The sequence below is a fragment of the Filicampus tigris genome, chromosome 1 (genome assembly GCF_054856515.1).
Source record: "Filicampus tigris isolate MCC_2025a chromosome 1, RoL_Ftig_1.0, whole genome shotgun sequence".
Lineage (NCBI taxonomy): Eukaryota > Metazoa > Chordata > Actinopteri > Syngnathiformes > Syngnathidae > Filicampus > Filicampus tigris.
Genome location: NC_141217.1, coordinates 16,816,060 through 16,947,500, shown reverse-complemented (window position 1 = coordinate 16,947,500; position 131,441 = coordinate 16,816,060). Strand labels below are relative to the sequence as shown.

The 131,441-nt window shown below is 41.8% G+C and overlaps 5 protein-coding genes and 1 long non-coding RNA gene across 18 annotated transcripts in view; 3 read left to right on the top strand and 3 right to left on the bottom strand.

The window, feature by feature from the left end:
• LOC147153032 (uncharacterized) overlaps nucleotides 1–16,020 on the bottom strand; it is a 41,604-nt gene extending 25,584 nt beyond the window's left edge. Inside the window, exons 1-6 of one of the 4 annotated variants that reach the window (XM_086018784.1) lie at nucleotides 15,895–16,020; nucleotides 3,514–3,571; nucleotides 2,342–3,419; nucleotides 2,013–2,244; nucleotides 1,511–1,789; nucleotides 1,242–1,422 (exon numbers count right to left, since the gene is read on the bottom strand). In XM_086018784.1, coding sequence (XP_085874910.1) covers nucleotides 1,242–1,422; nucleotides 1,511–1,789; nucleotides 2,013–2,244; nucleotides 2,342–3,419; nucleotides 3,514–3,556 — 1,813 coding nt within the window. In that variant the 5' untranslated portion in view covers nucleotides 3,557–3,571; nucleotides 15,895–16,020. Of the gene's footprint in view, nucleotides 1–616; nucleotides 1,423–1,510; nucleotides 1,790–2,012; nucleotides 2,245–2,341; nucleotides 3,420–3,513; nucleotides 3,572–15,838 lie in introns of those variants that run through there. The other 3 variants (XM_086018697.1, XM_086018862.1, XM_086018944.1) reach the window with 3 other exon arrangements.
• A 124-nt stretch (nucleotides 16,021–16,144) lies between these two features.
• On the bottom strand, nucleotides 16,145–36,709 carry LOC147153031 (MYND-type zinc finger-containing chromatin reader ZMYND8-like). Of its 2 annotated transcripts, none has more exons than XM_086019061.1 (23): nucleotides 36,472–36,709; nucleotides 36,245–36,304; nucleotides 31,709–31,923; nucleotides 31,380–31,615; nucleotides 27,151–27,221; nucleotides 25,554–25,714; nucleotides 24,391–24,612; nucleotides 22,733–22,846; nucleotides 22,529–22,621; nucleotides 22,357–22,444; nucleotides 22,216–22,271; nucleotides 22,042–22,119; nucleotides 21,851–21,966; nucleotides 21,261–21,736; nucleotides 21,029–21,157; nucleotides 20,790–20,942; nucleotides 19,387–19,890; nucleotides 18,904–19,314; nucleotides 18,681–18,808; nucleotides 18,467–18,547; nucleotides 18,315–18,393; nucleotides 17,391–17,630; nucleotides 16,145–17,236 (listed from the first exon to the last, which is right to left on the bottom strand). In XM_086019061.1, exons 4-23 carry the CDS (start codon nucleotides 31,391–31,393, stop codon nucleotides 17,028–17,030), a joined length of 3,423 nt encoding a protein of 1,140 aa, XP_085875187.1. In that variant the 5' UTR covers nucleotides 31,394–31,615; nucleotides 31,709–31,923; nucleotides 36,245–36,304; nucleotides 36,472–36,709; the 3' UTR covers nucleotides 16,145–17,027. The 2 variants fall into 2 exon arrangements, with proteins under 2 accessions (XP_085875187.1, XP_085875252.1); XM_086019126.1 differs by having other exon boundaries at nucleotides 24,391–24,534.
• Nucleotides 36,710–37,151: 442 nt separating this feature from the next.
• On the top strand, nucleotides 37,152–48,782 carry LOC147153030 (translocating chain-associated membrane protein 1-like 1). 2 transcript variants are annotated; one of them, XM_086018561.1, is made up of 11 exons: nucleotides 37,152–37,529; nucleotides 38,602–38,662; nucleotides 38,748–38,866; nucleotides 39,623–39,739; nucleotides 39,813–39,871; nucleotides 39,987–40,071; nucleotides 40,562–40,632; nucleotides 41,302–41,406; nucleotides 41,522–41,665; nucleotides 42,753–42,913; nucleotides 43,877–48,782. In XM_086018561.1, exons 1-11 carry the CDS (start codon nucleotides 37,410–37,412, stop codon nucleotides 43,945–43,947), a joined length of 1,113 nt encoding a protein of 370 aa, XP_085874687.1. In that variant the 5' UTR covers nucleotides 37,152–37,409; the 3' UTR covers nucleotides 43,948–48,782. The 2 variants fall into 2 exon arrangements, with proteins under 2 accessions (XP_085874687.1, XP_085874606.1); XM_086018480.1 differs by having other exon boundaries at nucleotides 43,874–48,782.
• Nucleotides 48,783–57,687: 8,905 nt separating this feature from the next.
• LOC147153028 (nuclear receptor coactivator 3-like) lies at nucleotides 57,688–116,608 on the top strand. 7 transcript variants are annotated; one of them, XM_086017910.1, is made up of 24 exons: nucleotides 57,696–57,817; nucleotides 71,797–71,850; nucleotides 92,363–92,441; nucleotides 97,786–97,893; nucleotides 99,093–99,253; nucleotides 100,553–100,650; nucleotides 100,733–100,907; nucleotides 103,446–103,628; nucleotides 104,831–104,917; nucleotides 105,039–105,179; nucleotides 105,317–105,464; nucleotides 106,130–106,635; nucleotides 106,724–107,820; nucleotides 107,927–108,056; nucleotides 108,177–108,335; nucleotides 108,501–108,731; nucleotides 108,813–108,912; nucleotides 108,991–109,162; nucleotides 109,461–109,787; nucleotides 110,057–110,155; nucleotides 110,831–111,056; nucleotides 111,607–111,787; nucleotides 111,868–112,069; nucleotides 112,152–116,608. In XM_086017910.1, the coding sequence occupies exons 4-24, from the start codon at nucleotides 97,802–97,804 to the stop codon at nucleotides 112,161–112,163; spliced, it is 4,527 nt and encodes a 1,508-aa protein (XP_085874036.1). In that variant the 5' UTR covers nucleotides 57,696–57,817; nucleotides 71,797–71,850; nucleotides 92,363–92,441; nucleotides 97,786–97,801; the 3' UTR covers nucleotides 112,164–116,608. The 7 variants fall into 7 exon arrangements, with proteins under 7 accessions (XP_085874054.1, XP_085874036.1, XP_085874308.1 ...); XM_086018182.1 differs by lacking the exon at nucleotides 92,363–92,441; XM_086018011.1 differs by lacking the exon at nucleotides 71,797–71,850 and having other exon boundaries at nucleotides 57,735–57,817.
• Nucleotides 65,926–70,414, bottom strand: LOC147153029 (uncharacterized). Its single transcript, XR_015083792.1, has 4 exons — nucleotides 70,332–70,414; nucleotides 66,737–66,860; nucleotides 66,266–66,310; nucleotides 65,926–66,171 (listed from the first exon to the last, which is right to left on the bottom strand). It is a non-coding gene; the product is annotated as an uncharacterized LOC147153029 (long non-coding RNA).
• A 1,192-nt stretch (nucleotides 116,609–117,800) lies between the features above and the next one.
• Nucleotides 117,801–131,146, top strand: LOC147153027 (RNA-binding protein 38-like). Of its 2 annotated transcripts, XM_086017888.1 has the most exons (5): nucleotides 117,801–117,913; nucleotides 118,065–118,267; nucleotides 121,313–121,436; nucleotides 123,988–124,048; nucleotides 130,405–131,146. In XM_086017888.1, the coding sequence occupies exons 1-5, from the start codon at nucleotides 117,805–117,807 to the stop codon at nucleotides 130,697–130,699; spliced, it is 792 nt and encodes a 263-aa protein (XP_085874014.1). In that variant the 5' UTR covers nucleotides 117,801–117,804; the 3' UTR covers nucleotides 130,700–131,146. The 2 variants fall into 2 exon arrangements, with proteins under 2 accessions (XP_085874014.1, XP_085874022.1); XM_086017896.1 differs by having other exon boundaries at nucleotides 117,836–118,267.
• Nucleotides 131,147–131,441: the final 295 nt, after the last annotated feature.

Genomic DNA, 131,441 nt, shown 5'->3' with positions numbered 1-131,441 from the left:
GCATTTTAAACGTCGTTTGTGTTCCAAACAACACTGAGCCTTTGTCAGTGCACTCATTGCTGGTAAACCCTTTACACTGATGGACACATCAGAGCCTTGTTAAAAGCATGATTTTGTGCAAATTGTGCAATAAGGTGCTTGCATCCCACCGAAGCGCTTCAACCATCCGGTTCCATCGATAGAACAGGTAGATAGGGCAATGCCTTACGCTTTAAGCTGCATGCGTGACTCTCAGTAGTGGCAAAGTGCCAGCACAATTAATGCGTGTGGATATCAAGAAAACCAAAAACAACAAGGATGCCTGCTCATCGTGCGGAATGCTCTTGTACACAACACCGTACAGCCACAATGAGAATAACCTCACATAGGCATGATTTTTTTTCTTTTTTCCCCAAATGTTCTGTAATATTAGCCAATACTGTAACGTTACCAAAAAAAAAGTAAACCGTGAAATTTGGTTTTGAATTGAGCGAGTGATGACTTATTTTCAATGTCCATGCATTGCTTTTGAATGGAAACGTTGCCCACACCAACTATTTTAACGTTTTCATGTTTTGTCGTGTTGTTAGATAAATTCTGATTGTGAACCGCTATATTTCAGTGTAGAAGTTTGGCGTTGTTTGAAGGTGATGTATTGGAAGAGAAAGGTTTAATACGTTTCTTGCATGATTAATAATGGTATTCATGTTCAAATATTCAAAATGCCTCGCTCTCTCTGTAATTCCACATAGTTAGAACACGCTTCTGTATAGTATTTTGTTACATGATAGTGGTCGTATTAAGAGGTAGATTAGGTCACTTTTAAATTTCCACTGAAGCTCGACATTGCACCACTGGTGTAATCAGTGTTGAGACATGTACCGGTATATTCAAATCCATTCAAATCCCCTATCCACTGGATAATACCCCAAAAGGCACTGCTGTATTAGTAGTTTGTGTTTTCATTTTCCAGTTACACAAAACTGCTTTAAATTAATGTGTCCAGAAATGGAAAGGCAACCCGAAAAATCAAGATTGTGTTTGAGTACATCATGGGCTAGATTTGACATAAGAGCTGTAATATACTTACCAACTCCTGACCCCAGTCATGTATTAGTGACCCCAAAGAATTAATAAGTTTATGTATCGCTGTGCATGATTGTGTTACTTGTGCAAGGAGGATCGAAGGCTAGTGCCAAAGATGGGGGGAACTTAACGTTGTTGTATGATTTGGAAGAGGATGAGTAGTGAATGGTACATACACGCTGTGTAAAACTTAGGTGATGGTTGCGGAGTGGCCTGAACTCCTGTGAGAGTGGGGTCACAGGCTATGGAAGACGTAGCCTCTGTCTGTGGTCCGTCAGTTTCCATCAGCTCCTCTTCTTTGGCACACTCTTCAGCTTTTGCTGCTAACCTCGCAGACACCCTACTAGAGCTTTGACCCTGAGGGGAAGATATTTTCACTCATCAAACATTTATATTGACTCCATTTTTCTAGATCACTGTGTTTAAAATGACTTAAATGAATTACCTTTGCAGTAGGTACTACAGGCGTGGGTTTTTTCTGCACTTGGCTTCTAGGATTGGACACCTTTGTGTCAGAGAGAGACTGCATAGTGGCAGCGGCATGCTGCACAATGCAATCAGTGCCACAATAAACAGATTCCTGCAATGCTGGTTTGGAGCATCCTGGGCCAATGCATAGGGGACTAGAACAATCTTTCTCCTTCTCCCTTTTGGGTTTGGTTCCAGGCTCAGGCTTTATTGCAGGAACTTCCTCTATGTGATTCACCTCCAACTGTACAGTCTTCTGAAACCAAATTGACATCTTATGACCAGACCTCAATCGGACAATTTCAAACAATCCAGCATTCATGTCACGAGGATAAGTTAAAAATTCAGTGTCATTCAAGAAGACATGGTGTGTACAGTAACCGGAAACGCAATACTTGTGATTAGGGGGAGTGGACTGTCTGGAAACATGATATTTTCGAACACTGCTGTAAGAGCCAGAATCCAAATGAAATCCGAACCTTCAAGGACTGCAACTCCTCTTTCCCCTCTGGTTCTTCGCCAGGAGGACTGAGTGACAAGCTCTCAGGAGATTTTTCTGGATCTGCCTGGGAGTGACACTCGGACTGGAGTTGGCTCAGATGCTTTGTAGTGCAAGGTGGACATATGTATTCTTTACAGCCCTCTGACTCACTGACACCAACACAGTCGCCATGGAAATACTCCTGGCAACTGTCACAGGAGATCATGAACCTAGAGAGGGAACCAAATGAAGGGATCAGGAAGTTAAACTAATCATTTGGATCGGGGGCAACCACTCTGCCCAGGAGATATATTACCCTCAAGTTACCTGTTGTTGTGTTTTTGCCGACAGATGCAGTAAAGAGCATTGGGGTCATAACCCTTGGAGTTGGATAAGCTTGAATGTTCCATAACATTTTTATTGACACTGTCTCCTTGCTTCCCCTCCTCCTCAAATGGTGCATCATTATACTGGTCTGAAGTTGTGTCAGTATCCTGATCGACATCTGTGCCTACGATAATAAAGTCTGAGGTTGTTTGTTGAACAGGACTCGGAGTTAGAGCAGAGTGTGTATCTGAGGGATTAATAAGTATCACATCATCGTATTCCTCATCTGCCGCGAGTGCCTCAACCTCCAATGCCTTAGCCCGTCCTCTGCCCTTTCCTCTGCCTTTACCCTTTCCTCGCCCTCTACCCCTTCCTCTGGCCTTTCCTCTCCCGCCTGCCCTGGTTCTGCCTCCCCGCCTGGCTTTATAGTCCAACTGCTCCTTGATTCGTATCAAAGGCATGTCATCGCTATCTTCTTCTTGACTTGAGATTAGAATTACTTTCTCAACCTCGCCTTGTGCTACGTCATCTGAAACAACAGGATGCAAAGTTCCGACATCGTCTGCAGATTCCCTGAGTTCAGACACCTCTCTATCATCTGAAGTCTGTGCAAGAGGGACCTCTGTGGCATTGCCAACTCCCAAAATATCAGGGACTGGCAAAGCTTGAGACATTTCCATTGACAAATCCTCATCCCCACCAAGAAGTGTGAAAGCTGTGTGGAAAGCAGACCCAACATTATGCCACATGCTTGGGTCAAGACACCCTCCCCCAGAGGATAAAGCCGGTTTTGTCTCCTCGGATAGAGGTGAGGATGAGGCGGACCACTCGAGATCTTCGACGACTGTCCGTGATTCTTGAGGAGATTGGGCAGCATTGTTGTCTTTAGAGGCCAGCGTTGTCCGTGTAGGACGACGGCTTCTGACTTTCCGTAGAGGTGGGGGGCTGTGGGTTAAGTCTCCAATTTCCTCCATGAACTCACGTCGAGCTATAGTTGATCGCCTGAAACCCCAAGACTTTCTAAGTTGGGACAATCCCGGTTTATCATCGGAAGCTCCTGACTGGCTCTGCTGTTCTTCTACAAAAATAAACCATAATACCCACAAATAGATTAATTATCTCATAATTATTTGGATTGGCCAGTCTACAGAATACAGATTGAGATGTTTTACCTGAGCCTGTATTATTCTCCATTGGTTTCCCACTGACATCCATTGGAATGAATCAAGGCTGTCCAAAATAAAGTATATTATTTATTAGCACACAATTGAAATGAAGTGGTGCAGGAAACTGGATCTCAACTGTATAAATTGTCTGTGTGTGTATGTGTCAAAGAGACACAATGTACAATAATGTAACAATATTCCAACTCGTATGTACTCTAAACATTGAAACTCCAGCCCTGCCTGAAGTGTACATCCATGCAACAGTAAATTACATTGCCAATGTTTTTTTTTTTTTCAATAGTTACAGATTTATAAGACATCACATTAGTGTTAACAAAAAAAAAAAAAATCCAATGTCTGCCTTATTCGATAATAGGGTTTTCACCAATATAGTCTGGTAGCCAGGTCATAGAGCCCCTTTTGTGAACCTAAAAATGTTGAGCACACCAAAGTTATATTGAGTAAAGATCCCCAAAATACAGAAACTACCATATGATCATTTTCAGATTATAATTTTCACATGTTGATCAATTTGTATAATAAGCACAATTAGTATTATTAGCAAAATAGTCTCAATTCACACAATTTTGACACTATCATGCCATGTCAAAATGAGGCCGTACTTCATTCTTCAAATTTCTATTTTAATTAAAGAGAAGTCAACTCAAACATTTGTTTTTCAAGAATATGATCTATGCAGGCCCACTAGTTGAAACAGAGCATTCTGATTAATATTGCATTTGTGGAATATGAGTTAAGCAGCAAAATGCACCCGTTTTTAGCCATCTCAGGGAGCGGCCATTTTGTCACTTCTGTCGACTGAAAATGACATCTGGCAACTGTGATTCCACAAATGTAATATTAATCAGAGTGCTCTGTTTCAACTAGTGGGCCTGCATTTTAAGAAGGGACCTTCATAGAACATATTCTTGAAAAAAAAATGTTTGGGTTGACTTCCGCTTAAAGGATGCACCGATAATATTCGTATCAGTATCTAAATCAAGCTTATTATGGTTAATGAAAGCTAATGAAATAACTAGACCAAATTTGAAAAATATTTTTCATTAACGAAATAAAACAAAATCTATAATGTCCTTTGTTTATGTCTTTGTGCAAAAATTTCAAACAAATGCTTTCAGGGTTTACTTTAAATTATTATTTTGGTATTACTGTACAGCTGTACAGAAGAGAGAAGGTCGAACAGTCTTTTGGGAATTGTATGTTACTTCATGACACAATACTTGGTTATTTTTAAAATCTTGCAATCCACAAATACTCCACATATTAAATTCAAACTAATACTAAAACTAATCCAAACTAAAGTAAAACTAAGCCTGTTCGAAAAAATGAGAGAGAAAAAAGAGAAAACTCTTCATTCTACCAGGGACCAGCTAACAGTAACATATCTTACTACGGGCCTGGCCAACCCGTGGCTACCAAGCTACATGCGGCTATTTGGTTCATATGGCTCTTAAAGCCCATTTCACACTGAATTTAGCTGGTTGCAGCGCGTTGACGCCAACCCCATTTATTGTATATGTGATGAGAGGGGACCACGGAATGTAGCATTGCTGGACATCGCTAAGTGGCAGTGGAAGACGTCTGCTGCGACGCTATGTCTCCTTGAGTAAAGAATATTTTTTGCTAGAGTGGTGTTGCCGTAACGTCAGAGAGTGTCTCCAAAATAAGAGAGGCTGGCAGAGCAATTTACCGCTATTTTGGCGCACTGATTTACGGGTAACGGCAGGAGGACAATGGAGGAAGCCTTGAAAAAATGGTGCATTTTTCGACAATGCCTACGTTTAGAAGCAGTCAATAACTTCAAAACCTGAATATTACTCATAGTCCGGTTGCGCAAGGCCATGTAGACACCCGAAAAAAAACAACAATATGCTCATATTCCATTTTTTTAAAAAACAGAACAAGACCCCTGCGTGACTCCTTTCCTAATTCAAATATTTGGTCCTATTTTGGAATATCCCATTTGAAATGAATCCAGCATTTGTTTGTGTTCTGTGCATGCTCAATCCACAAAGAAAACTTGATCTTTTGAGTACAGGGACTACTTCTGTGCAGCGTTTGTCACCCAAGCCACTGGACCTACACAAGCAGAGGGAAACAAACATGGCGAAACTGACGCAGCACAGCACCACATTTCCGGACCGAGGAGGAAACCAACAGTGAAAGACATCTTTCAATGTCTTTTATTAATGGTCGAAAGTAGGACGCAGAAAAGATGTCTATTTGTGCCATGACATTTTCCGTACATTGCGGTTTAGATAGGGATATCCCAATTGATCACAGTAAACAGGTATACAGGAGTAACTCGGCCTGCTCACACATTTCCGGTAGCGTAATGGTCACCTTAACCCAAATATTGACGGCATATAAGCATAGTCAATGAAAGATACGTCTTGTCTTCACCTCCTCCCCCTTCTTAAAATAAGCAGACAGGGCCTTCTTTTGGCAACGATGAAAGATACATTTTGTCGAGGTGCAGTCTACTTCACTTTTTACTTCATTTTAGTCAGCACTTTCAAATACAGGCACAGTGTTGTGCCGACTTTCACGTTTAGCAAATGCGGTGTGATAAGGGCTCGTTAGAACACGGCATTCATCAAGCACGGTACCAGGTACTTGCATCTCACTCGCAAGTGCTTCAACGCAAATGAAGGGAAAAAGCTCTGAGAAGTGTCCGCCTTCCACATTTGTTCTCAAAATGGGAGGGAAAAAAAATTCACAGTAAAACAAAACTATTACTATGAAACCGTTTTTGTTGAACGTAATGGCAAACCATTCTGCCTAATATATTTGGCATCATTGGAGGAGCATTTCGAGGCTTCAATCTTCAGCGGCATTGTAGTTCATTCCATGCGAGCGTCAACCAGGAATATCCAAGGGGGAATTAACTTTACAAGCACCAGTTGCTCACTTTGAAGGTCAGACAGAAAAGTGGACAAAGTTCCCAAAATGTATGAAGCACTTACGGATATCAACTTGCTTGGAACAATGCACGGGCTAAAAACCCATACAAGGGGAGTTTGTCAAAACATGCAAGCGAGAGCTATGGAGCGAGAGGATGGGACGGTGCACAGGGGTCAGTTTATGTGTGCCTATGTGTATGATGTGGCTCTTCATAGTAACAGTGATAATTGTGGCTCTTGGCCTCAGACTGGTTGGTCACCCATGCCTTAGTATTTGTCGCTAACCAATACACATTTCTCGACTGAGGTCTTCTTTTTGCCAACTTTACAGTATGTGGCTGTGCAAATAAGGTGTTTAAGTATGAAGGATGATTCAGAGTGCTTAGCCAGGTTTTCTCCTGTAAGTCTAACGAAACATGGCATTCTTGAACAAAAATGAACTGATGTCCAAAAAACATTCACAGACGCCAGAATGAGCCTGTTTACCAAAAAAAACGTTCATCGGGCAGAAATACACGACGTTCAGTTCACATTAGACCAAAATGTGAACGAGTTGATGAACTTTCATTCATGGAACTCACTGAGATACAACATTGGCAATGGTGTAATAATGTAATGAACTAAAATGCCTCGTGTTACAGGCGGCATTTAAAGTGAAAGTCAACCGAAACATTTTTGTTCCCAAGAATATGTTCCCAGCAGGCCCACTAGTTGAATCACGGCATTCTGATTAATTTTGCGTTTGTGGAATATAAATTAAGCAGAAAAATGCACTTGTTTTTAGCCATCTCTCGGGGCGGCCATTTTGTCTTCTGTCAACTGAAAATGACATCACAACTGCTCACAACGACCAATCACGGCTGGCCTGTTTTCTGAATCTGAGTTGTGATTGGTCGTTGTGAGCAGTGGTGATGTCAGTATCGGCCGATGCTGATACTGTACCGATGCCTCATCGTTTGAAAAAAAAACAAAATAAGCGCAATTTTTTTTGTAATTCTAAAAAATTGCACTCACATGGATGTAAAATTATTCATATTTAAATCATCACTTGCGAAGTATCTGTAGTAACATACACACAAAATACATACCGTATGTTGAATAAACAGCCTATTTTCATAGCTCTTCGTGCTTGTGAGAGTGAGACATGGGATACATTCTGTATTCACATGAAGGCAAGGTGCAGCATTTGTACTTCTAAAATATATTCAGTGATTCTATCCGACCCCCCAATGCGTGACGTCACATTTGTATGCTGCCAGAGGGGCAGGCAATCGAGTGAGTGAGATAACAGAAGTCCGTTATGTGTTTCTAAAGATGGTTAATACCCGTGCTGTTTATGGTTGCTCTAATCGGTCAACTAGAGATTTTATTTTGTGATCCCGGCAGTGATTCAAATTAACCTAAGGCAAAAACGAAATTGTTTGAAATCAGACGCGCACAACGGCTGTCAAATCTTCAACGTGACCACTTAACACCATCACAAACATACAAGGTTATGATCTGATGACTTTATATCAGTTATTGTTTTCTTTTTACTTTTCATTCAAGATTTAATTCACACTGCTGTTCAACATTAATCTGCTAATTATATAGGTATACAAATTTCATATACGTTGATGGAACATTATAGAAAATTTTGCTGAGCGATGTGTTGTAAAAAAACTCGTCTCTTTGTTAGCAGTTAGCAAGCTATGGTGAGCTCGAAAAACTTCGACGGGTCATAAAGACAAGTTTATCTGGACACAAACCATTTCATGAAAGACGTTTTACACCATTAAACTGGTGATCGATGCACTGTGTCAAACAAAAGCAACATACTTTGCTACTAGACAAAGATCCAGCCGGCATGCCCCCAAAGTAATTGCAGGCTCTTGATAGCATCAAAGTCCCCCCAAGCAACTGCCTCCAATGTGGCGATGTATGTCCTTGTAGCAACCTTTTTCACCAAACTAGACACAGGTAGACCAATAACGCTAACAATCGATAAGGCTTCTCGTATTTTCCTTCCACATGCAGCTCTCAAATATGCGCTCTACGTTCAAATAATGATACCAGTATCGATAACCGGCATCGGCATTTTATTTGTTAGTACCGGCCGATCTGATACCAGCGTTTTAATGCGGTATCGGGATACCACCCATAAAACTAGGACCGACCGATAGGTGATTACTATTTGGTCCGGCTGGACAAAATGGTGGATAAACAGACTGCGGAAGGGTACCCCGGCTGTTGGCGGAAGGCGATAAACAGACGGCACATTTTTTTGTAAAATGTCCAGCTCTACTTCTGTGTAGTTAGTTTTTTGCATGTTGTGTTTTGTTGCAGTATAAAATCTAACTGAATATTTACTATTTGGCATTTTCTGGGCTTTAAATCTTATTCAAGCCATTCCTTGTCAAAAGATTTAATCGGATGCGGAAAAAAAAGGTCAGCGTGGTTATAGGATCAGCGATTATTGATCACTTCAGGTGGATAAAACTAAAAATATTGAATATTACATATTAAAAAGCAACAAGGTGGATTTAATCTTTTTTTTTAATGAATTTTGTACCGGCAGCGTCAGTGAACTTTGGTTGGCCCGACACAGTCACATAGTAACCCTTATTAATGTACAGAGCTGGGCATTTCATCTACGTGAGGGACCGGTCCGTCTATCTGCCTATGACGGACGCCCGTTTTGCTGACGGTTGACGAATGACGGGACAAATTTGAACATAGGGACTAAGCATAGTCGGAGGCCCATGTATTTAATCCGTATTTTGTCTGTTGTCCGTCTTTAGTCTATTTATCGCGGCGAACGCAACGAGGAACAATAGTGAGTTGCTACTGAAGTTTGCAGTTGGAATCGCTGACGGAAGCCTGTTTAAAATGAGAGGCGGGACCGGCCTATAGGCGGCTATTATCCCCGCCGAAAAAAGGCGAATGACGGATGATGGAAGGGTACCCACGCTGCAGATGGATGAAGAATAACGGACGTTCAATTTTTAGTAAAACACTAAGTTCTGTTAATGTAGAATCTGCCACTCATCACGGGCTCACGTGGACCTAAATACCTTATTACCTGAGAAAATACGTCATTTGTAAAGGAGTGTTACTGTAACACTAAATGTGCAGTTTGAAGCTTTATTTTTTGTGAGGCTGTGGTGTGTTCTCACAATGACTACTGCAAGTGTGGAACAAATGAGTGATGTCTTTGGGTTTTTTTCCCCAATACCCCCTTTGAACTTAGAGACTTTTGATTTTCAAACATTTTCTTGTACTCAAAATGTGAGCAAGCACAGGTCAGACAGAAATGAATCATCCACTCTACCATCTGCTTTTGAATACTCAAAACAGTGCTTAGTCTTACTTGTGAAGAAAAAGTCTGAAAATACTAACAGATGGACTCTACGGTAGTTAAAAAAATGTTTTTAGATAAACCAGGCATACGATCCTTCATAGGTGTGATTTTGTCTAAATGTAAGGAAGGAACGGCAGGACAATTGAGCAAAGTTACGAAACTCCGGCTGAATGGCATGGACCTACCTGCAGCTGATGCTCAGCATAACTCCAGGTGTTACAAACCCAATTCCAATAAAGTTGGGACATTGAAAACAGAATACAATGATTTGCATAGCATGTTCAATCCATATTTAATTGATTACATGGCAAAGACAAGATATTTAATATTCAAACTGATACATTTTAGTGTCTTTAGCAAATAACCATTAACTTTGAATTTTATGGCTGCAACACGTTCCAAAAAAGCTGGGACAGTGTCATTTTTACCACTGTGTTACATCACCTTTTCTTTAACAACATTCATTTAACGTTTGGGAACTGAGGACACTAGTTATTGAAGCTTTGTAGGTGGATTTTTTTTCCCTATTCTTGCTTGATGTACAACTGTGCATTGTGCAGCTTCAGTTGTTCAACAGTGCGGCATCCCCGTTTCCATATTTTCTCTTTGCTTTTCTGCAGGTCTGGACTGCAGGCAGGCCAGTCTAGGACCCGCACTCTTTTACTACAAAGCCACATTGTTGTAACATATGCAGAATGTGGTTTGGGATTGTCATGCTGAAATTAGCAAAGGCGTCCATGAAAAACAACGTTGCTTTGATGGCAGCCTATGTTGCTACAAAACCTGTATGTGCCTTTCAACATTAATGGTGCCTTCACAGATGGTTAAGTCACCCGTGCCATTGGCATTAACACAGCTCCATACAATCACAGATACGGTATCCATAGCAGTCCAGATGGTTTGTTTTTTTTCCTCTTTGGGCCGGTAGACACCATGTCCACATTTTCCAAAAACAATTTAAAATGTGGACTCATCAGACCACAGAACACTTTTCCACTTTGCATCAGTCGATCATAGATGAGCTCAGGCCCAGAGTAGCCGGCAGCGTTTCTGGGCGTTCTTGATAAATGGCTTTTGCATGGCATAATACAGTCTTAAGTTGCACTTACGAATGTAGTGCCAAACTGTATTTACTGACATTGTTTTTCTGAAGTGTTCCTGAGCCCATGTGGTGATATCCTTTACACATTGAACATGGTTTTTGATGCAGTGATGCCCGAGGGATCGAAAGTCACGGGAATTCAATGTTGGTTTTCGGCCTTGCCGCTTACATGTAGTGATTTCTCCAGATTCTCTTAACATTTTGATGACCATAGATGATGAAATCCCTAATTTCCTTGCAATTGTGCGTTGATGAACATTGTCCTTAAAGAGGAAGTTAACCCCCAAATGTTCTTTACTGTCTATTGTATTTGTGGACTATGAGTTAAGCAGCAAAATCCACCCATTTTTTGCCATCTCAGGGGACAGCCATTTTGCCACTTTTGGTCAACAGAAAATGACATCATAGGTGCTCAGGACTCAGGTAACGACCAATCACAGCTCACCTTTTTTTCTGAAGCTGAATCATGATTGGCTGTTACCTGAGCCCTGAGTAACTCTGATGTCATTTTAAGTCCATAGAAAGTGGCAAATTCCCCTGCCCACCCCACTGGCTAAAATGGGTGGATTTTGCTACTTTACTAATATTCCACAAATGCAATATTCATCAGAATGCCATGTTTCAAGTACTCAAGGCGCATAGAACAAATTATTGTAAAGAACATTTTTGGATTGAATTCCACTTTTAACTATTTGACTATTTTCTCACATAGTTGTTCACAAAGAGGTGAACCTTTGCTTGGGAATGACTTTCAATTCAAGGAAGCTCCTTTTATACCCAATCGTGGCATCCACCTATTCCCAGTTAGCCTGTTCACCTGTGGGATGTTGCAAACAGGTGTTTGATGAGCATTGCTCGACTTTCTCAGTCTTTTTTTCCACCTGTCCCAGTATTTTTGGAACGTGTTGCAGCCATAAAATTCTAAGTTAATGATTATTTGCTAAAAACAACAAATCAGGTTGAACATTAAATATCTTGTCTTTGCAAGTATATTAAATATAGGTTGAACATGATTAGCAAATCATTGTCTTCTGTTTTTAATTTGTTTAACACAAGGTCCTAACTTCATTGGAATTGGGTTTGTACATAATGACGCAAGCACAACTGCTAGTAAACCAATATACCGGTACAGTCGCCCAGCTAGTGCAAAACAAGGCATTTCATGCACCCATCTCAAACAAGGCAGTGACTATAAAGTTCCAGAAAAAGGGAATGTAGGTCAGTGGGAAGAGTTGTTTGTGACCTTCAGTCATTATTTGCTCGACTGCTGGTGTTGGGAGGCGGCCCGGAAAAAATATATTGGGCTCTTTCTTCTCTTCAAATATGAGCTCAGCCAAGTCCCCTTATCTATCAGATGAAAGTGTATGGCCTGAAGGCGGAGGCCAGTGTGTGCTTTGCGTGGTGGAGAGGTTAGGCCTTCTTGGTTAAGACTTGCGTCTGGCGGGCTGAACCGGTTGCCCAGGCTTAAGTTTTCAGCTCTTACAGATCAACCTGGAGATCCCTTATGTCATTTGGATGTAGCCATAGCAACTTGCAGCCTGTTTTGTGCAGCATGTATGTAGGCATGTGTGTATAAACCACGGAATCGTTCTAAAAAAACATTCACTCTCATGATCATGCATTTTGAGTTACGGCGGAAACGCGCTTTTCCGTTTTCCTTGTCTAACTGCATTCATGTTTTTCAATAACAAACCACTAATGATTTAATCACGACCCTTCTCGAAAGGTCAATAAGATGCGGTAAAAGGCTCAGTCAGCATTTCCCAAATTTGTAGTCGACTAGGCCCCATCAAAAACGTTCAGGTAAGTCCATTCTTCAAATGGCCATATTTATTGTATATTTGTCTATATTCCTGTCAATTCTGAAGTAAATTGGTCGACTGACAGACATTTTTGGGGGGTTACGGTTTGCCAGGTCACTTGTGATCTTACTCTGACTTGCAATGATGGCTTATATTGTCTGCCGCTTCCAACACTCTAACTTCATCAGTTTTATCAACTACAGAGACCTCCTAACTGTGATATCTATTCCTTACAATGTATATTAACAACTCATTGTCATTTTTTCCCATATATGGCACAAATGATAAATAAAATATAAATCAATGGTCATTACTTTGCCTTATTTGCTGCATTTTACTACATTTATATTACTTTACATTTGTACATTATATTACTTTAGTAGAAGGAAGCTTTCAGATCATGGTCTATTGAAATATCAATTTAATATTTAGGGTCTCTTTCAATTGATTATGCTGATAATGACATTTTGTTTCCCATAGTGGCTCGATTTACTCAATTAGCTAATTAATTCAAAATAATTAACATTGTTGTTATATTGTTGGAGTTGCGCCAAAACCACATAAGTGACATTTTGGTAAATTTCATATTGTTTCCAAAATGTTACTATTATATACTATTGGTCAGGCCACACGCATGGGTGCTACTTTTACACACGACTGACAAATGTAAAGTGTTAAAAATTGTTTGCTCTCTTTCACGATGCAGTGCTTCTGTGTTTAGCAAGCTTTCCAATGATGACAGTCCTTTGAATATAGGATAAAGTTTACGACAGTTATGTCAGTTTGAAACTTTGATTATATTGAGAAAAAAAAAAGTACCACCTAAAATCTCAACCCCTGGTGACTGCATTAAAGGGAAGTCAACCCCCAAATTTTCTTTGCAATATGATCTATGCGCCTCCATTCCTCTCAACACAACATTCTGGTTATTATTGCATTCGGGGAGTATGACTTAACCCATTAAAGCAGGAGTCTTCAATCCAATTCCTCGAGGGCCGGTGTCCTGTCTGTTTTCCATCTCTCCCTGATACAGATATTCACCAAAGGTCTGCAGAAGCTGGATAACGATCCTGATCATTTGAATCAGGTGTGTGTTGCAGCAGCGACAGATGGAAAACAGGTAGGACACCGGCCCTCAGGGAACAGGATTGAAGGCCCCTGCATTAAAGCCTAAAGCGCATGGCTCAACAGCTCCCCAATACGTAAGGTCGTCTTTGGAATTACCCTTGAAAACCTGAAGTTTTAACAGAAATTCAACACCTACAAAATAATTAATATCTCAGCCCCTGTAGCAGACGGACAGGCCCGAGTTTATTTATCTTTATTGTTTCAATCGAAGATGCAAAAATAAAGTGTCAGTGTAAGAGAAGCACTATTTTTAATTTGAAAAATCGAGTGGTCATTACCATCCTCTATTTTGTTACAAAGACGTCGATATTGTCATTGTCTACAAACATATCTTAACCATATATCACGTTCGACTGGTTCTACTGGTTCAAAGTCCACAAGCGCATCGTCTATATCACTGCCGTTACTCATTTCAAAGCTCCCGCGATCGATGACGCCCGCCATTATGACTCGAAAGAATTCCAGAACATCCTCTGCGGGATCACGACACCGTCACATGTATTATTCTGATGCATTTCATTGGTTAAGGGAACAAAAATTGGATGAAAAAAAAAAATGACATATATGCTCTCCAGGCTTTAAGGGTAGAAAGACGCAACAGCGCTCCAGGCTTTAAGGGTAGAAAGACTGTTATGCACTCCCATACTTAATGGGTTAAAGCAGCAAAATCCACCCAATTTTAGCTATCTCAGGGGGCGGACATTTTCTCACTTCTGTTGACTGAAAATTACATCAGAGTTACTCAGGGCTCAGGTAACGACCATTCACGGCTCACCTGTGTTCTAAAGTAGAGCCATGATTAGTCTTTAGCTGAGCCCTGAGCAGCTGTGATGTCATTTTCGGTTGACAGCAAGTGACAAAATGGCCACTGCCTGAGATGGACAAAAACGGGTGGATTTTACTGCTTAACTCATGTTCCACAAACACAATATCAATCAGAATGCTGTGTTTAGACAAGTGCGGCTGGATAGAATATATTCTTGGAAAGAAAATTTTAGTGTTGACTTCCCGTTTAAGACGATGGCCATAAATTGGTCTATTTTCACTGCTTTTAAACAGTAACAACTTTCTTACTATTTGTCACTGGAAAACAATATTTTACTGGAATGTTCTGAATATGCTGGTTTTATGTAAAACAGTCTTTGAAATTTTACACATATGCCTAAAGTATGTTCATGTACATTTTTACGTAGTTTGTTGATCACAAATGGTAATGGGCTTGTGTGATGTTATCGCATTGAGTGGCTTAAACAGCTCCTCCATTATTATATATCGTACAGTTGCAAGTTGTCAAATACCCGCAAACAATTAAACCTAAAACATATTTATCCAAAATGCAATTTTGAATCTTCAAAAGTGTCGGGAGGCGTTTCAGGTTTACTCCATCCTGAAAACAATGCATTAACATTCACATGAGAACTTGTGATTATGAAATGTAAGCTGTGTTGTTTACCATAAAAATAACATAATCGAGATATTACTTAATAAATCAAAAACTAATAAAACTAGCTCTTTTAAAATCTGAAAATACAACATATGAGCCAGACAAAAGAGTGCAAAACGTGTGGCCAAATCGGGCGACTACGGTTATAATATGCAAGACCCCGCAGATTGCGTATACTGGGGACTCATATTTTTACATTTATACAATAACACATTAGTGTACTCAGCATTTCGGGTTCACCTAATTGGCTACTAGGCTGGTAACTACTTTCACTTTTGGTGACAACACGGGAAATCAGCCTGGCACACATTGCGTAAATCATGGTTCTAGTATAAGCATTATCTGAAGCGTCAAGACATTCGATAAACCAAACGATGAATACAAAGCATTATAGTTACATTTTTCCCAATCAGGTTCCAGGCATTTACATGGAATGGGAACGTTATTGACCACAAATACTTTGAAATCCCAGAAAACAGAGCAGTTGAGCAGACGACTGAAGCAGTCGACATTACAGTATAGCTAGTTTGGCTAACAGCTAGGAGCTCGTCTAACTGCAACGATCTGCTAATGTACCAAGACAAATCTAACCTTTAACGGCAGTGTGTTGTTATGCGTGGACGCCACGAGGAAATCTGAACGCATACCTCCGACAAAAGTGGAATACTATCCAACTAACACTGGAATTATCCTGTTAGCTTGTTAGCACAACCATCCATTTTCTGCCTTGCTCTACTTTCAGGACATCGCGAGACTACGCTGCGAGTTCCCGCTACTTATTTCCTTTTCCGTTTCTTTTGCCGAATGCGTAGAAGTCACGTGTGCAACTGTGGTTTTGGTTCTCAAGATGGGTGTGATAAGTTTGTTTAGCACCAAGCAAACCAATCAGCAGCGAAATATAGAGAACATGTTTATTTTCTTCACGAGTCTTTTTACTGTATTTACAATATGTAAACAGGAACGAGACACCAACTCAAATTAGACATGCTCGTGTAATCATAACCAGCCAAAACTTACTTTCTATTCAAGTATACACAATTTCAAACAGTCTGACCGGAATTTACTTTAACTTTGGAAAAACAGTTTAACAGACTTCACCCAGCACTGACATTCATGAGTAATTTTAGGTCAAATAAATTTTAGACATAAAAATGTGATTGCAACAAAACATATTATAAAACATAATAAATATTGTTCATGTATCCTCTTACAAAAACTTTTTACACTTAAATGTTTAGATCTTTTTCATAAATCACACAGTTGTTTGTATTTAGACCTATACAATGTGGGATGAAAAAAATACCACTGACATGAAAAGCAAATGCCAAGATACAAAACAGAAAACTTCTGATGCCACCATGATAATTGAGAATCAATTATTCAAGGCTGTTTCAACATCTCACATGGTATTATGATTAACAAAAACATTAAAATAAAATAAAATACAGCCTTTAAGCATTTGAGAGCAGCAATGAACCATGTTAGTGTAACAAAGATACTGCAATTAGTTACAATCTTGTTCAGACAAGAAATGAAGTGGTAACATAGTGATGTGAAAACTACAGTATGGAAACAGAGAATCACATTTGTTTTGTTAAAACTGAATGTTTTCACATGATGAATGTGAACATAGAACATAGAAACTAACAAAAATGTTCTCCAAGCATTTGGGAATGGAAACCGAAAGGTGAACTGTCACAAAGCAGGCATTGAAGCTCCAAGTGTAACACATCAAGGTCCACAGCAGCCTTGGAATACATGCCACAATGTGGAGTGACAGTTATGTCACAGTAACCCCAGCACTGTCCTTGCTCTTGTCAAGATATGTGGGAGAGCTGCTTTTGTCTGATATAGATGAGGAGGAGGAGGAGGAGGGCACGGCTGCTCCTGCCGGGGCAGTCAGAGTTTGTGCGACCGGGGAATTGCCTGACGATTTGCCCGAAGTGTCTGGGTTGGGCTCAACCTCTGGTTCTTGTTGTGAAGCTGAAGCTGGAAGACCAAGAAAAACACAAGATATAAATAGAATGACACACACACTGTAAATATGTTTTGGGTTTTCAGTCTGGCCATAAATGACGATGATGAACTTTATTCTGCTGACAATTAATCACCTGGAAAGGAGATGGTGTGATGGGCTTATTACCTGACTGCGTGCAGGACTTCATGTGTTCTGGCCAGTGGGCTTGCTGGCAGGGGTAATCGCAGTAACTGGTGTTCCAACAGCAATAGAAGATGGCCTCCTTCCTGCAGTTGGCGCACCACTGTTTTTTTTTTGTCTCATCCACAGCCTGCTGCTTTTCCACTTCCATCTGCTTTTTCACCTCCGCTACCAGCCTTTCTCTCTCCTGCTCCAGACTCTGCCTCATCTCTGCCATTGTCAGTTCTGTGTGATGGTTGCATGACAACAAGGAAATGATTTTTACTCTCAGAAAATAATTGTATTCTTTCAGAATCGAAAGGTGGTCTACAATGAGGCGGAGTTTCCATTGATGCAATCTTTGTGAGATTTAGTCTACATAACAGATTAAAATTTGCTTTTGACCAGTGTATTTTTTATTTTGCAATAGATGGCTTTATGTGTCCTTGAAAGTATTTTTGACGCTGATTTAAAAAATGTCTTTACTTTTTTTTCCAGAACATCATGTTTTTGAGATATTTCATTTTGTTGTAAGCATTGTTGAAAATGGATTGATGGAAGTTTGACCTATAAAAGCTTACTCAATCCGAATTTTATTATGCGTTGTAATTTAATTTTATATTGTTTCAGAAAAAAATTCCACCTGTTGCTGAACCCAACCCTTAATTCATAATTACAAAATACATTACCATATTACATAATTGTATTATATAATTATTCTTATCATTATTATTATTATGAAAACCTGATGTGCCAGAGAAAAAAACAAGGGCAAATTCGGAATCAGCGCAAAAGAATTTTCTCAAAGTTTACATGCATCTCTGATTTTTTTTTAAATTGTAGAAATTAGCAGGCCGTTGTTATCCGCCATATTTATATGTAACAGCCGAACAGCAAAGTATTGTACATTCCCTGAAGCAAGTTACATACCCAGATTGTGCTTCATCTCGGACAACTCTTGTTGATGCAACCACTGAAGTTTCTCAATCTCTATCCTCAGCCGTCGAATCTATGGAGCAACAAAGTTAAGTTTAGCGCAACTCTGTAAGGTGCCATTCAAGGGCAATCAATAAAACATTCACCTCTGCGATTGTATTTCCGGTACTGTTTTTCGAAAGGTCATTGTAGATTTCAGTCATTGTTCCTTTTATTGAGTCCATAATCTGGAAAGGTTTTGTCAGATCTTGTCAATGATTTTAAACAGTTTCAACAGTGAATGTGTACAAATAAATCGAAAATAACAGACTAATTACAGACATCAAGCCCTTCTGCTGTTACTCTGTGTTTAGGACTTACTTTGTTTGTGTATCTGGCTATATCTGCGGCTGCATCTGCAGAAGCAGTAGGGATTGACAAGTCTCCTGACAAGTAGGAAGATGAGCTACTTGATGCTGAAGCACTCTGAGGAGAGTCTTTCAATTGAACTAGATGGGTTGAAGAGTATCAGAAAGATGTTAAATGTGTTCACAAAAATATACTACATTTGAGATTGAGATCAATGTTATGTGTGTATAAACACCTTTGGCTGCTTGTCTGGTCTGGTAGCGGGTGCTTGAAGAATTCTGCTGAGACTGACTTTGCGTCTGCACCTGCACCTGTCCTTGTGACTGTGCAGTCGACTGCTCAGCCTGTTGCTGCTTCTGAACCTTCTGAGAGGAGGTTTGCAATTTGGTGGGATTCCAAACGACAGCTCGCTGCACAGCCTGGACTGTTTCTTTGGGCAACAGGGGGCGCTGTTTCTTCACTGCTGGCGAGGTTGATGCAACAGAGGGGGAGGGAGCGCTCGAAGTGCTGCTGGTAGTTGAGGCAGCACTGGACTGACCGGATGCGGCAGTGGGAACAGGGTTGAGAGCAGTTGAAGAAGGCTGCAAGCTGTCTTTCAGGGTGGAAGCGGCTGGCACTACTGCTGTAGTGGAATTGGTTACTTTACCTGGCAAAAAAGAAATATCGGGATTGGGTTGAAATTTGATGATCATTTCCTCTCAAATAGCACTCGTCTTACCCTCCAATTTGGCAGCATTGGTCTCTTTGGAGGTTTTGGTACCCGTGTCTTTTCTTGACCTCTTGGAGTCACGGGCTCCGTGTTCATCTCCGAGGTCAATCACCAGCTCTCTTTCTGAATCAGAGTCTTGCTCTGCCGCTGACGTTGCATTAGGTGTTCTCCCCTCATCTGGGGCCTTAGGCTTGTCAGTGAGGGGCTGAGATTGGGTCGTTCTTGGCTTTTCTTGAAGGGCCTCTTCTTGTCCATTGCTCCCTTGCTTCTCTTTGATCTGGGTTGCAGGGGTGGATTTTTCCCCCGTCCCTCCAACTGAGTCTTTATTCTCTGCTTCTGCATTTGCTCTGGGCCTCTTTCGATCCACTTTGACTTTTTCATCCTGTCCAGAGCTTTTTGGCTTGTGATCCTCATCACTGGCATACTCACTATCACTAGAGTCAGATTTATCAGAGTCTTCTGTGTCACTACGATCCACACCTTTATATACATCTTCAGAAATTTCATCTATCCCTGCAAAAGAGGAACAGGTTAAAGTAAAAAAAAAAAAAAAATCTATGCTTGCCCTGTCGATAATTATAGAAGAAATCAAATCACAGTGGAATATTTAGTTTTGACTTGAACAAAATAAGCACTAAGGACCTTTTTTGCTCAAGAGAAACTTTCAAAAATTGAAGATAAAGACAGATAGTGGGGTTCCGTTACCATGGTGGCGACATAATCCGAATTTGTGTGCAACACGCCGACACCATTAACCCACGCTAATGCAGAAATAAAACCTTAATTACAGTCAAAAAAAAATTACAAATATGAAAACATTTCTAGAACTTGAATACAAAAACAATCACATGAAAAACAGTAAGAACGGCAGTAACTGAGTGTGCTTTGATGTGCTGTGTGATGACGCACAAATAGTTGAACGCACGCCATTGCTAACCTCAAAATCATATGTCAGTAACGTCGCAAACCCAAGACTAAAAAACTCAACAACCAAAAAACAAACACAGATGACTAAAGCACTGCACAAGGCTTTGCAACGAAGCTAGTGCTAACACTTCATGGGAGGCTAGTCCACCAATGCATACAGGGTGGTGTAGACCATCTGTCTATTATTGCTGTAGTAACATTCGGAAGTGGCTTGATTCGGATCTGAGGACATCTCATTCCATGTGTTTATCCCTCCTTACGCAGCCCTTACGCACAATCGAGTTGTTGCACAGATATCACTTGAGTGTATGTACTGTAGTGTACTGTAAATACAGTCAGGGACACTCTTCTCCTTATTACAAGCCATTAATAAAGCCTAATTACTTTTGTGCAGATATTGCCATAAATTGACGACACGCTGTTGCTTTGAACAAACGGATCTAAAATGGAAACAATGCAAGTCATAATCACTGGTTTCTAATTACCAAGTTGAGCCTTGCAACTTTCAATCGTCTTGTCGAGACTCCTGATGAGTCTCTTTGGCGTGGGGAGGGCAGCTGACCCCGATTGTTGCTGCTGCTGCTGCTGTTGCACACTCTCGCTCAACTCTCTCAGATCCATCTCAGCCTTCACTCGATCTGAACAGAAAATAGACAAGTCTCCAATTGGGTGGACTGGTGACATTTGTGACATTGTGAACATGAGATCATTTTGCGGCGCTGACCTAGGTTGAGATTGAGGATGCCACCTGTGGACGCAGGCCTCTCCTGCTTGGCCACCAAGCTGGGATTGAGCGGCTTTGGGCTGCCTGTCAAGCTGCCGGCTGGACCAACCTTTCCTGAGACAGGAGATGCTGCGATTACAACAAAATGTACTGTTGGTTATCAACTTCACTTTTTCTGTGTATTTGTTTAAAAAGCATAATGTGCAACCAGAGAAAGGTGAAGCGGATTTACCCGTACAATCCATGGATTCCTCTCCAGTACTGTAGTGAAAGGCAGAATTTCTACTGGCCTTTTCTACATCCTGCTCGCCATCAGACCCCGTGTGAACCGAAGAGTTTGTACTCATAGGGGACCGAGGCATGTCCGTCATGGAGACTCTCCGATTCATAGCGCCGGGTGCGGAACTCTTACTAAGAACCATCTTTGGAGATGCAGTTAAATCGAAATTAAAGCGCAGTTTATCAGGTTTCTCTGTTTTTACTGTACCAGCACTCGGGTTAGAAGGATCCAGCAACATTTGAAGCTGGTTGTTGGGTGTGTAAGGAGTTCGAAATGGCGCATAGTTAAAAACTCCAAATTTCTTACGAATGTTCTCTACATAAACTTCCATTTCTTGCATGGCACTGTTGAAAATGCTCTTTGTCTTCTTTACAGAGAAAGGGATCTCCTTGGACATGAGGTAGCAGTTGTTGATGGGGACCCAAGCTCTGCACAAAAAGTAAGGTAAAATTCATAAGGATGCAAGTAGACACAACTTGATCATATTTTGCTGTGCCATACTAAAATCAAAGCACTCTACTAATCTCAGGAATTTAGCTCACCTGTCATGTTGTCCAAAGAACCGCGCATCTACCTGCCCATCCTTTTCACGAAGAGCTTTTGCTGGCCAGAAGGGAAAGCCTTTGAGCTTAGCCCAGACCAGTGTATGAGGCTGACTCTGTTGATGCCGAAAAATAACATTCAAAATCAAGATTAAACACACACATATTGTAAAATCGTGCCAATAACGTACACATGGCTCACAGAACCAGTTGTCCCTTTTTTGGCAGGAAGACAGGTAGCACTCAGGGCATACTTCAATCTCATTCATCTAAAAAAGCAAAACACGGAGAAAGACAAACATTACATGTATTCATGAATTACAAAGCTACACATAATTATTCAAATTGAAATAAAGCATATTTACTTCGTGCTCACATATCTTGACAATGACCTTTGCTGTTGCTGTTAATTTGTGATTTCCTGAAATGGATTAACAAGCACAGAATGGGATTTTCCATCCTTACTTTGCAAACAAGTTTATTGTATGAACATGTCAGTTGTCTACCTCCATTATAAATGATGCAGTTGTGTAAGATCCACTTCATATCAGCCAGAAAGGCTTCAGTGCAACCATACATTTTCTTCTTGATATTCTGTTTAGAAAGGGGTATGGGGGGGTTGTTTCAATATTCTAGGAACGTTAAACTTCTCTGAAAATTAAAAAGAAAAATTACTACCTTCTCTAAAGTAGACAAGTCCATGGGGTGAAAAATGTACTCAGCATAGTCGGGATGCTGTTCCAAGGACACTGGCTTCTGAAAGGGCTCTGTCTGCTCAGTATGAACAAATAAGGGAAAATGGATGCATCAGAAAGAGTTTGAATGTGTTATTTCAGGGTTACATTTCCTGCATTGGCAACAACATTTCGACTGATGACTTACCCCAGGCTGCTTAATCTTTTGGAGTGCAAATTTGAGTAAGTAAGAGAGTTGGTCTATATTCAACATGGTCATTGCTTTGCTCTGTGTTTCAATGCATTCAGCAACTGTTATTTTCTGCAACAACAAAAAGCACTCATGAATGGCAAATTAACAATCAAGGACTGGCCTCATCAATAGTTGATTGAAAATACACCCCTTACATATTGTACAATTTGATAGCTGTACAAAATGACAAATGCTCGAAATGAGACGGTCATTGAAAAGCTGATCCGTGCATTTCCCCAATCAAAGAGAGCTGCAAGGTTATGTACAACACATAAAAGCAATTTACTAAAGCCTCTTCTACACCACAGCAGAGAGCCTGACACCCAAGGCTAGCACCAATTACATTTCTTCCACTGGCTTTAAAATTAGAGATGCAACAATCCAATACTTATAGAGACATTGGCAATTTTGTCGTTTCGATATGATTGGGGGGTTTTGGAGTTAATGCCAAAAAGCACTGAATTAGAAATGAAATAGTCAAATTGCTGCATCCCTACAGTAAATCCAGCAGTCAGATCCTGTAATTTCTGTGTTGCGCGCACACATTCACACACATAACCATTCACACACGCACATGCACTAGGGCTGGGCAACTCATCAAAATTTAATCGTGATTTCGATTTTAGTTTCTCACAATCACAAAAACATTAGAATCGAAGGAAAACAATTAATGTGCAGAACAGTGCCCTGAAGGCGCGTGTTGCTCATGAAACTAAAGACACCCCAGATGGAATTTACTGTCATACAAAAAAAAATCTAAACTAAAAAGAAATACATACCTATGATGAGGTTCTTCTCAGCATTTTTCCAATCATTTTTTTCCATTTAGTACTTTCAGACTGCTATTTTTTCTTCACTTTCAAAGTTGTCTGCTAATATCTTTAAAGGGTGTCATTCTTTTAGAAATGTTGGTAAGCTACTTTTGTTTTCTCTGCTTTTCATCTGAATATTGTGTGAACCACATTGAATTGCCTCATGTATGAAATGTGCTATATAAATTAATCTGCCTTTGCCCTGCCATTGTATATTTAAATACAAGACATATGCTACTTTGTCTTAAAAACATCGCTAGTGCTAATACTAGCAGTCAATGTAAAATTTCAATGACAGGCTAATACAAAATTAGCATTGAGTTCCATGAGCGGTATTCCTTCAAATAACGAATATTCTCACACAAACGCTGTAGTAAGACATACAGACAGGTCATAGAAGAATACTCAAAGGCATATATTGTTCATAATCTGTGAACAAGTATTATTAATAATACAGTTCAATAGCAACTTTCTTCTTCTACTCTTTTTCATCTTAATGTGTGTGTATTCACAGCACCACACTGCCCCTAAGAGGCCACATTTTTATTGATTATTTTTTTGATCGTTATTATCTTAATACATTAATATTTACCCTGTTACTAATTTGTTATGTGGTTGTTCTTTAAGGTATATTTAAAATGGAATTTCGGTAGTTGAATAAATACGTTTTAAATACAATGAATGACCGTGTATTAATCGTGATTTCAATATCAATGAAAATCATCCCCCCCCCGCCCCCAATAATCGCTCAGCCCGAACACACGCCTGCACGCACACGCACACACGTATCCACTGAGATACCTCACACTCGGGACAGAACCAGTCGCCCTCAGGCTCAGCTGGTAGTTTGAGGCACTTGGCGTGGTACACCCTGGGGCAGAGCTCACAGCAGAGCACCTGGCCCTCGCGGTGGCACAGCCAGCAGTAGAAGTCATTCCTGCCGTCCTGCGGTACAACATCAACAGGGTCTGTGGTGAGTGCTGGCTGCTTCATATAGTAAAAGGGACCATGTCTTAGCTCTGACTGAAATGCAGGCAAGAGAAAAAGGGGGCAAGTTTCAAAAAACACGCAGGAACACAAAAAAGATGCATTGCAACAAAAATAAGGTAACGATACAGCGGGGTAAGCCAGGTAAGCAAGGATAGAAAGTAAACTCTCAAGAAGCTAACCTAAAAAAATCTGATCATGTGACAATTCCAACTGCGGGTCAAAAACAACAGTTTTAACAAGTTTAAGGATTGAGCAGTTTAAAGTTAATGTTGATCTTTTTACAATAGCAGACAACCCAAGTCTTTATTTAATCTACTACTAAGTAGATGCAGGCTAAAACAAGTTGTTTTGAAATAATTATGTTTTTAAAACCAATTGTCAATTTAAGTCTCCGATTTACAGTACCCACTTGTACAGTACCTACTCGGTGTCAATGCTTAGATCATAAAAAGCGCCAGACTGCAGAAAAACATCCACTTCTAAGTCGTGATTGAACCAAAGTTGATGTCACATGTCAAAAAGTCTTAAAAACCACCAAGTGCAAATGATATATACTCTATAAGTAGAAAGGCACGTTGCATTGACCATGCATTCTTCAAATCACACTAATCACAAGATAAAATATTTTTTACAGCAAGTTCTGCAAGCACATCGTGTCCAAGTTTAAACTTGCAATGTAAGTCACATTCAAAACCGCTGGGCACTCATAACATACAGTACATGATGTGCTACCAAAACAAAACATAAAAAGTGATATGGATTGAGTTTACAGGATGCAGTTCCTTATCTTTCAATTGGATTGCAGGAGCACCAAATAGTTTTTCAAAACGAGATGTTGCATCTCAAGGGGTTTATCCCACATTAATAAAGAATTTTCATCATCACACCAAACTGATTTTCAAGGACACTCGTGCTGTCAAATCTGAAGATTTCACCTCCAATACACCGGATTCTGAAACTCTGGGTCCCATTACCTGATCTTTGTTAGAGTTCATGGCCCCGGGCTTCTTCTTTTTCTTGAGTGGACTGGAGGAGGTGTCTGACGGAGAGTGTCCATTGGACGAGTGGGTGGGACTGGACACCCTCCTCTTCTGTGGCGCCAAGGAGCGTTCTGTTGACCCCGGTGGATCAGGGGCTACATACAGACACTCAAATAGGTCATCATACATGCCATAGCTTGTACCACACTGAAGGAATGTGGCACCAATAAACCTTAACTTTACTTCTGTGCAACTTAACAAAACACAGAGAATGATTAAAACTAAAAAAAATAAATAAATAAAAAGAATTAGTGCACAGGTGCATTTTGTGTATAAATTAAAATTTTCATGGAAATTTCTGGGTACACAGTACTGCTACATTAATGTATGTAGTAACACTGGAGTGCTCCAACTTAACCACCTAGGATTTGTGGACTCAGAATATGAAACGTGCTTGGCCTGGATTTACACTACGTTTCAAGTGACACAATTTGATATGGTTGTGGCAGCAAAGAAAAAAACAACGCTTGAAATATACTCCGATCGGAATCAGGTCTCTTCCAAAGGTGGATTCAAATACAATATGAATTGCATATCCGACTGTAGTGTGAATGGACAGATCGGATATACGAGGTGTCAGGAAAAACATATTTCGAACCTAAACACCATGATTTTTTTTTCCCGTTTAATTTAGGCCAGACGATGAGCCAGCATATCTACAAAGAGATCCTGCTGCATTTGCTTTGTTCAGTGCGCGAGAAGAGGTTCGAGTCGTGGCAGCCGCAGGACAACTTCAGGCTGCCATGCACCTGTTCACAACGGCCTGAGCATCCGATTGTTCCTGGTCCCCCCAGTATGAACATCCCTAGGATTGAGCAACTTCAACTTATCCTACCTGGCTCCATGCGATTTTTGTTTTTTAAGACATGGACAACGTCGAGCCGGCTAAGAATATGTACAATAGCTGCCGTGGATTCTGGAAGAATCCTTCTAGGAGTACATGAAGGTGTGGCAGAGAACGCTGGAAACTCGTGTCTGACTCATGGGGGATTATTTCGAAAGTGTAGTTTAGATTTCAAATACATCGTTTGCGACGCCAGTCCTGAAACTTGTCTGACGCACCTCGTACACTGTCAATGCAATCCTGAAAGCATCAGAATACGGCAAAGCCCAACAGCACAAATAAACCAGTAATTCTCAACGACAGCAAAAACCTAGACCATTAAATATGACCGAAGTAGATTTGCGATGACATGTACATTTGAGGTGCATAATGGAGCAATGCTGAGGTTACCTGCATTTTAACCAATGGAGGGAAGATTAAATCCAGACCAATTAATCGCAACATTTAATGCCGATACTTGTTTTTTTTTGTCATTGTTGTTCACTTCTGTGCTTCGCTGTCTGCTGCTGAAGCTTGCACAGTTGTCTCCCTGTACTTTGGACATCTGCGCATGTGGGTGGTTTTATGAGCCCAGTGAATGTGAATACGCTGATTTCATTTCAAATGCGGGTTACTCGAAATATACATGTTTACAGGATACAAGCACTACAGTGAATATAGTAATGAGCGCTTAGACCTGTGACTTACCTTTGGACCGTGCAGACGCCTCCATCCCTTCTACCACATCCGGCTCTGTCTTTATCTCTTCCTCAGCCAGACTAAAGACAACCAAGCAAGCAAAGCCAGAGACAAAAAGAGATACAAACAAAAAGTCAGTAAGGGTGTTCAAAAAACACGGTGGCATTGACAGTAAACAAGTGGAACACCACCTAGGGCACCCGGATCCCAGAGGATCTGTCAACAGGGACTCAGCAGGTTTCCACTGTTATACATTCATTACGTTTCGGCATCTCTGAGAGCATATTGCCCAAGTTCAAATCCTTTCCCAGTCATTGGTAACAAACCAGATACAATTTGTTCTTCGTGTGGAAAGAGAATGGTAACAGTCGCCATGGCAACCCTTCCTGTCTGCTAAGCACTAGTCCACATTCGGAAAGATAAACATGGCTTTGAGATAGCATTGCGTCTGTCCTTCAGAAGGCATTCTAGTTCACGGCATTCAAGCTGATCTAACATTGTTTTGTTTAACGGTGTAGATTTGTGGCACAGTTTATCATCAAATATTTTCGATGGAAGACACACACAGGCCACATTTGACATACAGCACATTCAAAGGCTGACTTCCCATATTCCTTTTTTTTTTTAATTAACTCTTGAGACGAAAAGGACACTAGTAAATACTAAACCGTTTACACCTCCTTTGGCAGAATGAGAGACAGCTTTGCAACATGGATACGGTCAACATTCATGACCCCACAGATGGAAATCAACTAGCAGGTTGCCCACTTGACCAGTGAGACTGTTCACTGCAGCTCTGGTAACTAGTGAGTGTGATGAATTTACAGGCTACAACCCAAATATCAAGCACATTTCCAAAATAACCTTTTTTTTTTTTGCTTCTTCTAGCTGAAAGGAAGAGGAACATTCCCTCTTGTTCTCTTGTTCCACCAGCACTATCTGCTCCCACCTAAAGTTGAACCTAAACTCATTGATCTACTGCATCTCAATCGACAATCTAAATTGTAATAAACATTCAAATAGGATCCCACCACGCATGAAACCCACACGATTCCTTCATCCAGAGGATTAGGAAAGGCAGTTGACAAGCCAACAAAATAACTTACCACTGTCAAAACTGTTCTTAATTCAAGCTTTTATTCAACCAGAAATTCTAACTCAGCTTTGAAACTTGTTTTAACGAAACTTGCATTGGCTACTTTGGGTCTTACATGGGTTGAGCAGAGTTCCTTTAATACTGTGGCATATGGGTATCTGGTTTCATCCCACCAACAGTCACACACTCACATATGCACACACCCCAACGCCTCCAGGGCCTTCCTCTTCCGGACCAAGTGAACAAACAAGGCCCGCGTGAAAATAAGAAAAACGTTAGCAGAGTCCTTCTGCTACCTGCACCGAAGCCCTGAAAAGAGAGAACAGTTGCCTGGCGATTCAGAGCTGCTCAACAAAAGGCCTGTGACCCCTACCACACACACGTACACGTCATAGCCATGAAAAGACATTCCTGAAAGAACAAGGAATTTAGGATGGAAAAATGTGTGGTGATCCAACGAGCATTCTCAGATCAGCAGCTATGATCCATCACACGAGCAGGTAAATAAATCCTCAGCTGATTCTGGCATAGATTCCACACAGACGCACGGTGAAAAACACACTGACAGAATTCCTCTGTGCAAGTCGTACCTGACGGATAAAACGGAAACAACCCTGACTCAGTGCCTTTATATTCCACTCCTGTGAGAGACGAGCAGGGTTCTCTCGTCACAGAAAATGGAGGCCACAGCTTGCTCCCCTCCCCCCTAGCCCCCATCCCCCACTCCTAGGCTCAGACTCAGACACTGGCACATCCATGTAGGACCAGAGAGGTCTGTGGAGATTGCAATCCAATATTTAAAATAAACACAGTTAATCATGAAGATACAAGAAAACACAGACAAAAGAATATTTGGCAGATTGCCTTTCAAACAAATATCCCCCCATCTGGTCTTTTGCTCATTGTCTTTGAATGCAGCAGTCTCGCAATTACTCGATATTAAAAAAAAGCAAACAGGCCTTCGGTCAGAATGCTAAAACTCAAAACACAATTATTATAAATAGAACAAGCAGCTTACTGAAGAAGCAGCGTCTAAAAAGAGCAGATTACTCCGGAATGGTGCACACGGGAAGTAAATGGGATTTTCTAGCTTTAACGTAAAAACATCCCAACCACCCTGCAACACAAGCCCCATGGGAGATGATCAGGTTTGCATTATGGAACCCCCTGAAACAAATATCACTTGCTTTGACAAGACAAACAACGTACAGACGAATGAAGCAAGGTATGTACTTAACAAAAAAAGAAAAGAATCATTATTATAACGGAGACATTTGTAACTATCGGCTTTTACGAATCAAATATACAAGTCGTTTAGCATAGCGACGTCAAAACAAGGCTCATTAGCAAATAAGCTCCAAGTGTTCTGAATAAAAGAACAGAATTGACCTCAATTTTATATAAGGCTGAATCAAAGATGGCTGTGGAATTTTCCAGAAGGGCCTTCTCGCTGCTGCTCTCCCTCTGCTTGTCAATCTTTAACCTCTGCTGCATTTGCAATTGGCTGGAGGGCCAACAGGGTGGAACATTATTGGTTGGCTGAGTTATGCCACACGGATCACAGTGTGCCGGCTCCCCTCTTCAAAAGCATTGTTTTTTTTTTTTTTGCTGCAATGCAGAGATTTTTTTTTTTTTCCCCCTCACGCAAGACAGTTCATTTCCCTTCAAGGTACCTTGTCCTTCTTGATTATGACAGTACTGTATAAACCAGAGAGGACTTTAAAAGGCCCGTTGGGAGACTATATGTGGATCAAATGAAACCCTCGGTGGCTTTGCTATGCAACTGGAAAATAAAGTGCAAATGATTTGTTGCCAACACCATGATGTTACGTACTGCATATATTTAAGTCAGTGCAGCACTCTGACAACGGCTGTTTTAAAGATTGTATGGGAGCTCAAACCTTCTTATAAGTATGCATTGGCATTACAAGGAAACATTCACATTGTTGAAGCTAAGTAGATACAATTAATCCTCCGTACACTTCTCACAGCCGAGGTCGGAAACAGTGAATTGTTTTGTCCTGTCGTTTTCTCTAGTAAAAAAAAAAAAGAAACTCCTGGAATGTATCCATGCTAATGAATTAATCAGTGTCAAAGTTTAAAAAAAAAACACACATTGTACTTTACTACTGACCTTAACAACTCCCAGAGATTTTCTAGGAAACTAAACCTACATTCACCTTAAAGATGTTTGACTGTCTGGGCATCTGTGTGAGGAGTAAAACCTGAGCCGAGAAGAGATCCCTGAGCACAAAATGGCCACTGTGTGAGGATAAGAGAGGGGAAGAAACAGTTTCACAATAGTGCAGTGTAGGTGGCGTTGACTTGGAATGTAAACTCAAGGCCTGCAGCTGTAAATCAAGGAAATATGCGCGTCTTGATCTTATTTTTGAAGTTTGGAGAGGAATAATTGAAAGAGAATACACCTCCAACTTAAAATATACTTTGTAGGGGATCATTTCACAGTAATGGAGAAGCCAATGAGTTTTCCTTTCTTGCCAAAATATGTACTTTACATGTCAACTTACGTGGCACACATAATGTGTTCCATTATGTAATATTCTATCAATTGAAAGAGATCTGTACTTTTTCATCCACTGCAGGCAACTTCTGCTCCCCTGCGTGTCTATTCCCTGGCCTGGCATGACGCAGAGGAAAACAACACAGAGCCAATCTACTTACAAAGGGTATATAACAACCCCTCCCCTCCTCCTCCTCCTCCAAAGCCCATCCCCATTCTTTCTCTGCCAGGTTACAATACAAGGGAAGGAGCTGTGGGAGCCATTTTAAAATCCAACACTTCTTTGCATTGTCCAAAAAAAAAGGAAAAGGATTTGCCATGGTCCACTTTTTCTCCTGTATGGCAGCCTGCATGTCAGGGGCACCCATGTGACCCTGAGACACAGATAGAGAGCAAGGGTGAGAGTCGTTACCCAACCCCCCACCCTCAGCCTCAGCATAGTGAAGCACAGAGGCCTGGCGAGGCCTACAATCCGCCCCAGCTCCTCCTCCTCCTCCTCCTGCACACTAAACTGATTTCAATGTGTGCACATTCGTCATGAAACCAACAGTCACCACAACAACGAGAAGGAAGCCATGCTGTAACGAGAGAGTTGAGCTAGAATATAAAGACAGAGCTTACCTCTGTGGATGCATGGCTGCCTGACACACTGTTATGTCAACACTTAAAAAACATGGAGGACACTCTCAGCCCTCAGTCGGGGAAGGCTCCGCTCTTCAGGCAAGGCGATCAGGCCCCAGTGTTGTTAGCCAGATCCTGACTGGTTGCCCTCCACGCAGGCAAGATGATACGCAGCATCTGATTGGCCGAAACGTTTCCTGAGTAATTATCTTTGTTCAGAGCAGGCAGGGGCAGCACTGTGAGTGTCAGAGACAGAGAAAGAAAAATAAGCAGACTGCGAGGCCCAAAAAAACAATGTAACATGACTAATATGAACATTTTTGACATACAAACCACACGTAAGCAGTTCCCAAGAGTAGATCGTAGAAGAAGTTGCCTTTTCTTTTGCCAGGGGAGGAAGAAATGGGAGCACGTAGAGGTAGAAGCAAGACACCGTGGCTACTATGAACAAGCCTGATTTTTTTTTATATGGAGAGGGCCTTTGTTTAAACTCCTCCCTCCCTTCTGGCCGTTTTCAGTGAGATGACAGGCTGGAGCCCTTCACCTACGACAAAAACAGTCAAAATAATACTTTAACACAATACTGTACACAAAAAATATACAATAAACATAGTTTCATCCGGTTTTTATTTCTAAACAAAGAGCACGAAAGGAATGTTCATGACCTGCTTTTCACTCAACTAATAATGTTGTAGCCCAATGACAAAATTAACATGGTCGGCTCCCGCTATTCGGGATCGCATATATTTGCTGCCAATTGAAATGCACTGAGGGACGAAAAAAACATTATTTACGAAATATGGGAGTAAAAAGGGGGACTCCCTCAAAAAACTAGTTAAAAATATGAAAAAAGATTTTTAAAAATTGGGGAGGAAAAACGCGTGAATGTGCAGGTGCTGAACTGCAAGTATGCTGGGTTGATTGTATATAGGAGAACCTCAATTTAAAAGACTACTTGGGGGAATGGTTCGTATATTACAGCCAATTTTCCATTAAATTGAAGAATTTTTTTCAGGTCCTAAAACACTCAATACAGTACAAATGTATTGTTTTGTATGTTTCTCGTGGCCTAAAGAAATGTCCATTACAGTCCAAAATTATTGTAAATAAACATTTAAAAAAACTTTGGACTGTTTGATATGTTTTTAAATGTATCCAAACTTACCACACTGGTGCTTGGGGTGTGGTGGGGTTGGTTGTACAGTATTGGTGGATGGGGGGAGGGTTCATGGCATGCAGCCATGGACTTATACATGAATGCACTAACAATGCTGCTTCCTCGCCGTCGCCAGAAGTGAAGCCGCTGGCGGCCACCCTATGTTGCCACTAGTGATGAGAAAATGAAGCTTCAAATTTGCTTCATGAACCAGTTGTTGTATTTTTTTTTTACTCTTATAGACAGCGCTCTTGGTTTAAATAAAGGTGTTTAAGAAATGGAAAGTCAGTGTACATTCAGCCCAATGTTGAACAGCAAGTACCATCTAAAGCTGATTTCCGATCACGTGGCAGCAGCCATTGGAAAATAACTCGAGCGAAAGTGATTGTAGTTATAACGCAACAATGGCAATTCTGTATGCCATGTTTGGTTTTGTTTTTTTAATCTTGCGCACGCGCTATAAATACTGTGTAAGACAGGACCGGACTTGGTGACCGCTGGTATAAGAACTTTCGTAAGCTTCAGTAAACCCCGGGGGTTGACAGGTCCATGCATGCAGCTGGTTAATGTGCTTCCCTTTTTTTTTTAAGCTCTATTCTGACTGAATAGCATAGATAAGGGCTTGACGAAAAAAAAAAATTGTTTTAACCTGGAACAAATATAGCATGGTCAAGAGATGTGTACACAGACTTGCTGCAGTGAATCACAGTCATAGAAATTAATAGGTAGCCAGACAATCCTCATGAACTCATGCCCATTTGGTTAATTGAAAATTACAACTAGTTCCCAGAACCCACAAATAGATTTAATTGATTGTTTATTATTTAATTCATTTTCCGAACTGCTAATCCTCACAAATATATTTCTTATTATATTTACTTTTGCAAAATTGAGATACAGTGACATCTTTGCACAATGTTGTATGTCTTAATTTTGTTAAAGAGACACTTGGGTGAGCTTAACATTGGAACTTATATACAGTAATAGGTTTACATTTAAAAATGACATCAGTACTAAAGTGCCCCCCCCCAAAAAGACTCTGTCGTGATTAAAGATCTTGTTTGTGATTAGATTTATGACAAATTGCCCCGCCGTCTTTTGGGGCGTGGTTTATGTTATGTTTTCGGTCTCCAAGCGCCAAGCGTGGTAATATTGCTCGCTTTGTCAGTTCTGTGGTCTAAAACAGAGACCGATCGCCACCAAAATGCAAATGCACATTACTACTCTTGTCCACTTCAACCTGTGAAAGTATTAAAAGTGTTCTGCACAATAGTTTGCATTTATTGACATAAAACGTGATCTCATCATGATCACCTGTGACTGATGTACATTGTCACTGGGGCGGAGCCAGAACGTGGCTAATGGGTGGGCCTGGAAAAATAAGGGTGGGCCTGAATATTTCTCTCACTGAGCACAATCCTCCTGTCTCGACACATCGCATATTCAAATAAAACCACAAACCGAATAATATGAAGTTTGGATATTCCTTAGACAACCGCAATTATGCCATTTATTAATATTCAAAAATGAATCCACTGGGTGGGCAGTCTGTCAATCTGGGTGGGCCCCCATGGCTCCGCCCCTGCATTGTCATTAGTGACGCCACTTTCCGGCATACAAGCCAGAAATAAAACCAATGATGTTACACGAGCTATCTTCTATAAAATACGCCTCATGTCTAAAGAGCAAGTGACTTAGAGCCACTCTAAGTGACAAGACAGTATGTACAGTATGTGGCTCTTGGCTCTTGGCTCTCAAAGGGGTCTTAGAGTGCCCATATAGGTACCAGATGTACTCGGGTGGTCAGATCAGCTCTGGGGCCTGCGCATGATGACGTCACACGACATGATTGGCTGGAAGTTAGCAGAATAACGTAGAAAATTGTAATTGGTCTGTTTTACGACTGGGATTGTAGTTCTTTGGAGAAAACATGGACACATTTTACGAAGAAATCTATTATTGCTAGTGATTTCAGTGATAGCTGGACTACCGCTTCAAAGTGTACTGAGAGACGAAAGGGCATCATTCGTAAGCCATCAAAAAGTTACACAAGTAAAAGTAAGTTACTGTTTGATGCAATGGTAATGTTAACGACTCATTTTCAAATTATATTTACAACACCTGAATGCCATCGTGTTTCGAAATCTGCATTTATTCACAGTGTAACCAGTAACTACATATACGTACACTCAACATGAATGCTGGTTTGTCCTGTTACATTAGATGAGCAGTTGTGTTCCGGCTGTCAGGGGAAAGCGCAAGTTTCATTCGTAAATTTGTGATATATTGAGGAGTTGCCAAGACAACTTAGGCAGTATGTTGTGACAACATGGAAGTCTAAAACGGTGGACCCAGTGACTAATGAATAAATGTTTCATTGTTTAAATATTTAAATCAGACTCCTTGCCCCGCCCGATTCCTTCCTTAGGGCGTGGCAGTGATTGTTAAACATGGGCAAAAATACTTGAGAACACTTATGTTGACACTATGTAAACAGTACACAGGTATGCATAAACCAGTTACATAAATACATCAATTTATGGCTCTGGCTTGGAATCTGAGTATTTCTTATTTCTTTTATATGGCATGTACAGACAGGGAAAGGGGGACTTCTTGAGGCTCATCCAGGAGACTGCAGTCAAATACAATAAGTAAACATTAGGTTAATTAGTAATTATAGTATACACACAAAACTTAAATTAGACTAAATTAGCTCACTAATTTATATATATATATATATATATATATATATATATATATATATATATATATATATATACACACGAGGATGAAGGTCTAAAAAAACGTAATTGAGTTGTTAGATGAGCCTTACGACAAATTTTGAACAGTGCATGGACATGTCAGTCACAGATGTAACAAAGATTTAATATAACACCTGAATAGTGTCACTCCTTTTCCAACATCTGCAAAATCTCATCTCTGACACTGCCTGTCAAAAAGAGCAGACCCTGGGATCCTCTTGACATTTCTACCGGCGCTTTTCCTCCTGTGCGTGTGCGGTGTGTATGAGTGTTATCTGTTAGGTTAATAAAATTTGGACCGAGAAAACAATTTGCACTTTTTTACAATCAGTGATTAATTGATTTATTAATCTTATCAAATAAAATTGTATTGTATTGTATTGTAACAATTTAAAAGGAAAATGTGAAATTTGCAACAACAGCTGGCAAAGTTAACTTGTATAGTGAACTTTTATTTATATATTGTGGGGTATATTGTTTAATGTTTCGACTCTATGGTGGAAGACTGCCTTTGATTACTATTTATCAGCAATAATATATTTTTAAGTCAATATTTGAACTGATATTTGACATACTTAAATTATTAGGCACAAATAATCCGTTTGTTTCATTGCATAAAAAAGACCTTGCCACGTACTGTACATAAATTATAGAATGCAAGTGATTTGAATAGATCACAAATAGGTATGAAAGAATTGAATGCCAGTCGAAATCAGAAACATATAAGTACTAAGTACTGAAGCAAGATAATTGCGGGTCCAACGTGGGGCTCGAACCCACAATCCTGCAATTCTTATTCTTATTTATTCGATATACCGATTTAAGATAACTGGGGACACCACGTCCCGATTAGCACAATATGAAAAAGCACTAAGGACAAGAATTATAAAGAGGATAGAAATACGTTCGCTTGAATTATAAAATCAAATGAATCATAATCGTCTTACAGTGAGGCAGAGCAGACCGTGAGGTGGCGTCGCTTTCCCTGGTCGGTCGCACACTGACACCTAGCAACCAAAACAAGAAGGACAATATTAGGCAAATGGAACTCAAAAGCCATTTCATAGTATAACCTTACAACATTTTAAATGCATGACAATGCACACCAAGCATACCGCACAACCATTTAAAGTTACACATATAGAAGGTTAGGTATTGTCTGAAAAATAGTTACCGGAGTGTAGCCATCCGCCCCTAAGTGGTCTGCCTGATATCCAGCATTAGATAATATAGATTAGATGACAGATAGACGAGATACTGCTTCTTACAATAAAACGGCAGGATTTGTTGGAAAAATATAATGGAGATATTCAGAACCCGGAAAGTAACGAAAATGAAAATATGCACACAGACAAAAACACAATAACAAGTAACTGGATGGCTTTGGCTTTCTTGGTGGTGGTAGACTTCAAGCTTTGACGGAACCACAGCACCCCCTGTTGATGGGATCCCTTCACGCACTGATGGCTCATTTTTCTCATGACTTTAGAAATTGTTCATAAATGTTTCTTTTGGTAGAAAAAGAACAGGACGCTATAATATACTGAATGAGTCAACCGGCCCAATTATTTACGTATTTAATGTAAATGTGAAATAAAGCGACATGTTTTGTTAAAAGATGCTATTGCTCAGTTTGATGGTTTTTGATACAGGTTTTAGGTTGTGTGTCAAGTGACAGAATATATTATATTTGACTTCGCACGTTCAATTTATAGGGCGATACATAAACAATCCTGGCATTTGCACATCGTGATCAACACGATTATTAAATTAAATTAAATAAATTAAATAAAACACTACAAACCTGCAAACATGTTTGTAGTGTTTTTTTTCTACGTCAATAACAGGGCGGTACATGAATGGGCTGTACAGGAAGGGACCCTCATCTTTTTTTTTTCTTAATAGGTGTACAGTAAACCAAGCTTTGGTTAACATATGGTTCACTACGATGTTTCGGAACACATGAGTAGTGGACCACTGCCTGTACCGACTGCGGGGGAGAGATCGACCTTAAAAGGGAGCAAACATCCATCGGCTGCGGTCGCAGGCTAGCAGCGGTGCGGGTCGCGGCATCCCGGAGCAGGAGGAGGCTGAGAGTCCCGCCTGTGAGTCATGGGTTTCCGCAAGAAGAACAAGAGCCCACCGGTGCTCAGCCACGAGTTTGTGATCCAGAACCACGCCGACATTGTGTCATGTCTGGCCATGATCATCCTGCTGGGCCTGATGTTTGAGGTACTGTATGGATGGAAACGTGCTTATTAGCCGCCTAGCTTACGCGAGGTTCCGTTAGCTGGCTTGACAGCACATGGATTCTGTAAGAGGCCTATATAGCGTGGAAGTGATATTAAGAGTTCAAAAAAAAATCTTGTACAATGAATGCATTGACACGTGTGCACTAAACATGTTACATTCCAACTGCATGGCATTTTGCTGCCAGCTTAATGAATGTGATTTGTATTTTAAACTGCAGTTGAATCGGTAAGTAATAACACATAAAGGAAAACGTAAGATAATGAATATATTGAAAAAATAAATAAAACAAACAAGAGAATAAAACATAACAGGTTGCAAGTTGCATAATATGCTCTTTTCTTACTGCTTATGTAAGATAAGGAGTATACATTTATTTAACCCTAACCATTAATTGATAGCAGCACTACCAATCAAACCACACTGCGTCCATGCATCCATTTTCTGTACTGCTTATCCTCATCAGTCACAGGAGCCTTTCCCAGCTGACTCCAGAGGAGAGTCTGGGTACACCTTGGCCTGGTCAACAGTCAGTCACAGGGCACACTCAGTCACTCACATTCACACCTTAGGACAATTTGCGAGTCTTCAAATTTACCTAAAATGCATGATTTTGGAATGTGAGAGTAAGTCAGAGTACCTTCATTCCGCCATTCCATTGACTGGCGAATAGTCCAAGGTGTCATCCGCCTTTTGCCCTCCTTAAACTGGAATAGGCTCCAGCCCCTATAGTGACACTGAACAATATACGGTAAGCAGTACAGAATGGATGGATGAGTGTGTTTCTATACTTGTCCATATGGTGTTTGCACAGACTTTATATTAGATAATTTAAAAAGCATTTACTTCCGTGTAAATTATACTTGCCCCTCGCTTTTGCTTATATTTTTGTCTGACAGATCATTAGATGAGAGAAATTGTTTGCACTTAGTGTACAAACAGGTTGCATGTTGCAAATTGTCCCCTTGTTATTGTTTAACATTTTTTCGCATAAGAACACACTCAACAAAGCAAGATACTGAGGTAGTCCATCAACATTTTTTTGACATTCCAGGTCACAGCAAAGTTTGCCATCATGTTCATCACAGTCCAGTACAACGTCACACAAGTTCTTGGTGAGTAGAAGGCTTGTTGTGTGGTGATTATCTTATCTCAGAGTTCAGGTTCAACAGGCTCATTAATGTGTCTATTTTTTTGCAGATGAAAAGAATGATCCAGTCAACCTTTACCATTATGGTCCTAAAGATTTGGCCACTGTGTTATTTTACCTTCTAATTGTTGTCATCCTTCATGCCCTGATACAAGAGTATATTCTTGATGTGAGTATACAAACTCTGCAATCATACCTTGCCCCATCAATTAATTTCGACACCTCTACTGTTGTACTACAAGGTTTTGTGTGTAGGCAGGTCAGAGCTGTGCATAAATTCCATCCCTCATCCTTTGAATTTCGAATGCATTAAGGCAGGGGTCTTCAATCTTGTTCCTCGAGGACGGCTGTCCTGTCTGTTTCCCATCTCTCCCTGCTACAACACATGTAATTCAAATGATCAAATAAACCGCAAGGTCTGCAGAAGCTGGATAATAATTCTGATCAATTGAATCAGGTGTGTTGCAGCAGGGACAGATGGAAAACAGACAGGACAGCGGCCCTTGAGGAATAGGATTGAAAACCTCTTCATTAGGGAGAAACCAGAAGTATACCAAATATGGACATTTATGTTTCTCTCAATTCAGCCACTTTAGTGGTTTATGACTGGGCTGGACATGTCTTTCCTTGTGAGCACTGGTGTTGGGTGCTACAGTCACCATTGAAAGTTATATGCTGTGTTATAAATCATCAAACTATGTTTTGTTCAGTATCACATTTTATAACACAATCACGTTTATATATTGTTTTGCATGTGCAAGTATATGAATTAATGCATCTGACTGCATCTTTGTCATTTCCTTGTCTTGTCTTCCTTATGAGTCAAATAATCAAGCTTAGTCACATTTTTTTACCAATTTTACTGCAAAAATGCATGCGTCATGTACATGCGTCATCTTAATGTGTTCACCTTGTTTGGTTTCAGAAAATGAACAGAAGGCTGCATCTGTCAAAGACCAAACACAGCAAGTTCAATGAATCAGGGCAATTGGCAACATTTTACCTGTTCTCCTTCATTTGGGGCTGCAGCATTTTGACAGCGGTAAGAACACGTCTTTATTTGGTGGTACTCAACCTTAAGGTAATCTCTTTTTTTCCATCTTTTGTTTTTGAAGGAGGACTTTGCAAAAAATCCCACTTTCCTATGGGAGGGTTACCCTCACACTCACATGGTGTACGTAAATATTTCCTTTCATGCCACACTTAAAAATATCATGCATAGCGAGAAATAATTAACTGTGTACAAATGGTTGGTACCCAGGTTCAACATGCGCAATATCTCTGATCAGTTTTCAGGTCAAGTTTTTCTACATTTGCCAAATTGCCTATTGGCTCCATGCACTTCCTGAACTGTACTTTCAAAAAGTACGCAAGGTAAGGCTCATCTAGAAAAAGTCTGTATGTTAGCATACTGTAGAAGTCCTTGTGATTCAGTTAGGATTTGAAGGCATACACTCTGCATGCACTCTTCAACCATGAACGTAATCGGCTGTTCCTTGTAATGAGCGCAGTTGAATTTACACTCAACAAAAATATAAATGCAACACTTTTGTTTTTCCTCCCATTTTCTCTGAGATGATCTTGGAGGTCTAAAACCTTTTCCACATGCACAATATCACTATCTCTCTCAAATATTGTTCACAAACCAGTCTAAATTTATGATAGTGAGCACTTTTGCTTTGCCGAGATAATCCATCCCACCTCACCGGTGGGCCATATCAAGATGCTGATTAGACACCATGATTAGACGAGCTGAACTAAAACTGTCGAGCAGAACGGTTTGGATGTTGATCAAAAATCGTTCCACCCCAAGTAATTAAGTTACTGACCACTGATTCTTGTCTGATTTGTCGTCTGTTTCCAGGAGGATATCCCCCGCCAACTCTACTACATTTGCCTTTATGTTGTTCACATCACTGGTGCCTACATCTTAAAGTGAGTAGAGGTATATGTACTGTATGTTATCCGGCATCCGCGCTATGATTTTAATTGACTAGACCTAGAACTACTGTGATGGAGGGTTTGCTCACACACGCCTCCATAAACCTTAAAGCGGAAGTCAACCCAAACACATTTTTTTTCAAGAACGTGTTCCCAGCAGGTCCACTAGTTGAAACACGGCATTCTGATTAATATCGCGTTTGTGGAATGTGAGTTAAGCAGCAAAAGCCACCCATTTTTAGCCATCTCAGGGGGCGGCCATTTTGTCAGCTGCAAACAACAGGTGAGCCGTGATTGGTCATTACCTGAGCAGTTGTCATGTCATTTTCAGTCGACAGAAGTGACAAAATGGCCACCCCCAGAGATGGCTAAAAACTGGTGGATTAACTCTTATTGCACCAACGCAATATTTATCAGAATGACCCGTTTCAACTAGTGGGCCTGCATAGAACATATTCTTGAAAAAAAATATGTTTGGGTTGACTTCCCCTTTAAAGGAGGAATATCACCGGGGTTTTTTTTTCAAATGAAAACAATTTCCAGGTGTCATTATACTGTACGTGTCTTTGACATTTTTCAAATTCAAAATTTATACATAGATAGATTGAGCCAGTTATCAGTGAAATGATCTCTGTTGTTCTTTGCTTGCACTCATTTGTTCAGCCTCCACCGACTCGGTGTGGTGTTGCTGGTCCCTCACTACTTGGTGGAGCTCCTGTTTCATGCCTCACGCCTCTTCTACTTCAGTGATGAGAACAAGCAGAAGGGGTATCATTCATTTCATACAACTAATAAGTTGTCATTAAGGTGGTGACACAATCTCCTGTGACCTCAACCACATTGTATAATGTAATGCCATTTTGTTTTTCTTGTCTTGTTACAGTTTCACTCTGTGGGCTTTGCTTTTTGTCATCGCTCGCCTCCTCACTCTCACTTTGTCAGTCCTGACGTTTGGCTTTGGGTTGCCCAGGACAGAAAACCAAGGCTTTTCTATTGCGGAAGGCAACTTTAATGTGCTCACCATAAGGTAAATCCAACTGCCATGAATGTGACTGTTCGTCAGAAAAATCTGCACAGATTATTATTTGTGCAAAACACATTTTCTCAGAAATATTCATGTATTTATGTATTTTTGGCATCCCTACTGTAGAGATTCGAAATGTGCATTTCTGTACAATTCTCTACCTAACTAAAGTTATTTGTTTTAGGGCACACTAGTTTACATTTTAGTATGAAATGCCTATAGTCAGGGGTGCACATAAGTGGTATGCATGCATGCAGAAAATTGTAATTGCGATCACCAAAGTTACACACGTACCAAGCATTTTGCAATGTTTTTTTTTCTTGAGAGCAGAGCAGAAGGCGCTTGATTAATGTTATGTAACATGTTTATCTGATTAAAAACAGAAAAGTGAACGTATTTAGGAATTTCTCTTCATTTGAGCTCATCCGTAAGCGTATGCCGCATAGCGACAGTAGCTGAGCGTGGATGGGCCAATATAATATAACATTTACATGATGTACTGCATTTGTTTTGGGACCACACTAGAAAATTATGATTCTGTATGTCTCTTCCTTCTAAACTGTGATGTGATTGCCTTGCACTCCAAAGTTTTTGTAAATGACACGTAAATGAACCTGATTGTTATGTGAGTGCAATGTTAAAAAGTTGTTAGGTGGCCCCTGTTTATAAGCTTAGAGCTTCAGAGGGAGTCTGTTTTTCCACAATGTGAATAGCTGGCTCAGCAATTTTTTTTGGTGACTCAATGAAGCACTGAAAATAAACTAAACTAAACCAACTAGGCGGCTGTCTTTTGGGGCGTCTCGCTGTGCAGCAGCTACGACAGCAATTTATTTTTAAAAAGCGAGGAATCAACAATCAATTCCACACAATTGTCAGAATTCTCAATAATAATTTTTTCACTAATTTACTGTCACGCCCATTCCCAGTCTACATGGACTGCAATGGTACAGTATATCTAATGGTGTTGGAAATCCAGCTGTCTTTGTGGTCATCCAAACCATGTATTTCCAGTTTACAGTTTTAACATGAAAATATAAATCACTGTAAGTTTAGTGTTGTAGGTTAAAGTGTGTCCGTTATGCCCCTTTAGGATGGCATGTCTGGCAGCTATCTGCTTGACTCAGGCTTGGATGATGTGGAAATTCATCAATTTCCAGTTGAAGAAGTGGAGGGAACACAGCCAGAACCAGGCATCAAAGAAGAAGACAGCCAGCCCAAAGAGCAAACCTCACAAAAGGGAGCTTACAAGGGGTGAGTGGTTCAGAGCCTCAGCATCTAGTCGAGAGCACCAAACTGACACAGTGAATATACTTGTAGTTGCAGAGGCCACACAGGTTTTTCCATACTCAACTCAACTTTATTTATATAGTACCGGTGCTTTAAAACAGCCATTGCTGCATACAAAGTGCTATACGTGGAGTAAAAAGCAATCATACAAGAACAATCTGTGAAAACAATAAAGTAATACAACAAATCAACAAAAAAAATCTTTTTTTTAATCAATGAATAAATATCAAACAATTAATTCATTTAGTAATTATTCATCAATCAATCAATTAATACCAAGGCAAATACAGCAGATACCATAAATAATAGAACAATGTCAAATAAAAATAATAAAATGATTTCAAGACGAGTTTTAAAAATGGACACAGAGGGGGCTTGTCTAACATTTCAACAACAAAATGCTTGATCCCCTCTGAGGCTCCAAAAACAAGACCGGATTGCTTGACCAATAGGATGGAAGGTTTCTTTCTTTTTTATTGCCTGTTGGAAAGCATGGTTGTACGCATCAAAGACTTTGCCTGGTACCAAAGCACTTCAGGCCTACTATATCACCTTAACATGTTGTAGCAATTATCGACACCCAAGCTAGCGTTAACATCAATAGCGCTGGTATCAGCAAGACTAATTTGCCTCATTAAGTGGCTGGAAGAGGAGAAGAAATAGACTTGGATGTATTTTAAGGCCATTGGGTTTGTGTTTATCAAACCACACTAAACTGCTTATGAAGCTAATATGGACTATATATAAACTTTTTTTTTTGCACAAGTTACTGTGTCTGTGTCTATTATATATACAGAGCTCAAGGTGGGGATACAAAAAAAGATTCTAGCCCAGTGTTCTAGTGGTATCTGTCAAATGTTTTCACTATTGTAATGTAGGACACATTGCACTAAAACCTATGTTTTTGTTCACTTGTTTAACCAGCAGGAGCTGCCAATGGAATTGTGAAGCCTGACGATAAAGCATCACCACGGGCGAGAAGAGTTAAAAACACATAAAGATGACGCGGTTGAGGAAAAGCTGGCATGGTGACATACTGTATGTTCTTTACATCACTTAATGTGTCTCCTGCTATTTAAACAAAATCACACTAAGGAACCTCACCCAGCCGTCTCTTTGGTATTAAAACTCACTTTGTGAGATACTCACTGCAAGTTATTAACTTGGTTCTCTGGTTGGAGGTTAGCAGGACAGAGTTGGGCCTGATGCTTTAAACCGAACAGATTTCATTCTTTTAGAAGAAAGTGTCCTTCCTTTCAACCAGTATGGTTTGTCCTACATAATCCTTCGTTGAGTTATGACATGCGAGTCCACATTTCAGTTTTTTAAACTGCAACTTAATGTGAAGTGTTACTTTACACAAACTGTACAGGGTTTATTGGTTGTTTGTTGATTTGTTTGTTTGTTTGATTTTGTTTTGGCCTTAATTAGTTAAACTGACCAAACAGGCTGCTGGGTCATGTCCCAAAAGCCTTTATTGCACAGCACTAGACGATGATTTTGTCAGAAAATACATCCCTATTAACCACTCTGTGTATAATAGCAGTGTTATTTAGGTACTGTCAAAGTTGTGACCTAATGATCCTTTATTGCCATTACAAATGGTCAGCGCCTTTGAAATCCAACACTGGATTGAGGCACTTTTTCTTGTTGTATTTACAAACCCCAATTCCAATGAAGTTAGGACGTTGCGTAGAATGTAAATCAAAACAAGAGTACATTGATTTGCAAATTTTCCAACCTAGAGCATAATCAAGTGAATACACTACAAAGACAAGATATTTAATGTTGAAACTGATAAACGATATTATTATTTTGCAGATTTTTTTTTTTAGATTTAATGAATTCAATCTTCAACACTTTCCAAAAAAAACTGGGTCAGGGGCAACAAAAGTCAAAGTGAAGCTGTGATTAAAAAATTAATCAATTTAAAAACACCTTTGTGATGGGGCGAGGTTCATCACTTTGTGAACAACTGCATGCGCAAGTAGGGCAACAGTTTGAGAACAATGTATTTCGGGATTTCATCATGTATAGTCCATAATATCAGCAAAAGATTCAGAGAATCTGGGGAAATCTCTGCACTTCATTAATAACCAGCATCCTTGTGTAAAGGATATTGCCATGTGGTATCAGAAACGCTTAAAGGAATTATTGTCAGTCAACACAATTTGTTGCTACATCTAAAAATATAAGTTAAAAAAAATCTACCATACAAAGCAAAAGCCATATATCAAAAAGACCCAAAAACGTTTATGGATTCTGTAGGCTCATCTGAGATGGATTTATGCAAAGTGGAATAGAGTTCTGTGGTCTGATGAGTCCACATTTCAAATTATTGCGGGAAACAATGGATGTGGTGGCCTGTGGGCCAAAGAGGAAAAGGACCGTCCAGATTGATATCAGCGCAAACTTCAAAAACTAACATCTATGATAGTACGGGGGGGTGTTAGTGCCCATGGCATGGGTAAATTGCACATCTGTGAAGGCACCATTAATGCTGAAAAGTTCATGAGCAACATATGCTGCCATCCAAGCAAAGTATTTTTCAGGGATGTCCCTGCTTATTTCAGCAAGACGATGCCAAACCAAATGTTGCATCTGTCACAACAGTGTGGCTTCGTTGTAAAAGAGTGCGAGTACTAGATTTCCCTGCCAGCACTCCAGACTTATCTCCCATTGAAAATGTGTGGTGCGTTAAGAAGCGCAAAATACGACCCCGGACATATCGAGCAACAGAAGTTGTACATCAAGCAAGAATGTGAAATAATTCTACTTACAAAGCTTCAAGAATTTGAATTTCCAAATGAAAAAACACGGCATTCTGATTAATATTGCGTTTGCGATGAGAATATGAGGAATCCACCCGTTTTAAGCTAGCTCAGGGGGCGGCCATTTTGTTACTTCTGTTGACTGAAGACGACATTGAAGTTGCTCAGGGCTCAGATAATGACCAATCATGGCTCAGATTCAGAAATCAGGTGAGCCGTGATTGGTCATCTTCAGTTGACAGAAGCGACAAAATGGCCGCCCCTGAGATGGCTAAAAGTGGGTTCATTTTTCTGCTTAACTTATATTCCACAAACGCAATATGAATCAGAATACCGTATTTCAGCTAGTGGGCCTGCATAGAACATATTCTGGAAAAAAATATGTTTGGGTTGACTTCTTCTTTAAGTATATAGAATGTCTTGGTAGTGTATTCAATTGAATATAGGTTCAAAACTACTTGCAAATCATTGTATTCTGTTTTTATTTGAATTTTACACAACATATCAGTTTCATTGGAATTGGGGTATGTTTCTCACTATCGTGGTTCTCAGTTTCACCCTGCTGCCAGGGGGCGATCCACGTCTGGAAGCCGTACTGTTACCTTTGAGGCGTTACTGTGTGCATACAGTTAAATCCAACTATCAGCATGAGCAGATATTTGAGCAAGAAGGTTGCAACTCCGTGTTTTTGTATGGTAACGTCAATGCATGGCGGTTTGAACAGATCATGGCTAACTCCTACCTGCTCTTGAGTTTGCTAGTCTTGCTCTCTCTCCCTCTCTCTCTCTCTCTCTATCTCACACACAGAAGCATTCAGTGGCCTTTTTACAACTGCTGCAAGAGGGTTATTTATTTTTATCACAGATTATTGATGGTTATTATAACCAGCAAACACAGCAGTATATAGCAACTCTGCTCAGTTAATCCAAACAATACAATCCTTCTTCAAGTGTCCTTAAAAACGTCAGTGGGCCGTATCACTTGTTCTGGTTGTGTTTGTTCTGTTTTCCTTTTCAGTTTTTTCTTTCACATTCTAGGGCTCAAGGCATTAACTGCATAAGAAATGAGAAGTGTGTCTGTTTGTTCTATCTATTGTATATGTGTGTGAATTAACTTGGCCTGAATTATAATGATGACAAATTTGTTTGTCTGTTACTTGTCAGCTAAAGAAAAAAAAAAAGACAGCCTGTGTGCAGCGCATGAATTGTAAGAATCTGTCAATCAAATCCTGCCGCCTCTGGTCCCCTGCAAACTGTAAAACATGCCCGTGACACATTTTGGTGTGGAAAAGGCTAAATTGCAAAAGTTCCAGTTGCTAAATGTTTCTGTGTTTGCACAAACTCCGCCGACCTTCCCCTTTTTTGAGTGCCTGTGATTGTGTTTAGGTGCTTCACTTGGCCTTGTGCGGAGAAGACATTCAGAATTTATTTGGAGTGTCAGTGTAGAAACAAAGCAGGCAAGAAATGATAATGCCAATCATATTTGCCCTTTTTAGTTCAACTTATTGGAAATTGTGCAGCCCAGTTAGAGTTTTTAGTGTTTGACAGTGTCACACAATGGGAGGAGGAACGGAGGACTGTTGAAGATATAAAAGGAACCCTACACTGTAATAACTAATAAGTGTCAGATTTTAAAGCTATTTTTATATTGGGGGCGTCTCTGAGACTCTATTGTTATCCTGAACGGTGTGAATATACTGTATGTTTTGCATTCAAATAGTTTTGAATCCAGGAATGAAGCTTGCTGAACTGTTAGTGTGGGTATATATTGTTGCGTGAGTGTATATTTAACTTAATGACCTTATTTGATTGGTATTTTAACCCGATTCCTCAACCATGATCTAATAAATTACATAACCAAACATTTGGAGCAGAGGTGGGAAAATATTTGTGCCCAAGGGCCACATTTGACTTTTAAATTGTAAAGATGGGCCAGGTTATTGGTGAAATGAAAAGTTGAAACTATTTTAAATGTGTATGTACAATAGTTTGTTTAATCTTATTTGTTGCATTGATTATTTATAATTGATTTAACAGTACATAATGGTCAACAGCAAGTTTTAATCAGAGAGGGCTTTTTTTGTCCATAAATATATTTTTGATGCTGTTTTTAAAAATCTTTTTTTTTCTGGCGCATCAGATTTTTTAGATTTCATCTTGGGTTTTTAAGTTTCCCCTCTAAGAGCTTGTGCAATATGGATTTTACCATGCATTGTAATGTATCGCTTTGGCGTTTCAGGGGGAAAAAAATCCTTAATTCATTCAATTGATATTATGATGAAAACCTGATGTGCTAGAAAAAAATGAGTGAAAAAATATTATCTAGAAAATTTTACTTGCATCTCTTGATTAAAACATTTTGTTAAAAATTGTTGACCAGTGTAATTGAATACAATAAAATATGTAATGAGCTAAAAGACTACAAAATGAATACATGAAAATATACATTTTAATTACCCAGTTTTAGGAAAAAAAATCACCAAAACTAATGCAACAAATATCAGGATTGTTAATAATGTAAATGCTTGGTGGGCTGAATTAAAGAATAAAGCAAACTGAATGTGGCCCATGGGCCATAATTTGACCACCTCTGATGTCAAGGCTTGCTCAATCTGCAATTTGGCTTTTTATTATGAACTCCACTGCAGTCCATACATAAAGCATAGTTGCTCATCTTTTGCATTAAAAAATACATCCAATAAAACACACTTTTAGCATTGTTTGTCAGAATTAAAAATTGGAGATGTTTGAATAAAAGTGATTTGTCTTTTTAACTTAACTCCAACTGACAGTCGTAAATATCTTTGCTTCCAAAAAGAGAAGTTTTAATTGTATTCCATTGTTTCATTTCTCAATGGAATTTTCATGTTGTTGCCTGTTATCCAATGATTGTGCATTTTGTTTTTGAATATGTTGTGTCTGAAATGGCCTAATGGTATATATATATAAATACGGTATATATTTATGCAAATTCTTGTGTGTTCTAATCACTTTATTTTTTCGCTTTTTTAATTTTGTGTTTACATAAAGATTTTTATTCATTAAACAAGCCTTCTGACCCCATTTGAATCAGTTGAACTAAACTGAACACTGCAGGCACCTTTCGCATTATTTGAGAATGTCTGTTTCTACTACACTTGTACCAACCGTACAGGGGCGTGTGTGCGTGTGTATTATGACATTTACGATTTCATATTCTTATGATTTCACCCCTAAATGCACTTGGTTTTTTTTATTATTATAGTTCCTTAATTCTCTTAACTATTTGTGCCCTGTGATTGGCTGGCAATCAGCCGTGACCAGAGTGAGGATAAGCAGTATAGAAGATGAATGGATGGAACTAAACAGTTGGATTTATTGGTTCAATCCTACTTCTTGGCACCAGGGGGCATCACTGAGGTTTCCACCCACCCCCCACCCCCCACCCCCCCAAGCGGACACAAGCGGGTTGTGGGGGCTTAGCTGCGTGTAAAGCTGCATTAATAAATCATTTGTCGGAGTGAGAAAGAGTGAAACATTGTCTTCTCAACCAGTACAGCTTGATTTAGTCCTCAGCTGTCAATCAACCAAATCAACTGATATCATCATAAATCTAAATTTGGGTGTGTTTTCCGACGTTTGCCTTTGCGTCCACTGACCTTGTGCAACATGACTGCTGTGACACTAACATGACGTGTGCATTCATCGAACGTGATGAACGAGAACCCCCACCCAGAAAAAAGTACACCTGCAACTTATAATGCGCACATGTTGTGCTGCTCAAGAGTAATGGCTTTTCTCAGGCCAAGCAGACAGCGTGATGGATCAGTTTAAGAGGCAGGCAGGAAGATTCCAGCTCTGCAGGGTCACCACAAGGACGGAAGTTCACACACACATTCTCCATCAAACACACACAAACTCATCAACAGCCCAAACATACTGTACATGATTTGGAGTGTGCTTGAGTGGCAAAGTGTCCAGGATAAAAGTGACGAGAGCGTACCCTCCCCATTAATTCCTACCCTACAACCAACGAGGATAAATCTTTCTGTGAATTGTCAGTATTATGTGTAATTTCCATATAAATTAACTTCATTAAAAGTGGAGTACTTTCTTATTTAACAAAACTCATTTTAAATTCTGTATTTAATAGGACATGTAATCCCAGACTTGCAGACAAATAGCTAGCAATTAGTTGGGATGGATCTTGTGTGTGCGTGCGTTTGCGTGTGTGTGTGTGTGTAATCTCTTGGAAGAGACTGTAGTCCTGCAGCATTGTTTTCATTGATTGTCTCAGATGAACAAATTGGATAGCAGCTGCTCTCCGAGACAGTTTTTTCTTTTTTTTTTTTTCTTTTTTTTTTCGTGCAGTGCTCTGTGAAGCGCAGAGGGGATCTGACCTAAGACGTTCATGACCTCGCGGCTATTTGTGGGCCAGCACACCAGAGGAGTGTTTGAGGTGGCCAGTAGAGCAGGTGTACAACGATGAAGGACAGTATAGGAGGGGTGGAAACATCTGGAGGCGTTAGAAATCTGGGAATAGAAAGGAGACGAGAGTTAAGAGGACATGCTCAAGGAAGTGAGGGGAGGAAAATCAGGCAATAATGCCAAGCAGACTGATCTGGTTCTGTTTGGAATTGACAGGAATAAAAGTGTATAATTATTAATCACTCTTTGTCCAAATGTGATGCAGATGCAATCAAAGATGGTTGGACTAGAAAAATAGAGAGTATTGTAAATGTGTGTACAGAGCTGGGCATTCCATCTATGTGACGGACCGGTTCGTCCATCCGTTGCTGACGGTTGACGAATGACGGGAAAAATTTAAACCAGACAGACTAAGCATAAACGGAAACCCCTTTATTTGGTCCGCCATTCATCTGCAGTCCATCATTAGCCTATTTTTAGCAGCAAGGCTTCGAAGGTTGTGAGCAGGCTTGCATATCAGAGTGAGTCACTATTTCTGTTCAAATATCGGCCGGTGGTGGATTTGAATGGTGCTAGTAAAAAATTAGGCGGACCGGCCTATAGACGGGTATTATTGCAATTTACTATTACTATTGCTGCAACAATATGTGGTAATTATATCACAAATATTTACACTGAAGGTCATTCAATGACCTTATTATAGTGAACAGGTTTGTAATAAGGACAATCAAGAGTGCCTCCTTCTTCAATTATTATCTGTAAGTTTTGACCTGTAGAAAGAAAGAAAGAAATTGAAAAGATTTTTGATCAAGTTTCATTCAAGTTGTTCTCACTTGTCATATTACTACTCAATATCATAAGCAATTTGAGGATGCTCAGTTGGATTCATTGTGGTCGTGGAGGACCTCTCACATACAGCAAATGACAAAATATGTTGTTGCATCATAACCAGACCGCAGCTCACACTGGAAAAACTCAGTGATGTGGCTGAGTAAAAGTAAATCCTCACAAATTTGATAGAGCTGACCTTTGCGAGGGACCGGGGAGAACTGTCATTGCCCTTTATATATTTGTACACTTGGCGCACACTTTCATTTAGCAAGTTCAAATGATGCCCGAGATAATAGGAGCAAGGCACAGAATCATAAAACCGGTGTCCATCCTTAAACATGTGTGAATATTCTCCCTCCCTAGATTTAACTTTACTGCGCAAGGGGAAAAAATAAATAAATCTGATTTAAAAAAAAAAAAAAAAAAAGAGAAAAAGTTGTATTAAAGTATTAAGGTATTTATATCTTTGTACTGTATGCACGCAACATTTCCGCATTTGTGGTGCTAATGTATGGTTCTTAGGCTAATGCTAGTGCTAACAATGACAGTATCAAACCCTTGAATGTATACTCACAGCCTCACGGAATTACGTCAAGTTACCGTAACTGACGTACAATGTTCCCTCGCAACTTGGCGGTTTGGTTATTGGAGCTTCACTACCTGTATATAGTGGGGTTTTCATCTGTGGCCAAAATGTCCTCTATTGTGGGTCTACCTCGCTAGTTCCCAAGTTTTCTTTCTGTTTTTATTCCTTCTAAGTCGGAAGAGTGAAAAAAATGTAGATTTTTATTTATTTATTTATTTTAACCATGACTTTGGAAATACGTACTTTCCAAGCACACTGCTTCCCTCAGACCACTTGGAAACTCAGAACGTTGTTCAATCGTGCCGTTCGGTCATTCACAGTGTCTCAAAAAACGAAACCCGGTGCATCAGGCAGTACAAGGAAACAGTTGAAGCATGAGCTGCTGAGTGTTTATAGGCTGTGTTCAGAAATTAATGTGAGCGAACCACACAAGGATGATGAAATGTCACCTTAATAACTACATTAACGTTTTTCTTTTTAGTTTAAAATAGCTTACCTTAACCAATGTCATATTATACAAAGGTACAATCCCGGTGGGTTAATGCACCTTTTGGCGCTGTAATTCCTTGTTGAAAGCCAAAGCTTCAACGATAGTTGCCATGACTACCCTTCTTCTTCTTCTTCTTCTTCTTCTTCTTCTTCTTCTCCTTCTCCTTCTTCTTCTTCTTCTCCTTTAGCTTCTTCTCCTTCTTCTTCTTCTCCTTTAGCTTCTTCTTCTTCTTCTTCTTCTTTTTGTGTTTGTGTTTGTTTTTGTTTTTGTTTTTCTTCATCTTCTTGTTCCTCTTCTTCTTCCAAGAAGAATTTAATCTGTAAGTACAAGGGTCGACAGCGCCGATATTTATCGATCATTTTGTATTTATAAGTTACATTCATTACGTGTAACAATTGTGTAAAAGGATGAAAACTGTCGTAATGTCTAAATAGATGCGTGAATCCTAAAAAAACAAAAACAAAGTCAACCTCTACTTTGCGGAAACTCACCTTTCATGGGGAACCTAGGAATGTATCACCCCGGAAAAATGAAGCAACACTAATTACTCCAGTTATCCCAAGTATCGAGCATATGATTTAATGAGCCAGTCACAGTGCATGCAAGTCCATGTGTACATGGGCTTCTTTGAGACTGAACTCTCAACTCAACTTTGTTTAGAAACCACAAGAAAGAGCGAACAACTAGAACAGAAGCTTTTATTGTCACTGTCTGTTGCTCGCTGCCATTCAAGCTGTGCCAAGTGGAGAGAGATGAAGAGACGAAGCTCTAACCGTCAGTGATTTGTTGTTGCAGAAGTCTGCAGAAGTTCATAATGCTCCTCAATGGTCACGTATGAAATGGGCGTGTACCAGGGCTACAAATTAACTACTTAATCCTCGGTTTTTGTCATGCCTTGATTATTTTTCTCAGTGTCTTTTCAATGTGGGGCACTATTTGATACCAAAATTACTTCATGACACTGGCTTGTTGTCATTTTTTCTAACCAACCACCAGAGCTGGGCATTTTACTAAAAATTGAGCATCCGTTATACGTCATCCGTCTGCAGCGTGGGTACCCTTCCATCGTCTGTCATTCGCCTTTTTTTCCGGGTGGAAAAAAATAGTACCTATAGCCGCCTCGAATATTAAACGGCCGCCCGTCAGCGAGTGCGAATAAACTGGGCGGCCAACGGGAAACAGAACCGCGGCCATTGATGATTACATAGACGGAAAAAATGCCTTGGATGGACCAACCATCTAGTTTTTTTTTAAGTTTACCATTTATCATTTATCGCCTACAAAATGGGCGTCCGTCATAGGCGGATAGTCGTACCGGTCCGTCGGATGGGAGGAATGCCCAGCTCTGTTCGTTAGTATTAGTTTCAAGTCAACTGCCTTTCAACATCATCTGTTTTTGTACTTTTCACTGTGTATCTTCATGTGTTACGTTCTCTTTTTGATATTAAACTTTGTAGTGCTTTTCTATTGTGTTGAGTCTGCCTTAGGGTCATAAATTATTTTTGACAGATATTATGATTTTATGACATTTTACTTTTATTACGCTGGTTGGTATCACTCAGGTTTGGGTGGGCGGTTCTCATCTCAACTCAACTTTATTAATACAGCATTTTAAAAACAACCATAGTTGTACATGGAGTAAACATTAGACATGCAAAAACAAAGAGCTTTTGTTACCATGACAACTAATGGCATCACTAGGGAGTGGTTACTCATTGGGTGCGAACTGCATTCCAATAGACTCTTGTGCTCTCTACGCATGATTTTAATCAAACTAACCATGTTGATGTTAATGCGGTAATGACACTATTGTTTCATTTAATTTTTTCAAAATACATTTGTACAAATAAAAACCCTACCCCAAAACAACCAATCTACCTGTTTGAATCTTACCCAAGTGCATCAGTGAGATCACATACCAGTCCAGCTGCCTTATACAGTAAATGTCTTAAATGTCTAACAAGAAATTTCACCTCACTATCGATGTCCGCATGAGGTGCTATCAATGGTGATACTGCGTTTGTGTGTGTGCGTGTGAGTGTGCGTGCGTGTGCGAGTTGTGTTAGTGCATTAGCCTCATCTCTACCTGGTAAGAATTTTAAGCAGCTTCTTGTTCTCACCCTCCCACACCTCACTCCACAATCTCCCAAATCCTCACAGGGCGACTCTCCACAATGAATCCCACGTAGGTAAATAAAGCAAAATGTTCTTTAGTTCAGAATTGAAACCTGAAGTCAGCTTGCTCATAAATGGAACAGTAATGACTATTGTATGCTGCAAATTCTTAAAACTAACAACTGTTACTGATCATTTCACAAAGAGAAAAATTACAGTATGTGCTGATTAAAATTGAACCCAGTTATCTTGATCATCTTTGGTCTGATAGCATTCGAAATGAACAGGTTTCTCTTCCTTAGCCACAGAAAAATAATAATGAAGGCATTCAAGATCCGTCTAGTCCAGTGGAATTCCAGATAATAAAATGTTAAAATGATCAATTTTCTCTGCCGCTGATCCAGTTCAGGGTGGCAAGGAGTAGGAGCCTATCTTAGTTGACTTTAGGCGAAAGGCAATGTGGTCTGCTATTTGAGTCAAGTGATTCACACGGCACATGTAGAGACAGACAACCAATCACACTTGCATTTAGACCATCACTGAATGGGAAGAGGACACACAATGCCTGCTCAAAGGTCAGGTGAGTGAACCACTACACCAGGGTTTTTCAATCCTGTTCCTCAAGGGCTGGTGTCCTGCTTGTTTTCCAAAACACCTGATTCAAATGATCAAATAATGAGCAAGGTCTGCAAAGCTGGATAACGATCATGATCATCCGAATCAGGTGATTGTTGCAGCAGGGAGAGATTGAAAACAGGCAGGACACTGACCCTTGAGGAACAGGATTGAAGGCTGCGCTATACTATCAATGGCTAATTTAATTCTTGACTCACCATTTCTGAGGAGACTACCATGATGCATTTAACATGCACTTTGACAGGGTCCTCATTTTGTTTCTGCTGTAGTAATGTATCAAAACGAGTGTAATGGAACTTTTAAGATTACGGAAAGTCTGTCCAAGGCACTTTAAGGCACCTTTTCAAAACGTTAGTATTAAACTCTAAATATCTTTCTTGTGTAAATTTACTTTCCAAGAACAGTCACATTTCCGAATCCCTCATTGAGTTATGCGCTAATCTCCTTTTATTCTTCCTGGCAGACCCTTTCATTTTGCCTGATGAATTAAGCCTGACCCACAAGGCTAATTACTTTAAACCTCCACCACAACCCCCATTTCAACTTTTCTTTACTCTCCGTAGCCTTACACTTTCTTCGTCGCTAACTTTCTGAGACACTTTAGCACAGTTCTACCTCAGTTGCACGACTATTTATTACAAAGCTTCTTCTCGTTTCCTTTTGTTCTTTGCCTTTTTTAACCACTTATTGGTGATCCCACCTACCCACTCTCTTCAGGAAATAGGCAGCATTTATCATTATCTGTGATCTCGTCCTTTACTTTTGCTAAACTATATGCCACTATCTCATCATCTTGTCCCGATTCTATCCCACCCGTCTCTTCACTTCTCATCCTCTTGCCTTCACACTGTCACCGACACAACAGGATATATTGACTGTGCGTGCGTGCGTGTGCATCGATCCAGCTATCTGCGCTCTTGTCTGCCTGGTATCACCATGGCGACGGATTCTGCTGCTGTCTGTCCCTTGCTTAGTGTATCTTGGCAGCAGTCGGGCCGCTGTGTCGACGCGTCCCAATTCATAGGCCACCTGGCAAAGACGTCAGTGCGCCATGCTGGACCCGCCAGCTCACATATGGAGCCTGCATATGGGTCTCATCTTTAAGAGATGGCTGGCCTGGAGGAGCCCCAGCCCCTCCAGTCAAACACACAAAGCCAGTCCACAGAAGGCTGGCCCCTGCGGAAACGGCTAAGGGTTGTTTGAATGACGTTGAAACTTCTTTGCAAAGAGTTCCAATAAAAAAACACGTCTTTGTGTCACACGTGACAAATAGAGATGAAAAATGACACATATAGTGACCATTCATTCCTCTTCCATTAGATGGCAGAAGGTACAATTGACCTACATATCAGTCTCAAATAGTGGGGCGTGCATGACCTTAGTGAACATGCTTTTTTTTTTTAACTAGAATAAGGTGTAATAGAGCATCCACTACAGTAGATTAGAGTGGTACACTGATTGTTAGAGTGTGCACAGGGTGTATAAACAATGTTAATAAAGGGGGGGGGGTGCAGTTGACAAGCACTGCTGTATATACACCTGTTGCAAATCATACAACAAAATAAGTCATGGCTTTCTGTGAGTATATCAGATTTGTGTTGAAGTAAAGAGCCCCAGATTTCACCTGAGTAAATACAATGCCTGAGTAAATTGTGTGTAAATTGAGCCATGTCCTTTAAAAATCCAAAAAATGAAAAAAAGAGAAAACAAATCCCATTAATATGTGAATCCGAAGGTGCCGAATTGCCAATTTGCAGGGTTCGACTGTAGTTGTAAGTTGTAATACCACCAATCACCACTAGATGAAAACCATGTCTAGTTACACTTACACTGCATTTTATACTGCCCTACACTTTTTTGGGGAGGGGGGGCGGATTTGTGATGTTATATAGGACAAATAGAGGATCTCAATAATATTAACATTTTCATTTACAAAATTAGTTATTACACTTAATATGGGATTCTATTTCAGCAGTTTTGTCCCATACTTAAATGGTAATTGTTATTGCAAGCTTTTTGCACAGCAAAAAGGAAATTACAGTATGTGGTTATTTTTTTGTTTGCTTCTAACTTTTTGTTGTTGGGTTAGGAAAGTGGATATTTTGTACAGCAAATGCACTGAGAATATTATCAAAAATGAAATATACAAAAAGCCCACATTTGCACGTATGCAAGTCCCTATTTAAAATGGCATTAGGAAGTGCGCGGTTCTATGTGACACAGTAATGATGGAAAATTGTGGCCCCTAAGTTGCCCATTTCTGATTTAATATAATTAATATGGCCTAATGTAGTTGATTAAACAAAATTACTGACAGACGCATAGTTCACAAAGATGATGTAAAATAAAAGTTAAAAAGTCATACTTTAATGTGTAAAAGCAGATTAATGAGACTTTTTTTTACCGCATGATGCAGGTCCAAACAATCTTATTATGGTTCCATCCCATGTAGTTTTTCCATTTTTATTTTTTTATTTATATCACTGCTGAAGTTACAGTTTTAAATTTCACATCCAATGCTGTGGCTTTTGTTTAGCCCAAATCTTTAGTCGTCTACTTTTCTGTGTAATGTTGTTAGGTTTACTATGCGTCAGTCTCATACTTCTCCGTGGTCGTCAGTAAAAACTAAACAATTTCTCCAACCAAGCCAAGCGTTTTGACAGTTGTCTGGCGGTCAAATGAAGGTTCGCACCTTGTCACCTTTGGCCGACCTGCTGAAGTCGCTGACACCCGTCTGCAAGCGGCGAGACAGACAGCGAACGCCCCCGTGAGCCTCTCACCTCCCCTGCTCTCTCTGGTGCGGTGGTGTCGTCTGTTGTAGTCCATTTCCGGGTTGAAAAGCAAGGCGGGAACGTCGACGCCTTGCGCATCTGAACACCACTACCCACAACTACCTGCGACGCCTCAACTTACAGAACTGGCTTCGATAGGCTTCGGGAGTGTTTCTCATTTAAACAAACAGTGCCGAAGATGGCGGAGAGTTAATGGTGTAAAGACGAAATTATCGATCCGGAAGAGAGATACCTCCACAAGGTAAGGCCTCCAAATGTGTTTTTTGACATTCAGACACGAATTTCACCAGACTTTGCATTTGGTTTGCGACGTGATAGAGGACGGAAATGCAGCCCGCTTACTTGTGTTCCCTGCGGCAGTGCACGCAAACTGGTATTGGAGCGGTGAGGAGGGCATACTGTACGCTCTTCCAAATGACACTACAAATTTCATTCCTTATGTCGCAGTCGGGACAATTAAACATTTATCTTTTTGCGTCACCAAGTGAACTTCACACGAGCTGCACAGTTTACACACACGCCGCTGGTGACAAGTGTTTCCGCTTAACGTGTCTGGAAGTTTATGTTTAAAAACCAAACACGCACGCGACCAGCGTGAGGTGGGACGTGAACGTTTGGCAGCGACGATCGGCTGGGAGCTTGCGAGACCGGCTGTTCGCGGCACGGTAGCGACGTAAAGGGACCGAAAGGTTTGCTGATCTGATGAGGGCACGCACACGATCGCACTTATCGTGCACTGCGCGCTGTGCTTTGAGAGAGCCGCGAGCCTGCGTTCTGCTGTTGCAAGCGTGCGATTTGTGGAAATGATGCCGCCTGGTTGTCTGCAACAGCCGGAGTCCCCGCGCTGTACGGAGCAATGAAAAGTACTCAAAGTACACGTTTGTGCGTTAAATCGCGAACGCTTTGGGAACTGGGTGAAAGAGCGTACGTGCTCGTTTTCCCCCCGTTATCCCTGTTGTGTCTGCTGTACAGTATGTTATCTGATCTACCATCCGGAACGCATCTCGCTGTGTATATCTGCAGGGGGCAGCACAGCGGCCGTGCACCGACACTTCTATAAAACCGGAGCTCCCTTGTTTGATACCCCAGTAAGTCAGTGTGTATACAGTATATATATGAACATAAAGCGTGGTAGCATATGAGCTCACATGTACTGTCTGCTCCCCACAATGTGTGTAAACCAAAAGGGAGTAAAAAAATTATGCATGCGTCCGAACTGTACATGTGGACAGGTTGCTTGAATTTGTCTTTTTAATGCATCAGTTTCAAGGCTCTCTCCTCTCTGTATGATTGTTTTAATTGGCTCATTTTGGTTTAATTTCTACTTTGCAGTTGAAAAGCAGCAAGTTGTAACAGAAGAGAAACAAGCAGTATTATAGGCAGTTTTATTTATATAGCACATTTCATACACAAGGCAACTCAATGTGCTTATATGATATGTACTGATATCAATATACACATTTATGGATTATTTTCTCATTTCATCTGGAGAAAAGATAATTATTTAGTGCACCTGTTGGATTATTGGTGGAGTTGTGTAGCAGACTTTGATGTCCATTGACTCTTAAAGATTGAGCCTTCATATGGAAGGAAACTTTATTTTTCTTAATATAAATCCGCCCATCCTTCTGTCATCTATAATATTCATCCTATCCGTGGTCGTGAGGGGTGGAGCCTATCCCAGATGACATTGGGCAAGGGGCGAGCTCACCCTGGACTGATTGCTAGTGAGTCTGTATTTACATTGTATAAACCGAATTGAATGCATTAATCCTTATTTGAACATGATAAAAGCAAAACATATGCAACTCACTGTTCAAAAAGGAGTAGGAAGAAGTCTAAGTTTCACTTCCAAATGAGAACAAAAAATACTTGAATTACGTAACCATATCCTCCTTTCCGATACCATTTTCATTTTTAACATTGACAACAACACAAAATAGAGTAAAACATCAACCTCCACAATCTGGTACAAGCAACAACAAAAAAAACAACAGTTTAGTATCCAGAAGATTGAAAATAGTCACATTCCCTTTTGCTCTTGTTGATTGCTTGCAAAAATCATTCTTTTATGTTTTTTTTAATAAATCATATTGGCAGTTATTATGAGTCTTGAGATTATAGTGTATAAATGAGACTGACTCAACTCAACTTTATTTGTAGAGCACTTTAAAACAACCATAGCTGCATACAAAGTGCTGTCCGCAAAGTAAAAATCAGACATATAAAAAAAAAAAGATGGTTCAAACAATATATTGATAACATAAATACAATAAAACACTAAAACACTGCTGAGTCGAAGGCTAAACAATAAAAATGGGTTTTTAGACAAGTTTTTAAAAAAAAATGGACAGAATGGAATTACAGACTGATCAATCGTCGATCACCCTCCTCCGCCACAGCAACCCCCTTCCGAGGGATTCACAGTTGTCCCTGTGGCCCTGGTCCTGGCTGGTCTTGGCTTTAAGCGGATGGCGAGATGAATGCCAAGAGGAGGACGGTGACAGTGATGCATGATGTTTGCTGAATTGGGGGAAAATGGTTACAGAGGTTAGCATGGGATGCTGTTGAGTGGGTCAGGCGCTGGGGGCAGGGCTGAGGAGCCTGGACCTCACCCACTACCAGCCTGGGAAGCTTGCGAGGATGAGGAGGATGCTTCTATCCAAGGGAGGAGGGGCACAGGTGGAGCCTCTTGCTGGAATTCTACCTGGAATTCTTCCATTGTTTTCTGCCTTTTTGTTCTCTCCTGGTCTATTGTGCGCCGTCCTCTGCCGTGGAATCAGGAATCTTTCTGACTCTAAACGCTCCACATTCTTTACTCCGTCCTCGCTCGTCTCTCAGGGGTGTTTTTGGCCGCTGTCCCCCTGCCTCCCCCCAGCCGCAGTGTGTCGACTAAACTGTTGTCCTGTTGTTACTGAGGCCCCTTCTCCATGTGTCAGGACGTGTTAAACAGGAATTAATCTTCACTGCTTCACATTGATTCGGCTGTGTGGAGGAGGGGTCCTTTTATTTTAAGCACACTCATTTTTGCCCTGCTCCTGTCCAGTGGTCGATGTCTCTCAACCTCATTTCATGCCGTCCTCCTTCTGAGAGTCATAACACAAGCAATTTTTCTATGCAATATAATGTTGTCACATAAACAAATCAAACCCGCACATTTAAAAAGGGCAATGCAGCGAGTTTGTCTAACTTAAAAAAAAAGTACATTTTGAAATATTTTAGTGTTCAAAACTACAAGGGATCATTTCCTCAGCCCTTCAAGGTGAGCAAATGTGGCAGTAAAAGCTCATTGGCAAAATGGAGGATGAAACCCTCTTGAAGGCAATTTGGGTTATTTTGTCAGTGTTGTTAATTAATTCAATGCTTGTGTGCAATTAAACCCTATTGGATCAAAGCAGATTGATAGACTCATTAATGGCTTAAAAGTGCATGTGATCAAATGAGTTCCCTCCGGGTAGTAGAGTACGTTTTAGAATAAATAAATGTATACATTTTCATTACGTTGTTGACTAATGATCATTTAGCCAGGCATGCATTATCCAACCACTATGTGTGGAATAAGTGAGTTCCAAATGCACTCGTTTCACATCCCCGTTTTGTTCTGCAAAAATGAACTGCTGAGCATTACTTTTCACAGTGAGCTGTTGGATAAACCACGACATGGATTCAGGCCGTATTTCAGGGTAGTGGTAGTAATCCAAAACTCACTTCAGTTGATCATTTCATTGTACCTCAAGATTTGTATCAGCGCACTCGTCTCGGGGCGAACATACCGGACCATTCACGCTGACATGCGGTGTGGTTCATGACTGGTGAGCCGCTGACTCCTCCGGAGTTGGATATAAAAATATGAACCCTAAATAGAAGATTAGCCTTGTATTTCAATTTTGACCTGAATTGAAATGTTTACTTTCTAAGGTTATTTGTTTTCAAATCTTTAAAGGGGTCAGTCAACCCAAACATATTTTTTCCAAGAATATGTCCTATGCAAGCCCACTAGTTGAGAGAAGGCATTCTGATAAATATTGCATTTGTGGAATAAGAGTTAATCCACTTGTTTTGAGCCATCTCTGGGGGTGTTTTGTCACTTCCGTTGACTGAAAATGACATCACACACCCTCAGGGCTCAGGTAACGATCAATCATGGCTCAGCTTCAGAAAACAGCTCAGCCGTGATTAGTCGTTACCTGAGCAGTTGTGATGTCATTTTCAGTCAACGGAAGTGCCAAAATGGCCGCCCCCTGAGATGGCTAAAAACGGGTGGATTTTGCTGCTTAACTCAAATTCCACAAATATGAATCAATATTAATATTGTATTATATTGCATGAATTGATTAATGCAATATTATGAATAATATAATTCATCAGAATGCCGTGTTTCCTGGGATTGAATGGCTGGGCTGTGAAAAGACAAGTACATTTGTCAATGGCAGTGAATGAGTTAATTTGTTTTATTGTTTGACTTCGTTTTGCTCCTTGTACAGCACTTTGTATGCAGTGGTGTTTGTCTTAAAATGCTGTATAGATACAATTGAGTTGGGGAGACGGCTTGTTTGGTGGACACACTTACGTTGTGGAATCAATATTGAATTGGAAGAATCACTGCCTAAATTACAACCCAAAAACGTTAGAAAACGTTTTTCAGTTTGTTTTTTTTTAATATGAATTCTTTTAATTTGAATTTCAATGGGTACTTTAACAAAATGGACATCTTCTAAACTTTGGAATTTGTACTGAAATGTTGCAGATGGTAATTGATACATCACAATAACAGTATGAATGAATATAACTGAATAAAGGCACCAAGCTGCAGTTTTTTGTTGTTGTTGCCATTTTGAAATCGTAGGTAGCTTGTGGTCTGGAAAATAATCTCATTCATTATAATTTGCATAGTTGACATGCAAACCGATGAGGAAAGAGCTGTGAGTGGGTACAATGCCAGGGCAACTACTGACAGCGCATTCTTGCTTTCACTTTTCCTTTCTCTGGCTGTAACGATTCAGCGCAGCGCATCTCCACCCGCCGCTCACTTCATTTTTGTCTGTGAGAGGAATGTCAAGTGGCCATCTCGATGCCTTTATGTGCGAATTTGTTAGTCGCTCGTGGTTCCTCATTCCTGTTGTTTAGTGCTTCTCATGGCTGCTCTGTCTTTCCACACACACAAAGGACTTGATTTGATTTCTGAAGTTGCGTACTCAAGCTAAGTTTGTATGACTGTTATTGGCGAGCCAGGCTTTCCTTTGTGTCAGTGAATATGCCGTCGTGTGTTTGCATGTAAGAGAGATGACGAATGAGCGACTGTGAGAAAAGGAGGTAGAGGGAGGGGGTAAATAAGAGGGGAAGAGTGGCTGTAATAAAGTGGCGACACCCACAAAAATTCACGGCGTGCTGTAGCATCCAGCTGTTACTGGTTGCGCGAGGCTGGGTTGCCACAGCAACGAAACCCTTCGCGCCTGCTCAAGGTCGTTCATCCAGCGCTGAACTGAGCATCATGCAACACACACTGTAGGATGCTTGCTGGAAGAGGCAGGCAATGATAAAATTACTTTGAAGTGACCAATGGAAAGAAAGCGCTTTGGCGACACGCTGTTAGTGAACGTACACGGCAACCTCCACCTCCCCCACTGACACACACCGTGTTATTTTGGTTAATAAAATCAACAAGCATTGAGGAGCCCCTGCACATGTGGCTGTGCAGGATCCGCTAAAATATTTAGCTGGTCAGTCGGAGAAAGGTCGCGTTTTGGATTTGTGCTTTTTTTTTTGTTCTCCAACAGGCTTTGGTCTTTTTGTTCACACCCCCCCCCATCAGTCTTATTTTTTTTCTTCATCGTGAGGTCTGGAAAATCCCTCGAGGGAACTCTTTTTCCACGTTTGCTGTCACCGTCTATCGCTAATTATTCCTACCAGTTACAAGCAAATTAGCTTGGAATGAATTTAGCTCTCCGCATCTAAAAGATTAGACAAAAAATAGTTGAGCTTAATTTAGGACTGTCACTAACAAATCCTTTTAGAATCGATTATCATATTGATTATTCCATCGATTACTTGGGCAATCACCCTCCAGCGCACACACAAACACATGCTGTCCAGTTGACAATTTCTTTTCAGTAAAATGTTTGACTTTGATAAGCAAGTGTCTACAAATGACACTTAAAGGGACGATGGCCATGTTTTCACCAACAAGTTCATTTTATATATTTTTTGATCAGGAAAATCTAAAGAGTTGTCATTTTATATTTAATCAATAAATTTGGGAGAAATTAGGAAATAAGTGACTCCTCGCCTAACGCCTCTTTTTAATGATGAGAATGCCCGCGCCCCCTACCGCTCTATCCTTGTTCGGTCGGAGTCACTGGAGGGACCGATTACAAACTCTCCATTGGATATCATTGTACTTTCATTGCTTATAACGTCAAAAAACGGTGATCAATTGGCACCGAAACTTATGTGGACATCCTTACTAATGACCACTTCAACATATCAAAAGGATTAACCACTCCGTGGCCGATTTATCTGAGAATGAGGAAATGTGGAAGTGAGCAGAGCTACATAGATTTATGCTGGGACGAGCGCACACTGCTTCTTTGCTTAAAAAAAAACAAAAAAAAACGAAAAAAATGCTTCTTTGCTGATCACGGTCAGGACGAGCGAGGCATTTAACACCAGTCAGGATATTTACAGAAACTGAAGTGGGAATGAGTGGACACATTTATTGGGATGAGGAATGGCCACAGGTTTTCGACCAACAACACGCCATGGAACGTTACAGCCGAAACGATTCGTTCCAATGCGGCCACAATCGACTGTGCAGTCAGCTTCCTCACTGGAACTTTTTGTTTGCTGAACATTGATGCTTGCTGGCGGCTGCAAGCGGTGTCGGACAACGCACGCGACTGCTTGGGAGGCAACCACGCGACATGAAGACGCAGGCTCATGATCACCGCCACACGCTGCGCGGACAGTAAGGCGCTAATGTTGTTGTGCTAACGCCTTTTGTTTTAACGACCTGAAGCTAGTTGTTGCTATTAGCCGTCCCATTATCCTACCTTTAGCCGGGGAGGGAAGAGGGGGGGATAAAGCTCCAATCTGACTGCTGCTCGCTGCAAGCTGCCATCTCCCTCCTGGGAGTTGACACAAGTTTAGCGTCGCTAAATGTCCGAAATGTAAAGCAGTCGGGGTTTGTGTGCGCATTCATGCTCTTGTCCGCTTCAGCCTGTTTAAGTGGAGACGCGATCGCCACGGTATTTTTGATTTTGTGGAGGTGATCATGATGAGATGACGTTTTATGTCAATAAATCCAAACTATTGTGCAGAGCACTTTTAAACTTTCACAGGTTGAAGTGGACAAGAGTAGTAATATGCATTTGCATTTTGGTGGCGATTGCTGTTTTAGACAACAGAACTGACAAAGCAAGCAATTGTTTTTTCAAACTATTACTATTTTGAAATTAAATTAATACCTCTTTAGCCATTATCAGTAGTAAGAAGGTATTATTTCGTCTATAATGTGATAACTTCATTATTTTTCCATGTACAATTAATTCATTTAAAAACACATTTTTCCACTTACTGTCAACTGAAAATGACATCACAGTTACTCAGGAAATGACTAACCATGGCTCACTTGTTTTCTGGGTTTGATCATGTGACATCCCTGTGCTCAAGTCTCCAATCACTTTAGTAATTACATAAAAGTTTATTTTTATCTCCTTTTTCAGTTTAAAGCGACCCCAAACATTAGGCATCTTCATCTTCATGGACATTTGGAGATGGACAGGAAAAGAGCCTCCGCAGCAGCAAACGTCCATGCGGAAACACGACATTAGCCAAACATTGCTTCCGGGTGCCGCAAATATGGTTGTAACATCATTAATTATAGTTTGGAGGCAGAATTTTGGCGTCAACCAGTTTTTGTTAACCAACTTTTTTTCCCAGCCCTAGCTTAATTATGTCATAAATGAACATTATAGTCATCATACACGTTAACCTTCCTTCACTGATGAGGCTGGATTTGAGGTACTAAGAAGACTCTATGATTGGATTCCATGTGGCAAAATGTCTTTTTTTTTTTTCCATGTCGATGGACGGTTTCCCCAGTGAGCTGAGGTGTTGGTCAGATAGGTCTTTTAAAGGACATGCATTTGGAAAGCACAATGTGTCCTGTTTGCATTTGCCTCGAGTAGAACATTTGAAAGGGGCTGTAGTAGGGCTGTTCGATTTTTCCTAATAAGAAAATCCCGATTATGTTCCCTCAAACACGATTTTACGATTACGATTTCTTTGTAAAATAAAAAAAAGAATGAAAAATTAAGTATTTTGAATGTCTTTTATTTAAACTTGATTTTTCTTCCTTTGAACTCAAAATGCCAGTCAATTTAAGTTCAATGAAGAGGATCGGCTGGCTAAAATGCAGCCTCCTACCAGCCCGACCAGAGCAGGGATGATTCAGAATGGTTCAGTTCTATTCCAGGCAATTTCCAAGTTTCAATCCTGGGCTCCTAGCTCACCATCGACCTGGCCAATTCCGTCAGTTGAGCATACGCTCCACTTCACTTCCTCACTCACTCGGCAGTCGGCCCAGATAGTCGGCTCCTGCAGCAAACAATCCCCCACAGGTGTCACTTTCTCCTCGGCCAGCGGAAAATCGCTTCCGCATTCCAGCAATTGGATTGAACGCGCTACTCACGTGACCGCATGACAAACACGGAAGTAACCACAGGAAAACAGAGATCTTAATACAAAGAGAAAAGTAACAAAAGTACAAATATGAAGAGAATGTACAAACAGAACACAACATAGAAAGTACAAATGGGCTACACTTAGATACACCAAAAATAACAAAATCGAACGTGCCGATTTGAACATTTTTACATCGTTTTATCCAGAAAATTCGGTTATGGTTCAAAATCACTTAATCGCGCAGCCCTAGGCTGTAGTTTCATGTCTTTCCTTGCTTTTAGATAATAGATGCTTGTTAAATGGATTCCTCACAGGGAGGTGTGTGACTTGAAGAAAGGGTGCTCTGTGTTTTTACTTTTTTTTTTTTTCCATTGTAAAAAAAAATCCAGCCCTAGTTTTATGCCTTTTAACTGTATATATACACACACACACACACACACACACACATTTACTGGGCAGAAGGTGAGGTAAATGTTACCAGATGCAGCCCAGCGAGGCAGCAGCTTCAACTCTGCCTGAACCCGTCCGTCTATTACGTGACCACCACCTCAACTCGGTTCACCCCCGTCCCGCCTTCCCCTCTCTTGCCAGTTGCTCTGCCCCTGCCACACACACACACACACACACACACACGCACACAATCCTCCCTTTCCAATAGCTCCTCTCTTCAGTGTCAGCAACATCACTCATTTCAGCATATCTTGATAGCACCCCCAAGGTCCGCTAACACCCACCTCGTCAGACAGTAGCATTCGGCACCTGCAGTTTCGCATATTATTTTTTTTTCCATTTTAAAATATCTACAAACTTTTTTTTCTCCCCATTCCCCCCTTTTTTTCATGTCAAATGTATATTAAATATTTATCAGCATGTGGGTTAAAAAAAATTCTGATCTTTTTCCTCCAATGCATTTCAATGGGCGTCAATTCTATGCGGATTTCCGCTATTTGCTGGCCGGCCTGATCCCTATCCCAATTGTGAATGCAAAGTAGTGATTAGAATGATCCGCCACCTTTTCTATATCTGGTTCCAACCTGGAACGGAGTAAACTGCAAAGAGGCGGAAGAGAATGTGATGGCGTTTTGGTGTAAAATGAGCATTATTGTAGCAACTGTAGGCTGCATGACAGTGGCCTCGCCAGTGAAGGCCAATGTTTTGCAGACACCCTTTAAATAGTGCTTTTGGCAGGATGCAACTTCCTGGGAATTTCTCAGTGACATACATGTGACTAAGGAGATTTTCATATGACGTGCAGACAAGACAGTGGATTAGGCTTCAAGCAAAGTGCTGAATTACACAGTGTGGATGAGGACACAGCACAGTTACTGCTTTAGCTTTAGTAAGTCTGTTACGCTGGCAAATCGAAAAGTAGCATAGGGAGCTAATTTTGTTGCATCTATTTTCCTTTGCCAGACCTCCACACTATTTCCTTTTTTTCTGTCTCTCTTTCTCAAAACAAATTTGTTAGTCCTGTGAGATCTCAGACATAGTAAACAACAGTGACAGTCTCTTCGAAGGGGCGGGAGTAGAACATTATTATTGATTTTATGCAATATGAGGAAAATATGAAGTGATTTTGTTCTCCAGGGTCTTCTTAACAGCCATTGTTTGGGTTTTTCAAGGTGATAAATTTAACTTGGGCATACTTCTGTCTGTCTGTCTGTCTGTCCAACCCACGTAATGGAAAAAAGAAAAATCTAATATCAATAAATGCTTTTGTTGGGTTTTCAGGGGGGGAGGCACAGTTTAAGAGCTCCAGACTACCCTGTGTTCAAAATATGCAGTTTTTAAATGTAATAACCATTACAGTTTTAGTGTTTCTGTGGAACTTTTTGCATACAATGCTTTGTTTCACCTGTCTGTTTCGGTTACTGATGCCAATAGCCGGGTTTACATGGAGCCTTGTATTTTGATTTGAATGAAATAGAATTACAAAACGGAATAAAAATGCTCCATATAGACACCTCAGTCTGAATAGAAAGGCAGAATCTGAATGGAATTTCATTCTGATTCCCAGGGGTGGTGTATTCCTTTTGCCAATCCGAACAAACATCACTTATGAGCAGCAAGCAGGTATTTGAAGCTGCTGGGGGCTGTGGATATCAAGAATCTCTTGAGGCAGGATGGTCTAAAGGTTCTAAAGCTCTACATTCTCACAAAGAAAAAAACATTTCCAATGGGTTTTGAATATGAATTTTTGCAAAAATAAACAATCACATAGACGGGGAAAAAAATGGGCTTCCGATTATGCTTAGTCCGGCTATTTTTTTTTAAGTTTCCCGTCGGGGTGGGCGATATGGGCTGAAAAAAAAACTTTTTTTTTTTTTGGAAACTTGATAATATTTTGATGATATTCTAGAAAAATATTCTACATCTGCACTTGCTTCACACAACAATTACTGACAGACAGCGTTTGTGAACATAGCTCTTGTTTATATTTTACTTTGCTTCATGCATCTGCAAAACATAACAACAACCATATTCTACGGCAATATTTAACAATGAAGAATTTAAAATTATGTCTAGACTTGCATTGATTTTTGGGAATATTAAATGTCTCCTATTGTTCCATAATGAATGATAAAGTGCATTTTCCCACTCATTAATCACTTTGATATGTGGACTTGTGACTTCATGTTTGAGTGTATCGTGGCGTTACAACCGAGCTATGTGACTGGTTGACTTTGTGCTGCCATGGACGTGCAATGCGGACTACAAGCGTGTAACTGAATGTTACGCGAAAATCGAACATCCTGGCTGTCACGTTTAACTTGCTCGCCTAAAGTACAATGTACGTGCGTGTGTGTGTGTGTGTTTGTGTTTGTTTGCTCAACTCGGCGAGGGTTTTCTGTGTTTACTTAGCTTTTGTTTAACGTGTTTGGCAATTTGCAAAGTTTTCCTAGGAATCCCTATCGTTCATGGTGGAACAAATTGGCTCTTCACGGTGACCGATTTGGCACATCTAACAATACTATTCTGACTGACGTCAGTCTTGCTAACAGAGTCACGTGACTGGGTCTTGCCCGCTGATTCGCTGAATGAAGGTTTATCACTGAATCCTCCTTTGTCGTCTCTGCACACAGATTTGACGAATGAATATCGCTGACGATATTTTCACCTACAAAATGGGCGTCCATTATAGGCGGGTACGCGGACCGGTTCGTCACATAGGCGGGATGCCCAGCTCTGGGCCTAGTGTTAAAGGGAAAAAAAATCTGATCTCAACCCTGTGGAACGCCCTTAATAACATTTTTGAGGTTGGTTGTATACTATGCTGTGCCTTCGAACGGCAGCTCTGGGAGGCAGTTCTTGCATCCTCAAATAAGATACATGTTAAATTAATGAGAGTGTTGTTGTGTTTATGTCGAAGAGGATCTGTTATGTTAATGTAAACAAAAATGATATTTGTTTTTTAACATGTTAACAAACAAGCCGTTTTTGTTGGAATCGGTTTTTTTTCTTGAACTCTTGTGCTTGTGGACTGAGCGCTTCAGGGGGTCCTTTGTCTCAACAGTGATTAGACCGTTTAATGCCTCAATTGAGGGCAGTGGCGTATGACTGGGGCCTATTTAATTACTTTTATTTGGACTCAACGGTTGATTACTGGCTGCCTGTCTTTTATACAGTAATGTATTGCTATGTATGCATTTTTGTGGTTGTGCATATGTATGCATTTTGGTCTATTGACCGTCAGCTACGAGAAGCCAGAATTTCCCGAGCGGGATTAGTAAAGTGTCTGTCTGTCTGTCTATAATTTGGAGCATTGCACTTTGAGGAGTTTGCCAAAAATACGGTCATCATCAAAGAAAGTTTTATTTGATTGTGCAACCTAATAGTTAATGATGAACCGAATCTGCTCATACTAAGTTGCATATACTATTTCTTGTAATGACAAAAAAAATGCCTAATTTGGAATGCACTGTTATCTCAGGTGCTTACACACAACTGAGAGTCGGAGAAATAAAAGCTATTATTTTACATGATTTTAAATATGGACTCTGCCACTGAGGCTTGTAGCAGTCACTTCCTCCCTAACCCACCAAGGCTTCAAATATCCAAATTTCTCCACTTACCGACACGGAGAACACAAAGGAGTTGGAGGCAGCATGGTAGAAGAAGAAGGTGTGGATGGAGGGCAAAGTGAGTAAACATCAATCAGAAGGAGAGACAGAGGAGAGGAGAATGAGCAGCGGGGCAGGGAGAAAAAGAAAACAAGTCATTAATAATTTACTTTCAGGTCAACCTTTAGCTCCGGCCACTTGTGTTCAGCAGAACAGTGTTGTGCGGAGTGTTATCATGTTGGGAAACTGTCACGTGATCTTATTGGTTAAGTGACATTATCATCCAAAGCAGACCAATCAATAACTGGAAGAAAAAAAAAATACTCTGAGCTCTCAAAACAAAAACCTTAAAGTAAAGTCATTTTTGTGATGCGTTTCTATTTATTGTTCCAAAGTACATCTTCCGATGCACTTAATGCACTTGTTGTTTTGCACTCGGGTGTAGCCGCTAATACCCTTGCAATTGGTTTCAGCACCTGATTGTGGCGCCAGGTGTAAAGGCCCTTACTTTGGGGCAGGAGCTTGGGATGATATTGAATGTTCCCTTTGCTGAGCGCAGCGAGCAGTTCCGGGTCTCCACCTTTCTCTAGGTGAAGAGATTTGCTGGGCTAGGCAGGGCATCAGCCCGAAGGTTGTGGCACCGGCTTCGAGGGCGGCGGCTTGGGGCGGTCGCCGGAAACTTTCGGATGCCGGAGGGTGACGATGACACGACACCAGTGGCAGCGACTCAGGGAGGCTTGCTACATTTTTTACAATATGTTTTACAATTTCATACATTGCATGTGAAATTGTAAATATGATTAATAGTGGTGTTCCGATTCGGGTTTTTTGCTGCCGATCCGATAAGGATCATCCATTAGTAGAATTGGCCCATATGGGTGGCGATACAGATCACATGGATTCGCTGAACATTTTTCAATTCTACAGCCGCTCACTAACGACTATTTTAATAATAGATTAATCAGTCATTTTTTCGATTAAGCCCCAATTATAAGATTACTCGTGTCTTGTGTCATAACCACGTCTGATGTTTACAATAAACCGATCGGTGCCAAAATCCGCAAAGAGTCCAATGAGTTATGATTAATTCATTGGAGCCAAACATAGTTACCTCAATATTAGTGAATGCAAAAAATGCCGGCCAGCTGGCCGGGCTATGGGTATATATTCAACCAGCTTTAAGAGGTTATTCACCTCAGTGGTGGCACCCACACTGGAGGGGGCGTAGGAGAGCACACAGGTTCACTGAGGCACGATTCTTCTTCTACTGCATAGCTAGCGAGCCTTTTCTTTGACTGGTAAGAATAAAGCCTTATCACATCGGACTGTGTAGCTCACAGTGGTGGGTGAAGCGATAAAGTTACTCCAGCTTGTGTTCATTGTGCCATCTACAACAGTTTCTTTGGAAAGATCCAAACATTCATTCGGAATTGGACTTCAAGGCAGATTTTCTTAACTGGGCATATTCTCTTTTTAGACAGAGAGACTTTGGAAGCTCAAAGAGAAAAGGAGGACTTGTACAGAGATGAAGGTAGGACGATGAAATCTTTTAAATTTGACCTAGAATGAGATCAGACTATGAAACAAATAATCAAAAATTCAAAATGAAATCTAAATTTTGAATGTAAATGTTTTTTTTAATTATTATTTTGTTGAGTCCTATGCATTATAATAAAACAGTTTCAAATATGAACATAATACTTTGGTACAGTCCTAAATTAGGAGTAAGTTAGTAAGTAAGGTTTTTACACATTTAGTAATTTATTACAGTAAGTATCCTTTTAAATAAGTAAGAAATTGCCATGGCTAACAAGCACTCTACATCGCTAGAACATTCTGTTGTTGTTGTGTAGGTGTGTGTGTGTGTGGGAGAACAGGGTATTTTCCATTATTTCTGTCTGATAGTGGCAAATACCCTGTTCTTTTTGGCACAAATTTTAAAATCTGATTCCGATTACCAACCATGAGCCTCACTGCATGTCACTGGTGTTAAACAAAAAGAGGCCAGCGGCAAGGTACAGTCACGTTTAATTACTTTCCGTACTCTGTCGCTTCAGACGTGAGGCAATGAGCAACCTCAAAAGCTCTGAGACGTATCAGTACCTAAACAATAAGTTGGTCGGTTCAAAGAGGTTGGACACAGTCGGATTTAGCTTGAAGAAGACGTAGGACCCAGACAAAACTACCACTTCCCGCTGCATGGTAACTACATGAACCGGGATGCTTCACATCACTCGATGTCATAAATCAATCTTCAAAGTTTATGTGAACATCTCTACTTATGCTAACTTCAACCGCTGCAAATATTAGCACGATCGGCCCCATTTTATTAGCATATCGTCTTCCTCTCCATAGGCGCTCACTACAGCTTACAGACAAAAACACTTACTATTCATAAAATACAAAATATTGTGGCAGTCCTAATCATTTCAGAGGTTGGCTAATACTAAAGTGTTGTGTCTCCGACACACATAAAAACAATAGCTGATGTTCTTGTGACACTTGGCACCAGGCAAATCTTCTCCGGTGGTTTGTCGCAATGCAAGAACATGAGCACAAAGTTACATGCGCGTGTTGCGCTGTGCTCGTTGTCCACAAAATGAAAAGGAGCACAGGTACAACGTTGTCGTGGTCTTTTCAAATGAAGATTCTCAAATTAATTCTTCTGTGATTCACATTCCCGGGTAGGCTCTGGAAACTGGAGCGACATTTTCTCCTCATCCGTGGTGCAAGTTCAAAACATTGCTCACAGATTCAACTTCTTCTGCTTGTTAGTACGACCGCTAACAGCGCAACAAGTTCCCAAGCTGTGCAAGATATGGGGGGACTTATGATCGTTTGGAAAAGGAAGAAAAAAAACGTTCAAATTAACCGCTCCCTGAAACAAACCCCGCTGTAACAAACACCAAAATTCCACTTCCGGTGTCTTACAGGAAGTTGTGCACATAATCGTTTCTCCATGAGAGCCCTCAAGAATGAACTGGATAAGCCAGGGCCTTATGTGTCGTTCACAAACACAAGTGCCTCTCACGCCCATTAATGGCTGCTCCGTTACCAGCGGATGAGAGGACTTATTAAAAAAAATCATGGCAGCGACTGTCATGCTCGCCTGGTCCTTATTTATTTGTCTTACTCATTTCCTACAATAATCACATTATGTTACACATTCAAACACGCTCACTGCTTTGCCATGACGCGCATTGTAGCAACTAAGCTAAGTTTGCTAGAGAGGCATTAATACAAGATAGGATGTAGGATGTATTACGTTACCTAATGTGTAAAAAAGACAAAACTTCCTACCGTTTGCCTACCCTAGTACTACCATGCCACAACACCGGGACGATTAAATACGGGACGATCCCGTTTTTCAAGGGACGGTTGGCAACCCTATTTGTGTCACTGCTGAGCGTGCCGATAAGGCCTTCCTTCTGGGGCTGACCAGCCCGCGTCGTGTGTTTGTGCAGACGCAAGTAAATGAGTCGAGCAAGCATCACGTCTCCTGTCACTAATTTCAACACTAGACAACGCAGCGAGCAGGAGATTTGAGCTCCATCACCAACAAAAAGGGTAGCATCGGCACCTTTGAAATCCAGCGGGCCGTGGGCAGAATTATGGTCAGCTATTGTGCACTCTGAGGTGGCCACAGCAGCGCGCTGGCCCAGCATGCCCCCCCCCCTTTTCCACACCCATGGAATTTTAATTAATGCTGAATCAACAAATGATCCGGCGTATTTAACCCCTTGCATGAGATTATTGATATGCACGAGCTGCGCATGACAGTCCTCGTAAAATACAGCCATGACTGTGACGGTTTCCTCCTCGTGGCTGAACGAGGTCTGCATTGATTGTATACGTACTGCGGCACCACGTGATGTCGTGCAAAGTATCGTTAAGGATCGAGAACACTGAGGTGGGCAATTCCGATGGAATGAATAAATCGGAACCGGTTCTCTATTCCCACACTTCTCCTGCCTGATGCAGCAGCTACTTTGTACATCTTTTGGCACTAAGGCAAGTCCATCCAGGAATGTTCTTTAGTGACAATTCTACAGACCTCGACTCTTAGCTAAAACAGACAGATGACAAAACAGCAGGAGAATAGGGCATGAGTGAGGGACATTAAGAGCAACATAAAGCTGCAGGGTAAAAGCGTTGGTATCACAAACACAGTATGACTGAAACAAAGACGATTTCTGACTACCGTGCTTTAAAGCTCAAGGAACAAAACGCGGATTTTTATGCTGCACTCAAGTTAGCATAGGATTACTTGTCTCTGGCTAAACAGTTCACACCATCTTTCCATCATGACTTTCGAAATGGACCACCAATTAATCGTTTCTTCACTGCGAGAATGTAGCAGTCATGAAATAACCAAGGATCTCGCTCTGGATCTCATATTCTTCTGGCTTTTGTGATCAGTAAATACTGACAGTACACCAGACTTGAAAAAGCAACTAGACATTTAACTGTTCCTGAAATTAGTCTTCAGGCGAGCAAAATATTTGTTTATGTTAGTAAGCCCTGAGAAGGTGCACAAATCACAAAAACAAAATAACCGTTTACATGCTCTTTTGAATGACTTTGTAGCGCACCTTGAGTTTGAAATGTTTTCATAAAGGCTGACAATACTTGGAAGACCGCCGTTCTTTAAAAGAGATTTTTTTTCCCCCTTGGTTAACTGATGGAGCGTGCACAAAACATACTTTTCCAAATCATAAGATGGATATGGATGTTGATGTTTAATACAGAAGTACCAAAATGAATAGGACGTTTGAAAAGTTAAATTCAATGATCTCTCTCTATTTCCTTCCTTGACATGTCTTTGATCTTTCATAATGAGGCAAAATCATGGTAAATATGGCAGTGAAAATGTCAACTTTTTCCTTGTTCCAGGGATCTGCAATCACTGCTTGTTACCTCCGCTAAGGAGATGTGCGTTTCTTTGTTTTTGTCTGTTTTCAGGATTGCATATAAATGACTGAATGGATTAAGATGAAATTTCCACCGGGGTTACTTTTTGGGTCAGGGATGAACCCCCTTAAATTTTGAAGATGATCCGAATCCAGGATTTTACATCACTTTTTCACTTTCTTTAAAATTGCAAGTTAGATTAATAAAGGACTGTTATAAATTAAAATGATCATTCGGTTATATCAATATATTTTACACAGTTTGATCAATACAATACAATATTTATACTGTTAATCTACATAGTGTGTTCAAAATCAACAAGGCAATGAGTCTCCAGACTCTATTAAAGGGGAAGTCAACCCAAACATATTTTATCAAGAATATGTTCTATGCAAGCCCATTAGTCTAAACACAGCGTTCTGATTAATATTGCGTGTGTGGAATAAGAGTTAATCCACCCGTTTTTAGCCATCTCAGGGGGCGGCCATTTTGTCTCTTCTGTCCACTGAAGATGACATCACAGTTGCTCACGGCTCAGGTAACGACCAATCACGGCTCCGCTTCAGAAAACAGGTGAATCATGATTGGTCGTTATCTGAGCCCTGAGCAACTTCGATGTCATCTTCAGTTGACAGAAGTGACAAAATGGCTGCCCCCTCCGATGGCTAAAAGTGGGTGTCATTTTGCTGCTGAATTTATATTCCACAAACGCAATATTAATCAGAATGCTCTATTTCAATTAGTGGACCTGCATTGGACATATTCTGGAAAAAAATATGTTTGGGTTGAATTTCGCTTTAATTTACTTACTGTTTTCACTGTCATTATTGTATGATTGATTTTTACGCCATATACAGCACTTTGTATGCAGCAATGGTTACTTTAAAGTGCTGTATGAATAAAGTTGAGTTGAGCTGCAAATGAATGATCTATTGAATTTATTTTACTATCATTATCATTATACTTTGTGATATAGTACAGTATAATGTCTGTATACAGGTAGTTATAAACTTATATTTGCCACATGCAATTTTATTATATAATATATATAGTAATAATAATGACATTATTATGTCATGATTACTCCATTACTACATACAACTGCAGTATGCCCAACTACTACCACGAAGACATCAATCAGTGTGCATTGCGTGGTTACATTATTAAATCTGTCTGAATTAAATGAGGAAAATGTGTGCAGCCGACACTTGAAATCAAATTAAACCGGGTAGAAAACACACGTAACTGTGGTCTCGAGCACTTTGGTGTTTTGGACACCGTCCATGCCTGTCAACTTATACGTTTTTTCCCCGTATTTTATACGTTTTTTGATCATTTTGAATTGTGTACGCCGTATAACAATTTTTGTATGGGAAAAAAATTAAATGCTCGTGTTTTGTTAGACTGATCTCGTCTTGCCCATTTCGGCTCAAATCCGGAGCGTCCGTTAGTGATTCCGACTGCAAACTTCGACCGACCTTCACGAGCAAAGCTCGCCCCGCAGCCCCCGCCAACCCCACCCACCCCGTTGATCGATAAACACTGTGTAAGTTTCTATATTGAAATGTCCGTTCCGTTTCCCCCACCTCTCCCGCTGAGCGATAAATACTGTGTAAGATTATGTATAGATATGGTGTAAGATTATATACAGAAATGTACGGGCGAATTACAACTTTTGTAAGATTCAGCACAGCCCGGGGTTGACAGGTGTGGTCGTCCTTCTGTGGCCATTGACGACTTCTCTCGTGATAGCATTTTATTATCCTTCTTTTTCACACACTTTACAGGAAAAAAATACATGCTGTTCTTCTCGTCATGTCGAAGACAGGGGAATTGACCAAACCACTCAGATTTGATAAGACAATTTATGTTCCGATGAAATGGTTGTTTCTCCATGTCACTCATGCTGCTTCATTCTTTTTTTCCATACGAAAGTTGGGTGGGGAATTCATCGTTGTTTTGGACGACTTGGGGGGCCGTTATGTTGTTTTTTGGTGCACAGACAGCCTCAATATTCGCGTGTTCTTCCATACTAGAGTTGCAACAAAGGCGCTTGCTAACCCTCCGCTAACAGCATACATGACCAATATGTTCTTTGATTGAGAAGTGATGTTTTGTGTGTTTTTTTTTTCAATAGACTTTAAACTGATCTGCTCAAAATCAGTTATCGACTTTAATGTCGTAATTTCTATCAATGACGTCATTGATTGGAGCCACGAAATAAGACATTACAGCAAACACAACCATGTTCACCCAGGGGTCTTTTTGCGCTGTCAAAATGTATGTGATTCCAAAAGCCAATCTATTTTTAGCTTTGTCTCTTGTCGTGGGAGGTGGAAGCTCCGCCTCTGCGCCGTCGACCATCCAATCAAAGTAATAGCGTTCGTGTAGATTTTCTTTTTGACTGGTAAAAAGTCCAGCCATTAGGTAAACCAAAATACTAGCTACTGTATTTGTGGTATTAATTTTACCATCTCATTTACGATGGCCTATTATCACATACTGTATACACAACAACTTGATAGATAACTAGTTTTGAAATCAGAAGCCAGTAAATACTCGTTTGTTCAACTATTTTCTCATTTATTTTGAAGGAGGGATTAGAAACAAAACATACTTGCAACATCTCATATCTCAGTGTGACAGTTTGCAAGACACATGAAGTCGTGAGTCGTGACACGTGACTTGGCTTCGCGGGCCGGATCTGGTCCCCGGGCCTTGAGTTTGACACCTGTCTTCTAGACACTTAATGTTGGTGATCCATGGTCCGCCTGGAATTGACGGACACACGTAAGTCATTGAAGGCTGGTGTGCCGTCAACATGATTTTTAAAGCTGTTCAGTTCTGTATTGACCGGGGTGATTTGTGACTGCTCCCCTTTTAACCTTTGTCGTGACACACTTCATCTCCACAAAGAAGAGAAATACAGCCTGTGGATTTAGGAGGGAGGGCAGCTTGTTGCTATGAGATTGTGGTCCCATGACAAACAATGTGCAGTGTTTGTTTTTGGTGCAGAGAGTTTCTGTTTACCCGCAAAACAAACAGGATAAAGTCCTGCAGAAGGGTTAAGGGCATGTTTTAGGGAAGATTCAGTTTCACTCAGCTTCGCGCACACAAAGGATGATGGGATAGGTTTGCGGTTGTAGTGCCACAAGGGAATTTGAAGTAGCAGAAGAATGCACAGAGCAGTTGCGATTGTTGCATTTCAAGTGTTGAAGTGCTCAGTTAATGTGTGTAACCTTAAACTTTGATGTGACACTATAGGGGCCTTGCCCAAGGAACTGAAAGCGTTAACCGTACAAAGATTTTACTGTGATAAGATGGTGTTAACAGTGTTTGCCGTTGCACTGTGAATTTTTGTGTAGTATAAGATTCCGTCTATAGACCACACTGGTTTATAAGCTGCACATATTACACATGGTGCTGCTCCCTCTGATGTGCATGACGTTGGTCATAGAGTGACAGACAGGTGATGCATGGTTTTTGGAGCCTCAGGTTTCTTCAGAATATTGGATGATATGAAAAAAGTCTGAAATGAAATGGAAAAATTACACAGTCCCACATTGCATTTTGGGTTCATATAACTGCAGGACTAATTGCATTTATTGGGCAACCGGTGTTGAATTTGTTGTTGACGTACTGACTATTGTCATGATTTGACTTCAGTGTGCGGAATGTCACTGGAGAGATGAATGCTGCTTTTTTTTGCAAATATTTTTCAACCAGCTAATGAATGAGGAGAAGAATGCTGACCATGCTGGTGGATACTGCAGCTTATACAAACATGCTTCTTTTCACATTGCCTACAAATGACTTGGATTCTTTTGTTTCTAGTTATATTAGAAAAGCTATACATAAAACCAAATTACTGTATTGTTGTTGAGAGCAGCAATAACATGAAAGCCTCTTTCTAAGCCTGGCGATAAAATACCTCAAGTTCATGTTGAAGTGCTCAGGTAATGTGTGTAACCGTAAGCCACTTGGCATGCATGTTGGAATAAATTGATTCACTTGATAATAAGCAAACAGACTTCTCCCGAGGTAATCGCAACACATGTTGAACATTGACCATACGTCACAGCACTCTCTCTTGCTCTCGCTCTTTCTCCCTCTCCCCCTCCCCTTTTCTCTCTCTGTGAGGGAGGAGGGTGGCAGGCAGTTGTACAGTTGATGGCAGAATTGAACGTTAATTAATCAAACAAACACACGCACAATGATGTGATGGAGAGGCTATTGAAAATTCACATACACATCGACACACATACCAAGTCTCCTTTGAGGCTTAACGCATTTCCACTCAACAGCCGTGCTGACTCTCTTGCAGAGCCGCCCCTCCCCTCACCGATGCCATGATCAAACTGCAGCCTCTCCCCCTTCAGAGACACACATGCATGCCTACACGCACACACGCATACTCATGCACCCACTACCGGGCATGGTGGTACTGAGCGGGGTGTGCTTCCGTTGTTGCTCGGTGACAATGGTCTTGTTTCCAGAAAAAGTGAGAATTGCAATTACAGAATTTAACCAGTGAACAAAATAACAAGAGTTGGAGGGCTGAACACTGTTATTGAATCTTGTCTGTGTGGGTCAAAGTTCTCTTAGTAGCCGAAGCTCCACTCTGATTGGCTGCGGAAAGGTGAAATTAAAGCCATGGTAAACTTTTGACCTCAGCAGGAGCAGGCTGAGGAACGCCCATCGCTGTAGCGAGAGCTACCCCCGACTGCCTTCGTCTCTTCTGCCTTACTCCACCATTCATTTGCAGTTCTTACACCATTTGCTCAGCTTTTTGCTTCCTCGCAGTGCAAAAGCATCTCTCTTTTGACCACGCCCCCCGCCACGCTCCAGCTGTATTTCGCTGTTTCTTTATCCCCGATGAATTTGTGCCTTGCTGCATATAGTCTGCTGAGCAGGAGGAAGGGAGCAGGAAAAGGCTGAGGGGGAGGGTATTGAGAGGGAGGAGACAGGCGGAGAGGGGGATGGGAGTAGAGACTGAGGGAGCAAAGCAGCAAAGGAAGAGATGGCGAGAGAAGGGCAGGAATGTTCTTGAACGTGTGCCATACTCTCTCTCTCCCTCTCCCTCTCGCTCTCCCCCTCTCGCTCTCTCTCACACCGCTCCACAGTAAAGAAAATCCAAGAGGAGCGGATGTATAAATAGACCCTGCAACCGCCGCTTTGACTGCTGAGCAGTGGGGCGGGAAGAGCCCATTCTTTCTGCTGATCGTTTCTCTCATTACACATCAAACGCCTTGGGTGGGGGGTCTGTTTTGTGTACGTGATTTCTTGAGCAGCCCTTTGTGTACATGCTCACATATATATATATATGCACGATGTCAAGAGCAAACGGTCTATTCAGGAAGTACCATTCGCCCTATTAGTCTCCGCATTTGTCAAGATATCCGTCTTAATTTGCGAGGCACACGGGGTAAACACATCCGTTTTTAGATTGTAATGCGATGGAACTGATCCCGGCTGAGCAAGGAAAGGTGCGAGGTGAGGAGACGAGGAGAGCTAGCCGACCGGGATGAAGAGGAAGCGGCAGGAGGTAGTGGAGGAGGCAGTGGGTTAAGAGATGAGGCAGTGGATGTTATTGAGTTAAGCAGACTGAGCTGGTGGGTGGGAGAAGTGGGGGCGGGGGGCGTTACCGTGGAGGCTGAGACACCTGCTTGAGCGCATGAGAGGCGAGCTGAGCAGTGCTGCTCCGCTGTCTCCTACCACACATCGGGGGTGCCATATGGCCTCTTAATGTATGGAGTGCTTCGCAAGTTTGGAGGACTGTATCGTTCCTCACTACCTTCCTCGTCTTTTCACCTCGCCTCACTCCTCTGTACTCTCTCAGCTAATTACCTCACCCAGGAAAGAGCCTATTAGATACACACATGCACTAACTCCCATTAGGTGAGGGGCTGCACCCACACCATCTTCTAAATAGGACGTACCTGCGACAAACACGTGAGTCCTCACACACCACTAGAGAAATGACAACATAGATTGATAAGGACACACAACTATCTCCCTTGATCTCTCTTCTCCTGATTGATTTTAAATATTTAAAACAAACATGCAATTGATGATTTACTATGTACTATAGTTTGCTACCAGTGCCACAAGATAACAGAACAACACAAACCACATGCAAGTTATACAAGGTGGTTTCTGAGCAGAAATATTTAGTGTGTAAAATCCCTGTGAAAAAATATGGACTCGCCTGTCCAATGTTCATTCAGTTGTTTAAAATTTGTTTAAAAAAACATAAGCAGATCACAGCCATGACACAAAACTAAAGTTATTTCAAAGGCAACTCTGTCTTACACATAAATCAACCCAAAAAAATTAAACCAAGAAAAAGGAAAAAATATGGAATCACTCAGTTGTTATCATCCTGTAAATTTCCATTCCCACCTGCAACAGATTACTTCTACTTGTCAGTTAGTCTGCAGTTAAAACAGGAGTGTTCCCACCTTGGAGAGCTGTTGCACCAAGTGGACTAAAATGAATCATGGCTCCGACACGAGAGATGTTAATTGAAACAAAGGACACGTGATCACACTTGTTAAAGAAGTTAAATCATCACACACTGTTGCAAAAGATGTTTCTCGTTCACAGTCATCTGTGTCTAAAATCTGGACCATGTGCAAACAACATGGGAAGGTTGTTAAAGACAAACTGGAGTCAACGTCTGTGACCGAACTGAGGCCTTGTCTACATGGAGCTGTTTTTTTTAACAACCGTTTATCCTGCCCCCCGCCTGCATTGGAATACACATTAAAAAAAACGCATCCACACGAAACCGCGGAAGTGCGTTTTCAAACGCATGCCAAGCCTCTAGGCGGCAGTAGTTGGCCAAATACTGTCCATTCAGAAGGAACTTCCGTCCTTTGACTTCATTTCTACAAAACCAAAAACACGGCGCCAAACGCGTTCGGGAGGACCGACAAGAGGTCAGAATTGCTTTTAAACCTTTCAAAGAGAAGCAGTGGTTGGTTGCGGACGAATAAGTAAGCAAAAAGCACCTCGAGAATGGGAATCCATGTTGACTCGCATGAAAACACAAGTGGTGCAAGTGACGTCAGGGCATTTTTGTCGCATAGTGACAACGTAAATCTCCGGGTCTGACTGTCCACAGCCAAACGCGGATCCGAAGATTTCCGCAAATCTCAGCTGTGGCCGGAGTTTTCGTTTTCAATGAAAAAACTCAGGGGACATGTGGATGATAGGGCTAACCGCAGGCTAATATCCGCCGTTTACAAAAACCCCTGAGACAAGGCCTGAGAAAGTCGAAACAAGTAACTGTTACTGACTGCCACTTTTTTTTCTTGATTTATTTTAGTGTCTCTAAAAAAAACAGAAAGTTGCCATATGAAATGACTCAAATGTAAACAACTGAATGAACACACTACAAGGTCCATATTTATTGCCAGGGATTGTATGTGCATCAAGGAGTGGTGACTGACACCTGTGTGTGCGTGTGTTTGGCGGGGCGGGGGGTAGTTGTGCATGTTGCCATGCAGTTTCCCTGCCAGGTTGCCATGTGCTTTTTGTCTGCAGGAGTGACGGATAGCAGGCAGGCAGGTAATGTGATTTAGATGTGGTTCTAAGACAGCTGTATCTTTGTGTGTTCCGGCCCATCTACTTCTATTTCGTCCTCCTCTCCTCTTAAACCACTCCCACCACACATCAGACAGCAAATAATTTGAAGAAGGCAAGCGGGTTGTGTGTTTTTTGTCGAATCATACCCCTTGCCACCTAACGAAAGTGTGAAGACACAAAGTAAATATGCCAGAGGGGGATTATGCGTTCACACTAAAACTACACCGATAGGCAGAGCTAGGCACTTTACTCTATTTTGCTGATCCGTCCTCCGTCCGCGACCTGAGCACCCTTCCGTCATCATCCCTCCATACATATTCATAAAAAATAATCATCCTCTGATCCTGTCCGTCCTCGTCCTTTTAAAGCGCCTCCATCTTTACTTTTTGTCACACCCCCCCCCCCCCCCCCCAAAACAAAAAAAGCATGACGCCGTAGGAGAGATGCTAACGGCAGAGGTTTCATAATTCATAAATATTATTTAAAACTCACTAGCCAGATAATTTCCTATTCTCATCAATTTACTGGTTGGAAGTATTGTGAGTGGATTGAATTGTTTACAACTGTTTGAAGTGGAAGTCAACCCAAACATTTTTTTCAAGAATGTGTTCTATGCAAACCCACTAGTTGAGACAAGGCATTCTGATAAATATTGTGATTGTGGAATAAGAGTGAATCCACCCCTTTTTAGCCATCTCTGAGGGCGGCCACTTTGTCACTTCTCTCGACTGAAAATGACATCAGAACTGCTCAGGGCTAGGGGTAACGACCAATCACGGCTGACCTGTTTTCTGAAGCTAAGCTTGGACGTTACCTGAGCCCTGAGTAGTTGTGATGTCATTTTCAGTCGACAGAAGAGACAAAATGGCCGCCCCCTGACATGGCTAAAAATTGCTGCTTAACTCATATTCCATAGACGCAATACTCATCAGCATGCCGTGTTTCAATTAGTGTGCATGCTGGGAACATATTCTTGGAAAAAATATGTTAGGGTTGATTTCACCTTTAAGTGTTAACCAAGTTAGCATTTAACTGCCAACACAACCACCGTCGGTCACCAGATTACGGAGCCTGCCATGGGTCATCACGAGAATATTTAAGATTGCTTTATAACGCAGTACTATTGCGTTTTATTGCAAAACTTTTGCATTATAACACAATATATTTTTCACTTTTTAAGTTGCTCAAGGCAGGCTTTGCTACTTTGAGACCTTCACTCGGAAAGGTCACTGTAGCTACCAAACAATTATATAGATAGACAGAATTTAGATCGTGTTGTGCTATTTTGACATTTTAAAAACAGATTGTGGTTTACACATCAAAGAACTCATAGGCAGTTTGCATAATTGTTTTGTAGTTTGTCGGTACAGAGTTTCTGTACAACACACGCACACACACGATCGTTGTGCCTCAGTCTCATTCAGACACTTCGGTTGTAATGAGGGGGAAGTCATTGTAATTGTGGCATATTGTTGCCATGGCAGCAGAGTGACAGTCACTCGAAGTAAAAGGGAGTGGCTTATTGATTGACCCCGCTGTACTAATTAAAGCGGAAATTACCCCGAGCTTACTTTTGCCTGTGCCGCCTCATGCTTTTGCTTCAAATTAGAGCTCGGCCTTGTTTTTGCTCATTTTAATTCAGATGAAAGGCTGTACCTCCAATTCATGAAATATTCTCACTTGTCTTATGTTGTCTTTTGCTTTGAGCTATGACAGATCTGCCTCTCACCTCAGTGTTAATGCACGTCCATGAATGGTCATAATATGAGGGGCTTTGCTTAATTGACGTTTTCCGTCGAAGTCTTTTTGTTTAAAGGGGAAGTCAACCCAAACAAGAGAATCAAAAATATGTTCTATGCAGGCCCGCTAGATGAAACAAAGCATTCTTTGTGGAATAATAGTTAATCCACCCGTTTTCAGCCATCTCGGGGGGGCGGCCATTTTGTCACTTCTGTCGACTGGAAATGACATCACAGTTGCGCAGGGCTAAGGTAACGACCAATCACGGCTCAGCTGATTGGCCGTTATCTGAGCCCTGAGGGTCTGTGATGTCATTTATAATCGACAGAAGTGCCAAAATGGCCGCCGCCTGAGATCGCTAAAAATGGGTGGATTTTGCTGCTCAACTCATATTCCACAAACACAATATTAATCAGAACGTCGTGTTTCAAATAGTGGGCCTGTATAGACCATATTCTTGAATGTTGGGTTTACTACCGCTTTAATTCTGTTGACTCCGCAGTGCACTCTAAACTTACTTACTTACTTGATTGGTTTTGGGGGAAATTAACAATCAATTAATCAGATAATTATTTCGTAGAGACATGACTTAGAGTCCTTTTTTGTTTTGATGTTTTCCGTCAACCGTAAAGATGCGTGCAAGAATAAACCAGTGTCACACTTAATGGTTGTTGTTCTACCTCAGTGGTCACCCGTCTAAATACAAAGTAAATACAATTTCACTTTTGATGAATGTTAATGTATGTCTCTCTGCCTCATTGGATATGTATAAATTAGCCAGTGGTGGATTTGCGTGAGCATTCATTTAAAATCTGCATGTCCGGGGGTGAACATTTCCTTCCCTGGAGGGAGTTTCAAGAGTCCACAGAAGTGTCCTGTCTTCCGGGGTTAGCTGCAGGTGACAGTCGAGGACTTGAGCTGAACAGTCTTTATCTTATCAGTGTTGTTTCCCGAGCTCTGCGCACTGCCTTTAGACTGCATCATTTCCTTCATGAGGGGTCCTCACGTGGCGATGAGTTGAGAATGAGTTGTTGTTGTTGAGAACATGCACTTTGATGCCTGGCAAGTGTGACTGAAATGTGAGATTAAAGTTCAGCAAAGGTTTTTAATCACTCGTGTCAGCCTTAATTTACCGACTTCCTTCCTTCAAGGTTGCAGGCAATATGACTGCCTACGTTTGTTACATACTATTTGAACCAGAGCTGGGCACTTGACCCTTTTTTGCCGGTCCGGCCGCGACCCTCCACCCTTGACCTGGGTACCCTTCCGACCGCATCCTCTCCTCTGGGGGAAACTGTATGTCGTCGCAACATGTGACATAATGTACCGATCAGAGCAGCAACAATTCCTGACGTGTGCGTGGCATGTGTCGCAGACCTGTCCCCAACAGCACGATGCGTAGGTCATGTGAATCAATGCGGCAGTTGTCGCTCGCGCCGACGCGGGAGTAAAAAGAAGCCTTAAAAGAAGCCTTTCACCGAGTAGGCTGAGATGAAATTTGGCCGCCTCGCGAGCACGTCACACGCATGAGGGCCGGTTAGTGGGCCGGACTAAAATCCACTTCCGGCCATGCTTAGTCAAGCCCTTTTTTAAAATTTGTCAGCCCCCACCCCCCGCCCGAAAAATGGGTATCCGACCGGTCCGGCCCCGGGAGGGACTGCCCAGCTCTGATTTTAATGTATGCAAGAACACAGCCTGCATTTTGCTTCTGCCCTTTTTACTCTGAGATCCAGCGACAGTTCCATTTTGAAGAGCCTCTAATATGCGTGTGGTACATAGTTCATTTGATGACTCAGAAGTGAACTTGTAGTTGTTCCAAGGCTCAAAGTGCTTCATTTGCCTGAGTGAATGATCATGAGTTGACACTTTTGTGAATGTTTTCACATACTCAGTACATTTATGATTGTCTCTGGTCCTGACATGTGCCTTAAGGTGATATATTCCTTGTCCTTGTGACGATTTGTGGTCAATTTCAGGCTCTGCTTTTCTATGTAAATTGTCATTTGAGACGCGGCGCAGCCGGCGGCATAATTTGCTGATCTGTTGCATCCCTCAAATATTTAACCATGCTCTTAATGCTCTTTATCCAGTTTCTTTTTGTTCTTCGTTTTTTGCCGGAACGTCCTCTCAGTTTGAGCGCTTGTCGTCTTTAGCAGAGTTTAATATGTTGGTCTGTGGGAGCTGTTGTCTCACTGCCTTACTTACCCATGCTGTCCGAATTCTTTCTTATTATTTGCTGTGGTATTCATGGCAGCGAGGTGTTTGTGTAGTTGTTGAGTCCCTTGAGTTCTAAAAAATAAATTTGTCCTTTTTAATAGAGTGCTCAATGTTGTGCCATAAAGGCCTTTTATTAGCTTCACATTCTGAGTCCACTGTTTGATCACTGGTAAATGGTGGCATTGCAACTTTGGTTTCCTTTACCTTCTTGGAAACAGTGACTCATGCAAGCGCCTATTTCCTGTTTTGAATATGCAAATGTCGGCGATGTTGGCCCACAGCAGACACACTGACTGCCTGGATGAGATTCACGGTTCAACAAGTCAGGCGCTTTGTCTCTACTCTTTTCTCCTCGACCCTCATCTTCCGCTCGGAAGTGTGAGATCGGGAGCAGCAGGTTGTGTGGTGTGATCGCAGTAATTGCTCTGAACTTGGAAGCATTTTGTTTCTAATGAGTGGTCCTAAGTGTGACAATTTTAGCATTAACAGCCACAGTTTTAAAGCCAAGTTCTGTCGTGCTCCCTGCTTTGGTCCCCCCAGTTTGCTGAAGCAAGCTAGGATGTGGAGTCATTTTGTGTTGTTTTTTTTTTATTCTTTTGGGGAGGGGGCAAGGGAGGAGTGTCTGATTTGTTTAAGCGGAGGCAAAGAGCCAAAATGTGGTTGGGTTGCTATTTTACTCCGGTGTCATTGCTCGATTTGTTGGAGTGGACAGTCTCCCTGAGTGTGTGTTGTTTCTCTTGAATCAGTATATACCTTAACGCGCATAAACTATTTTTACTTTTATTAAAGTTTTATTTTTATTTTTAATCTTTTACTTTATGCTGTTAACAAAGGATGGACACCGAACAACAATGTGCCGGAAGAAGGGGGGAACATGTTGAACGACAAAGTACTGTACAGTGAACACAACTGTTGAGGTCTTTGCTGAATTAAAAAAGTAATAGGAATTAATTTAATTTCAATTGATTGGTTTTAAGATAAAACGAAATGGGTAAAAGGTTTTATATATGTGAAAACATCTTAACCCATGCACCATGTGTTATAATATATTAATATACATAATAGTGTTGTAAATATCAATGTAATGATGTACGGTATATATTGATCCCAATTGTATGCGCCCACGCAATTGAAGCATATGTGAAAAGAAAGCATTTGAGGGATATCATCATGCATCCAGACATATTTCATACATTAGAGGAGTCACAGGAAATTAGTGTATTCAGCTGATGCTTTCAGGACAACCATTGACCTTTGACTAGGGCTGGGTTAAAAAAAACATTTTGATTCAAATCGTTTCAAAATTGATTGATCCAATATGGATTCACAAACTAAAGGATCGATTTTCAAGATTTTCTGTAGTTTATAACCGTGACTCAACTCTCGCGTGACGTGAGTTTTGCCCTCCGAGGTCGTAGCAGTTTTCAAACGAAAATAGCGAATGAAAACACAACTTTGAAAACTTCCGCGAAATGTAAAGCAAAAGTGTGGAAACATTTTGGATTTAAATCGAGTGGTCAGCAAGATGGACTGGACAAGACCAAAGCTGTGTGCAAGCGTTGCAAGTTGGAGGTTAAATACTGTAGCAATACCACCAATCTCCGTAACCACCTCTCTAGACATCACCCTGAATTACTAGCAATGGCATCTGTGCCAATTCAAACGCAGCTAGACACTGCATTTGCCTGCTAGATACCTTCAAGCACTCCACAGGCTCAGAAAATTACAATTGCCAGAGCGAAGCTTTAAGGCCATATTGTTTGGTCAAAAATGACGGTTTCCATTTGTATGTGGAGTTTTTATCATTTCCTTGAGAAGAATTCTATTAAAGAAGAAAGACGAATCCATAAATACGTGCTGTAGTCGATATTGGATTGATTTGAATCGAATTGAAAAAAATGGAATCGAATTGAATCGATTCTGAAAATTTGAATTGATACCCAGCCCTTCTTACAGTATAACCACATCTACTAAAATAGAGTTACAAATGTCCTTATATCCCTACAAACGTACTGTTTTCTGCATACAAACAGTCTAGGCATGGACAAGCGGATGGATTTATCTTGTGCTTCGTAGTTCGTACCCATCATTGGCAACGTGCATAACACATTGCTGTTAACTGAACACTGGCTGTATCCCTCCGCGCTGGAAGGCGGAAATCTGTTGCATGTGCAGACGGAAGTTCCACTTCCGCATGCTTGATTGTTCAACCACAAAGAATGGATGTGGTGGCCTAATAGAAGTCCTTTTTTATTTCCCCATGTTATTTAGGAATAATGCTCTTTTTCAATGGTGAAGCTGTCGTCCTCCTCCCTTTTTCCCCACAATTAATGAGCAATAAATAGTTCAGTGTTTTATTTTGGTAGATAGTGTTTTGATTCAAATAGATAATGGATGGATGGATGGATGGTTGTACAGTAAGCACCGTACAGTTAAAGTTGATGTATATCAGCGCCCATCCTTCTATGCTTATCAATAGTTACAGCTGATAAGGACCCCCGTGATTTACAGTAGATTAAAAATGAGACAAAGTTATTTCAAAAAGGCGACATATGTTCTTTAGCTGTGTCACAGCCTTTTATAATCAGCATTTTATTCCTCCTGTTGCTCGTGTACTTTTCAGAGTATAGCTAAGGGCTGTAAGCACTAATTAGGCCACCTCTTAAAAGCACCACCATATCTACCATCTCAGTCAACAAAAAGTGATTAAAGATCCAAAGTGAGTCTCGGAGGTTCACACATTTATAACTTTAGTTTGTTGTAGACGATTCAAGTGAAATCTAATCAGGTTTGATTAAGGGATTTACATGGATTTGAATTTAATAAGCAGATTCCATGTAGGATTAAGATTCAATAAAAAGCTAGTGTACCCTTTTTCTCGCTCGGCGGCCAGGTTTGCAGTGGTAAATGCGGGCGATGAGCTTTGAGGACTTTTGCAAAGATGAAAGTTAACTAATAATACTCTTCAAGATTTATCTGTTGCTTTACCCTCCTTATTACTTTTATATGTCACGTACTCGACAATGTGTCCCATTCACACCGCATGGCACCCACTCTGTTTCTGTGCCTTAGTTGTGGACACTGGAAGGATTATTAGCGGTACTCCACACTCTCCCCTTTGCTGCAATGGCCTGTTTTCTTACGGTCCTCAGTCTCCTCTTTAATGAAAAAAAAGCCTCATTACTGTGGCCAATAGCAGGAGACATTTGCTCGCTGTCATTTTTGTTTTGTTCCAAATAATGCTTTTAGTGTACGTACTTTTCCAGTGCAAATTATTCCTCTGGTTAATGCAGGTGTCATGTTGGCACTGTACATAGTTTTGTTCACTGATATAACAACCGGTGGCATTAGATAATAAATTATTTGGACAAATCGAGACAGCTTGTTTGTAAAAGACCAAAAAATGATACAGTTGGTGAGATGCGTAACGTATTATGTAATATCACATCCATCCTATTGGTTGCCGGGTTAAATAAGCTATTCGGAACATTTACGTTGTGATGGACTCCTCCATTGAAGCCTGTGTAATTATTGGCTTCTCTATGAACATCTCCAGTAAACCGTAAATGGGCTGCGTCTTTATTGCGTCTTCAAACTGCTTTTACAAGAGGAAGATGCTGTTAGGTAGGTATTTATTGCTCAAGTGCCTGGTGAAATGTAAACACGTTAGACAGTCATACGAAGCGAAGGAGCATGCCAACAAACAAGCATACTCATAAGGAGGAGTGCACACTTTTGTGCTGCCTTTTATTTTTTAATTCCACCGGCCGTTCACTAACACTTTTATTCACTCCGCTTTTCGTGGCTTTTTGAAAGTTAACACGGCGAACAGGAGTTGCCGCTCACACACGCTTAAGATGATGCTCTCCAACTCCATTTGTCTCCACTCTCAATTACAAGGAAACACGTCGGCTGAAGGAGGGTCTTTGTTGGTGTGTTGGGAGTCCATACATCACTTAAAGTGGAGCAGCCGCCTCCCCACTCTTCCAAACACACATACACACGCAGCCCCCATCTGCTCCTAATCATGAGTGCAGCCAGCGGTCAGGTCGCTGACGGTCAATGGCACACGAAGCACATGCACACATGTAAACACACTGCGTGGACCAGTCAGACGCACACTCTTCGGGAGGCACATCCTGGCGTGCTTGCCTGTAGACCTTTTTGCTCAAATGTAACCACACGCTCGCACACACAGAGGCACAGCAACAAGATGAACATGAGCCATGTTGGTGGTGTGCTTTACAGATGACAGGGAGTCATGGAAACGCCCAGCGCTCTCCATGGTTACAACTCAATTCCCCCACGGGATCTCTCCTGTGATTGTTGAGACCGTGCACTTAAGCTGTGCCAACAACCCCGAGTGGCCAAAACACACACACACACACGCTGTACCACCACACGGTGGATCTTATCAAGATTTAAATTGACACAAATTAACCTATTAGGTTTCTTTTGGGATGACAATGGCAGGGTTTAGCCCATAAAATGTTTTTGTTTCTCTTCAGCCATAAAGCGTAATATGATATTTGCCATCTAATAGAACAAATATGCAGTTACTGGCTTCATTTTGCTGTGAAAGCAACAGCTAGGAGTAATTGGCTGTTTTTTGCTCCCAGGGTGTCTTTAGAATTGCACTGGATTCTACTTTGAATCCACATTGTTTTGCTGCTCAGTACAACTGCAATGTTAACGAGGAAGTCAACTGAAAAATGTTCTTTATAAGAATATGTTCTATGCAGGCGCATTAGTCTAATCATGGCATTCTGATTAATATTGCGTTTGTGGAATATGAGTAAAGCAGTAAAATCCATCCATTTTTGTTCCTGTCAAGGGGCGGCCATTTTGTCATTTCTGTCGACTGAAAACAACAACTCAGGGCTCAGGTAATGACCAATCACAGCTCAGCTTCAGAAAACAGGTCAGCCATGATTGGTCGTTACCTGAGCCCTGAGCATCTGTGATGTCATTTTCAGTCGACAGAAGTGACAAAATGGCTGCTGGGGGCAAAAAACGGATGGATTTTGCTGCTTAACTCATATTCCAGAAACGCAATATTAATCACAATCCTGCGTTTTGACTAGTGGATGCTCATAGAACATATTTTTATAATTATTTTGGGGGATTGACTTTCCCTTTGAACAGTAAAATCCTCCTGTTTTTGTCCATCTCAGGGGGCAGCCATTTTGGCACTTGTTGTCGACTAAAATTGACACCACAGTGGCTAGGGCTCAGATAACGAACGATCATGGCCTAGCTTCAGAAAACGGGTGAGCCGTTATTGGTCAATACCTGAGCCCTGAGCAACTGCAGTGTCATTTTCAGTCGACAGAAGTGACAAAATGGCCACATTACGACATATCGGACGGTACCTTCTTACATGGCTGTTTCAAACAATGTGTTTGGATCACTCAATTGTCATGGCTCATGGTTGGCATGAGGTTCAATAAGCCTCCTTTGCATGCGTTTTTGGCACTGAAATTAAGTCTTAAAGTTGTAACATCCATTATCTTGTAATATATGCTGTTAACTGTGTTGCCGTATTGAATGTTCTACTTTTTTACTCTCATTTCGTTTCCCTCCAGATTCCACTGACCAGCCACCATCAGAAGGGGTCAGGGGGAGTGGGGGTCTAGTTGTCAATCACCTCAGCCCGGACATAAGGTGGGCTATTATCCTACGTGGTTGGCATGGCAACTGTGTACCAGGTTGACAGAGTTTCTTGTTGTTGCCACATTCTTGCAGCATCCTGACCTAAAACACAGCCGCGTGTGTTTTCTGATGCGAATGTTTTATGGAGGTGTGTTGGCGGGTTTGAGCCTTTGTCAGGATTTCCATCAAGGCACGGAGGTGGGTTCGCTCAGCGGCGGCTCGAAAATGAGGGAAACAAAAGGGGAAGCTTTTCAGGCAGATGAGAAAATGAAGTGTGGGGAGGCAGCGTATACACAGAAGGAGAAATCAAATTATTTCTTGTGCTCCGCCTGCCGTTGTGACTGAAGGAGAGCATTAATCTTTTACCTCCGTCGGCAGGTGACACCACAGGAGCGCGTGCGCAGACTTAACTAAATCACACTGGCTTTCATTCACACGCTGCTGCTGATGCTCTGTTATTGCACAGATAACAAGATGAATACATTTGAGGCCAGCGAGAGGGTCAATTCGAGGCGGGGCATGCGATAACTGCAGAGGGTACGGGGGGAAAAAGGTTCATTTTGACCAAGTGAAGTGATCGGGAAGTGAAACATTTTTCAAAAGATGGCTGTGCTGAACAACAATTTATCAGTTGGGTAACATACAAATCTACTTTTTTAGTTAAAAACAAAAACAATAAAAGAATGCATCAGCCATTTTTAAAGGAAAACAATCAAAGTTGTCAGCATGCTGGATTTGACTATTTGATTTACTATATTTAGACACTCTAGTGAACCCTATTTATAATTTCTTTTTATTATTTATTTTATAATTTATAATGAATTTTTTAATGGGTCAGAGTTTACTGATACTTTCTTGAAATATGTAATAACTTATTCTTTCCTTGTCTTTAATATGATTTGCCAACTATTTTCTATAGCCAATTCAACGTGAGGGCAAAATCAATTGTACTGTATATAAATAATAATCCCAAACTATCACAGATGCGTATTATTGAGAGTAGCAAAACTGAGTGATATATTTTAACAATAGCCAAGTAGTGACGTAAACCCTACATTCTAGCTGCGCTTAACATGTTGTTGGGCAGCAGTAAAGAAACATTTGTCAACTGATAAAGACACGGTTAAAAGTTACAGAAGTTGAGTCAGGACTGCTAATGCTAAATGCTAATATAAATCAACGCTTGAAATGAACAGTGTCTGATCATTTTAGTGTAGAGTGTGTACACTCACTGCAAACAACTCTTGTACCTTCAACGGGATTTTTGAATTTCTAATTTTAAGGTCGACGCTCCGGTATTCTAACTCTTCTGCTGCCGCTCGTGCTACTTCACTGATGTTTGCATGGCCAACGGGGCCCTGTGCCTCTTGTTTTGTCAACCGAGATTACAAAGGAATGACTGGCATGACCGAGGGCCACCATGAGACCCTGTGCAGTGTGCGTCGTGAACTCAAACCCTTTGCTGATTGTTTATTCCAAATGCGTATATTGGATAGCTGCCAAGGCAACTTTCATAGTTGGTCGTCATTCCATCTATTTTCTAGAGCTTGTCCTCTTCAGGTTTGACGAGCAACCATTCACACTCACGTGGCTGTTGATGACTGTTGATGACATGGTGCAGGGCACGTACGCCACTGTGTCAATCTGTGACGTTCCTCGCATGATGGCTGAGCTTTTATGACATCATATCTGCTCCTCTTATCAAGCTTGAGTTGCCTCCCCAACTCTCATTGATGCATTGTAAGACATTCCAAACCACCTGATGTTGTCTTTGGGTGTGCGCAACCAAAGTACAGAGTGTGTAGAGTACAAATGAAAATATGGTTAGCTGCGGTGCTCCTCGGTTGTCCTCTCCGGTTTTTAAAGATCTCCGTTAACGTGATGGTGTTTGGTTTGTGTTATGTTATAACAGTCGTTTTGGTAGCAAGTCTTCATTATTAGCAGGGATGTTTGATAACACTTTTTTCCAGACCAATACCAGTATGACTACTCAACCATAGAGTAGTCACCGATACCAAGTACCGATACCACTAGTTTTTTTTCAATGCATAAAATTACCCCAAAACAATGACAGGTCATTTTAAAGGAAGCCCAATGTATCTCAGTTGTCCTTGAAATTGAATGCAATTAATGACAACGTTCTAGTATCTTTTTCTATTTCTATACATATACTTATGTCCATGTCAGACATGTATACATTTAGTTACCGATCGTAAAACTGCCACAAGAGTACCAATACCTACAAACATGGCCCGGGTATCAGCCCGATACCGATGCCTGATATCGGTACTCGCCCATTCATAATTATTAGGCAAGGCAATTTTATTTATATAGCACACTTCATACACAAGGCAACTCAATGCGCTTCACACAAGTGACACAAGCAAAAGCACAACGACTACAAGCACTTACACACAGCTAAAGACAGTCAAAGGCAAAGCAAAGAGAACAAAAGTAGGTTACTAAGAATTATTTAAAAAAATGACATTGACAACATTTGAACGCATTTACAAGCAGAGTAAAGAAATAAAAAAGTAGCTTTCTAAAATGACTGACAGTACAATTTATTTAAAATGCTTAGAAGACCTTAATCAAAGGGATTGGGGGTGCAATTGAAAAGTATTTACACTCTGGCCTGACTTCTTATTCCACTTGCGTGCATCATAACAGCTAAATGCCACTTCACCATGTTTGTTATTAAACCTGGGCTTCACTAATTGAACCGAGTCAGCAAACCTCAGAGCCCTGCTGTGTTTTATGTTCAATCAGCATTTCTTTGAATGCATTCAGGACCCAAACCATTCAGCGATTTCTGATTATTAGCATCCGTAACCTGCATTTATGGGGACATTTTTGCACGTTTTTGGAGCCGGACCAATTCAGGCAAGCTTTATTGTGCTGGTCTTTTAGTCTTAGCTTCAGTCACATGGCTTCTTTAAATCGCCATCCCTCCCTCAACTCTGCCCAACAGCATCTCCTATTTCCCTGGCTCGCCGTCTTCTTCTTCGCCCTGCAACCCCCCCCCACCCCCGCCCCCGCTGCTGCATTGTGCCCAACATGGCCAGGCTGCCTCTCTGCCACCAGGTCCCACTGCCTGTGGCGTGTAATTGACTTTATCCCTGCACTGGAAAAAGCGGGCGGCCCGCGCCAGGCTGGAGGTGACCCATTTCCCCCGGGCATTCTGCAGCCTCCTAATCAACCATTCTCTGGGGCCGTTTCATTCGCTCCACAATTAGAGCAACTCCCTTTTGGAGAGCTCCATCAAGAGGTTGGCAAGCAGGCGGGCAGATGGGCTGAAGGGGTAGCGGCAAAGGGAGACTTTTTTTTTTTTTTTTTTTTTTGGTCCAAGCCTGACTTTGTACCTCTGCGTTGGACCTCATCTCCAGCAGGTGTGCTGATTGTCTCGGAAAGACACGCAGGTAGCGAGCAGACAAAAAGCAACGAGGCTGACAGACAGCTGGAAGGAGATGCTCGAGAGGGACTGAAAGGGAAATCTGAGTGAGAATCTCCAAAGCAGGAAGGAAATTCAGCATGAGAATCTGGACATGTTTAGAGGAAGCTTGGTGAGAATTCGCTTTTGTTTGCCTTGTAAGGGAACACAACAGTTTCACCTGCCTGAAGCAGCCAATTATGTAATTAGCCCCATCTTAACCAAATCCAAATGTTGACAACTCAAGTCAGCGAAAGATGATCCCGCTGCATGCTGTTTGTTCTCTTCTTGGGAGGAATAAATGAAACATTTTGCAGAGGGCATCAGGAGACGACGGTGCGTGATGATGAAATGGGACGCCGTCGTCTCCCTGCCGTCGTTGGTGTGGAATTGCTATGCAGCAGAGGCGCTACTCTGGTCCGAGGATAACCATGTAATCAATGAAATGAAAAAGCCGCTCTGGCTGTGAAGGTTAAGAGGGTTACTGGTGGCTTTCCGGCCGCGCTTTGCGCCGCACATGCGTGTGTGGCGCACTCGTGCTCAATCTTCTCTCCCCTCACCTGTTTGACATGCCTATCTACTGACCGCCCCACGCCCCCTCCCTCAGCCCACTCTTCTCCCTGGTATTTCTATTCCTCTGCATGTTCTCGCTCTCCCCCTTCCTCCTACCTCTCCCCAGTGTCTGTCGCTGTCACTGTGGCAAAGAAAGTGACCAATCAGAGCTCAAGTCACAGCAGCGGCTTCTCCCTCCCGCCCGTGTATCTTCCATTCCTTCCCTCTTCCTTCTCCTCTTCCTCCTCCTCCTCCTCCTCCTCTCTTTCCATCTGCTTCGCCTCCCAACAACCTTTATCGGCTCACTTCCTGGAGACGAAACGTGATGCCGTGATGCATTATGGGAGACAGACGGCTGTCTAACGGGACTTAGTTGTGCAGCGTGGCTTTTCATCAGAGACACTGCTAATCCTGTATGTGTGTGTGTGTGTGTGTGTGTGAGCGAGCACCATATGAGCTGATGAACTCCCACATACACAGTCCCACACACAAATACACAAACAAACAATCTCACGTTTGTTCGCTCAGCGGAAGAGGCCGGGCAGACGGGTTTGTGTTTGTCATTCCCTGCCAGCAGATTACGATATGCGTGATATGAGCATATTTTGTCCTGATAATTACAATTTACAACTTGCCCCACATTGTTTATACTGACTTTATTAGGATGATTCACGATTCACATACTCGTGAATCAGAATAAGAGCCACATAACTACTTTGTAGTTGGGATGGACCGATTATCGGCCAGGTCAATTATCGGTGCCGATGTTCTGCATTTTGACAAATATCGGTATCTGTCTTTTTTTTTTGCCGATATCAATTTGAAACTGTGTTAACTTCAAGGAACTATTTCATGTACATTTTCAGTTAACTGTATGAGATTCTGCTGACCCTGGCGACATTCTGCACCTTTTTGTTTTTTGTTTGAAATCAAAACAAAGTTAAGTGAAATGTTAAAATTTCTGTCATTTTGAAATTTGGGAGAACTTTATTTACTGTAGAAAATATATGGAGCTATTGTTTAAGTTTTCATTTAATATTAGAAGCCGTGCTGCTGACACTGGGAGCTCCCCGAACTTTGTTAGAATTTTTCAACAAAGATGTATATTGTCAAAAACTTATAATAATAATTAAAAAAAATCAACATTATGCAAATCTGAAAAAAATGTTCAATGAACATATGCCTAAATACGTTGAAATGAAGTTACGTTTTAATTTTTGTTAATTTTTGATGCCAACATTTTCCTTTTTACTAAATGAATATCGGCTCCAAATATCTTTGACGACTAATAATCTGTATCGGCCCTGAAAAAAACACATCATTTTATCTCTACTTTTGCAGTATTATTAAAATGTTATTTCTATCTTGGTGCAGGTGCTGATATGTGTACATGATGAGCAGCTTGGGGGAGAACTCCATGGAACCTCTGATCTCAGAAAACCGGAAACGCAAACTCTCCACTTGCGACACACCTGGCCTCGGGTGAGTGTAACGGATCAGCAAAATACAACATGTGATTACTTCAATGGTATTTCTAGACCGCCGTGATCAAATAACCTTCTGTCTTGAGAAATACTTAAAATGCCCTTTATAATTATTGGGACCACTGGTTAAGATGTGCTCTTTAGCTTTTTTTTTTCTAAATATCGGACCAAAATAAAAAAGTGGTAGCAGTAAATCCATTGTGTTATTCAAGTGCACTTATTCAGTGGGAAAAAAAATCCCACCTTAAGAAATAATTACTTCATATCAAATCATGCGTGCCGCAATAATTAGCATCCCTGATTTTAATACTTTGTACTTGCGTTTGTGGACTAAGAGTTAATCCACCCGCTTTTAGCCATCTCTCGGGGCGGCCATTTTGTCATTTCTGTCGACTGAAAATGACATCACGGTTGCTCAGGGCTCAGGGTGACGACCAATCCCAGCTCACCTGTTTCCTGAAGCTAAACCCTGAGTAACAGTGATGTCATTTTCAGTCAACAGCAAGTGACAAAATGGCTGCCCCCTGAGATGGCTAAAAATGGGTGCATTTTGCTGCTTAACTTATATTCCACAAACACAATATTAATCAGAATGCCATGTTTCAACTAGTGGGCCTGCATAGAACTTAAAGTAATGGAAATGAAAATATTCCGTTCTAGTCCCAGAACCAAGTCGCCTTCACACGCAGCTGGCACAGATGCCTGGACAGGAGCGGATGGCAGAGGCGACTGCCACATCTGCCCGCACAGACGCTCAGACAGCAGTTTTGTCCATCTTTTGCTGGCGCTGTGTTCCAAAAACAGGCTTCGACGTACCGCGACGCTCTGCTGCGTGCAGCGGCAGAAATGGGAGCGCTGCATTTCCATGGTCGTAGGAACGGAAGTCTATTCCCTTGTTCTGCAAAGAAAAGACTGTTTTTACGGATTTTCCGAAGAGAGTAAAACAGCCCAATAAAAACTATTTGTGAGGGCATGCGCTCAGCCCCGCCAGCGATAGCACACTGCACACAGATGTAACCACGACACATTCTGGTAAAACTAAAAACTAGTCAAACTATTTTCGCCCCTTATTAATCTCAACTCAGAGAAAAGGAGAGAAGCGTATGAGTGTGTACACTGGAAGAGCATCAAATAAACAGGCCGTAATGGGTCGTTGCTCGCAGCTTTCACTCAACTCCTGCACGTTACCACCTGCAGGAGTGACAGGAAGCGGCGGGAGCAGGAAAGCAAGTACATCGAGGAGCTGGCCGAGCTGATCTCGGCCAACCTCAGCGACATCGACAGTTTCAATGTCAAACCGGACAAATGCGCCATCCTCAAAGAGACGGTGCGGCAGATCCGACAGATCAAAGAACAGGGTGAGTTGTCTGACTGATTGTTTGCAAGTTGTGTGGCGCCGAGAGTGTTGGGAAACGCACGCACGCACAAATACACTTCAGAACCCAGGTGCAAGGGGGGGGGGGATCAGTAATTCATCTCCCTCAATTTCACAGATTCAACTGTTTATGTTTGTGAGGATGTGAGGAAACATTGGCAGAGCTTTGTGAACCTGTCATTTATGCATGGGTGTGTGTGTGGGAGGGTCGGGGGGTAGCAGCTGTGGACTGGCCTCATAAGGGGACGTTTAACTGAGCGTTTTGCAGGTAATCACATCCATTCTGCCAAAGTGCCAGATTACCAGTTGTGTTCAAGCTGCATTCCCGTTTCGGTTCCATTGGTGAAAATCTTTTGACTCTTAGCTAGAAGCAAGTTAAAGGTTAATTAGACGAGAGAATTAGTGGTGGTTGTTGTTGTGTTTCTGTGGGGGCTCAGTTGGAGTCTGCCACCTCGACAGGAAGGGGAAGAGGCTACAGCTGGCCCTGACTGGCTGCTGACAGGTTGCCATAGTTACAGGAAGTGGAGACAGACATGACACAGGCTTTTGGACTCATCTCGCGCTTCCTACCTGTTCTACTTCTCCCTGTCTCACTTTCGTATGCTTGTCGTGCAGGTTCTTATTTGGTTTGCTTGCTCCTGTTTGGTTGCGATATCTTTTGCGTCTCTATGTTCTCTTTTCTTTTCATACTCTCCTCTCCTGCCTTAACTTTTCAGTGCTCCAATTCAGGCAGTATTGTATTTCGCCTTATGCGTGGCTATTTTTGTCCCCATCCCCCGCCCCACTGAAATCTCCAAACGAGTGGCCACTATTGCGACAAAGCAAACGCCACCTGCATTTTTCCTCGTACCATTTATGATTGCAGTCATCTGTTTGTCTGGCTGTCTCTCCCAGCATCACCCCCACCCTCAATTCAGGTGCCTCGACTCCTGCCCCTGCACCATTACGGCTTGCAGAGCCTCTCTAGCTCTCTCCCACGCGCGCCTCTCTCCGCCTACCAGACACTTCCTCTGAGTCTGACACTGAATATAAAGCATGAGGTCGACTACTACCTGCTGCACATGCACCCAGCCCTCGATTCTTCCTGATGGGCTCCTTAGAGAAACCTGCCCCCTCGTATGCCTCCCTCCTTTACCTGGATATATATATATATATATATATATATTTAAAAAAAAAAAAATGATGCTTGAGAAACACTGCCCCCTGCTGGATTAGCTTTCACGGAGAATGCCAGTGTTTTTTTCCACGTGTTTCAATACAATTCCATTGTCTTCCCTTGCAGGAAAGGCTTCCATCAGCGACGATGTTCAGAAATCTGACGTTTCCTCAACAGGTCAGGGTGTCATTGACAAAGACCACCTAGGGCCTCTTCTGCTGCAGGTGAGTCCAGTTAGCCTCCTTACTCATTGTCAAATCAACTTTCAATTGGACAAGTGTTGACTCGCTGTCACCGCGCCGTCAGGCTTTGGATGGCTTCCTGTTTGTGGTGAACCGAGAGGGCAGCATTGTGTTTGTGTCGGACAACGTGACCCAGTACCTGCAGTACAAGCAGGACGAGCTCATCAATACCAGCGTCTACAACATTCTACACGAAGAAGACAGGGAGGAGTTTCACAAGAACCTGCCCAAGACCAACAGTGAGATTCAAACATGCGCACACACATGCACGCGATGTCTCTCAGCCAAGCTGCGGTCTCACTTCACGCCTACAACTAAGAGTGGTTGGTTGGATGGTTTTGGAAAACGACTATTATTAACTTTGAAGATTATTGGGCAAATGTTGTATGTCGTATCGATTACAGGCTAATCAACAAAACGTGATATCATTTTGATGGAAAATTTGTACAGTCGTAGATTGAGTTCCGTACGTTCTTACGTTCTGGTCAGCCTCACATTATGTGACTTGCTTAAAGTGGAAGTCAACCCAAACATATTTTTTTCCAGAATATGTTCTACGCAGGCCCAAACACGGCATTCTGATTAATATTGCGTTTGTAGAATATGAAAAATCCACCTTTTATTAAGTTAGCTCAGGACATTTTATCGCTTCCGTTGACTGAAGCTGAAATCACAGTTGCTCAGGGCTCAGTTAACGACCAATCATGGCTCAGCTTCAGAAAACAGTTGAGCCGTGATTGGTTGTTATCTGAGCCCTGAGCAACTTCGATGTCATCTTCACTCGACAGAAGTGACAAAATGGCCGCCCCCTCAGATGGCAAAAAGTATATTCCACAAACACAATATTAATCAGAATGCCATATATCAACTAGTGGGCCTGCATAGAACATATTCTGGAAAAAAACTACGTTTGAGTCGACTTCAGGCCGCACCCTGAGATGGCTAAAAAGGGGTGGATTTTGCTGCTTGACTCATATTTCACAAACGCAATATCAATCAGAATGCCATGTTTCAACTAGTTGATTTCCCCTTTAAGTCAGATATTCATCTTTTGATCTGGCTTCAGTATACACCACAAACAAAGGCATGGACCTTGCCATTCCAATTCTTCTGTATGTCCCGACGCTGCATTTCTGCTCAGAAATACAACTTGACATCATCCACAAGGCAAAGGTAGAAACCGAAGTTGCCCAAGTGGATACGCCTACTCTTACTTATTCACGGGAATTCAGTTCTGGATTATGCTCCGTCGTGCTAATGAGAAGCTCCTGGGAAGCGTCTTTTCCCGAGAACTCACAACACACCTGACACAAACACACATGTGAATGGAAGCGCCTACCCACTCGTTGCAAAGCAGGCAGCGTGGCGCAGCTGTCAGTCACACTCAGTGGTCCAGACAGTGTAAAACAGGCCTGAGCTTTATTCAGATCCCACGGCAGCCATCTGGAAACGACTCACTGCCGAATAATGCACCTCCGCGCGCTCCTCTTACTTCAATCAATTTGAATGTGCGTGAATGTCATTATATTACATTTACATGCTAAAGACGGGTATCGTGCGGTATGCATTCATTCAGCCCCGCGAGGGTGCACAGAGCACTATTTATGAAGTTGATCGGTGATGACTATTTGTTTGACTGAGCCCGCCGCTTAATGAACAACACTGCAGCATTACGTTTGAAACAACAACGGCTCTGGCCTTTTGTCCTGCACTTTTCCTGTATTCCGTCCCCTTTTGTCTCCTCTTCCCTCTCCTCGTATACCTCTCCCGACTTTCTCACCTTGATTCACACAGACTGAGATGGCTGCCAAATAAGCTGAATCTCACACTTGGCCACTTTACAGCACGCTTGTGTCCGCGCTCCCGGCCCTCGTTGTGTCTCGCTCTGCTGCTCGCCGCCATCATTAGGCTTCCGGAGCCGTGAATGAAATGACCTCTCGCTGCACATTCCTGCGGGATGACCACTGACCACGCCATCTACAGTTAAATACACAAAAACTCCTCAGATCAATAACAGGAATGTGGGCTGTGTTTTTGTACTGAGCTGATTTTTTTAATTTATTAGGGACATCATTTGCCCCGCGACTATGCTGGACTTTGTCGGTCGAGATGAAACAAAAAAAAAAAAAAAAAAAACTAACACTATCAGCTTGCCCCAACAACTCCCCAGCTCCATTTGCTATATCCAATGACCCTCTTGACATATCTCTAGTCCATATCCTCCCTGCACCTGCCAGACAGAAACCTCCCTCCTGCCAACAATTCAAGGTCTTGAGACTTCACACAGACCTTGCCAAGATGGTTTCTGTTTTCTCTGAGAAGTTTGGCTTCCTCTTGTCTTCTTCCTCTGCCCTCCCCTGAAGGTGACCCCTGCTCTGCCTTGCCGTGCCACACGTGTGTGAGTGTGTGTCTTGGGGGGGGGGGGGGGGACAGTCAGTGAGTGTAATGAAGAGTCAGGACCCTAATGAGGATAGATGACAGAGTGTACCTGGCCTCGGAGTGCACTTAGAAGGAGAGGTATTGGAAATCGACACCTTAGCTACAATAATCCCATGGTCCATTTAGCCGGGATCCGAACATCAGGAGAGACTCCTGCTTCTCAATTTGAGTAGGGAAGTGCACATTTCAATGTGGTCTGTTTCTTTTTTCTGCGAGTGTTTTTGTGACATTTAATTGCAGACTGTGAGAATACACATGCGGGTATTTTGTTCAGTGCTGGGAGTTTGGGAAAAATCGTTGTTGTTTTTTTTTCTTGTCCTTTTTTTGTCCTTCTCTAGTAAATGGAGTGTCGTGGGGAAACGAGGCAGCCCGACAAAAGAGTCACACCTTCAATTGCCGAATGCTTGTCAAATTTGGCCACGCCCATGGCGCTATGGAGGAGGGACCGGGAGGGCCACGCTATGAGACCATGCAGTGTTTTGCCCTTACGCAACCAAAGGCCATGATTGAGGAGGGTGAAGGTACAGCAGGCATACATCGCAACTTTTTGCATGCAATTATTGGGGTTTTTTTCAATTATTGCGACCATTGACCACCTTTAGATCGTGGAAATGAACATGAGGCATATCTACAGTAAATTGAGGATGACACTATGATATGCCTTCCTCTGAAGATGAGCCATGATTAGTTGTTTCCTGAGCCCTGAGCAACTGTGATGTCATTTTCAGTTGACAGCGAATGACAAAATGGCCAAAATGGACAACAAATACGTGTAGATTTTGCTGCTTAACGCATATTCCACAAACACAATATCAATCAGAATGCCGTGTTTAGACTAGTGGGGCTGCATGCAACATAATGTTGTAAAGACAATTTTCATCTTTAAATACAATCAATAGAGTGACAAGTTTAGTTGAATGATGAAAGGAAAAGTCTAAAACCCTTATTAAATGAAAGAACACTACTACTTTTGTAGAATGAACTCAGTGAATGATAACGTGAGGTAGTGCCAGGAGACCCAAGGCTACATGGTTAGAACGTAAGAAGGAACAAAAAAATGTTATCTACTTAGATTAAAATGCATCCATTACTGCAGACAGTAAATTGGTGTCTGAGCCAGACACATTATTTAATTTATTTTGAGGTAGGAACCAGTCCAGCCTCTGAAAACACACCCCAGATTAACCAAATGTGTAGGTTTGGAGAGATAGTGATGCACTAACCCTAGCTAGGGGAACTTCACTCTGGTCACTTTGTACCAGTCTCTCTCTAGACATGAGTGATTATTCTTAATCTGTCAATAGATTAAAAACATTGGAGAGATTAGTTAATTATGCTATGCAATTAATTGATCTAATTAATCAATGTTTTTATCTCACTTAATAATTGCTGAGAAAAGCACCAAAGCACCCCTAGCAGCCAATCAGTGTCCACTTCAGGGTGGACCATTGTTTTCTACACCTCAGACAACTCAAGCACAAGCCCCCTGTATCAAAATGGATTTCATCATCATACAGAAAAATAGAAGTTAGAGATTAAGAATGAATTAATGCGATTAAAAAAAATAACTCTGACTATAATTAATTGATTGTTCAATTTTTCTGTATTGTGACAATTGTTTTGAATTTTTTTGTGTTTGAAAAAAAATAAAAAATAAATAAAATGTTAAAGCCCGAAATATATATATCGTAACACATTACTGCACGCGCTCTCCCTTTACTAGATCTGCAGTCATGTATGATCTGCGTGGCCCGTCGGGTTACAGCTATGGAGAGAACAGAGAGTTTCAATACAAGGCATGAGCTTTCAGGTGAGGACCAACACAGAACCGTTTTTTTCACCAAAGACCAAGTATTCAAGTGTGACTAACCCTCTCTCACTTGTCGCGCTTTCCCGTCCTCCATTTGTCCTCCCCCTACCCCCTCTGGCAGGTAAACTGATCCAGATTGACCAGACCTCTTTGCGAGCGTCAGTGCGTCCAGGCTGGGAGGATTTATTGAGGCGTTGCATCCAGATGTTCCTCCAGCACAGTGACGGGCAACCCTGGTCCCACAAACGCCACTATCACGAGGGTGCGTCACACACTAGTAATCGGCTACACTTTTCAAACATATTTCTCATCAATTGGGGCTCATCACAAATCCAAACAAATGATAATGGTGGACTTGGCTATTGTGCCATTGGCTCAACATGCGTCTTTTCTGTGCAGCCTTTTTGCAGGGCCACGCCGAGACACCGCTGTATCGCTTCTCCCTTTCCGACGGCACGCCGGTCACAGCCCAGACAAAGAGCAAACTGTACCGTCACCCAATGAGCAATGAACCACAGGGCTTCATCTCTACTCACCTCCTTCAGAGGTGAGATACTGGAAAGTAGGGGTGTCACAATTTGGTGATATCCTGTTATTAAAATTGCCACGATATATCGTCGTTGTCATGTCACGATATTAATAGCAGCAAATCTGTTTAAAAGCCCAAGTTGTTATCCATTTGTGCAGTTACAGCACCCTCTGGTGCTTAGGTCATTAGTGCAGTTTAATTTGATGCATGACTGACCAAGCCTATTTCTTAATGAATGCTGTTATTATGTACAAAAACTGAATATTGTGATGTTTTTATTTTTTTTAACATGAGCTCCTTTTTGTTGCAATATCGTGAGCTTTTATACAATATTGTGATCTTTTATATATCGCCACAATATCATGGTAATTATATCGTGAGGTTCATATAGTGATATTATCGTATTGTGACATTTAGCTATCGTACGGCTGATATCTCATATGCACTCTTAAAAAGCGCAAGCATATCTAACTTCTTAGCCATTCATAGAAACTGAATTAGCAGTTGAAGTAGCTTTTTATACATACAAGAAAGACGTGAACATTAAGAAGGCTCAATACAGCAGTAAATGTTGTAACTGGATTTGTATCAAGCTTCTGGAATTTCTAAAAAAAAAACCTTGCTGTGATGAATTGCTCTTTTTTTTTTTTTTTTCTTCTGATTTCTTTTCTCTGTCCAATCAGAGAACCTAATGGTTACCGCTCATCTCAGGGTGGGAACATGATGCCCAACGCCATGAGACAGCAACCCATGGGAGGCCCCAACCCAAATGCCCAAATGAACATGAACCCCAGTGGTGGGATGGTGATGGGGGGCATGGGCGGCATGAACAGGGGCTTCGGAATGAACGAGCATGGACACATGGGCCATATGGGTCACATGGCTCAGATGGGCGGATGCTCTGCATATGGAGGAAGTAGTGGGGCTGGGGGTGGAGCCATGGGTAACCGCATGATGCAGATGAGTCAGATGGGACATATGAGTCAAATGAGTCCCATGAATAACCCAAGCCAAGGCATGCAGCACCACCCGCATCAGCCCGCTTTTCAGAGTAGCGGGGGCTTCGGGCTAAGTGGCTTGAACAGCCCTTCGGGAAGCCCTCGGATGGGTGCTCCCCAATCAGGACTCTTAATGTCTCCCAGAAATCGAGGAAGTCCGAAGATGGGCACCAATCAGTTTTCTCCTGGAGGTGAGTTGGTCCTTGTTGACCGGTGTCCAGAACATTTATGTTTATGTCGCCAACATGCTTGCTCGATTGTATTGTGGTTGTCTTTCAGGCATGCACTCTCCAATGGGTGGCATTAGCGGTGGTGGAGGAGGCGGTGGGAACACTACAACCTACTCCAGCAGCTCCCTTAACGCCTTACAAGCTATCAGTGAAGGAGTAGGGAACTCAGTCCCCTCCACACTGATGTCTCCTTCGCCAGTCCATAAACCAGATAGCTCTCCGAGTGTCCACTCCTCTTCTTCCTCTCAGCCAAACCAAATGGCCAAACCAAACCAGGATGGACCCAAAAGCCCAGTAGGAGGCTTGGGGCCGGGGCCGGGGCCGGGGCCTGGGCCTGGGCCCGGGCCCGGGCCTGGCGATCATCCCCACCCCTTGCACCATCATCAGCATCCACAGGCTGAAGGCCCTGGAGACAGACCCGACGGCCAGGCAGCCACAACACCTAAAGAGTTAGGAGACGGGGCCAGTGAGGCTCCTGCGGCATCTTCGGAGCCAACTCGAAGGGTACCAGAAAGTAAGGGCCATAGGAAATTGCTGCAGTTGCTGACTTCGCCGACCGAAGAGCTCGGAATAGGTGCAAGTGGACTTGCACTGCCTCCTGCCCCACAGCCATCAAACAACAGCAGTACTCCGGCAGCCTCAGAAAGTAAGGACCCCGCTGGGGGGATGACTAGCCCTTCATCCACTGGCGTGACCTCCTCTTCCTCTATTAATGCCAATTCCAATCAGACAAGTGGGTTAGGGGGGGGCTCCACATCAGCCAACTACACCGGCTCACTCCAAGAAAAGCACAAGATTCTCCACAAGCTACTCCAGAATGGCAATACACCCGATGAAGTAGCAAAGATCACAGCAGAGGCGACGGGCAAGGTGGCACTCGGCGGCCAAGAGGGCAGCGACGTCGGCCCCGGCTTAATCACTGAGCCCAAGCAGGAGCAGCTTAGCCCCAAGAAGGAGAAGACCCATGCCCTTCTCCACTATCTCCTCAACAAGGATGATTCCAAAGAGCCAGTGGACATCAAACCCAAACTGGAGGAACTCGACGGCAAGGGACCCTTGGGGCCTGCTTGCGGTCCGTCGCGTGGCGGCCCTGGCCATGTTCCTGAACATCACGAGAGCAAGATCAAGTCAGAACCACCTGATGATGTAAGTTCAGACCATGTTTCTTGGTTGTTGTTGTTGTTGATTTTGCCTCATCAACTGGACCCGCTTGAACCTTAATGGAATTCTTTCTACATTTTTTTTTGTCCAGTTGCACAACCTTGAGTCCATCCTGGGAGATCTTAGGGGGACCAGCTCAGATTTTTACTCGGATCAGGCGGGAGGTGCTGGGCCAAATGACGGCAACAAACCACAGGGTTGCCTTGATGAGAATCTTCAGGGTAAGCAACGGTATCTGTTTGTCAGTCATCACATGGCATGTCTAAGTTTCCGTTTCTCTCTAATCAAGTCTTCAAACAGTTGTAATTACTCACGTGACTGTGAATATTTTGTTTACTTAGAGAGTCCAGGATTGGGTCCAAGGTCTCGAGTGCCCTACCAGAGGGCCTTGTCCGTTGATGGGAAGCCTTCTGGTGGCCTTGGGGGGACAGGAAGGCGCCCCATGCTTGTCAAGCAAGAGAACATGATGGGTAGCCCAGATGGCTACCCAGGAAATATGGGTAGGTACAGTATTTTTTTTTTCATTTGTTGCATATTGTCTGTAGGCCTTTATTGGAATCTGCTAATCTATCTAATGTACAATGCGAAAATGAATTCCGTTTAGTCACGGACGCCTGATACCTTCTATTGTGGCTTATTCCTGTGCACATATTCCTTATGAGCAGGACCAATGAACAGGGCTATGGCTACCCAGAGGTCTCCCATGGGGGCGTCCGGAGACTGGGGTATATCCCGCTCCAGTCCCAGTCCAGTGGGTTCATCGGTTCACCCTTCCATGATGCGTCCCAACATGGAGTACAACGGTAGCAAGGGAATGATTACAGCCCCCATGGTGAGCCGCTCGAACAGTAATCCAGGATCCAGGTCTATGTTGCAGCAGCAGCTCATGGATATGGGTATGTTGCTGTGTTCGCATTAACTCTCGATTGCATCCGACACATCAAAATATAGTACCGGCACATTTTCTTGTGGTTAAGGTGGCTCCTCTGACATGGTGATGAGTGTGAGCTCCTTCAGCCAGCAAGGCCACCACAACCCCTCATGGCCGGACACTCTAATGGGGATGGAAGGCAACAGGTGAGCGCAAGCCGGCCTCATGGTTCGTCTTCTCTGCTAGGAGACCAAAAAGTTAATCCATGTGTGCATTTGCCACAGACGCCAGTTTGCAAACACCTTAGATGAGCTTTTGGCACCGCCCACTACCAGCGAGGGTCAGAGCGACGAGCGGGCGCTCCTCGACCAGCTGGATTCCCTTTTGAACAACACAGATGGCACCGCTCTTGAGGAGATAGACAGGGCTCTTGGCATCCCAGACCTTGTCAGTCAGGTAGGTCGCAGGAAGAGATGCAACCGTCTCTCACTTTGGGAGAGCCCTCTAGGTGTAATTATAGGAAATTAAAAAAAAAAAAAAAAAAAAAGACAGCCTTCTTGTCATGACTCATAACTGTGATTAATTTCAAATCTTTTATCTTTACTCTTAACTTTTCGGTCTGTTGGTTCGATGAAGTGAGATAAATGATCCCAGAGGGATTCAACTCCGCTATATTAACGAACAGAAAATGAATCAATAAGACAGAAAAAGGTTGGTCAGCTCGCTATAATGCCTTTCCTGTCTGCTCCTGCAGACCCAGGGAGCAGAACAACCGCTGGAGCCTTTTACGGGACAAGAATCTTCCATGGTTCTGGACCAGAAACCTCTTTATGGACAAGGCTATCCCGGACCCCCCGCCCTCGCCATGCAGACCGGTTATGGAGGCAATCCTATGCAGGGACAACCTCAGCAAGGCGGATTTGGACCCATGCTGTCGCACATGGGCCAAAGTAATAGTTTCCCTGGAATGGGTGGAATGGGAAGCATGGGGCACCCTCGTGCCAACATGATGAGGCCCAGGATGATGAGTGCTAACAAACCCATGAGGCTCCAGTTACAGCAAAGGCTGCAGGGACAGCAGGTATGAGTCCAATCTTATCAAGAATTTTTTATGTAAATGTGTGTTAATTTTTAGATAAAAAAAAAAACGTTTTTTTTTTTTTTTGAAGTTTTGTGCTATTTTACATTCAGATGGAAATAGCATATTCATGTTTTCAGAATCTTTTTACAAGGCCGTTTTTGTAATTGTTTTTAGCATCCTTAAAAAGTCACCTTCATATCAACAAGAGATTTTTTTGTACTAACTACCTGAGAGAGTTTTTGGTTTTGATACCTTTTTCCTTGTTTCAGTTCATGAATCAAACAAGGCAAGCCATGGGCATGAAGATGGAGAACCCTGGAGGCAACCCTGGCATGAGGCCTGCTATGCAGGCGGGCATGGCCGGACAGGTAGACATCAGCAGACTTTACTTTTCTGTCCATTCATATCCTACCCTTCTTTTTCTTCATTAGGGTTGTTGTCGGTGGGTTGGAGTCTGTCCCAGCTGACTCTTACCCAAATTTTTTTCATGTCCAGCTTGTCAGGCCATGTAGACAAACAGCCATTCACAGTCACTTACGCATTTATTGCCAATTTATCTTCAAATGCATATTTTTGATTGAAGTAACTCAAGCTAAACACCAGAACCTCTAGACCAGTGATTCTCAACCAGTATGCTGTGAGACCTCTTAAGGTGTGCCGCGGGAAATGACCAAATTTCACTTAACTGGTTCAAATATTATTATTTATTTTTTTTTTTTAAATATTTTTGTTCCTCTATCTATAACAGTGATTTATAGTTACAGACAGAACAACTAAATGATCTTTAATGCGATCATAGAAAGTATATTATTGACATATGGATCCACTTTTTGTAACATTTTTGTTTGGCGGTGTGCCGCGAGATTTTTCAAACTTAAAATATGTGCCTCGGCTCAATAAATGTCGGGAATCACTGATCTAGTCTATGCGGCAGACATGCTAACCACAAGCTAGCGCGCTTTGCGCTTTTACATCCAGTTTATACAGAAGTCTTCCCTCACAACAGATTTCCTCAGATCCTCTGAAGATTGTTCTGCCAACAGGGTTTCCTGAACGCTCAGATGATGGCTCAGCGCAGCAGGGAGATGGTGACCATACACATGAGAAGGCAGCGCATGATGATGCTGATGCAACAGCAGCAACAGGCTGCTGCAGGTGGATTCAGCCCCCCGCCTAACGTCACAGCTCCTGGCGGCATGGACAATAGTGTGGGAGGACCAAACATGGGTCAGCCTGGTCCACAGCAGTTTGCTTACGGAGGGAGTTACGGTGAGTTCACTGGTGTAGCAGAACAATGCTGCTCCCTGGTGGTGAGTCTCTGAAATGTAGCAGGTTCAAAGAACAGTGAACCCCGTTTATCGCAGGCAATGCGTTTCAGGCACGCCCACAATAGGTGAAAATTGGCGATCTAGCAAGACCGTTTAAAAACTTTAGGGTCTGAGTTTGAATTGTTCTTTGACCATGCTTGTAACTCAAAACACTTAAATCATCTTTTATATATATATATATATATATATATATATATATATATATATATATATATATATATATATAGCAAAGAAATGACATGCTTAGTGCGCTTTAACTTTAAGTGAGGGGAGGAGAATGACACCAGCTTCGCCACTTAACTAATTCACTGCCATTGACATATTTGTCTTTTCACAGTCCAGCCTTTCAATCCTAGAAATGTATTTATATTTATATATTATTTGAAAAGTTGAACGCGCACTGAGCATGTCATTTCTTTCTTTCTTTATTGTTATATATATATATATATTTAGAGAGAGAGACTTAAAAAAAAACGGAACTATCCCTACAGGTATGAGCCAGCAGGGCGACCCCTCGTTTGGCCCATCCGTTGCCAACAGTCCTCCAAACGCCATGATGGCGGGCCGCCTGGGGCCTCAGAGCGCCATGATGCAACAACACCAACAGGGCGGTCCCGTCTACCAGGGCGCGGAGATGAAGGGCTGGCCGCAGGGAGGCATGGGACGCAACAGGTGCGCAAAGGGCTGCCGCGGTTTTCCGATGCCATCGGGACCAATGTTTATCTTGAGCTCCGGTCTGCTCCCATTATCAGTTCGTACCCTCCGCAGCCGTTTGGCCAACAAGTGCCTCCGGGACAGCAGCAGTTCGGCCAGCAAGGAAATCCTGGCCAGTATGGCGGCATGATGATGAACGGCGGCATGGCGACCAGCGGAGGAGCCGGCCACATGGGTCAGATGGGAGGGCAGATGGGCATGAATCCAATGGTGATGGGGCGCATGATGGGGCAAGATCAGGTAGGTGCGCGGATGAAAATGATTCTGCGATGGTCATTTGAATGCACAACTGACCTGTCTCCTTTTCCTCGACTCAATCTAGAAATATTGCTGAGCTTCACGGAGGACATACTGGTGCGTGGGAAAACGCGCCACTGGGGTCGCAGGCCTTTGGATTGAAGCCTTGGCGGCAGACGGCGGGGGCGATTTTGTCAAAACTCACAAACACTGTGACACACGCACGCGCACACACACACACACACACAGAGACACACACATTCAAATTGCTTTGTGATCCCCCGCTGAGCGCAGTTTGATATTTGTGTCCGAGCAAATGGTCATGTCGACACACTCCACTTGTTGGGCAGTGTCAGTGGGCTTGAGGTGCTCACGGGATGGATGGTGACGGCTTGTTTACGTGTAGCTCCGAAGCCTCCTTTGTCGAATGTACCGTGAAACTGCATTTTTCTCATTACCGTTCTTTCTTAAGTTTTCTCGCTTCCGACGGAGGTGCCGACAGTAACGATGGTTGTAAAGCTGGAGCAGGCCGGCCGATTGTGACACTCAGATGAATGTCAGTAAAGCAGCAGCAGCAGCACATTGTTTCATCCTCCGAGGCGCCGCGGGCTAGCGTACGACTGAATTACTTGTTGGCTGATTGCACTTTAAAGAGAGGCCAGCATCAACGGGATTGTGGCACTATAGAGGCCTTTACTCAAGTTTGAACCCATAGTGGAAGATATATCCGGTTTTATTGAACGTTTGCTCTAAGAGGAGAATCTGGGGGCGGAGGAGGGTGGTTTTATCGGAAATGGGCTTGAGGATCTCGTTCTTAAGTGGGAACCAGTAGAAAGGTAGCAAGCACAGATTTTACAACAACACTCTTGTCGTCAGTGTACCAATTTATTATAAGAGCAGAAATTGAGGGGGGGGGGGGGGGAATCATTTTCAAAACACAACTGACGTATATTTATACAGATTCAAGAGGAGGTTGTTTTATCAATCCAGAGGAAATTTTTTTAAATCAGAAAGTTGATGATATTTTGGTTACCTAAAATTTTCAGTGTTTCAACATACCGAAATAGAAAAGTGGCCAAGTGTGACGTTGATGTGTACATAAATTCACACTGTAAAATAACTAGATTTCTAGCAATAATCCTTCCTCCTGGTTCTCGTCTGTGTTGAAGCATCAGTTCCTCAAAGTGGCGGTACTGCAGTATTAGACACGATGTCTTGTTGGATTTCCTTTATTGTTAATAGTAATTGTAAATAGACTTCAAATGTACTATAAAGTATATAATTATATATATGCTTTTGTAGGTCACATACTTTTTTGCACAGATTGCAAGGCTTAATATTTAATTGTCTTATTCCATCATAGGTCATCTTTTATTTTTAAAGACTTTAACCCTTGGTTGGAAAGATAAGTCCTCTAATTGTTTTGAAAGCAGTGCATCAGTATCATTTCTTTCTGCACTTGCATCCTCTTAAAATGCACTTTTGTTGTAATTTTCCAATCATTTTTTTTTTGTTTTTTTTTCTAATGGCATCATATTTGTTATAAAGGTGCTAAAGGTTAAAAGAAATATTTGGAGGCGTATATGTAAAATATATTCAGAAAGAGTATTTTCTTTTATCTGAATCCCATTATTATATGTGACTCTCACATGAGATTAAAGCTGTAATTTGGATTTTGCCAATGGGCTCTTTGCACATAGCGCCGTGACGTCATGGCCAATACCAACAATGCGGTTTAGCAAACTACAGCAGCCGCGTGTTCATTAATCTCAAGTAAATAACCGGGGGCGGTGCCAGAACGTGGCTAATGGGTGGGCCTGGAAAAATCAGGGTGGGCCTGAATATTTCTTTCACTGACCACAATCCTCCTGTCCCAACACATGGTATGTTCAAATAAAATGACAAACTGACCATTTTTATTTATTTATTTTTTGTAATGAATCTGACTGGGTAGACAGTCTGTCAATCTGGGTGGGCCTGTGCACACCCAGGCCCACCCATGGCTGCGCCCCTGGTATGAGCCATAAAAAGATAAAAGACTGTACTGTCAATGACAACATTTTTAGATAATTCCATCGATTAATCAGGTAGTCCACTATTATTCACTTGGATACCAGCAAATCAAATTATTCACAAGTACAGGGGGAAAAAATGCTTTTTAAGGGTTTTTTTTTTTGGGTGGGGGGTTGTGCATATTATACACAGGTACATTTTATTCACGGGAATTCATGGTAAGAGGGGGTCTGGTGTCGCACTCGCCTGCTGGCTCAAGTTCCTCTCGTGGCCATTAATGGCTGCACCGATGGACCGCTGGCAGTGGACGTGAGGACGTAGGGGGAAAAAAATTAAATCAAAAAATATATATATATTTTTCCACTGGCCTGCTCTATTTATTTTTTTGTAGGCTACACATTTGCCACAATCATCATGTTACCCTTCACTCACACTCAATCACTTCTTACAGAAGTGTTGGTAAGAGTTGTGCTTTGGAAAGCTACAAATTTAATTGACAAGTTTAACTGGGCACTTCGATTTAGTGGAAGATGTTTGCTCCCTTGAAGAAGTGAATGGACATCATTCATGGCTTCAGCTTGTTCAGTACTAGTTTACTTAGAGAGTAACAAACCGCGAGCTGCACTTTGTGAAACAAATGAAACGGGCACTCACATTTCTGCAAAATGAAGTGTGTAGTCTGCAAACACTGTAGGGTGTGTCCTATGTAGCAATGGTAAGATTACATTAGCTAATAAATTAAAAAAAAAAAAAAAAAAAAGGGTTACATTTAGTAGAATGCGCTGGCCGGCTTGTAGTCATGCGTACACATTTCAGTGTTCCCTAATCCAAGGTCCGCCAGCTCTGCTTTGCAGTAATTCCAGTAAACTTTATTTTTGTCCTTTTTTACTTTCAAGCAACCCCAAACCTTAGACATCATTTTTCTTTTAGTGTATTCCTCCATGGAAGTCCCAATTGACTGCGTCCATATGCAACAAATGTCTGTGCAGTAAATAGCCAATGTTCTGGGCCTTAGTTTCGAGGCAGATATTTTTGTGTCGACCAATTTTTGTGTTCAATTTAGCTGAGTTAACCGTTTTTTTTTTATTTCTCACCAGCCATAACTGGGTTTTTTTTTTTTTTTTTTTAATTTCAAATGCAACCCAATACTGTGAACATTGTTGTGCTCCCATACTCGCCTCTTCATCCATTTGAGTTCCCAGTGATGTTAAACTCACTCATGAATGTGTCTCGCTCTTTACCCAAACTTGATTTTCTGGACACCATTGTGCATGAAAGCACTAAGTTAACAGAAGAAATGGAGCTGTTAAACAATGAGATCCGGGAACAAAAATTTCAGTCAAGGATTACAAAACTTTGCAGTGTTTAATGATGCCGTGCACCTCTAGGAAAGTAAGATGGGGAAAAGCTACTCTTGAAATTAAGCAGTCCTACATTTACACTGAGACTTTTCGTAATCCTTTATGTCTCTGAAGCAGATATTCTGTACGCTGCTGTCTTCATTTGACTCTAATGCCCCAAAAACGAAGATCTTAAATATACACGTAATGCAATATTAGATTTTTTTTTTCAGCTTTAACAGGATTTCTTATTAGCATATTGATAACCTACTGTATATCTGACGTAATCACAACGTTATGGAAAATATTGACTTATACCTTATTATCCATGGATGTAAGAAGAGGCCTACATCTTAAAGCCTTTCTCTGAATTGACGTTTGTTGTTTAGGAGGAGGAGGAGGATGTATGGTCCGATGCTTAGTTTGGGCACCACACGCAGAATAACGCAATTTTTCAAACGGGACAAGACTACGCTGTATTTCGGCATTGGGGAAGATTACGTGCAAAGAGCCCATTTGGTCCACTTGTCCTCCAAACGTGTCAACCGTTTCGTTTATATTGTAAAATCCCTGCACAACAAATCAGTTAAATCTCATTATCTTTTGACGTGTGACATTTCACCCCCTTTTGAAATGATTTTCTTTTCTATATTAATGTATTTCCTGTGAAGCTTCTGTTTTAGGAATCTACCTATGAAGACGTGCTCAATCCAAAGACTTTTTGTTTATCGTTATGCATTGCTTAGAGACACTTCCTGAACTAGATCGTAGTCGTTGGCTTTTATTGTTGCGCCTATGATGTTAAATATGATTGCATATGTATTATACCCTCCCCCCCACCCGTAAGACAAATGGTAGACATAAATCTGGTTCTGGTACGTACTTGTATTCCTTCCTGGGGGATTTCTGTTTTCTTCTGGCCCAAATTGTGGTGCTGTTACTTTACAAGAGATTAAGGTATTGTAAAGTAGAAGAATTTCTAAAAAATTGTTTTCCTCACAGCCCGAATTAAGAATATTCAAACAACATTTGGATTTAGATGGAAGAAACTCCTCTTAGAGAGAGAGAGAAGACAAACCCCATATGGGATACATATTGTTATTACAGGATGTACATTTCTGTTGGGTTTTTTCTTACCTTGTTCTCGATGTTAATATTGTTGTAAATACAAATTTATATTTAAACTGTATGTCTCTGCTTGTCTTTTTCCACTCACAACATTGCTCACATTTCCTTTTGTATTTGTAATGCAATCAAATTGATAATTACCCAATACGTCTTTTTAAAAAAATAGATTTATGTCATATGCAATATATACGTGTAATATATGCAGCACTTCCAGTGATTTTTTTTTTTTTATGTGTGGCAACGCCTTCGCAATTTGTCAATGAAATAGCACTATACCTTTTGACAGTGTGTCACAACTATATGACTGAAGTAGCTAAGGTCGGTGATTCTAAACCAGGGTGCTGTAAAACTCGAGTGTGCCATGAGACATTAAGAGGGGTGCCACAGCAAATTATCCAATTTGACAATGTGTCTGAAAATTCGTATTTATTACAATTACATACCTGTCAACCCCGGGCTGTGCTGAATCTTATAAAAGCTGTAATTTGCCCGTACATTTCTGTATATAATCTTACACAGTATCTATATATAATATTACACAGTATTTATCGCTCAGCGGGAGAGGTGGGGGAAATGTAACGGATATTTTCTTTATAGAATCTTACACAGTGTTTATCGCTCAACGGGGGGCACTTTGCTTGTGAAAGTCGGCCGAAGTTTACAGTCGGAATCGCTAACGGACGCTACGGATTAGAGCCAAAATAGGCAAGATGAGATCGGTCTAACAAAAAACGAGTTTTAAATTTTTTTTTCCCGTACAAAAATTGTTATACGGTGTACACAATTTAAAATGATCAAAAAATGTATAAAATACGGGGAAAACGTACAAGTTGACAGGTATGCAATTACAGTGGTGCCCCGCTATTCGCGGAGGATATGAACCTCAAATCCGCATACCAATGAGACCTATTTTTATTAAAATCAAAATGAAAAATTCAATTTGATCGAAATGGAAAATGGATTGTACTCACAGTATGTAACGCTTTATCTTGATCATATATTTAGAAGATATTGTGGGGCAAAATCCTGCAGAGTGCAGCTTTAAGTACATTTCAAAGTCTGTACTTTTGTATTTTTGCCAAGCCAAATAGTTGAATCAATACTTCTACTTTTACACAAGTATACGGCCTGTCTGTATTGCTACTAAAGTACAGAGTGTGAGTACTTGTGCAACATTTGCTAGCGGGCTAATTGATGGCACGCGGGGCGGGCAAACATGAAAGACACGCACGGCTCGTCCATTGGCTGCACGCGCACATGAACCCTCCTCCTCTCTTCGCTCGCGAAACCGAAACATTTTCCTTTTCCCCCCCAGAACAGCCTACTCCACTCCACTCCAGCACTTTCCACTTGTCATCCCGAAGCGGTGTGTGTTCATGTTTTCATCATGCCTCCATTACTGTAGCCTCTCCTAGTTGTCGGCGGGTGTTTTTGTCCTCCTCCCGATCTCTTTTTTTCTTTCTCTCGTTTCTTTTTAACCGTTTACGCCCCACAAATGAGTTCGCCACTCTTCTTAGGGCATCTGGTCGGGGTTCCCGTGGAAACAATGGATCCCGGTGCCGTGGAGAAAGACACGACTCACACGAAGATTTTTGTCGGCGGCTTGCCGTATCACTCCGACGACGCCTCACTTCTGAAATATTTCGAGACTTTCGGGGACGTGATTGAGGCGGTGGTGATCACCGACAAACACACGGGCAAGTCCCGGGGATATGGCTTCGTAAGTACACCGTTTCCCTCGAATTTTTGGATCATTTCATTTTTGGACTTGGTCTTCTTTGGAGTCTTGAATGTTTATTGCGACTTACTCAAGTAGTATTTTGAGTAAGTGTGCCACTAATTAATTCATATGCTCCCTTGTCCAAAATTCTTCAATGCTTGCTAAACTGAGCCTCATCATCTTCCATCATGCATGGCATCACCAGAGATGTCACGCATGATGGAGGTTGTGAAACATACCCGCACCCTCAATTTAGCATGGTTCAAATTTCAGTTTATACTAACTCAGCAGCATTCACTTTAACACATAAAAGCAAAGCTCGTGAAATGCTACAGTGGCCACTCTGAGCTGTTTATCGAAAAGTCAAACACCAGTTAAAAAAAAATGAGGACACTCACAAGGAGTTGCTGTAGGCTACAGCTCATGGCCTAATCCTCAATTGCGGACCAACTGGCCAGCCTGACTCAAGCTCCTCACATCATTCACTAGGTCACGCCCCTTAAAGGTACACATTCAACACTTGAATACTACAGTACGTAGAGTAATTGAACCCACTTTTTTTTTTACATTCTCTTATAGTGCTTTATTACATTTTTAAAACTTACAATTTGGTGTTTCATTTTTAAATTTTAAATCAACTTAAATGGGGGAAATTCACTTGGCATACAAATAAATTGAGTTACAAGGTTAATCACACAATGAATTCAATTTGTTAAGGAACTATTGTCGTTTGGTAGTGTGAAATTAAAAAGCCAAGTAAATCTGCCAATTTCTGAAAATGTGTCTATGAGCAAGCGATTATGGACTTTCACCCGTTTGTAGTGAAAATGTGTGACTAAATGAATCCTCCCCAACACCCACACCCACCCACATCAACTGAATGTGTCACACTGCTACATTAATTGGCCGGTAAAGAATTAGTTGAGTTGTATTTCACTTGCAATACATTTGTATTTAACCACTGTTGAAGCAAGCAGCCGGCCGCTGTGAACACTCACGGCTTAGCAAGGCAGAGGAGGAGACGGCCAAAACCTAAGCAGGAACTCGCCGGCAAGATCCTGCTTACTGTTTGTCAGCCTCACCAAAAGTGGTCTTGTCACGGGCCTTGCGATTTGAAGGTTTCCATGAGGGGTGACGCGCATGCCCCTGAAACAAGCCGATTTCATCAGGGCAAGAAATAGGCTGTTAAATGTAACTTGATTTTTTTTTTTTTTTTTTTTTTTTTTACTCGATGTGAATTTTGATAAATAAATAAATAAATACATTTTAATGTCACAGATTTGTTAAGACGCTACTTTGAAAAGGTGAAAAAATGTCCATCGCAAATGGGCCTGCTGATGGGAGGAAAATGCAATAGCCCTTAAAGTGGAAGTCAACTGAAAAATAATTTTTTCAAGAATATATTCTATGCAGGCCCAGTAATTGAAACAAGGCATTCTGATAGATATTGTGTTTGTGGAATAAGTATAACATGCGTAATGTATAATAACCAATCACAGCTCACCTGTTTTCTTAAGATGAGCCATGATTGGTGGTTATCTGAGCCCTGAGCATCTGCGATGTCATTTTCAGTCGACAGAAGTGACAAAATGGCCGCCCCTTAAGATGGCTGAAAACGGGTCGATTTTGCTGCTTAATTCATGTTCCACGAACGCAATATTAGTCAGAATGGCTTGTTCCAACGACTGGGCCTGCATAGAACATATTCTTGAAAAAAATATGTTTGGGTTGACCTCCGCTTTAACAAAGACATTCTTGGTTACAGATTATGTTAGCAAGATATCACAATTCTCATATTTGTTGAATTCATTGTGAGGTAGCACGGTTTGGCCAAGTGATGATGTCACACTACTGTTCATGTAGCTGTCACTACCACGCCTACACGATAAGGAGAAACGTTTGCTGTTAGTGGACGTTTATTTTGTTTTAACAAAGGCCATACTAAATATATGAGACAATATGACGAGCAAACAATTGTTTGTCGTTAGTATTATTATGCATTTGTCTACAATTGGCTTGCGACTAGCCAAAGGTGTTTTCTGCATCCCCCCCCCAACAGCTTGCACTTTTGTGCGTTTTTACGATGACATGGCGGGCTGGTAAATGTTCGTGAACTACTGCCCTCAAATTGCAGGTTTCCATCCGTTGCTCTAGCCCTTTGGTGGAAATGTGGCTTTACTTTCATTTTGACTGCACCATTTGCCAGACTTCTACCTAGCCACAGCATGCTCATTTCATCCTTTGTGAACTCCGGCAGATCTCAAACCGTCCTCCACCGTTTGCAGAAAAGTTTCACATCCAGCATCTGTTTGTGCTTGTGTGTCTTGACCTTGAGCTCAAAACACTCAAAGCTCCTCATCCCACGCGATCTGCCCACTCGTCAAATTCAATCCCTCAAGGTAGATTCCAGTTGCTCATCACAATTCGGGAAAAAAAAAAAAAAACTCCCACATACTGTTGCAGCCTACGCTAACTTAACATGTCGCTGAAGCCCCGGTTGGAAGCATCTTAAGGCACATCTGTGCCTCCTCATGTACTATATTTTTGTAAGCCATAGTCTTTTTTTTTTTTTTTAGAGGACAGACAAGGACATCAGCTTCCTGTGGGCTGCCCGTGGAAGAGCCTGTCCATGCACAGTGGAAGGGGGAGGAGAGGGTTTACACCAGGGATATTATATTATTGTTAACGAAAACTAGCGGGGAAAAAAAACCTAATATTGAAAAAACATTTTCATTAATAAAATAAAGTAAAAAACAAACTGAAACTACACCTTTGTTTATGGTTCATTTTAAATTTAATGTTGCACTCGTAATTACTCCATGTATGAAAGAAAAACTCAAACTCATAAAAACTAAACGAATATGAAGAATTTCCCCCCCCAAAAGATATTAGATTAATTAAAATGAACAAATTTGCTCTAAAGTAAAACTAACTGAATTGAAAAAGCAAAAGTCACAAACTATAAATGAACAATCCTTAACTGTTCTAACCCAGGTTTACACGCGACGCAGTTCTAGGCTGATCTGCAGGATGTTGTGTCAACAGGTGACCATGGTGGATGGGGCAGCCGCAGAGCAGGCATGCAAGGATGCAAACCCCATCATCGACGGCAGGAAAGCCAACGTCAACCTGGCGTACTTGGGAGCCAAGCCACGCAGCTCACAGTCAAGTGAGTGTGTTTTCTTTCTACGCTTCCATTCTGTCTGTCACCATTCAATCCAGTGACAAAAACCTCATCAGCATGTCTGTGCCTTGGGATTTCTCTATTACTGACAACACCTTCAAGTTGTGAACGAATTAGTAGTGCTGCACAAAGAATATCGAAAAAAAATATCGATATTCCGATATCGGCCCATGCAATATGCAGAGGTGGGCATTTTGATATAAATATAAATAAATATTGCCGGTCCGTCATTTTTCGGGATGAATTGAATTGTCATGGTCTGTCCGATAATCCGTCAGTCAGTTATGTTCGTTAGTCCGCGAGAAGTCCGTTGGTCCGTGAGTCGGTACACCCAAAAAACGTCAGAAAAACGCCAGTAAAGGACTAACGGTCAGTGACGATTACACCGATGGATGAAAACCCCCTTTCGTCATTATTCGTCAGTCCGTCTATTTTAAAAGGTGTACCGTCAGTCGTCAGCGAAACGGGCGTCCGTGACGTGACGTCACCTCTGGCAATATGCATATCGTCGCTGTCGTGTGAAAAACACTTACCTCCATTTTTTTTTTCATTTTCTTATTTTTACATGAATCATGTTTCCACGTTACAGACATCGCATTAAAGTGAAAATTAAACAAGTTTCCAAAATTGGAGATCCGTGTTTTTCACAGGACAGCGACGATATGTCAAAGACATGCAATCATTTTCTCATGGAATTCTATGCTTCTATCTGAATTTGACCAGTCAGATGCAAACTTAAATGTGCATTGCCATCCAATGGCTGAACATTATCGAGGATAATTAGAATTCATTAGCGAAGAATACATTGAGCTTGCTTATTTTGCTGCATGAAAAAAAATGTCATTCCTACATTAGATAATAAAAATGACATTTCTTTAGGTACATGTTAAATCTTGTAATATCAAATGTCGCTATATTCAACAACCATATTGCATATCACACATTTTTCCAATATCGTGCAGAACCTTTGAAAATATGTATATGTACTTAACTTAACGCCCGCATGCATCCATTAAGTACCAGGGTTATAATAGTTTGGGATTTTTCATTATAGTTCATTTATATTGTCATGTTGAATTGTAACGCAAACATTTTGCAATAAAAATACAATAGTATTGCGTTATAACCCAATATTGTTGTGAAATTTCACAATAATTACTGCGTTATATTGCAAAGTATTGTGTTCTAATGCAATCTTAAATACTCTTGTGATGTCCCCTGGCGACCTCCGTAATATATCGCATACTTTTCGAGTGCAAGATAAAACATTTAAAACAGTCACAAACTATTGTGTAATGAAGTCAAGTAAACTACAATACTCAAACAACTGTTTGACCTTCTTTCTGTATGTGCATGTGCAGCAATACCAAAATAAATATATTTAAAATGAACCCCGAAAGCTCATGTCTGATATTAATTGATTAATTAAACGATGAAAACTAAGGACATTCTCACTATAATCATAGTTAGTTTTCTTTTTTTTTGAAGCGTTTTTGTTTTTATTTTATTTCATTCATGAAAATGTCTTTTCAATTTTAGCTTTAGTTCTTTTGTTAGTTTTCGTTAACTATAGTAACTCCCAAGTACTCTCCCAAAGTCAGCTGGGGTAGGCCCCACCTCACCTGCGACTCGAGTGACCATAAGCGCCACAGAAAATGGATGGTATTATGTTATTATCTGAATTATTAAAAAGAGCATGGCAGAGCTATTACACCAGAAAGTCTGCTTCCTTTCAGTACTTGTGTTATTGTTGTAATATGCTATTCCAAGAGTAATCTAACACAAATAAAATGTACTGAATGTCAGTCAATTTTCATCTGGTTCTGGAATTTAAGGAGAGAATTTCCATGAAAAGAAGGCTTTTTTTTTTTAAGAAAAAAAAATGGTGGTCTAAAACATTCAGCGCGCGCCACCATTCATCCAGTCTTTGTTGTCCGTACGTTTTCCACTTGGGTTCATGCACAGCTTGCGTGCCGCCGGGCATTTTCAGCGTGAAGCACCAGAGCACATGTTTCGTGTTTTCCAAACAAGGTCCCGCTGCACACCAAACCTTGACACCCCCGTTTTGGAGCTTCGCAGAGAAAAACACAGTTGCGTGCAGGTGCGATTGACAAACGGCCGACTACCGCCGAAGTGCGCGTCCATGCAAGCGTTCTCAAGCAAGCGTTCTGCTGGGATGCGAGATGGCGGCGCTGGCTAGCATTTGCGAGATGGGAAGAGAGCTGTCCGTTGCCTCTTTGTGCCACTCCGAGGAAAGATTTCTATCCGCCGTACGTTTGAACAAAAGAGACGAGTAGGGCGAGTAGGAGCCACAACAGAGGGACAAATAGCCGGAGGAATGAAGAGATGGATGAATTTCCCCGTCTTGCTCGGCCTCAGCTCATTCCCGATGAAGCTTGAAGGCAGCGAGGTCACAGACGTTGCGCGTCAAGGGACCGGCAGGCAGTCAGCGAGATACTCGTGTACGTGCTTGCTTTGGAACAAGCCGGAAGAGAGAGAAGGGGCCCTGTCTCACCACTGCCGCTCATTTCTGCAGGTCTCTCCGCTGGGGTTCCGCTCCAACAAGTCCCTCCCGCATGGGCTCAAAGGCACTACGGGTAAGGCAGAGATCAATCAATATTTCTATTTGTGTTGTTGACTTTCTCTTCGTCTGGTCTGTTAAACTCACGAGACGCCGGGTTCTGGATTTCACTCATGGTTGACTTGGGCTTCACTGAGGCAGCAAGCCACTTAGTTAAACTTCTGTGCACACACACACACAAATGGACACATGCAAGCGTGTGCAAGCGCACACTCACACGCAGCTGCTGTCATCTAATCACACTCTTGGACTCGGGGATTTTTGGATCACTAAAACACATCTTAGGTTACGCTCACACTGCAGCTCGATTCAGATTTTTTTTTTTTTTTTTTTCCATATGCGACGTATCACTTTTTTTTCACGCAGCGTGGATTCCGATCTTTTCAAATCCGACCCGGGCCTCTTTTAAATGTGAATAAAAACAGGATATGCATGCGATGCGTCCGCACTATGAACGCTCATCCGTACACATTCGATCGATACGTCCTAAAAAGCCTAATATGCGTTCCACACAGGCAAGAGAAAGTGCAAAGTTTTGGGGAGTAACGGTCTTGACTTTAGAGTTGAATTTAATTTGATTCCATTTTACACCTGAAGTATAAAGTTGACTTTTGTGGTGATTAGTGAGTAGTACTCCAACCATGCAGACGCTTCATTTATGATGCGTTCCAATGACATGACATCATCTTTAGTACACATCAACATGAAATGAGGAGATCAGAAAGCGTTGCCTCCCCCAAAATATTTCTACCTTCTCTCACCTCGCTCCTCTGTCGATATGAGATCAGATGAGCCACTACACGGCGCATCATATTTACATCCGCAAACACTGCTCCGCGATGTCATCTTCTGCGCGTGTCACTCAACGCCATCTTTTACGTGCATCACGTTCACATTCGAAGTCGCATTTGTTTTTGTAATGTGAACGAGTACATAAAAAGATCCAAATGCGTGGCCTCAATGTGCACATGGGCGGCCTTTTCTTTCTTTGGGCATTTTCCTAGACGAGCACAGTTAGAAATGGGCATTTGCGCCGTTGTGGGGATGAACACAGCTGAGTTGATTCCTAGCCAAACGTAGCGGTTCCCTTCATTCCCTTTAAATTCGGCGCAGGAGAGGTCTACATTGGCTGCTGCAAAACTGCCTTCCGCCCACGATCGGAGGCGGAAGGCGACGTCTGGCGCGGGGTGTAGTTGTTTCGTCGTGTGGGCCGTCACCGGCCACGTCGGCCGACCGTCGGGCGTGGTGTGTAACGGCCTTTAGGCTGAACTGTGACTGTGTGGCAGAAGTTCACGTCCCGAAGAGAACACTAATGACTTAGTGAAACAAGAAGGATGATTCATTGCTTGCCAGAGCACTTCCAGCAAGCGCAGAGACGTCTTGTTGTGTAAGCTAAGAACTGATGAGTCCAACGATATGATGACTTGACATTGCTTCATGTTGCTCCGGTGTTGACACGGTTGACCAGTGCCATAGCTGACGATGTAACATTGTACAAGTTTGCATTTTCACTTTGAATTACAGCTAAAGGCACTGGTTTCTTGAATGAAAAGCAGGATCATCATTTTATTTTATAACATACATTAGGGATGGACCGATTATCGGCCGGGCCGATTATCGGCGCCGATATTTGGCTTTTTGACCAATATCGGCATCTGCCTTTTTTTAAAACTCTGCTGGCCGATAATAAATCAATTTAAAACTGTGGAAATCAAAACAAAGATATGTGAAAGTTGACCATTTCTGTCATTTTGAAATTTTCATTTACTGTATGTAGAAAACAACATGGAGCTGAGCTATTGTTTAAGTTTTCATTTATCCTTTTTAAGACATGCTGACAACCCCAGGTGCTCCTTGAACTTTTTGTTAGGATTTTATAACAGAGCTGTAAACTGTCAAACATTTCTTGTAATAATGATTTTTTTTTTTTAAATCAACATTATGCAAACCTGAAACATTGTTCAATAAACATACTTAAAGATGTTACAACAAAGTTAAGTGTTAATTTTTCTTTATAATTTGAAGCCAATATTTTCCTTTTTACTGAAAATGAATATCGGCTCCAAATATCGGTTATCGGCCTCCTTGACTACTAATAATCAGTACCGGTATCGGCCCTGAAAAAAGTATACCGGTCTATCTCTGACATACATGCATATTTTTATGTGCTGCTCCGCTTCTACATGCCAAACTCTCATCCCGAGGCAACAAAAAAAAGTCCATTAAAAACCTCAATTGCTCCGAGTGCTATTAATATTGCAGTCCTCAATTTCTGAATGAGTGATGAGGGAGCTGACGCTGACCCAGATGAATCCATGCATGAGTGATGATGGGTTGATTGAAAGGCTCCCACAGTGAAGAAGGACATACTCTTCAAAGAGCGAGTTGGCCTTTTTTTTCCTAAATCTCAGTTGAACCTTTGACGACGCCTCACACTGAAACCTAGAGGAAAGTACACGCACACATCCACGCCAAAAAAAAAAGGCAGCACACTCAGTGTGTGTTAGAGTTGTGCAATGTAATGACACAGTATATCGTTGCCCACTCTAATGATATAACCTTCGGGTTTGAATAAAAACTGATACTGTTAGTGTGCACAAAGGGAGATGAGGTGCTATGAAGACAGCCGCGCTGAGCGGATGTCGGGAATCTCTGTGGAAATACCGTCACAATTGTATCCTGCCCTAGACCAACGCATTCATAGAATAACTCACGTGAAAAAGTACTTTCTGAGTGTTACGTCCAGATGACAATACATACAGCAATGACACCTGCAAATAAGTGTTGTTTCATAATTCTTTATTTAATAAGGGCACATCATAGCTGCCATGTGTGAAATTATCAGTGTGGCCGTAACAGAAAATAATTAAGGAGCTCTGCATCAGTCTAGCGATTAGCATTAGCTTCTCCATCTCTCATGTTCTCTCATGTTGCTTGGTGTGTTGTATGCCTCGCTACTCCTCGTCCATCTACTTGCTGTAGTTGCGTATTGTTGTTGTATTGTTGTTATAGTATGTATTTTATTTGCCGCCACGGAGGCGGTTTATTTACTGTTAGACGAGAGGATCCGCACCGCGCAGCTTTTAGCTACTGGTGTGGTGTGAAACAAGTTAGCTTAGCGCCTAGCAAGGATGTCCAGGAAAATGGGTGACAGCGTGACATGGACATGACTCTTTTTTTTTTTCTTTTTTTTTGTAAATCAGCTCAGAGCTGATTGGTTAGTTTGGCCTGTCCGCCGGTAGTATGGCGCTTCTGATTGATGAGCGCGGCGGGATAAGAGTGCTTTAAAAAGAAAAGGAAAAAAAACGCAGCTTTGACTATTATAAAATCGCCTTGTCTGAGATCACGATTTCGATCCCAAAACAATAAATCGTTCAGCCCTATCACATACTATTGGTACCTCAAAATGCTCCGTTTTGTTATTGATGAATGAATGGAGTGTCATTTAACTGTGTAACAGACTTATGAAGCTGTCCTTTTCTCCCCCTTCATGGTTTGCAGGCATTTCAATCTACGAAGTTCTAAAGTCATTATGACATTCTGTGTCAAGATAATGTGTATTGGACATTTTCTCAATCTGAGGCCCAACGTCAAATTTAAAATTCATTTGCATGTTGACAGAACGGCAGAGTGTCCAAGTCGAGCGTCTCTTACCCTCCCCCAAGCTTTGAGTGTGCGTTTGTTGAAAGAGGATGAGGGCTGTGTGTGTCTCCGCTGAGTGTGTTTGCCTCTGCCTGACTCACTCTCCTCAACATCCCTCATCTGAACTATTAAAAGCGTGACTGTCTTAAGGCATGAAGGATATATGATGGCTGATCCTTCACCTCTGAACGTCTCCCTCCTCTCCCCCCTGCTCATTTCTGGCCCAAGATGTCCCGACGGTCGTTTCCCCGTCGCCCCCCTCCCCCGCCCCCCGCCTTTATTCACTTCATCCCACGCCTCTTTTCTAGTGCTTTTTGACAAGGGGGTGTGAGTACAGAGGAAGCTGACTGCAAGGGAGTAAACCCACAGAGAGGAGGCAGAGTGCCGTCTGTGGAGGTTATTCTGCTCTCGTGGGTCTGTTAGCGTACACCCATGCAGCTGCGCCAATTAGCCCGAGCCCTTCACACGCACACACACCATCAGAGTACGGGTGCAAGTGTTAGTCACATACGCATCAAAGCTCAGATTTTCTGCACGTGATTTGGACCTCCTTGTCTTGGATGCGCATTTAAAAAAATAAATAAATAAAAATACTGTGTGTGTATAAATGTGCGTTTGACAGCCAGCAACGTCGCCCGGGTCGGGGAAAGGCGAAGCGGAGCGCTCTCTCGTACGATGCGGCTGTCACATTGAATCAGTCAGGCGGCGGCACCGGGTCGCTAGAATGACACTGCACTTCTGCTCCGGGAGAGTCGTTGCGCGAGCAAGGAGACATGAGATGCCGAGGGTGCGGGGGGGTCGGGGGGAGTGGGGGGGTGTCGTTTACTACACTCGTTTGGAATTGTTGTTGTCTTTTGTTATTTATGTGTAGCAAGTTTTGACTTTGTACTTGTACTCTCCATTTCTGCTTATGTAACTGAAGGTCGGGCAGCGGACGAACAAAGATGATGCAGAAGAAGAAGAGCGGCTAGTGTGGGTAATGTAGGCCTCAGGCAGCGGTTTGCTCAGACATGTAGGTGTGCGGTGCAAGTGGCCACACCATACAGAAGAAAAGTAGCCCCAGAGGTCCGATATTTTCACTTCTTTCCAGCTCAACACCTCCTGACACCAACACCGGCCTTTTAGCCCAAAGTGTCCTCAAGGTGCTAACTCTGGTGATGGAACTCAACTTGGCCATTTCTGCCTGGTGGCTTTTAACGGTAATCAACTTGCACAGAAAGGCAATGTACCATGTGCAGGGGCTTTTGGAATCTAGAGGAAACTAGAATTTGTGGTATGAGTTTTAACTTAACACACGGGCTCCTATTTTCATTCCCAGTGCAAGTCTAGTGAAAAGCGTAGTCTACTTGTGCGCATGGGTGGGCTTTTCTTCCTCTTGGTATTTTGCTAGAATTTGCGCTAGTAGAATTGGGCGTTTGGGCCTTTGTGCACCCTTCTGGGATGGATATAGTCTTTTCACAGCCATTCCTTGTGGAATCCCTCATTTGCATCAAAATGAGGGCGGTCGGAGGCGCAGTAGTACGCACGATTCCTCCGTACTTGAAATTGCGGAAACAGAAATGAGATTCGCTGGGGTCCGCGCATGATATTGGCAGGAAAACTGCAACGCCTCCCTTTTCGGATGATGTAGTTGGCCGTGCGTGTGATGTGAGTAATTGGAGACCGCGTTGAAATGCTCGGAATGTGAGATGCCAAACTTTCAATTGTTCCTTTGACAGTGATAAATACGTTTTATTTTATTCTGTTTTTAGCAGACTGCAGGGGGCCAAACTCAATGTGGTATTTAAGACCATAAATCTCCTGACTCTAAGACAGATGTGCTCACCACTATTCCATTATGCTGCTGGATTTTGTGTGTTTTTTTCTTATATACTGCAATCGACCATTTAAGTATGTTTAAAAAGTGTAAATGTGAACAGTCGTAAATGCTGCGGCAGCCAGGCTTGTGTGTGTGTTGTGTATACAGCCGAACGGCCCGATTTGTTGTGTGCACAACTGCACAGTGCACACCTGATGTCAGGTGGAGTGTGTTTAGGGGTAAGCAGCAGCACTCATCCAGTGTCCAGCGAAAAGGTTAGCACCAGGTTAATGATGTAATGTGGCAGGAACTTTTCACAGGGATGTTAAAATTCTGCCATGACGTGATGCCTCTACTTGGCTTCTTCCGCTGTATCCACACATGGACGTAAGCGAGGCTTTTCCGGTTAAGTGGGAAGCCACAGGCAAGGGCGCCATTCAATTCAAGGTTTTGGCTATCATTAGCGATGTAGCTTGACATGCTAACTGTGTAAAAAAACTGCCTTGTTTATATTAGAAATACACAGAGCTGGGCATGCCGCCTATGTGACGGGCCGGTCCGCCGTCTATGAATGATTGACGGGAAATTTGAATAAAAAAAATCACGGCTCGCCTGTTTTCTGAAACTGAGCCATGATTGGTCGTTATCTGAGCCCTGAGCAACTGTGATGTCATTTTCAGGTCGACAGAAGTGACAAAATGGCCGCCCCCCTAAAAACGGGTGGATTAACTCTTCTTCCACAAACGCAATATTAATCGGACTGCCTTGTCAAGACTAGTGGGCCTTCTTCTCTCTTTAACACACCACACACCACCAACGCTCCAGATAATCTTTCGTTTTCTTTTTCCTAATATGGTCATTTTGAAATGTCTCTTTTGGGTCCATGTTTGAAATGACCCATCATCCAACCTGCGTCCCTTGTGTCCCTCCAGGCTGGCTCATCCTTACATCTACCCTCCAGCACTCCTGCAGCCCAGCCTGCTGCTGCAATCCAGCATCGCCCACCCCTGCTTCACTCCCTCGGGATTGGAGCACTACCCCTACAGCCCGTCGCCACTGCCCTACCTCAGCTACAGCATCTCACCCGGAATGCCAGCGCACGCTCTGGTCGCATCCCAGACTCTGCCCGCCGCCACCCATTCGCCTCTGGCCAGGTTCTCCGCCTTGCCCGCCGCGCCACAGGTCACGATCCCTAACCTTGTGCACCAGCACCACCGCGCTCAGTGAGCAGTTTGTACAATGTGGCGTCATGGTCATGAGTGTGATATCATCAAAAAGGGCTTATTGAAAGCACTCCTGACTTTTATATGTTTGTTGTAGTAGTTCATACAAATGTTCTTGCTACTTTTGCTTCATACAACCTGAATGTTAGTACTGTATAAGTCAAAGACTGGAATTAATGGGCCCAGAGGCTGGCCAGCAGACGACTCTTTGGAGAACACGTAAAAAGGCAGCACAATGAAAAATTGTTTGTTTAAAATTATGCTGCAGCAGTCTCTTTTTTTTAACCTCTTTAAAGGAGAAGTCAACCCAAACACATTTTGTTGTTGTTGTTCCCAGCAAACCCCCCTAGTTGAAACAGGGCATTCTGATTAATGTTGCGTTGTGGAATATGAGTCAAGCAGCAAAATCCACCCATTTTAAGCCATCTCAGGGGGCGGCCATTTTGTAATTTTTGTCAACGGAAAATGTCATCAAAACTACCCAGGGCTGAGGTAACGACCAATCACGGCTCTCCTGTTTTCTAAAGCCGAGCCGTGATTGGTCGTTGCCTGAGCCCTGGGTAGTTGTGATGTCATTTTTCAGTCGACAGAAGTGACAAATGGCCGTCCCCAGAGATGGCTAAAAACGAGTGGATTAAGTCTTATTCCACAAACGCAACATTTATCAGAATGCCCTGTTTCAACTAGTGGGCTTGCATAGAACATATTTTTGAAAAAAAAAATGTTTGGGTTGACTTCTTCTTTAA

What these genes read in the sequence shown, in the direction of transcription:
- LOC147153031 (XM_086019061.1), bottom strand. An exon ending in ACTTGTCTACTTTAGAGAAG is followed by an intron (nt 22,445 to 22,528) that starts GTAGTAATTTTT and finishes CTTTCTAAACAG; the next exon opens with AATATCAAGAAGAAAATGTA. An exon ending in GGAATCCATGGATTGTACGG is followed by an intron (nt 21,158 to 21,260) that starts GTAAATCCGCTT and finishes TTGTAATCGCAG; the next exon opens with CATCTCCTGTCTCAGGAAAG.
- LOC147153030 (XM_086018480.1), top strand. Translation starts at nt 37,410, where the DNA reads ATGGGTTTCCGCAAGAAGAACAAGAGCCCACCGGTGCTCAGCCACGAG. An exon ending in TACAAGAGTATATTCTTGAT is followed by an intron (nt 38,867 to 39,622) that starts GTGAGTATACAA and finishes GTTTGGTTTCAG; the next exon opens with AAAATGAACAGAAGGCTGCA. An exon ending in CAAAAGGGAGCTTACAAGGG is followed by an intron (nt 42,914 to 43,873) that starts GTGAGTGGTTCA and finishes TTGTTTAACCAG; the next exon opens with CAGGAGCTGCCAATGGAATT.
- LOC147153028 (XM_086017928.1), top strand. Translation starts at nt 97,802, where the DNA reads ATGATGAGCAGCTTGGGGGAGAACTCCATGGAACCTCTGATCTCAGAA. An exon ending in TGGCTACCCAGGAAATATGG is followed by an intron (nt 108,336 to 108,500) that starts GTAGGTACAGTA and finishes CCTTATGAGCAG; the next exon opens with GACCAATGAACAGGGCTATG. An exon ending in GGAGGCATGGGACGCAACAG is followed by an intron (nt 111,788 to 111,867) that starts GTGCGCAAAGGG and finishes TCCCATTATCAG; the next exon opens with TTCGTACCCTCCGCAGCCGT.
- LOC147153027 (XM_086017888.1), top strand. Translation starts at nt 117,805, where the DNA reads ATGAACCCTCCTCCTCTCTTCGCTCGCGAAACCGAAACATTTTCCTTT. An exon ending in AGTCCCGGGGATATGGCTTC is followed by an intron (nt 118,268 to 121,312) that starts GTAAGTACACCG and finishes TTGTGTCAACAG; the next exon opens with GTGACCATGGTGGATGGGGC. An exon ending in TGGGCTCAAAGGCACTACGG is followed by an intron (nt 124,049 to 130,404) that starts GTAAGGCAGAGA and finishes GTGTCCCTCCAG; the next exon opens with GCTGGCTCATCCTTACATCT.